General features: G+C 49.7%; 6 protein-coding genes across 12 annotated transcripts; 3 read left to right on the top strand and 3 right to left on the bottom strand.

Annotated features, from left to right (window-relative positions):
• Positions 1–21,352: 21,352 nt before the first annotated feature.
• Positions 21,353–23,192, top strand: LTC4S (leukotriene C4 synthase; the record flags this gene model as incomplete). 2 transcript variants are annotated; one of them, XM_080922667.1, is made up of 5 exons in its annotated part: positions 21,353–21,452; positions 22,380–22,479; positions 22,573–22,643; positions 22,730–22,811; positions 23,162–23,192. In XM_080922667.1, the coding sequence occupies exons 1-5, from the start codon at positions 21,395–21,397 to the stop codon at positions 23,190–23,192; spliced, it is 342 nt and encodes a 113-aa protein (XP_080778793.1). In that variant the 5' UTR covers positions 21,353–21,394. The 2 variants fall into 2 exon arrangements, with proteins under 2 accessions (XP_080778793.1, XP_080778792.1); XM_080922666.1 differs by having other exon boundaries at positions 23,051–23,192.
• Positions 23,193–24,239: 1,047 nt separating this feature from the next.
• Positions 24,240–34,002, bottom strand: MGAT4B (alpha-1,3-mannosyl-glycoprotein 4-beta-N-acetylglucosaminyltransferase B). The gene is made up of 15 exons (XM_080922985.1): positions 33,612–34,002; positions 28,286–28,471; positions 28,053–28,193; positions 27,830–27,963; positions 27,375–27,421; positions 27,104–27,217; positions 26,845–26,920; positions 26,602–26,716; positions 26,228–26,358; positions 25,926–26,033; positions 25,651–25,844; positions 25,175–25,253; positions 25,009–25,096; positions 24,817–24,929; positions 24,240–24,733 (listed from the first exon to the last, which is right to left on the bottom strand). Exons 1-15 carry the CDS (start codon positions 33,706–33,708, stop codon positions 24,710–24,712), a joined length of 1,647 nt encoding a protein of 548 aa, XP_080779111.1. The 5' UTR covers positions 33,709–34,002; the 3' UTR covers positions 24,240–24,709.
• A 3,105-nt stretch (positions 34,003–37,107) lies between these two features.
• Positions 37,108–37,644, top strand: OAZ2 (ornithine decarboxylase antizyme 2; the record flags this gene model as incomplete). Its single annotated transcript, XM_080924017.1, is given in 4 exon segments — positions 37,108–37,314; positions 37,316–37,338; positions 37,340–37,376; positions 37,378–37,644. Coding segments are annotated over 4 exon segments (423 nt in total). The 5' UTR covers positions 37,108–37,218.
• Positions 37,645–45,896: 8,252 nt separating this feature from the next.
• SQSTM1 (sequestosome 1) lies at positions 45,897–56,279 on the top strand. Of its 3 annotated transcripts, none has more exons than XM_080923225.1 (8): positions 45,897–46,119; positions 48,444–48,539; positions 48,645–48,874; positions 48,968–49,109; positions 50,126–50,206; positions 53,321–53,541; positions 53,838–53,919; positions 55,433–56,279. In XM_080923225.1, exons 1-8 carry the CDS (start codon positions 45,921–45,923, stop codon positions 55,588–55,590), a joined length of 1,209 nt encoding a protein of 402 aa, XP_080779351.1. In that variant the 5' UTR covers positions 45,897–45,920; the 3' UTR covers positions 55,591–56,279. The 3 variants fall into 3 exon arrangements, with proteins under 3 accessions (XP_080779351.1, XP_080779349.1, XP_080779350.1); XM_080923223.1 differs by having other exon boundaries at positions 53,838–54,033; XM_080923224.1 differs by lacking the exon at positions 50,126–50,206 and having other exon boundaries at positions 53,838–54,033.
• A 137-nt stretch (positions 56,280–56,416) lies between these two features.
• Positions 56,417–83,743, bottom strand: MRNIP (MRN complex interacting protein; the record flags this gene model as incomplete). Its single annotated transcript, XM_080923226.1, has 7 exons — positions 56,417–56,878; positions 59,232–59,316; positions 59,877–60,034; positions 62,439–62,493; positions 73,716–73,804; positions 81,510–81,569; positions 83,678–83,743. The coding sequence occupies 7 exons, from the start codon at positions 83,741–83,743 to the stop codon at positions 56,417–56,419; spliced, it is 975 nt and encodes a 324-aa protein (XP_080779352.1).
• A 3,425-nt stretch (positions 83,744–87,168) lies between these two features.
• On the bottom strand, positions 87,169–122,183 carry TBC1D9B (TBC1 domain family member 9B). Of its 4 annotated transcripts, none has more exons than XM_080922844.1 (22): positions 122,014–122,183; positions 118,154–118,264; positions 113,682–113,800; positions 109,756–109,984; positions 108,691–108,949; positions 107,247–107,454; positions 105,807–106,019; positions 104,327–104,470; positions 103,749–103,899; positions 103,120–103,334; positions 101,254–101,371; positions 100,028–100,313; positions 98,615–98,744; positions 98,387–98,485; positions 97,539–97,607; positions 95,671–95,911; positions 95,248–95,313; positions 93,791–93,859; positions 93,482–93,532; positions 91,387–91,443; positions 90,863–90,969; positions 87,169–89,139 (listed from the first exon to the last, which is right to left on the bottom strand). In XM_080922844.1, exons 1-22 carry the CDS (start codon positions 122,129–122,131, stop codon positions 88,429–88,431), a joined length of 3,771 nt encoding a protein of 1,256 aa, XP_080778970.1. In that variant the 5' UTR covers positions 122,132–122,183; the 3' UTR covers positions 87,169–88,428. The 4 variants fall into 4 exon arrangements, with proteins under 4 accessions (XP_080778970.1, XP_080778968.1, XP_080778969.1 ...); XM_080922842.1 differs by having other exon boundaries at positions 87,170–89,139; positions 104,327–104,488; XM_080922843.1 differs by having other exon boundaries at positions 87,170–89,139; positions 93,482–93,514; positions 104,327–104,488.
• Positions 122,184–126,695: the final 4,512 nt, after the last annotated feature.

The following is a 126,695-nucleotide window of genomic DNA, read 5'->3' as shown; positions in this document are numbered from 1 at the left end:
GCTCCGAGAAAGCCACCGTCCTTACTGAGGAAAGTCATGGTGCAGAGGTAACTGAAATGTGGGGGAAGGGAATAGACATCTAGAGAAGCAATGGGATGGAATGCTCTGCCATGGTGGACCCAAATTCACTAGCCACAGACATCCAGTAGGACTCAGAGCACATATTTCATTGACCAGAAAGAAACAGCACACATGGGAAGCCAGCCTGGGCCTCTGTAAAGCTGTGTGTTCTTCATAGGACCAGCCTGCTGGTGGCAGAGGTACCAAGGAAGATTCAGGATTTTAGAGGAACAGGGCCAGGAGGCAGCTCAGGACCTCCCAGAAGCCAGATCAGGTCAATTATTCTAAGCCCATGGGAGGTTGAGACAGAAGAATCACCTCAAAATTCTAGGTCAGCCTGGGCTACGTAGGGAGACCTTGTCTCAGAAACAAAAAGCAAACACAAGTACACTCATCATAAGTGTCCAGGCTGGAGGGGCAGCCTGCAGTTCCTGACCTGTGCAGGGTTAGATGTCAGTGGATGGGGGTGGGGTCGAGGGTACCTCAGCCAGTTCCCATCTAAGATGCTCAGTTTGTGACTGCTGTGCTTTCCCATGTGTGAATGTGATGTGCAGTCAGGAGACTGCTTCAGACTCTGAACTTAGGTATTTTCCCAGTCCACACACAGCACTGCCTTCTCCCCACACTAGGTGCTGATGCAAGTGTAACCCACAGGTGCTGCAGCATCTCCAAGAAAAGAGCCACCAAGGCGTCATGGCTGAGCTGGCTGTTTGCATGATTGATAAATGTCATAAAGTTTAAAAAAATTATAAGGAACACACGGAGTCTGACCAGTGCGGCACATATCTTGACTCAAAGGGCTGAGGAAGAAGACTCTAGAACAAGCCCAGGAGTTCAAGGCCAGTTGGAGATAGCACAAAGGAATGAAGGGAAGGAGGGAGGGAAGAAAAGGAAGAGTTTGTCATTTTTTAAGATTTATTTATTTATTATATATAAGTACACTGTAGCTGTCTTCACACACACCAGAAGAGGGCATTAGAGCCTATTACAGACGGTAGTGAGCCACCACCATGTGGTTGCTGGGATTTGAACTCAGGACCTCTGGAAGAGCAGTCAGTGCTCTTAACCACTGAGCCATCTCTCCAGCCCAAGGAAGAGTTTAAAAAGGAGAGATGGCTCAGCAATAAAGTTCAGTCCCCAAAACCCACGTGACACCTCGCGACCATCTGTAAACGCCAAGTCTAGGAAATCCAACACATTCTTCAGGCTGGTGGCATCGCACACATGAGACGCTCACACATACATAGAAGAAAAACAAACAAATCTTTAGACAGAAAAGATGGCATTGGATCTGAAACCGAGTGGAGCGAGAGGATCTGGAGAGTCTGGGACAGCTAGAATACTGCCGAGACGGTACCATGGCAACCCTGGAGGAGCTGCAGCCACATGAGTGGCAAAGCTGACACTGAGTAGCCACCAGCTAACACCATTTCCAATGCCAAGCCCACCGTGGTCAGCAGCACCGGCCCGTGTGGCCCAAAGTCTGCAGTGCCTGGTGACAGGGACTGAAGGTCATGTCAACAAGGTTTCGGGAACAACAGAACGGTTTGAGGTAAGAAGCAGAGACACTATCTGCTTCCTAGGGGTTCTTCACAGAGTTACCCACAGACTACCCCAACAGTTGGGAAGCAGAGCACTCCTAAAGGCCAGGCCCAACAACACCAGCCCTATAGCAGGTGAAGATTTCCACCATAATGTATGAAAAAAAAACAGCCCAGGCCAGTTTCCGACCCACTACACTGAAAGAGTGATGGAGGCTGCTAACAGCCACAGTGCAGGGCAGGAGGTTAGACCAGTGAGACAGCCTGTGCCTATACAGTTAAAGACCACAATTCTGCAAAGCCTTCCTTGCCAAAGATAGCCCAGGCCCAAGGTCAGCAGGCAACTCAACATCAGTACCAACAACTTCAACTGCCCACAGATCTCAGTGAACCCCAAAGCACAAGATGGCAAAGACAAAACCTGCTGATCCACCAGCTCAGAGTCCGACCTCCCACCTCCCACATGAGGCCGAGTAGGACAAGGCTGGTCTAACATCTCAGTCACCATCTGATTTAGTTATCCAAGAACTATGTGTATAATCCCAGCTGGAAGAAATGAACAGAAGGGCTGGAGAGATGGCTCAGTGGTTAGAGCACTGACTGCTCTTCCAAAGGTCCTGAGTTCAAATCCCACCAACCACATGGTGGCTCACAGCCATCTGTAATGGGATCTGATGCCCTCTTCTGGTGTGTCTGAAAACAGCTACAGTATGCTCATAAAAGAATGAATAAATCTTTAAAAAAAAGAAAAGAAAAGAAAAAAAAAAAAGAGAGAAAAGAAAAATGACCAGAAGACCGGGGTAGAAAACCTTCAGTGCTTGCTTTGTGTCTGGTGAACCAGATCTGTGAGAACTATCTACATCTCTACACAGCAAGGGGGTTTTATTATTTTTACCAAAAGCATCTTATAGTGACAATATTGGAGTTTTGGTTTCATTTAAAGAACAAAACAAACAAAACACAGAAATATTCTAAGAATGTGTTTTCGTTTTAATCCTAGGTGTGGGGTGTGGGGCTGCTTCAGACTGTCCACAGCAGATGCCTAGGGTTTGCCTTGGGCTCTAGCAGAGACAGGGTTTTGCCAGCAGCAAATAATTCCTTCCACTGAGTGATGCTGGGGATTCTGGGGACTTTTAGAGGGGCTATAAGGGGATTCTGGGGACTTTTAGAAGGGCTATAATATAAACGCTAGGGCCCTGAGAGGCAGGGTGGGTTGTTGGTTGGTTTCAGTTTGTTAAGTAGTTGCAGGCAAAGAAGAAACAAGAAGAACTGGGATCTCCTGCCCGGATCAGCAGGAAGTGGTCTAAGGATAATGTTGCTTCCTTCCACTCTAGCCTCTTTTCTCTCCTATATACAGTTGGGGGGCTAAAGGGTTGGAAATAGGGGGAGAAGGAGGGAAGAAAAAAAGAACCCACCAAGTAAGCAAAGTCCTGCTACAACCCCTCATTTGACGATGGCAGCCTATTGCTTTCCTGCTGCCGTACTACACACCGTGACCAACGCATCTCAGAGAAAGGGGGTTGCTTAATCCTGTAACCCTCAAGGAAGCTCCATCAAACTGAGAGACGTCAGGGCAGGAGCTCAAGGCAGGAACTGAAGCCAAGGTCACGGAGGGATTCCGCTCACTGACTGGCTTACCCCCATGTTTAGTTCTCCACCTCACACAGGACACCTGCCCTGGGTGACATGACCTCAGTCTTTAATCAAGAAAATGCTCCACTCTCCTGTCCACTGGCTAATCTGATAAAGGCAATTCAATTGAGGTCCCTTCTCCCCAGGTGACTCTAGTTTTTAATCAAGCCAACAAATGTCATACACAAAACATCACCATTAGACCTTAACATTTCTTTCCTTGCTTGTACCAAGATCATGTTAATATTAAACGGTATAATTTTAGAAGTCCCACAGACTTTTAAAAAATTCAAATATATAGCTGGGTGTGGTGGCGCACGCCTTTCATCCCAGCAGTAGGGAGGCAGAGGTAGGCGGATCTCTGTGAGTTCTGGGATGGCCAGAGCTACGTAGTGAGACAGTCTCAGAAAAACAAACCAAAATATCATAAAGAAAAAACAAACAAACAAAACCCAGAAAAGTAACTAAGAAAACACCCACTGTACCCTCAAAACCAGAAGCATGAGAGAGACTCTTATACATTTCTGGTTCTGCTTCTGGCTTGAGATGCAGCCTTACCCTCTCCTCCCTCCACCTGGCCACAGCTGACCCTCAGGAAGATTTTGCCTCAATGATGCTGGTGTCTTCTCAATCACAGTGCTACATCCACAGTCCCAGTGAACCTTAATCCAGAGAGAGCTCGCTAAAACAGTGCTTCTCAACCTGTGGGTTGAGACCCCTGCTGAAACTTCTATCTCAAAAGAGTCCTTGCACTATGTATGACTCATAAGAGGTCACAGCCACATGAAGAACTGTATTGAAGGGTGGCACTTGAAGGAGGTTGAGGAGCCCCGCCCTTAGAGCCTCACGGCAGGCTCCACTGTGCACTGCCCCCCTGTGTTCCTTTCCCCAAAGCCGGCTCTAGTTTCTCTCCTGGTGCTGTGATGAACACTGTGACCAAAAGCAACTTGAGGAGGAAAGTGTCCATCTCAAGTTACGACTTGCAGATCTAAGTCTACTGGTCACACTGCACAGGCACCAGGGCAGGAACCTGGAGGCAGGAACTGCAGCAGAGCCACAGAACATTGTTTATTGGCTTGCTACTGATGCAAAAAACAAGGTTTTTAGGGGCTCTGAGACTTTTCCAAAACACCCCATTCTTAGAATGTGAGACCCTAAGGACACAGAAATGGCTAAAGTCGGACTCAGAGACTTTCCAGTCATCCCAAGGCTATGAGATCCCACCTGTACCTGACAAATAAAAACAATGGCCCAGAGTAATTCTCAGAAAAACCACAGAATATACTGACTGAAAGCCAACTGGCCTCTAGAAAGCCCTAGATAGGGTCTTGACGCATGTCATAGTTAACTCATGCCCTAATTATCCAATTCTGAGAAACAAAACCCCACAAAATTTTGAAATATATAAACAAGTTTCTGAAAATATAAAAGCAAAGCTTTAGTGGACAGGTCAGGCTATACTGACCAAGCTGAGTTAATACAAAACAAAAATGACTGCTTTAGGAACAGCTCCCCTACCCCTCCCTGTACTGAATTCCAAGGAGAATGCAAATTGTCAGCAACCTTTCTGCCAAAGTTTCTCCCCCTTTTCTCCCCCTTCCTCTCCTCTTTCTGAAAATTATACTGCTGACCAATGGCAAAATAGTAGTTCAACCCCCTCACAAAAATGTATAAAAGATGTGTGCTTATTGAATTCGGGGTTGACTCTCCCTGCGAGGATGAGCAACCCCATGTACATGGAATAAAAACCTCTTGTTATTACAGTGGTCTATTGTCTAATTGTGTTCTGTGGGTCGTGCTCCTGAGCTAAGACTCCCCGGTGTGCAGCGGTGGCACCTCCCTCAGTGGGCGTGTCCTCCCTCCACGGCAAGCCTAATCGAGAAACTGACTTGACCACTGAGGAAACTCATAATTGGCAAACATACTGTTCAGTTTAGCTTTGAGACAAGGTATATATCCCTAGCTGACCTTGAACTCACAGAGATTGTCTTGTCTCTGCCTCCTGAGTGCCACCATACCCAGCACATAAACATACATTTCTTTTTGGGGGAGTGGGAGTCAAGACAAGGTTTTTCTGTGTATCTGTGGCTGTCTGTAGACCAGGCTGACCCAGAATTCTCAGAGATTTGCCTGCCTCTGCCTCCTGAACGCTGGGATTAATAAACATATTTTTAAGGTGCAATTTTTCTCAATACTGTTAACACCTGTAAAGGTTTTTAAATTGTTTCATATATGATCAAGATATGCTTTTCTTTTAAGGCATTTTTAAAATAAAAATCTTGAGTGATTTTCATAAACAAAAATTAAGGCTGGAGCTGGAGAGTTGGATCAGGGGTTAAGAGCACTGTCAGGTCTCCCAGAGGTCCTGAGTTCAATTCCAGCAACCACATGGTGGCTCACGACCATCTATACTGAGATCTGATGCCCTCTTCTGGCAATATTCTGCAAATAGAACACTCATACATATATACATAAAATAAATGTCTTAAAAAATGAAAATAAAGGCTAAAACTGTTCCCTCAGCCACATACATGCTGAGCTACAGGAAGGGAAACACTGTGAACACAAAAGACTTGGGTTCTGTTCAAAGAAATGTCCTATTGTAAGAGCCATGATGTTACCCAGCATGCCCTTGTCATTTTTTGGTTGGGTTGTTTGTTTGTTTGTTTTGAGACAGGGTTTCTCTGTGTAGCCCTGGATATCCTGGAACTCACTCTGTAGACCAGGCTAGCCTCAATCTCAGAGATCACTTGCTTCTGTCTCCTGAGTGCTGGGCTTAAAGACATGTCACCACCACCTACCTGGCTGGCTCAATCTCCCATTTAGGTACCCAGTTCAGTGGGCATGTTAGTATATTCATAGAGTTGAGGGGCCATTGTACGTTAGTTACAGAATGATTTCAGCTTGCATTGAGCATCCTACAAGAGGAAAACAGTGGTACTTGCTGTGATCTCAACATCCAGGAAGCAGGGGCAGAAGGCAGGAGGATAGCTATAACTTCAAGACCAGCTTGGTCTACATGTCAAGTTCCAGGCCAGCCAGGGCTATATAGCAAGATCCTATCTCAAAAATAGAAGCAGGGGCCAGTAGGTAAAGACACTTGCCAGCAAACTTGCTAATCTGAGTTCGAACCCTAGGACCCATGTAAAGGTAGGAGAAACCTGATTCCTCTGCGCTGTCCTCTAAGCTTCACATCCATCCATGTGTAACTATTGAGAAGCCCAGGTTGACTCATGACAGGCTTCAAATTGGCAGTTCAGGAGACGAGGCCTAAATCTCTGTTTCCAAGAACTGAGCAACCCCAGGCAAGTCCAGGCCTCAGAAACTGCTCTGCCACCTGGCCTGGGGCAAGGACAATGGGTCAGCAGCAGCAGTTTCCAGACTTCCTCAGCAACAGTTTTCCAGCCCCCACACCTCCCGCCCCGGAATAGTTCTAGAATGTCCCTAGAGATGAAGCAAGATAAAGATCACCTACTCCGGAGTCCCCTCATGTTCTTCAAGCTCACTTGGTTGTCTGTCTTGGTAATGGGAGGCCCTGGCGTGCTGGACTTCTGCAGAATAAAACGCTCTGTATTTACCTTCTATTTGAGTCCAGGGTACCATTCTTCAATGTTATGTGCACACAACAACATAAGGCCCACATAGCTTCCTTGAAATGGTGCGAAAAAGGAGGAAGCCAAAGGGAAAGGTATCTGTCCAGCTGTAGCCAGCCTGCTCCGTCTGGAACAGCACACAGAGTCTGGGAAAGAGCTGCAGAACCCATTCCCTGGGCTGATGGCCCAGCAGGATGCACTGGGATAACGTAGGCTTGTGTTACTTGACACACAAATTAGAAGCCCCTGAGTAGTGGGAACCTCAATTGAGAAAATGCCCTCATAAGACCAAACTGCAGGCAAGTCTGTAAGAACATGTTCTTAGAGATTGATGGGGTGGGCACAGCCCACTGTGGGCAGTGCCATCCCTGGGCTGGTGGTCCTGGGTTCTATAAGAAAGCAGGCTGAGCAAGATGCAGGAAGTAGGGCCAGTAAGCAGCACCCTTCTATGGCCTCTGCATCAGCTTCTGCTTTCAGGGTCCTGCCCCATCTGTGTTCCCATCCTGACTTTCTTTTGGTGATGAATAGCAATATGGAAGTGCAAGCCAATTAAACCTCTTCCTCCCCAACCTGCTTTTGGTCACAGTGTTTTGTCGAAGCAACAGAACCCTAAGACATGTATGAGGCAGTAGACTGTGTCACCAGACAGAAGAACTGGTAAAGTTGTAGCAAGTTCAGAAACCCCCCCCAAAAAAACTCATACCCGAGAATGGCAGGAATTTGAACTAGCTCCTGGCCAGGTTACTGGCCTGGAGCACGTGACCACGACACCCCACTAAGAGGACCATGACAATATGTCATGTAGCGTAAAAACCTAGAGTTCTCTATGCTAATAAGGTATCTAGATAGCCAGTAAGTTTGCCTTCCTGGCACCCCCTCCTGCAAAAGGTATTTAATCTCCTGTTCACCCTGTATAAGACGTACACATCCTCATCTACCATGAATGAAACAGTTTGGACAAGCCAAGACTGTCTCCTTCATCGGGACGGCTGCACTTGTGCGTTGGAGGAGGCCATCAAACAGAGCTGCACCTAAGTCTCCTGTAGAAGACCCCTCTTCCAGCCCCTCTGTACTACTGGTACTCACTCCAAGCTAAGCCGGATTCTGCCCCATCCCAGGCTCATCAAGGTCCTGAGGAACCCATTTCTAACTCCTCGTGGTCCGCAGCGGTGTCTGTGTGCACAGGGGTTTGAGAACCACACCTGTCCCGGCCCCTGCTGTTTTCACCCTGAGAAACGTTGATCTCAGACAGTGTCTCACCTCCCCTTAGCAGCATCCAGACACCTGTGCAGAGCCACTGGCGTGGGTAGACAATAAAAAACGCTGGCTTGTAAAAAGTACAAATAAGTTTAAGTGACAGTTGTGCCAGAGTCAAGCCTGAGCCCTAGAAATGACAGACTAGAGAGCATCAGTGTGGGCAAGGCACAACTCCACCTCTGTCCTCTTAAGGGAGGGGGATTACGTGAGACCCTGACTCAGGAAACAATAAAAGGTGAAAGATGGGGAAGCTAAGGAGCCCCATGTTCAGATGATGTGGGAACTCTGCATCTTTATCCAGATGTTAACCTAGGCGGGATGGGTCATCCCAGGGACAAAGGTCGGAAACTGCAAGCAGCGCTGCAGTTGGGACAGCGCTCACCACTTCTCAGCAAGCACGAGGCAGACGCCACCCTGACACCACGATTCATATCAGCATCTGCAGGTCAGATCGACATCGGATGCTTCCTGCCATAAGGCACTGAGAACCCGTGTCTATGCTGTTCTTGTCAAAAACATGTCAACTAGTTCCTGCCCTGCAGAAACCTCAAATGGTCTGAATCATCAGACTTCTCTGGAAATCAGCTTGAAAGACCTATGAACCCACAGGCTTCTCCAGATTATAGGACACTAAAGATGCTGGAAATCTTGGGGTGCCGCTCGGGGGGCGGAGTGCTTGCTTAGCGTGTATGGAGACCTGAGCTTCCCTTCTAGTCATGCACATACAACAGAAAAGGGGTGGAGAGCCTATCGCTGCGTATAGAGGGGGCACTTTGCCTTCAAGTTATTCTAAAATGGTCAGGGTGCATGTAAGCTGTGATAGGATCATAAGGGAGAGTTAAAGCAATTCTTTGTCATGTTCTTACAAATGTTAAGCTTAGAATTATGGTTTTAAAAACATTTGTAGTTGGGCTGGAGAGATGGCTCAGAGGTTAAGAGCACTGGCTGCTGTTCCAGAGGTCCTGAGTTCAATTCCCAGCAACCACATGGTGGCTCACAACCATCTGTAATGGGATCCGATGCCCTCTTCTGGTGCGTCTGAAAACAGTGTCAGTGTGCTCACACATAAAATAAATAATAAATCTAAAAAAGAAGAAGCTTTTGTGGGGTAGGGGTTTAGCTCAGTGCAGAGCATTGTGTAACATGTACAATGTTCAATGTCTTGCACCAGGGCTTATAGAGATCACGCTATGGTTAGGAGCATTTGTTGGTCTTCCAGAAGACTTATGTTTGATTTTCAGCACCTATATAGCAGCTCTGAGCCTTTGCTATAAGTCCAGTTACAGGGGATCTGATTCCTAATTCTGGCTGCCACAGGCACCAAACGTGTGTGGTGCTCATACATGCATGCAGTTGAGACATTCACAATCTAAACGAGTGAACCCGGCATCCATTCCTCCACCTGCACCCCACCCCACCCAAAAACATTTGATCAAAGTTTAGGGGGAAAATGCAACCTCAACCCAACACTTCAGCAAAGTCCTTATGAATTACAGGCTTGAATGTGAAAGGCAAAATTACTGTTAACAATTGGATCTTAAATGTCTCCTGTGGTACAACTGGGAGGTGGCAGAAACTGGAGGAGAAGGGTCCTAGTGGAAGAAAGTGACATCAGTGGAATGTGACCTTTAAGACAGGTCCCCAACTCTGTCTTTGCTTCCTTTAAAAATTATTAAATTAATTTTGTTCTTCATATGTGTGTTTGAGTACCATGTATATGCCTGATATGAAGAGAGCATCATATACCCTGGAACAAGAGTTCCAGAAGGCTCTAAGCTGCTATGTGGCTTTGAGAATCGGATCTGGGTCCTCTGGAAGCACAGCGCTGCTGAGCCGTCTCTGTTTTCTGGTGAGAGTAGCTCTTCTCCTGCACCTTGAGGAAAGCAAGCATAGGAACTAGATGAGTAACCTGGGACCCCACTGTGCTATGTGTATGTCTTTTCTAGTAAGACACTGGGCAGTCTGAGACACACTCCACCCACAACAATTCACCAGGTAACTTGCTAGCAACAGAAGACCACACCTGCATTGGGCTGTCCATTATGACCAGGCATAGCAGAAAAAAAGTCTGCCTGACCTAATACATCAATCAAAATAGACAGCCTCCTAAAGGACAGCTCTTAGTAAGAAGCTCCTGGCGGTTACATGGGCCCTGTACCCCTCTCCTGTACCTCGCTGGATTCTTGCAGATTATTCGGACATGTTTAGCTGGTTTGCTTTTGAGTAAGACTCGTCGCTACTTTGCAATCTCTGCGAGGTTTTATTTTATTCTTGAATAAGAGCTCGAGAACCTGGAAGCCTCCAGCCAAGTCCCGCTCTCAGGTTACACTATATGGTGATGCTCTGCCTCATCTTCGTCACAGCGACGTGGACTGTGTCTAACTATGAGCCTGGCCGACCTGGAACTCACTGTATAGACGGCTCTGCCCCCAAGCCTGAGGGAAATCCCATGTCTCTGCCTCCTGTATGCTACAATTAGTCATATACATCAAGCCCAGCACCTTTCTCCTTTTTAAAAAAATTTTTATTTGTGTGTATGAATGTTTGTCTGTTCTATAACCATGTATCGTGTGTGTGTGTGTGTGTGTGTGTGTGTGTGTGTGTGTGTCTAGCGTCAGCAGAGGTCAGAAGGGCAGATTTCATGGAATTGGAGTTACAGATGTTTATGAGCCACTATGCGGGTGCTAGAAATCGAACCTGGATCCTCTGCAAGAGCAGCCAGTCCCTTAACCTCTGAGCCATCTCTCCAAACCTCCCTTATTTTGTTGTTTTTTTTTTTTTAATATTTATGATGATGATGGTGGTGATGATGTCTGGAGACAGGGTTTCTCTGTGTAGCCCTGGCTTTCTGGAACTCACTCTGCAGACCAGGTTGGTCTCAAAGTCAGAGCTCCGCCAGCCTCTGCTCCTGGGTGCTGAGATTTCAGATGTGCACCACCTAGAACATATCTGCTTTTATCATATTACCTGTCTGTACAGCATTCGTGTGCTTACTGCCTGAGAAGACAGTGAGTCTCCATGTTGGTGCTAGGAATCGAATGCGGATATCTCACAAGAACAAGTACCCTTAACCACCGAGTCAACGCTCTAGACTCACCCCTTCTGTTTCTTTAAAAAAAAAAAAAAAAATTGGACTGAGGATGACCCTTCTGAACAGGCGTGTGCCTTCAGGATTGGCCTGTGGAGTGTGAAGTGTCAGACCACTCTCAGCTCTCCAGCTGCTAAGTTGATTTTCTTCAGCAACAGAAAGCCAATGCAGTTATGGTGTCCCCTAAAACAACATGGGAGACTCCAGATGATCAGAGAGTTAGAGAAACGGTCCTTAGCCCAGACACAAAACTTGTTAGAATTAAATTAGAATCCCAGCACTCAGGAAGCAAAGGCAGGTGAATCTCTGAGCTCCAAGCCGGCTGGAGCTACATAGTGGAGAAAGGAAATCTTTGTTTTGGGCTGGAGAGATGAGTCAGTGGTTAAGAGCACTGGCTTCTCTTCCAGAGAACCTGGGTTCAATTCCCAGCACCCACATGGCAGCTACCCAAACTGTCTAAAATTCCAGTTCCAGAAGATCCAACGCCCTCTTCTGGCCTCCACAGGCACTGCATGCATATGGTGCACAGACACATATGCACAAAAAATTGCCCAAAAATAAAAACAATTTTTGGGCTGGAGAGATGGCTCAGTGGTTAGAGCACTGACTGCTCTTCCAGAAGTCCTGAGTTCAATTCCCAGCAACCACATGGTGGCTCACAACCATCTGTAATGGGATCTGATGCCCTCTTCTGGTGTGTCTGAAGACAGCTACAGTGTACTTATATATAATAAATAAATCTTTAAAAAATTAACTTAAAAAATAATTTTTAAAGAAATCCACCTGCCTCTGCCTCCCAAACGCACAATTAAAATTAATTAATTTTTAATGCATAGCCTGGCAGTGGTGGTGCGTGCCTTTGATGCCAGCATGCACCAGTAGACAGAGACAGGGAAATCTATATGAGTTTGAGACCAGCCTGGTCTACAGAGAGAGTTCCAAGACAACTAGGGTTATATAGAGAAACCCTGTCTCAAAAGAAAACAAAAAGTGTGCACTATCTGACCTAGCACGAAGCCCTTTCTTTTTCAGGTTATTTATGTTTTTAAAGATGTCCTGCCTGCATGTTTGCCTACACACCAGAAGGGGGCACCAGACCTCATTACAGATGGTTGCGAGCCACCATGTGGTTGCTGGGAATTGAACTCAGGACCTCTAGAAGACCAGCCAGTGCTCTTAACCTCTGAGCCATCTCTCAGCCCAACAAAGCCCTTTCTTTCTCTAAGCCCCACTGAGAGTTGGCTGCCTTCCCTCATGTCTGAATGGGTCATGTGGGATTCCCATATGTGAATCCAAAGAGGCCACGCCTTATGCTTTATTTTCAGTAATAGATAGCAAAAGCCCAGTAACTGGTATTTCCTTTGAGGGGGCGTCTGACTCGGCTAGGTGGGCCTTACCGAGAGCGAGCCTGGGGCCCCGACTCTGGGCTCCTCACCCTCTGCAGTCCATGTGGCACTGTTTGCCTCGTTTATCATGATGTTAGTAATGCAATGGCCCAAACAGATGCTAACGAGTCTGTCTCCCCTGACACAGACAATTAGACTAGTCTGAGCCGTTTGTGGCAACACACAAGTATAACCCAGCACTCAGGCAGGATTGTCACAAGTTAGAGGCCAGCTTGGTCTTATATTGACTCCAGGGCAGTCAGGGCTATACAGATACACCATGTCTCAAAAACAAAACAAAAACCCATACCCAAACAAAAAAGGGGCTGCAGAACAGGGTGTAACTCAGTTGGTAGTGTGTTTACTTGCATGTATGAGTCCATGGGTTCTGTCAAGGCACCACATAAATCAGGACAGAAGAACCAGTAATTCAGGGCCATCCTCAGCTACATAGAAACCTCAAGATCAGCATGGGTTTGACCCTGTCTTAAAACAAACAACATCAACGCAAACGGTTGTCAGCCTAACACTAACAGTTGTCTGGGAGGACTAAATGTGGAAGGCTGTTTGTTCTACAAGCTGGTGTACTGCCCAGTGGGAGGTAGTTGTAGGTGAGAAGGGACAGAAACACACCAATAGTTGAACACCACACTCTGGGACCACACACAGCCCTGCAGCTGACACCCAGCATCCTCTTGGCTGAGTCTGCAGTAACCCACTGCTAATAAAGGCCTTCTTGCTTCTTACAGGGGCCAGATGGTGAAAGAACTGAGGTCATAATGGGAACCACCCATCCCTGCACCCTTAAAACAAAGTCAAAATGGGAACCACCCATCTGTGCACCCTTCAAACAAAGTCAAAATGGGAACCACCCATCCCTGCATCCTTCAAACAAAGTCAAAATGGGAACCACCCATCCCTGCACCCTTCAAACAAAGTCAAAATGGGAACCACCCATCCCTGCATCCTTTAAGGGTGATTCTAAGTCTTCCTTCCAGGATACAATAATGTTTTGTCTTCTTCTGTTAATTTTTTTTGTGGTGCCAAAGATCAAAACCAAGACCTTGTGTGTGTGCTAATTAGGAGCTCTGTCATTGACCAAGTATCACCGTATAACCCAAGCTGGCCTTGAACCTATGATTCTTTTGTCTTCACCCACATTCAGCTTACGATATGATTTTTGGAACTACTTTCTATCCGCACAGGTTCCAGATATGAGAATCCAGCCAATCTTGAATGACAGCTATTCAGAGAATGGAAACTTGCATCTGTATCAGACACACACAGAGCTTTTTCCCGGGTCATCATTTCCACAAGCAGTAAAGGTATTCACATAATGCTGGGGATATATTAAAAATTACAAGCCATCTAGACATGGTTTAAAGACATGGAGGGTGTGTGTAAGTTACATGTTAACACTACCCCATTTTATGTAAGATTAAATGTTTGCAGATTTTAGCATGCAAGGGTGTCCTGAAACCAGTCCCTGGTAGATATCTAGGGATGCTCCAACTCTTCCCATAGTGAGTAGCAGTTCAAATCCTGTTGTCTCTTAGTCTGAAAGTCAAGAAACCAAAGTGGGATTCTGCCTGCGTCAGGGAGAGCCGAGTCCATACCTGGCGGGGCACCTTGATGGGACGATGCTCAGGTCAGAACTCGTTATGGCGAAATAATGGTATGTGCAAGAGATGTGGCCCATTGGGAAGCATAACTGTGTGAAACTCCAGGTTCAAATCCCCAGCATCAAATAAAAGCCAAGCACAGTGAGAACACCTGTAATGCCAACACAAGACCAAGAGTTCAAAGTCATCCTTGATTACAAAGTGAATTCCAGCCTGGAAGACCCTATCCAAAAAAAGAGGGGGTGCAGGGAAGGAGGGGGCAGAGGGAGAGGGAGAGAGAGATGGAGAAAGGGAGAGGGAGAGAAACAAGAAGCACACACAGGCACACAAGTAAACCCACCGGTGGGTTCCTACAGAGGAGACCAGAGAGAATAATGAAGATAGTGTTGCCATGGCAACAGTGCACACTACCAAAAATAGGTTTTGAAGAAGCAGCTGAGGGTCAGAAAAGGGAAGTTTGTGTCCAGGGCCACATGAACTAGAATCTCAGAGTCCCGGGGTAAAAGATTTTCTTCAGAGCTTGTCAACTGTGAACACTATGTCTAGACATGTGACATCATCACATTACAAAACGGTGGTGTTTGGTTTTACTAGGAGTCAATTCTCAGCTGGATACAAGATTCAGCCACGACTGAGTTCCTCCAAGAGGGTGTCAAGCCAGGGTGGTTCACAACGTGAGACCACTGTGCACACCAGGCAAGCACGGGAAGTTCCACCTCCAATCGGCTTCTTACTTTGTATTGAAACAGGTTTTACTAAGGTACAGATCTTGAATTTGTGGTTCCCCTGCCTTTGTCCCAAGTGCCAGGACATTAGGTGTAAATTGCATGCCCAATTCAATATTGGCTTTATTTTAATGATAATGACATAAAAATACATTTTAAAGATTTAAATTGAATGTAAATTAAAGTGTTGATAATCTTCAACAAAGACTAATAAATGAAGTCTGAAGTATACAAAAGAATTATACACCATGATCATGGCAACTATAGCAAGAAAGGAAAGTTGGTTTAACATTATAAAATAAATAAAACAGTAAATAAATGAAATAAACCAAACCAATTTATACAGCGAGGCACGGTAACAAATGCCTGTAATCCAAGTGTTTGGGAGGTGGAAGCAGGAAGGTCAGGAGTTTAAGTCATACTCAGTATGGGGTCAGCCTATGAACGTATGAGACCTTGCCTTATCCCTCTTTAACCATATACAATACTGATTACAAAGACACTATACAGTGTTAAAATCATGGAAAACAAAGGCCGGGTATGGTGGTGCACACCTGTAACCACAGCAGTTAATTGGCAAGCAGAGCTCTATGCCTTCAAGGCCAAGCTGGTCTACACAAGTTCTGGGCCAGCAGTGGCTACAAAGTAACCTTACAAACTAAACTAAAACAAACAGTCAGACTGAGGAATGGAATTGTGTTTTACTTAGAAGGAAATTAAGGATACTTTCAGATAAGTAAAATGGGCCAGAAAAGGGACACTCTGGGATTACTGTGGAACTTTGAATATGGTCCGTGTTCCTCTATGAACTTTGAACTCACACACACACAGCCCACAGCAGCCTGCAGCTCCCAATAACCTGTACAGCAGCCTGCTATTTATACTTTGTCCTTAACAAAACCTCTTTTCTATATAAAAAGGCTTGCCTCTACTAATGAAAACCAGAAATGTATAGATTAGTGAACAGGCTCACATCCTTCCCTGTTAATCTACTACAGTACTGGGGTTTTTGTTTTGTTTGGTTTTTTTCAAGACAGGGTTTCTTTGTGTAGTCCTGGCTATCCTGGAACTCTGTAGACCAAGCTGACCTCAAACTCCGCCCACCTCTGCCTCCTGAGTGCTGGAATTAAAAGTATGTGTCACCACGCCTGGCTGATAACTGCTTAATTTTCTTAAAGGTGGTATTTGGAGAAGGCCTGGGTGAAAAGAATGCAACCTTTGTAGTATGTTCTGTGGGACTCAGGCCACCCTGATGGGTTGGACAGGACTCAGGCCATGATTGGGACCCTGATTCTCCGCTGAGACTAAGATGGTAGAAGCCCCAGGAACGGTGAGTGAGACAGCAGGTGGCTTCCTGGACTCCTGTGAATCAGGAACCCTTGCCATAGGCACCTCACTGCCCATCTTTGCACTGGCCACACCTCAAGCCCCTCCCCTGCAGGTAGATGTGACCTCAGGCCACGTAAACTAGGCAGAAGCAGGACCGTCCCCAAATATGTAGATAAGTTCTTCCCCAGCCCTCAGGCCAAGCCAATAGGAAGTACAGGTTGTCAGACTCTGAACCATTTCAAAACTATATATACACACACGGGAGCATGGTGAAAAGTAAAGAGATGCGTGTAAGAATCATTCCTTCGCCTAAGATCCCTTGTTCTAAAGAGCTGATAATACCTCCAATTGGGAAAAGATTTTCTGTCCTGAAGCTTCTTGCATCCTGCGCCAAAGCCTCTGGCTGGTCCAGTCTGGCCCAGCGCCCCGAGTGAGGCAGCGAATCACAGCGACTGAGCTGGGTCTTCTCCCCATTCGCCTGAGCAGGTGGCAGAGAACCTATAGCCAGAGAGCTGAGTGGGATTTACGGTACCAGGTCCCACAGTGTTAATTAATTATTTAGTTTAATTTCTTAAGAAGTCTTATCTGTAACTCAGAATGCCCCAGAACTCACTCTGCAGACCAAAGTGATCTCAAACTCTGAAATTTTGGCTCAGTTGCCTAAATACTGGGATTACAAGCCTGCCCCACCACAAACAGCTTGTACTGCTTTTAAAAACAACTTTATAAACATACAATTATTTTTATTGTTTACCTAAATGTGCAAACAATACCATAAGTCACCTTTACACTTGACCTGAGCCAAAGGCCAAGAAGTGTTCACAAACCACTCTAAAAACATTTTGAGAACTGGAAACAGACGGCTAAGGGTAAAAAGCAATTGTGTAATCATGAGGACCATCGTTTGGATCTCAGCATTCTTTGGTAGGAGTTCAGTGCATGCTTTAATTCCAGCTCCAAGTCAGAGCTTGATGACTGTTAGCCTGGGAAAACGTGAGCCCTAGGTTCAGGGAGAAACCCTGCCTCAAAGAAACACCAAGGAGACCAGAAGCCCTCTTTTGAGCCTACATATGTGCCCACCTACCCATACATGTACACACATATATGCAAATGAGTAAATACTTCAAAATGTTTTAAGAAGTAATGAAGGTTTTTTTTTTTTTTTTTTTTTTTTTAACTGCCTGGAATTCACTATGCAGAACAGGGTGACCTTGAACTCACAGAGATTGGCCTCTCCTTGCCCAGAGCTGGGATTGAGGGGATGTATTATCACATCTCCCTCGATCTTTTTGAACGGTCATAGGCTTTTGGTGCAAGCCAATAATCCCAGCTGAGGGGAAAAGCACAGTTCCAGGTCTTGTCTGAGATGGAGTTTACAGTCTGGGAAACAGTGAGATGCTGTAAGGAAAAATAAGATGAAACAGTGGCCTGGGGACATAGCTCAGTGTTCAGACACCCGCTGAGGATGTGGAAAGCCCCCAGTTCAATCTGCAGCACCTCTCACACGCAAACATGGAGTCTCCCGTGCTCTTAGCCCCAGGTAACCCCAGATAAAATGCGTTTATCCACCCTCTCTACTAGAATTTGCCTTTTCCACCCTCTCTACTAGAATTTGCCTTTTCTGGCCACTTCATGTAATCAAACAATATGTGGCTTTGTGTTTCCAACACACTTTAGCATCCTTTTTGAGTCCTTGGTACTATTTGAGGGGACAATCAGAAGATGTGTAAGATCTGTAAAATGGCTGGACGGCATTCTGCCCATGCTAACATGGTGGTTCACAGGCCTACATCCTGACTACTCAAGATAATACTTTAACAGTGGAGGAAGCTGAGGATTGGCATGTGGGAAATGTTTTATTTGGTGTTGTGTTTGTTTTTTGAGACAGGGTTTCTCTGTATAGCCTTGGCTGTCCTGGAACTTGCTCTGTAAGCCAGGATGGCCTTGAACTCAGAGTTCTGCCTGCCCAGAAGGCCTGTGTCACCACTGCCCAGCCATGTGGGAATTCTTCACTGCTGTCTTTTTTTTTTTTTTTTTTTTTTTTAAATGAGTCTAAAATAGAAGCAGGCCTCTTATGTAGCCCAGGCTGGCTACATAAGACTCTCCAAGCTCCTGCCTCTGCCTCCTAAGTGCAGGGATCCTTATGGTCTGCTGACCTTTCTGTCAGAGGTTACTCATGAACTCAGCATCCAGAAGATTCCTCAGGGCCATTTAAGGACTGAGTCAGAAAGGGAAGAAGATGCTGGTGCCTGCAGGACCAGCTCTTTGGTCAGAGGGTTGGCAGGCCCAGTAGAGTCCTCAGAAGCTTGGCAAACTGAGTACAAGACAAAGAATCAAAGGTCCAAGTCCCTTATCTCTGCTCTAAACATCTGCTCAGAGTCTTCCTGAGAAGTTGCTGATGTCAAGCCTCTGTTTCCTGTTGCCAGGCCAGAGAATGAACTTGTATGGGAGGAGGACATGTGGGCTTCAGAGGAAATGTAAGGTTGGCAGAGCAGAGCCTGAAATAACACAGACTGGCTTGCAGTCTGCACCAGTGAACACCCACACTCACAAGCAGAGATACAAAGATTTGTTCATTTGCTGACGGGCACGCAGACAGTACACTATCCACATGAGCATATAGGAGCACAGCAGGCCGGCACCATGCCAATGCCTGGGTTCCAAACTTGAGAAATTTCCAGATGGCACTGGCGGTGAGACAGATCAGGAGGCTGCAGGCTGGGCGGTTTCGAGGAGGGAGAGCATTGAGAAGTAAGGATACAGCTCATCTTGCCCTGGAGCCCCTGTGTCCTGACCATTCCTCACGATGCACCAGCTTTTACGCCTTGGAAAGCAAGGACCAGTGTTGAGCCAACTCTGTCCCTGAGAAACCTCAGATCTGAGGGCAATGAAGAGCAAAGGAGACAGAAGGGGTTCTGGGGGAGCCCACAGGGACCAAGGCAGCCGGCAACAAGGACAGAGGCTGGCTGTATGGAAGCAGAGCAGCTGCTGAGGATGACCCTGATGCTTTAAGACTCCCGTGATGTGGCCAAGCTGACTGCAGGGACACAAGGATGGCCAGGGCTTGGCAATTCGGCAGTTTAGTTCCTCAGTATGTGTCCTCGCCTGTCCTGTGCCCTTCAGCTGCGGCTCCATCCATTCTTCTAGATAGATCTGGATTTTTTTTTTTTGCCACTGCTGACCAAATTTACCTCACACCAACTTCATCGGAAAAGAGAAGTGGCTATTTCACAAGGAAGAACAAACAGTACAGGAGCACATACCAGACAAGGTGGCCCCAGGATTCAACAACACAAGCGCCCAGCCTCTGTGCCCTTCAGCTTCCTTCCCCAGACTGCTAATGAAGTTTCCAGAGCTGGGGCTCGCTTCTGTCAGCCTTGGCACACATGTCTACACCACAAGTTTGGCAGTGTCTGGGTGAGAAGGACTAGGCTAAGGAAGGGAAAAATCAGTGGCTGGAGCCAAGTGGGATGATGGGCAAATACCCCCAGCCTAGAGACAAATATTTCCCCATAGCCCAAAGATAAAAGGTATTATTCATAAGCCTGTGGGGCTCTGAGACTGGTGGGCCTTGGTATGCCTAGAAAGAACAAGAATGTGGGTAGGTCTATTGCGGCGAAAGACAGTTGGGAAGCAGCATTATGAAGCCACAGGGAGTTGGGAAGACATTACTGAGGGGCCCTGGGTGGGAGTATAGGTCCAGGGTAAGTAATCACTGGGGTACGGGTAGTCAGGGCGGGGAGTCCAGGACACCAGAGCCTAACCCTGGATAAAAGAGAGAACTAAAAGGCCAGTGGGAAACTGCCAAGGGTGCAGGGCCTGGGTGACATGGTAGCTGGAAACACAAGGCTAGAGAGGTCTCAGGTGAGCATCCAGAGGGCCCTGGGTGAGCTGCCATAGGAGGTCTGGGTGAGCTGCCATAGGGGTCTGGGTGAGCAGCCAGAGGGGTCTGGGTGAGCAGCCATAGGGGTCTGGGTGAGTATCCATAGGGGTCTGGGTGAGCTGCCATAGGGTCTGGGTGAGCATCCAGAGGGCCCTGGGTGAGCTGCCATCGGGGGTCTGGGTGAGCAGCCAGAGGGGTCCTGGGTGAGCAGCCATAGGGGTCTGGGTGAGCAGCCAGAGGGGTCCTGGGTGAGCAGCCATAGGAGGTCTGGGTGAGCAGCCATAGGGGTCTGGGTGAGCTGCCATAGGGGTCTGGGTGAGCAGCCATAGGAGGTCTGGGTGAGCAGCCATAGGGGTCTGGGTGAGCAGCCATAGGGGTCTGGGTGAGCAGCCAGAGGGTCTGGGTGAGCATCCAGAGGGCCCTGGGTGAGCTGCCATAGGGGTCTGGGTGAGCAGCCATAGGGGTCTGGGTGAGCTGCCATAGGGGTCTGGGTGAGCTGCCATAGGGGGTCTGGGTGAGCAGCCATAGGGTCTGGGTGAGCAGCCATAGGGAGTCTGGGTGAGCAGCCATAGGGGTCTGGGTGAGCTGCCATAGGAGGTCTGGGTGAGCAGCCATAGGGTCTGGGTGAGCAGCCATAGGGAGTCTGGGTGAGCAGCCATAGGGAGTCTGGGTGAGCAGCCATAGGGAGTCTGGGTGAGCAGCCATAGGGGTCTGGGTGAGCAGCCATAGGGGTCTGGGTGAGCTGCCATAGGGGTCTGGGTGAGCTGCCATAGGGGGTCTGGGTGAGCAGCCATAGGGGGTCTGGGTGAGCAGCCATAGGGGTCTGGGTGAGCTGCCATAGGAGGTCTGGGTGAGCAGCCATAGGGTCTGGGTGAGCAGCCATAGGTAGTCTGGGTGAGCAGCCATAGGGGGTCTGGGTGAGCAGCCATAGGGGTCTGGGTGAGCAGCCATTGGAGGTCTGGGTGAGCTGCCATAGGGGTCTGGGTGAGCAGCCATAGGGTCTGGGTGAATAGTTTGACCCAGCCAAGGTGATCAGCTTGAGCTCCACCATCACAGGACTAAGAACAACTGCAGGGAGCAGCCAAGCTGCCCACAGTCCTGGTTTCTACCTTCCCAGCCTGGCCAGGCTCCCTGCCTCTGTGGGTACAGTCATACCCCCACCCTTCCCCGCCTCTACTGCAAAGGGGTGGGGAGTGCTGAGCCTCTTCCTCTCCTGAGCCAGCATCTGAGTAGCACACTGGTTGATAACTCTGAAGCAAATTCTGCCTGTGCTGGCAACATGAAGGACGACGTGGCTCTTCTGGCTACCGTCACCCTCGTGGGAGTTCTGTTACAAGGTGGGCTGGCTCCTGTCTGGGAGGTGGGTGGTCTCATACCCATGAATCTTGCTCTCTGTCCTTCAGGCCCTTGGGGTAGGGAATGGGGTGCTGACAGGCCTGGGCCCAGGTAAAGGACAGCTAAGTCCAAGCTCTTCAAGAACTACCGGAGTCTTGGGTGTTGGAAAGCCTAAGTCCCAGCTGAGGAGTCCACACTGCCCTGCAGTGGGGATGAAGTCCTGAAGGTGTGCCTACAGGGGAGCAGAGGAAACTGTACATGGGTCATCCGAGGAGGCTCAGGTGAATGATGGCCACTGAGACGCCTGCCGTGTCGGTGGGAGCTGGCATCTGTCTGAGAGTATGACTAATTGGGATAGCTATGGGCTGAGGATGGGAGAGTTCCAACCACAGCACGGAGCACGGGGTCCGCCAGATCTAGGGCTGGGTCTACGATGTCTAAACAGAGAGGTAAGAATGTATGCCATTGTGTGGTGGAACTGAGACCCAACTTGAGTAACTCTGGCCTGAGGCAGGGTCCCTTCTGGCTGATTCTGTAGTAGGGAAACCAGGGTCCTTTAACCACAGGATGTGAGCTTGTTCCTTAAGGAATACAGCCAATTTTGTCCTGCGCAGGGGCTAAAAGACTGGGGTTCAGGCCTGCAGAACGGGAGCCGAGCAGAGCATTTGCCTGTGCTTTGCAAGTCAAATCTTTGGATTTCAGGAGTAAAGTCTTTTAAGGTTCCTCCCACCGACAGGTGTGCACCACCCTAGTCAATCAACCCTCAGACCTACTGGGCCTCTCCATTGGACACCACTGATGGGGCAGGTGGGAGAAGGGCGTTAGAAGGGAGTCGCTCAGCGCCAGGCAAGGAGAAGGCAACTGGGGGACCGATCCTGCCCCAGGTCTGCGGGGCACCACACCTGACTCCCACACCCCCACGGCCGTAGCCTACTTCTCCCTACAGGTGATCTCTGCGCGAAGAACTTTCCACGTGCCGCCGCCGCTCACCTCTGGCTCTCCCGAGTTCGAGCGCGTCTTCCGAGCCCAGTGAGCGCGGCGGGTCCGGGCGGGTTCGGGTGTCAGCCCACGCGGGCCGCGCGCTCACCCAGCCCGCGCGCTCACCCAGCCCGCCCCACGCAGGGTAAACTGCAGCGAGTACTTTCCGCTGTTCCTCGCCACGCTCTGGGTCGCCGGCATCTTCTTTCACGAAGGTGCGGGGCGGCGTGGGGGCACACTCGGGAGGTGGTCCCCGAGAGGCGGGAACGTGTGCTCACCGCACCGCCTCGCCTCGTCTCAGGCGCCGCAGCCCTATGCGGACTCTTCTACCTGTACGCGCGCCTCCGCTACTTCCAGGGATACGCGCGCTCCGCGCAGCTCAGGTAACTCGGGCCGGACTTCCGGGAAAGCACTGCAGGGGAGGGTCGCTCCGGGACGCAGCTCTAAGGGTGGGAGGCGGCGATCGTCCGCAGGGGACCCATGGAGAGATCTGGGGACGGTGGGTGGGTGGTCGTAGCCCAAGCGAGCGAGCGGGTCCAGCGCGGCGTGGGAGGGGCTAAGCCGGGGGGCGGAGCCTTGTCGGGGCGCGCTTGGCTCCGCTCCCTCTGAGCGCCGCCCGCAGGCTGGCTCCTCTGTACGCGAGCGCGCGCGCGCTCTGGCTGCTGGTAGCGATGGCTGCACTGGGCTTGGCAGTGCACTTCCTCCCCGGCACGCTACGGGCTGCGCTCTTCAGATGGCTCCAGGTGCTCCTGCCGATGGCCTGAGGCGAAGGACCTCCGAGTCAGCCGAATTGAAGATCTTTAAACAAAATGCCCGGGTGCCCGCCTCCGAATCCCAGTTTCTAATTAAAGTTCACGTGACGGTCCCGTCTGCATTCTCTTGAGTCTCAGGAGGGTCGCTTACTGCAGGCTGCGAGCCCGGAGCAGCCCCAACCCCGGACAGATGCAGCGGGGCTTTGGGAGGCACCATAGGCAAGCTTGGAATCATCCTTCTCACAGTACTGACTTCTAGACGACACCTGCCCTGACATTAATTTCCAGAGATAGCCACCCGTCACCCACCTTCCTGCACTTGGGCTCACCTTCCTCTCAGGCTGACCCTCCGCTGTTGGATTCTTCCTTGTATACCTCCTCGTCCCCTATAACCAATCCCGACTTCACAACTAGAACCAGTCTTTCCCCAAGTGAGAGATCAGGACACCTCCGCAAAGGCCTACACAGCAGTGAGCACGGCCAAAAATGTAGTCAGCGATAGGTTCTCAGGTAGACCTCAGGATGCTTGACGGTCAGACTTGGGTAGACCTACTGACAATACATCTCTAGATGACTTTTAACCTACCTGGCCAGCGAAAATGCTTCTCAAAAGGACCAAGTGAGGGGCACTCTGGGGCTCAGGGCTGTGCGATATTTGGGCTATTAATGCGATGCCAGACCAGGATGTTCTGCGAACGCGTTGGACAGGGACAAGTAGGAACAACTTTAGGTGCGTGAAACCCAGTTATTGACCCAGTGGTCATGACTTTCCTGCTAAGTGAAGATGAGGTTACATCGAGGTATGCCAACAGACACTTGACAGGGGAAAGCAGGGTCTGGGACTTAGTCCTTGGTATGACAGAGATCAAAGTCACCTTCAACAAGTAACCAGCCAATATTGGATAAAGTTTCCCAGCACAGGTGAGCCGGCCTTCTCCCTCTCCCTCCCCACCAGCAGCAAGTTTTGGGGACCCAAAATGATAAGCCAAATACAAGGAGTCACCGTGCAAATGCCTGGCCAGAACTTGGGAAATTCACCTGTCAGACACACGCTTCATTAACCCTTTATTACAAGTCACGCTCTTATAGAAGTATATGCGAACTTACGTGAAAAAATCAAATGTATCCAAGAATAAAAAACACAGCACATAAAGTAGTGTTTGCATTCCAGTGTTCGCGCCGCACACAGCGGGCACCCAAGAAAAAGCTCTTCCAATGGCCTGGCTCAAGACCACCAGCCAGGGGCAAACGGTTCGGTTCAGTTCATTTTGGGCGGCAGCAGGCCGGCCCTCAGGCACAGTGTGGGGGCCGCCTGCCTCTCCCGCGGCCCGGCGGGCGGGAACAGCACCAGCTTCTGGGGCCTCCGGGCCAGCGGTGAACCCCAGGCCAGCCCGAGCTGCCTGCCAGGCAGAACCCTCCAAGTGGGGTGGATATGCCTGGTCCTCTGGGGCAGCAGCAGCAGTAGCAGTAACACCCTCGGAACCGTGGGCTCCAGAGCCGGCCACAGAGCACCCTTGGAAGCCTTCTGCTTAGTCGGCCTTTTTCAGAAAGATCTGAAAGAGTCAGGCTCAGAATGAGCAGGAAACTTGGGATTTCGTATGGTCTAGCTGGTTAGTCCCATCCCAATCGACCTCACCTCACTCAAAATGACCCACACCGGGGAGTCAGTCTGGATGGAGAGACGCAGTGCTTCCAGGGGGCCAAAGGCAGGATCCACTTCTCCTTCGGCTACACCCTTGTAGAAGGAGCCTGTGGGAGCGCAGTACCTGGATGTAAACATGAAAGCAATACCCAAAAGCCCAGCCCACACAGGCCCTACCCTACTCACCAATCTGAAGGTAGCCATCAGGGCTCCTAGGGTACCGGAGAGTGGCTGAGCGGCCCTCCTGAAGGGCCTCCTTCTCTGACTGGGGATTCTAAGGACAAAGCAGCAGGGCTGGAGTGCCTGGCCAGAAGGGGGCGCTGTCAGCTCCCACCACACCCACCATACTCACATCAAAGGGCAGCACCTCCACAGAAGTGTTAAAGAGCTTATCTTCTGGGTGCTCAATGTTCCCGCTTCGGAAGAAGAACCTAAGACACCAAGCAGGCCAGTGAGCTGTTGTAAAGATGTACTGTCCAGGCCCACTGTCCGGGCCCAGCAGAGAGGTCATGACATGTACTGGATGGGTGTCCAGGTGCTGAGAGAGGTTAGGCACCATCTTGGACAGGTCCATGGGCTGTGCAAGGAAGCCAGGGCCTTACCCTGAGACTGTGGTAACAGGTGTCATTGAGTACTAGATGTACCTGCCTTAGTCCTTACAAGGTAGGAAGTACTATTATGAGTAGTGCTTTTTAATAAGGAAACTGAGGCATGGTGGGGTTAGATGGGGCAAATAGCTACCTCAGGGGTTATAGAAGGAGCACCTAAAGACCCAGAAATAAATGCTGAAGCCTCTAATTGGTGTTCACTTTCTCGGGGAGCACTGACCGCTCAAGGCGCAGTGGCTGGAAGAAGCGGAACCGGATGAAGTCTCCTGCGGCAGGCGTGAAGGCCCAGAAGAAATCCTCTCGCAAGTAAGCCTTCTCCAGGGTGAAATGCTGGTATGTCTTGAGGCTTGTGCTCACCTCCGCCGGCGGGTTCACATGCTCCTTCCGCAGAGCGTGCTTTCCGAAGTCTTTATCCTAGGGAGAAACAGCAGGTGTGAGCGCCACCTTCCAGTCCTGCCTCCACCAAGTTCTGCCCACACTGTGTGCCACACCCACCTTCAGTTTCTGGATTTTGCCCGCCAGTGATGAGTGAGTACCCACATGCTGGAAGAGGGACGGCTTGAAGCGGATCCGAAGGTTGGCCTTCTGCCGATCACAATGTTTCTGTGAACAGATTGGCACCTTAGGGTTCAGCTCAACCCACACTCAAGGATGTGGGCCTTTCCTTAGGATAACCAGGGAATTTCCTCAGCCAGCAGTGGCCTCTCCTTGCCGTAGAGGCATAGCCAGGAACACAGTGTGAGCTGGCAGCTGAGGGTCCACCTTCCCTGTGCTAATTCCACATCTCCCCTGCTCACCGCATCCTTCTCAGGGTTGCAGACTTTCACCCACAGGATGTGGTCCAGGAGCCAGTCAATGGGTTTGTCTCGGTAGAACATAAGGATGAATTCCACAATCAGGCTCAGATCCAGTGACTTGAACATTTTCCCTGAGGGTAGAAGTCGGGGGAAGGCTCTGAGCGGGGAGTACTGCTAATCCTATTTCTTCACCCCCGTGGGGACCCTGTGGAATGTCTCACAGCAAACCTTTGTGCATGTGTGGACCCAAGAAGACGGGGCAGGGCTGGGGACCCTAGCACGTCATCATACAGAGGCACTTCCAGCAAGGTTCAGTAGCAAGGCACTGGGGCTGAGAGACGCCAGACAGTGGGGCTGGCAGAGGAGTAGCCTACCAATGAAGCCCAACTGGGAGAACTCCAGGATCATCCAGTCCTCAGAGGGCTGCTGGAGAGCAAAGTTCTTCATAGTGCTCAGGTAGTTGGGCTTGGCTACAATGTCATCCTCCAGCTGCAGAGAGGAGTAGAAGGAGCTGGGACTGGGGGCTGGCAAAGGGCATCCGTGGATCCCTCACCTAAGCGTGGCCATGTGCAGATGAGGCGAGGGCGAGCGGCAGGCCAGACAGGGGCCAGGCTGACCTGCACGTAGTAGATGCCTTTGGACTGTGCATACATCATGAGGAAGCAGTAATCGAGGTTCTGTTTGGTCCTCCACCTGTGGGTCAGGAGTAGGAGCCTCAGAGACGATTCTACCTCCAGTGGCTACCACAGAGAGGCCACTGAGGCATATAGGTCCCACTCCGCCCACTCCCACCCCACCCATCACACCGGGTCCTCCGAGGAGACAATGATGGTGGCCCAGCACCAATAGCCTCTTGAGGGCACAGGGTATAAGTACCTGACTCTCTCCTTGGGGTCCCCAAAGGACTCTCGAAGGCGGGAGAAGTCAGGGTAGAAGTGAGGGGAAGGGGAGATGACTTCCAGGAGCCCAGAATGGATCTCTGTGGGGAACCTAGGTGTGGGGAATATCCAGTGGGTGTGCAGCCTCTAAGCAGATGTGCCTGGGGCTCCAGACATACTGTCCCGCTTTTAACAGAGAAGGGAAGCCCCTCCCCACACAAGGCAGACCATCCTCCCTCCAGCAGCCTCTCCCAGTAGCCGGTACTCACAAGGCTCTGATGTTCTCTGTCACGGCCGATGTGTACTGTGGGTCAGTCTGTAGGAAGACCGAGTACGTTTAGCTTAGCTAGCACCCCAAAAAGTCTGGAAGGGGGTCGGGCAGGAGTGCTGGCTCCAGACAGCCCCATATACAGGAGTGAGGCTCCCGGTCCTAAGTGCCCAGGGGTTTGGGGGTGGGGGCTGGGCGGAGCTGTGGTCATGGTTACCTCAAGAAAGCAGCCTGTTGAGACACAGGCAGGTGTTGGAGGGAACCAGTTCCTCCACAAGAGGGCGCAAAGACGCATCTTTCTGTTTAACTTTTTGTCTTGATCCATTTGTCCACGAAATTTATGTCTAGAATTCTGATTGTCATCTCCCCCGCCCTGCGACTCCCGATCCCCCTCCACTATGTCGCTCTGTTTGTTTTTTTTTTAACTTTTGCATCCCCAGGCCCTGGGCCACTCGCCTCGGCTATCAGCACCACGATGACTGAGTCTTCCTTCTCCTGCGGGCTCAGCTCGGATATGAGCGAGTGCAATGTGTCAGTCAAATACGAGTGCACCTCGCGCCGCACGCTCGGAATGCCCATCACCACGGACACTGCAGGGGCGCGGAGGGGTGACACTGGACAGGGCTCCGGGGGACAGCCTCTCTGCCCGCCACTCGCCCCTCCCAGGCCACGCCCATACCTCCGGTGCGGCCCTGGCCCACCCGCACAGCAGGCTGCAGACTGCTCTCCTTAGCCAGCAGGTGCGGCAGATGGTGGAAGACGGTGGGCAGATGAAGTACGTGCCTGTGTGAGACGTTCCACGGCTTCAGTCGCGGATCCTCTGGGTGGTTGAGAAAGGCACAGGTCAGATCTTTGCTGGGTCTGAAAACCAGCAAAGCAGACCTCCATCCACCCCATCACGCTGGAGCTCACCAGTGAGGCGGCCCCAAGTGCGATTGCCTTCTCCGTCCCGCAGCGCCTGCCTCTCGGACACTGCCCTCTTGATTTCTTCCAGCACCAGGTTTAGCTCCTTGGAGCGCTTCAGGCTCTCTTGCTCAGCCGCGTGCAAACGGTCTCGCAGCGCTAGGAACTCGCGCTGGTAAACATCCACCACGTCACCTGTTGGAGAGTGGGGGGGGTGGCACACACAGGGTAATACCAGGAAACAGCCCTCCCGCAGACCCGGTCGCCTGTTTGTGCAACAGAAGATGAGGAAGGGTACGCCACACCCCAACCTCCTTGAGGCATATACCCGTTCATGTGAGGTTACACTGATGCTCAGCCTGGGGTTGAAAAGCCCCCAGCAAGAGAATGAGCGCCCCTTCCACCCAGTTATCTCACCCTTTAATCCAGATAGGGTAGGAGGAATAAGGATGCCTTGGATAAGATGGGAAGGGGTATGAGCTCCTCCCAGTCCTAAGCACAGGCTGGAACTGCCTGACTAAATCCTCTTCGCCCACTGGCTCCCAAACTCCCTCTTGCTTGTGCCCCTTGCTGGGAGTCAGACATCCAGAGTCACATCCAGGGTAATCCTCAAGGAGTGTCTAAACCCCACACTTCTACTCCTCTCCTGCCCTCCTTCAAGGTTTGAAGAACAGACACCCCCCCTCCTTTTTTTTTTTTTTTTTTACTGTCGCTGTCTTCAGACAAACCAGAAGAGGGAATTGGATCCGATTACAGATGGTCGTGAACCACCATGTGGTTGCTGAGAATTGAACTCAGGACCTCTGGAAGAGCAGTGAGTACTCTTAACCGGGGAGCCATTTCTCCGGCCCTGACAACCCCATTCTTAATGCCGTCTTTACTTCCTAACTTGCTGTCACCTCCCTCTCCTTTGTCATGGGCGAGCTGCAGAGATGGCTCAGTGGTTAAAAACACCAGACTGCTCTTCCAGAGGTCCTGGGTTCAAATCCCAGCAACCACATGGTGGCTCACAACCATCTGCAAAGAGGTCTGATGCCCTCTTCTGGTGTCTGAAGACAGCTACAGTTTAATATATATAATTACTAATATATAATAAATATATTTATTTACTAAATATATAATATATATTATATACTAACACATAATAAATAAATCCCATGGGCACAGCCAGCCTCCCCAGACTCTAGCCCTAAGGACTGAGCCTGTGGGACACTGGACTAGGACTATGTGTTCCTGTGGGATATTGGGGGGCTCCTCCTCGATCAAACGCTGAGTTCTTTCCATCCCACACCAGTCGCCAGCCCAGTCCAACCGCATGCTCAGATCAACAGATGAAGATAACTGGCCCAGGAGCCCCTAACTAGCAGGTACCCCAACCTCAAATAACTACAGAGCTGGTAGTAGCTGGGCCCAGATATGAGCAGTGCAGAAGTACCTGGAACCCCGAGTGGAGCTGTGAGGGTGAAGAAGAGTCTCTAGGGTGAGAGGCACCCTGGTCTGTCAGGAATCAAGAGCAAGAGGGATAAACTATTTCGGTGGCCAGAGGCCAGCAGTTCCTGCTGTCCTGGGCGCTCAAGGCCACTGGCTGGCCTCTGCCCTCTTTACTTCCTAACTTGCTGTCACCTCCCTCTCCTTTGTCAAATGTCTAGCTTTTGCACAAGCTGTCTCTTTTGTCTGACCCAGACTTCAAAGGCCTCATCTCTGAGTCTAGGAAGCCTTTCCAACTCCCATCCCACCACCAAGCACCAAAGCCTTTGTGGGCAAAACATCCCCAGAAAGGCCTTAGGTTGAGCAATCCCTAGTGTCTGTAAACCAAAGGTGAAGTTCAAGGCAAGCAGAGTCACTCACTTCAGGACACACTTCCTCCTGTAAGCAACTGAGATGGGGAGATCTAAGTGTTACCTAAGTCACAGGCAAGGAGCACAGAGGAAGACAGTGGAGACAGAAGAGCCAAGTGACTTCAGTTTTGGCATCCTTCACCTGAGTGGCCACACCCATCCCCAGTCTTATGGCCACACCCAGATTTAGGGACAGCCCAAGAGGGAAGAAGAGGGAATCAAGTTACAGGGTCTGAAAGATTCAGAGCTGGGCTCAGGGGCCACGTTACCCTGGAAACCTGACCCCTTGAACACTGAGAACCCGCCCCCCGAGCTTGCCCTCCCAGCACTGGGCTACACCCACAGCAGACAGGGTTGAGGGCTAGAGGTGCCCAGGCCATCAGAGGCAGTCAGGGAAGTAGTTCACAGTGGAGCAGGCAGACAGGTGCCTTCCACAGCATGGATGGGAAGTCCCTGCTCTCTCCTAGTGAAGCCAACAGCAGCCGGTGTCACTGGCAGTATCTCAAGCAGCCCTGGGATGAGGCCATGGAAGAGAATAGCAGAAGTAACACTGGCCTAACAGGAGTGTGTGTTTCCACCAGACCTACTCTGTTCTGGAAGTAAGCCGAGCTTGCATTAAACTGCCCCAGGTAGGTCAGGTTCCTGAATCATCCTGATCATCCAGGCCTGGGCACAGCTGGATTCCTATGCTGGCCTCCCTCCCTTCTCAGGCCTGTGCTGTCTGTTTACCAGCAGGTAATGGGCCCCTTGGGTTCCTGGGCCTAGCTGCCACCCACACACCAATTCTGTTGTTGTTCCTCAGAACCCTTTCCCTCAGCGCAGCACACCAGACTCTCCTGGCCCTGTGTGCTGTTGTTCCCTATAAGAGCCCAGTGATCTATTTCCCAGGTCTCCTGGCTCTGGAGGTCCCCTCTTGTCCTTGTGTCCTTCAAATCAGAAAGTCAAACTGTATAATTATAATTACCTCCCTAAGAGTTGTTCTTTTCTTTTTTGTTGTTGGTGGTGGTGGGGTTTTTTTTTTTGTTTGTTTGTTTTGTTTTTTGAGAAAAGTTTTGTTTTGTTTTTTTCCTTTGTAGGGGGGTTGTCCAGGAACTCACGCTGAATACTAGGCTGGCCTCAAACTTAGAGACCCACCTGCCTCTGCCTCCTGTGTGCTGGGATTAAAGGTGTGTGCCACCACTGCCACTATCTATCCTGTTACCCCACATCTCTAGTGGGCTGGATAGTGAGGTAGGTCAGTGGTAAGGGATTGGGGACTCTTTGGTCTTCCTCGGAAGCAGAGGACTTTGGCTCTACCCATACCTCCTATCCCAGGAAATGACCATAAGAGACCACCCTGGGTGTGGAACCTATGATGCCCTACAATCGGGATAATTAACATGCCCTGAGGACTACAAACCGCAGCGTTCCACCTGGCTCTCTTGGCAGAGAAAACAGATTTCAGAGCCAAGCTGGGGTATAAACTTTGCACATTGTACTTAGGGAAGGGGAAGTAGGTTCAGGGCCACAGGAAGATGCCTGTGGAAGGTTTGCTATGAACCTGCAAGAGGGAAGGGGGTAGAGATAGAGGAGCAGGCATGCGCTCTGTCCAGGTCGTGCAGTCTCCAAGGACTCTAGGAGAGCAAGGGTCCAGTAAGAGTGTGAGATCCACCGAGAGGCGCTGCGTGGATCTGTCTCCCTGAGGTGTAAGCTCAGCAGCTGGCTGAAGCTACAGTTTGATCCCTGAATGTCTGGCTGGTTGGATTTGAACTTGAGTCCTGAATCCTAGGTGCATCTGGCCAAGTCTGGGTCTTTTCCATTCTTAACCCAGGCTCCTACTGGCTCTTTCCTCTCCGGCTCCCCGCCTACATCCTCCCTTCCGGTTTCTTCTGCTCTTCCCCTAAGTACTGGACTCTCCTCTCCTGAGCTCTATATCCGCTACAAACTGGAAACCAGCTTCAGTCTAGAGGCTGACTGGCTGAGTTTGCTACTGAGTTGTCTGCATGAAGAATGAGGAAAGCCCAGATCCCTAACTTCTAGACAGCTGGCTTTGCTGGATACCCGTGGGAACAGCACAGCCCTGGGACAGGGTGAGCTCTGTCACTGCTCTCTCAGCTTGTCCCTCAGGAGGGACAGTTCTGCATCTGAGCCCTACTCTCTGATCGTCTGGATCCCCAGGCCCTCAGAATGTTAGTCTCCTGGCTTGTTCCCTTAGGGAGGTGTCCTGACATCAGACGGGAACCTGTGACTGCTATGAGACACACAGAAACCACTACCAAATGAGGCTGAGACATGGTCTAATGGCCCTACACACAACTGGACAACCTGATCCCCCGTTCTTCAGACGCCACTACAGCCATCATAGCTTTTCATAGCTACTCTCCCGAGGACTCAAATTGTCCTTTTCTGGGTGCCACACCCTACCTTCAGAGACCCATCCCTCCCTGGCCATACCCTCCCCTGATAGCTCATCCCATCCCACACTCCTCGGAGTTCTTGGCTTGTGATTCTCTCAAGACCAGTCAGGACCTCCAACCAAAACAGGGAAAGTGCTAGAGAAGGCTGGGCTGGGCAGGCAGGAGACTGTTGCCAGGGGGTTGGACTTGTCACATGCCTCTTTCCCCACCACCACCACCACCGCCGCCCTGACCCCCCTGACTCATTTAGCACAATCTTGGGGAACAGAAAGCCTGCCTGAGGGAGGGAGAGAACTAGCCCACCTCAGCCTGCTATGACAGGAAGACCAGAAAGCAAGAAGGAAGGAAGCAGCTCAGAACCGTCTGTGTCCATGCCTAGAGGGTCATGGTCTGAAATCCTCAGCTCCCACTCATCGCAAAGCATTCAAGCTCAGGAGGCTTCCTAGCAATGCTAGGGCCTGTGTGCTTTTACTCCCAAGAGGACTGGCCAGGCTGGGAAGCCACAGTGTGGACTGGCCAGCATGCCCAAGCTTCGAAGCTGCATCAGGGAGGGCCAAGGAAACCCCACAAAGTGATCACATATCAGGGTTTCTGGGCTAGCTGTTCAGGAGGCCCTACAGAGGAACCCTGGGCCCGGTGCCATGGAGGAGGCTGTAGGCCCCCAGGGAGCAGCACCCACGGGAGCAGGGCTGCTGCAGAGCACAGCAGTGGATGGGGCAGGAGGATGGATGCCTTAGCTATATCTCCTCACGGGTCTCAACAATACTGTGCCTGCTCTTGTCCAAGAGCCTGCACCAGGTTCTCTGGGTACACCTGATTACAACTACCTCTGTGACCTTGTGTCTCTGCCCCTCTGTGGGAACTCCATAGGTCCTTAACTTGCCAGTGGGAGCGCCCGCCCCTGGCATGGGATAAACCTCAGGCAGAGGCCAGTCCTGAGCGCCACACGGAGGCGGGGATCTGGTAACCACTCGCCCCCCCTCGGCCAGGCCTGACCAGGGAATTTCGTTTTGCCAAAAGCAAACAAGTGGGGCGAGGATGGGAGAGGCTCAGGTGCTCCCGGTGCGGGCCCGAACGGGCGGCGGCGGGGTGGGGGCTCACCTTTCTGGCCGCTGAGCGCTGCGTACCAGGAGAGCGAGAGGAAGGCGCACAAGCAGAAGAGCAGCAGCGTCAGGAAGGTGCCATTGCGGAGCCTCATCTCCCCCGGTGCGCGGCGGGCGCCGGCGGGGCCGAGGCCGCATGGCCCGGGGGACCGGGGCCGGGGCACGGGGGCCCGGAGGCGGCGGGGGCCCCGGCCCCGGAGCGCGGAGGAGCTGCGGGCCCGGAGGGGACCGCTACGAGCAGGGCGAGAATGGGGACCGGGCTTGGGGTGCGTGCGGGCTGCTCCTGCGCGCTGCGCTGCGCCGGCGGCCTCGATCTGACGCTGGGCCGGGGCCGAGCAGGGTTGGGGCAAGGCGGCAAGAGCCGCGGCCGGGCTGGATCCGGGACCGCCGCCGAGTCGACGGGCGAAGGGCGGGGCGGCCGGGATTTAAAGGGGCCGCATCACTCGCTGCCGCTGGGAGCACTGCGAGGGGGCGGGGTAGGAGGCCAGCTCCCGGGATCCCGGAGGGCCTGCCTTGGGATCCTGGCACGCGCGTGGAATAGCGTGCCCCAGGAAAGTCGCGGCTACAGTGGCGATGAATGAGGATCAGCTATTGTGCAGCAGGGACAGACGACGGAGGTGCCTGCCTGTCCATCCCCTCCGCCAAGTCTCCTTTCAGGAAGATCCCATGAGCCGGTTCCTACACCTAGACCTTCAGGCTCATCTCCCTACTGAGGGTCTGGCTTGGGAGTAGCCTGTTGTTGCCGAGCTGAGGTCGTCTCTAGCTAGCAGGCTAGCCTGAAGTGCCCGCTGCCCTCTCCTGCGCCCACCAGTACTCTGTTCTCAGGGCATTCTCTGCTGTGCCTCGGATAGTATGCTGCGGACCGGGGGAGGCGCTCCTACTCTATGGAACGAGGACAATGGGCCGCTCTCAGGAGTAACAGAGCCGTTGTTTGTAGGTGTGGAACACCCTCCGGAGCCCAGCCAGCTAGCTTCCCGGTGCCAGGCGAGCTGTGGGCGGGAGTCAGGCTCAACCTGTAGTTTAGAGGGGCACGAGTCCGCAGGGTGACGCGGGGCTCTGGCTCCTATTTGTACAGCGGTGCCTCAGACTTTATTGCACCTTCATATAAGAACTTACTACAGACTTCCCTCCAGGCCTCTGCGGAATCAGGAACTGGACACACAAGGAAAGGACTCGCTGAGCCATGGCAGCCTCGGGGCATGCATTATGGAAGCGCCAAGTCTACTTCCCTTCTCGAGTCTCATCGCCATTCAAAATGGAGCCAAAGGCTACTTTGTAAAATGGAGCTACTACCTAAGACCAGAGTGATGATGGCTGCCAAGCTTGAGTTCCATCCCTCAGGTTCCACAGGCCCTGTGGAAGGAGTGAAATGACTCCTACAATTTGTTCTCTGATCTCCGTATGATCTCTACGGCACGATAGTGCCACCCACATATATATGTTTGATGTCCCGAAGGACCCCGCTTGGAGTGGTGACGTGTGCGCGCGCAGGGGTGTGTGGGGGAGGTGTGATCACACATGGGGTGGGCGATGGTCTCCCTAAAGCAGATGCTACAGTGGTGATCACACACACAGGTATATATGTATGCACTGTGCAGTGACCCATACCCAGGAGGCAGGAGGAAAACTTGGTCTACACTGAGAACACATGGCTACTGAAGGCTGCATAGTAAGACCCTGGGGGCAGAGTTGGGGTGTAGAGCTACAGAAGGCAAGGAATAGCCCAAAAGCCACTGTTTTACAGTTTGAAGTGACTTAGAGCAGCGTGCAGACTGATTTCCACCCCTGATCTTGTTGGAGCTTTCTGAAGGGAAGTATATCCTGGTTTGTTTTCCTGTTTTCCTAGTAGTCTTCTCTGTGTTGGAAAAAAAAAAAAAAAAAAAAGCAGGTCTTCCTTTTAGTCATATAAAGTCTGAATTTTGTTTAAAAGACAAAGCAAGTGGGGCCAGTATAATGTGTAACACGCCTCCAGTCCCAGCACCTGGAGCAGAGGCAGGAGGAGCTCAAGTCCCAGGCCAGCCATACATGGTGAGCCCATGCAATCATCCCCCCAAAACCCCAAAACAGTCTGAGACCAGCTTGATAGACATAGGAAATTCAAAATTCTGAGCCAAGTAGAACTGTCCTAAAAACAAGAAGGCTGGGGAGGTGGCTCAGTAGTTAAAGTTAAGGGTACTTAGCTGCTTGCTCTTCCGGAGGACCCCAGTTAGTTGCCTTATAACAACTACCTGTAACTCAAGCTCTATGGGAATTAAACACTTTAAGCTCAGTGTGTGGGCATGCATGTACACACACACACACACACACACACACACTCGCGCACACGCACACACACGTCTTCCTTTTTCAGAGTCAGTGACTTGCTACGAAACCCTGGCTGGCCTGTAACTCACCATGCAGAGCAGTTCAGGGATTAAAAGCCTGTAGACAGCCAGCTGTTATGATCACAGCTCATGTGAGGACAGCCTTTGGAGGTAGTCTAGGGGTCCAGGGGGAAGTCAAGAACAGAGCTAAGAGAAATAGAAAAGCCATACGTGGTTTCACCAGCCTTTAAGTGAAACTTGGTGTGTTCTTCAACTAAGAATGGGAACAGCATCCTATAGGTTTCCCACTCCATGTGATTTTTTAAAAAAAGATTTATTTATTACATATAAGTACACTGTATCTGTCTTCAGACACCAGAAGAGGGCATCGGATCCCATTACAAATGGTTGTGAGCCGCCATATGGTTGCTGGGAGTTAAACTCAGAACCTCTGGAAGAGCAGTCAGTGCTCTTAACCACTGAGCCATCTCTCCAGCCCCCGTGTAACTGTTACAACAGAATTTCATCTACCTCAACTAGAGGTGTGACAGGGCACTTCAAAAAAATGGTTACATTCATGTTGGCGACATCATATTTTTTATATTAATTCTACTTCTAGATATTACAAGTTAAGAATCGTGGGTATTTACATATGTTTTTAAAAATGTTTTTCTGACATTTGCATTTCAGTTGTTTAGAAGGCAGAGGGTTAGGAGTCCAGGCAAGAGTTAATAGCTCAACTGTTAAGAGCACTTCTGCAAGAGAAGGTTTGATTCCCAACACCCACTGGAAAGCTCACAAGGGAATCAGCTGCTCTCTTCTGGCTTCCGAGAGTACTGCGTACTCATTCACTCAAGCAAAACACCCAAAGACAGTTTTGTTTTTTTTTTTTAATATAAGATGAAAAAAATTAACACAGTTCAGGGTCATCCTCACTCCAAATTGCTCACGAATAAGTGAAAGAGCCTACGAGCTGGGAAGTTGCAGCACACGCCCTTAATCTCAGCATTCCGGAGTCAAAGGCAGGCAGATCTTTGAGTTCAAAGTCAGCCTGGTCTACAGAGTGAGTTCCAGGACAACCAGGGTTACCCAGAGAAACCTTGCCTTCAAAAAACAAACAAGGTGGTTGCCTGGGAGGGTCAGTTGGAAGCGGGCGCTGGCAGGAGGATGGCTCTCAGCCCTCAGCTGACAGGGACTTAGCAGTCGAGAGAGCAGTTCGCAGGCGCGACCCCACACCCACCAACTCGTCCACCTACTCACTTCCTGCGCCGCCTCCTCCCACCCTGAGCAGAGCCACCGAGGATGATAAACACCCAGGACTGTAGTATTTTGCTTTTGAGTAACTGTCCCCAGCTCCAGTGCTGCAGGCACATTGTTCAAGGGCCTCTGTGGTGCTCCTGATGCCCCTCACCCACTGTCCGTGAGGGGGCGGCAGGGATCCTTCTCCCTCAGCTCTAATATAAAAGGGAGGAGAAGCTCACTGTAACCCAGGAGCTCCCCATGAACAATGGAAAACCTCACATTGTCCACTTCCGGTATGAGGACACTGAGGGAAAAGTCTCTTCCTGGGATGCAGTCCTGTCCAGCCAGAGCCTGTTTGTAGAAATCCCAGATGGATTATTAGCAGATGGAAGCAAGGAAGGATTATTAGCACTGCTAGAGTTTGCTGAGAAGGAGATGAGAGTATCAGGGAGGCAAGTGTGTTGTACTACTGTGTCAATAAACTGATTTAAAGTTGAGAAAAAAGAAAGAAGAAACATTAAAAAAAAGAGAGAATAAAGAAAATATTTTTCAAAATGGTGGCATATGCTCATAATCCTGGTACCAGGGAGGCAAGAGGATTGCTTCAAGTTCAAAACCAGGTTTGACTGTGTAGCGCACACCAGTCCACCTGGCCTACAGAATGAAACATTGTCTCTTGAAACAAAAAGCAAAGCAAAGAAAAAATACAAACACGAATGTTTTGATGTTGATCTGGTCACTGCCCTGTTAGAATCTGTCCACCTTGTCCAAGGCAAAGGAGACAAGGTCCATGGAGGAAGATGATCAGGAAGATCCAGCAGAGAGAAGGTAGGGTCTCAGCATACTCTTCTCAACATACGAATGAATCTCAAAGGGACAGTGCCTGCCCCCAACACACATGCGTCCTTCCCCATCAGTGCAGATAACGAGGTAATATCCCGGCCCCTAGGCTTACAGAAATGTATCTTGTCTGGGATTTATTTAGTTTCGGGTTTTTGTTTTTGTTTTGATACAATGTAACCAAGGCTTGTCTTCAACTCCAGATTCCCCAGCCTCTACTCTCCCAAGTGCTGTGATTATAGAACAGGTTTGGTTTATTTGAGGTTTTTTCTTGAGATCAAAAAGCAAAACAAGGAACAGGACCTAGAGTTTACATTTAAATCTCAAGATGAGCCTTCTGTGATGAAGGGAGGGAGGGACTGCAGGAGTAAAAGGAAGCCAGGAGAGCCAGAGAGATGCTGTTGTAGGTGAAAGAGTCCAGAATGCATCATTAAACCATTACCAAACCATAGAGAAATCATTCTAAGCCGATAGCATTTGAGAACAGGCTTTTATTTTTTATTTAATTAAGTTACTTTATTTTTCAGACAAGGTCTCTGGCTGTCCTGGAACTCAATATGCAGGTCAGGCTAGCCTTGAATTCACAGAGATCTGCCCTCCTATTGTTTCCCAAGTGCTGGAACTGAAGGCTGAGCCCAGCTGAGAACAGGCTTTTACCCAAGCACCTTCATGTGCCCCCCACAGCAAAATCTCCCAAAGTGCTCCCTGCTGGAATTCGCCAGAAAAAGAAACTGAATCTCAGAATCCGACAAACAAGGCCACACTCACATGGACATTCTCACAAAAGAATTTACATGTCATCTTTCCTAAAAGTCACTTATTTGCCCGTAATTTATCCTCATTAAGTTGATAATACAATTAAGTTGAGGTAGCTCGGAGAGTGAAGGCAGGTTCATCCCAAGGACCACATGGTAGAAAAGGAGACTGTGTACCACAAGTTGTCCTCTGACCTCCACTTGTGCACTGTGGTGTACACACACACACACACACACACACACACACACACACACACACACACACAAATATAATTAATCCCCCCCCCAAAAAAATTAAGTTGACATTTTGGCTGAGCATGATAACCCATGCTTTTAATTCAGGCCTTCAAGAGACAAGGTCAGGCTGATCTCTGAGTTCCAGGCCAGTTAATAGTAATATGTAATGACCTCCAAGATTTTAACGGCCGAATACAATAAGTAGATAAAAATCTCTTGCCAGTCTGTTGTCAAGCTTGAATTTAATTTTTTTCTGGGGTTTTGTTGTCAAGTTCTTTAAAAAATTTTTGTTCTTCATTTATTATGTATACAGCATTCTGTCTGTATGTCTGCAGGTCAGAAGAGGGCATCAGATCTCATTACAGATGGTTGTGAGTGAGCTGTGGGAATTGAACTTAGGACCTCAGGAAGAGCAAACAGTGCTCTTAACCTCTGAGCCATCTCTCCAGCCTCCTGTTGTCAAGTTCTTACTACTGGCCTCCAGCTCAGGATCTCTTTGCCTCCGCCTCCCACATGCTGGATTTACAGGCTTACTTCCCAGGCCTACAGTGGCACACAAGGGACATGTCCAGCAGAAGCTCACCATTCTGTACTCCTTATATGAATACACTGTAGCTGTTCTCAGTTACACCAGAAGAGGGCATCAGATCCCATTACAGATGACTGTGAGCCACCATGTGGTTGATTTGAACTCAGGACCTCTGGAAGAGCAGTCAGTGCTCTTAACCACTGAGCCATCTGTCCAGCACCTATTCTGTACTCTTATTTCAAACAACAACAGCCACCACCAGGACTGGCTAGATGGCTCTGTGGGTACGGTCAGTGGCAGCCAAGCCTGAGGCCCTCGGTTTGATTCCCCCAGATCCATGTGGTTTCAAGAGAGATAAAGACTCCTGCAGGTTGCCTTCTGATCTCCACACTCACACCATGTCACAAAAATGTGTGCACACATAGACAGATACTAAGTAAGTAAATAAATGTGAATGGGCACCCAGGGAAATGGAATGGTCTGGAGTGGGTGACGGGGATTTAATGAAAGCATGATTATCAAAGCTGCCTGTCCATCAAGGACTGTGAGAGTTCTGCTCACTTCTGTCCCTGTCCTGGCTTCAGGGACAGGTACTGAGATAATGCTTTACTGGCACAGGAAAGAAAGCTCTAGAAGCCTTGGCATTAGCAACAAAGAAACACTTGCCTTGTCAATGGTCTGTGGCTTTTACTGTCTCAGTTCCTTGGTCAGAACTAATCACATGGTCTCACATTAAGAGTACAGGCTGATTTTATAGATATATAAAACTCGGCTTCCTGGCATAAAAGATACATGAAGTTATTACTGTTGCTATTAGGAATTACAATCAACAGAAATTGCTGGTGGTTTGAGGGTCAGGGTGTGGCCGCGGGCTTCTCGATATTATCACAACGGCTTTCTCAGGCATAGGCATCGGGTCTGGGAAGACTCTTGGGTAAAACTGATCCAACCCAAACCCAAATCCGCTAAGGTATCCCATGCCTGTAACTCACAGCGCTCAGGAAACGGGAGCAGGATTATTGAAAGTTTGAGGCTACCCTGGTCTATATAGTAATTACAGGCCCGACAGGGCTACACAGCAAGATTCCATCTTTAAAAAAAAACTGGTGAAATGACCCCGTGTGTCACATTTGCTACCAAGCCTGTTGACCTGAGTTGTACCCCAGAGACCCAGATGGCAGGAGACAACCGACTCCCAAAAGTTGTCTTCTTGTAGGGAATGTGGAGATAAACCTGGTGGAGGAAGAGGTGGGACAGAGAGGGAAATGCCACAGGCTCCTCAGACTCCTTGAGGAGTCCTGATTCACTGCACACAGTGTGTGGTATGACGTGGCTTCCAGCGTACCGGTGACACAGCACAAAGGACCCGAGGACAGGGCGGTGACAGCTTCTCCTCTGCTCGGGAATCTCCATGTGCGATCGAACCCTCCCCTACAGGGTCATGGGCAGGCCAGCCAGATTCTTCTAAACAGCATAGGTTGCACTCCAATTAGGCCTTGGACACACAAACATACCCTAATTGGATATAGATATTACTGTATCCCTGTAATAATAAAGCTAGGTCTGCATTCTGGTCTCAGGGCTCTGAATCCCAGGCATCGTTGTGAGCTCTGTCTCCATTTACCTTCCACTTCCGGGTCCTGGTCCCACATGTTCTGACCCTCCACAGGGAGGGGAGCTGATTGATTCCACTTTGATTTTTAGTTTGGTCTATTAGGCCTGGTGGAAGAACCTAGTCTACAACAGTGGTTACCATGATACTTTCTATAATTTTACTGTGTGTACATGCGTGTGTGTGTGTGTGTGTGTGTGTGTGTGTGTGTGTGTCTTACTGAGGATTGTATCCAGATCCTCCTGTATACTAGGCAAGTACTTTATCACTGAGTTATATCCCAAAACTTTCATTTACTTTTTAATTTTGAGAAAGGATTTCACTAAGATTTTGAAATTCTGATCTTCCTGCCTCAGCCTCACGAGTAGCTGGGATTACATTTGACTAACTGAAAACTGATTTTTTTTTCTTTCATTGGAGTAACAGTAGCTAAACACTCAGGTACTTCACAAATACTGGTAAAGGTTCCCTTGGGAGCATTAGCCAAGCAAAGGGGTGCCCACGCTAGAGTGAGACATGACACAAGAGAGTAGAGGTGGCATCTCTGGAGGCCAAACAGGGAGGAGTTAGATGAGGATGGTCCACAAAAAACGCTTCAAGCAGCTCAGGTAACAAAGTCCTGAGAGGGCAGCGCTGCCCCAGCTCGGGGCATCAAGTCATTGCTCCGAATCTCCCTAGCTAGGAGACGCTGACTGCTCTCCCATCCTTAACTGCCCAGCCCCCATTCCTCCTTGAACAGTTTTTCACTAGGCAGGGTTTCTGATCTCCTCACAGCTTTTATTCACCCTGGCTCTGCCTTTATGTTTCCAGAATCTTCCTCAACACGTAGCCTGGTTGGGGAGCCTCAAACACAAGGGCAAAATTTCATATTGCGGTGTAGAGTTAAGAAAAAACCCAGAAGGAAAATAAAGTCACCGTCATGCCCATGCTTTCCTGAGGCCCAGACACTGTATCCGAGGGTGCAGCTCCCAGGGGAGGGACGCATACAAGTTCAACACCAGAGAGGCCCTCGCTTCTCCTTGGAATAAGCAGACTGAAAACAAGTCAGCTGGCATTTTTAGTTGTGAAGGAGACCTCCCCATGCTGGGGACACAGCATACACACATGGGGACAGTGGAGAGCAGCTTCCCCCAGGTGGTTTGCAGCCCTCCCTCCAGGGCTCCTCCTCTGTCCTTTGAGGGGTTGGCTCCCATGAGTGACAAGTTCACAGGGAATAGTCTGTCAACCTGAGGCACCCAGCTTTGTCTCTGTGTAGTCATCTTAGGTCTTGTTCTGCCTCCCTTTTCCTTCTGGGTATAATAGCTAACAGCTTCTCCTCCAAGCCTCTAGGTCCAGCCTTCCTCCTTCTCCCTCCTCTAGCTCCCCCACCTTGAGGGGGCATCCATTCTAGCGTTAAACCCCAGCCTTGTGAGCCTCTTTCATCCCAGTGGGTGGTCTAACTCCAGAGGAACTGAAGGGTCCCTAGACTCCACTGCCTCAACAACTTGGCATTAAGTAACTCCCTCCGCAGTTTTTCTATTAGAATAATCTTAAAAGCCATCGGGCTCTGTCCCCCTTCTGTAAAAAGAGAGGCAAGGGATGCAGAGTGCTTGCTTAACATACATGAAGGGAGGGCCTGGGGTTTGTTCCTGATACTACCAAGAAATGCAGGGGCTGTGTGCCTGTAGATCCCCAGTCTCTTTAAGAATGGTCTAAGCATTTTCTCAGCAGCCTTGACTTCGGCTGACCAGTACTCACATGGACTCCTCATCCCACAACTCAATACGCTAGGCAGTGCAGTAAAGAAACTGCCATGTGACTGCTCCATTTTTAGGGGGAGGTTTGTGTTGTAAAGAAGGAGAAAATATCCAGAGGCATTTGGAAGAGTTCAGGGCAGAGAAAACCAGACGCAGAGTCGACGTGGCCAGGGCTAGGGAGGCAGGAGAGCGGAGGGGATAGCAGAGATTGGCAGAGATGGCAGAGACGCAGGGGTAGGAAGGGGCAGGGGAAACCTGCTGGGTTTTTTGGTTTGTTTGTATGTGAGCACACTGTAGCTGTCTTCAGACACACCAGAAGAGGGTGCCAGATCCCATTACAGATGGTTGTGAGCCACCATGGGGTTGCTGGGATTTGAACTCAGGAAGAGCAGTCAGTGCTCTTAACTGCTGAGCCATCTCTCAGCCCAACCTTACAGTTTACTTCCGAGGTAGCTTCTATTAGCATACCTGAGGGGAGTCCCCTAGGGAGGGACTCAGGCCCTCCCACTCCTGACCCATTTCAAAGACAAGGCTAGTCACCTGCCCAAAGATGGTCAAAAGTACTCTCCTGATTCAGATGTCAAGCTTTCCCCTTTCCTCTAGTCTGTGCTTCAGTGGGTGAGGAACAGGAGGACTCATGAAAAATCAGCAGACACTGGCCAGATGCCTGGTCTGACTTATCTTGGCAGCCTTGTCCTTTGAAAGTTCACTTTGCTGTAGGGTCCTTCAGAGACCCCTCCAGAGACCCTTCTCCAGAGATATCACATCCTCAAGAACCTTCTCCATCCTGTGTGCTGTCAACGGTGATCCCCCTGATATGACCGTAATCATGGGACTCTGACTCATAGCTGCCCAGGCCACCTGACCACAGCAAGCAGAAAGGGCCCTGCCAGGGGGTTCCCCAGCCACCGCCTTGTTTACCTCCCTGGCTGGCCTGGGAACTGAAGGGAGAGCCTGAAGGCATGCTGGCCTGGCCTAGAACCCAGAGGTCTCCCGGAAGCAGGGGTCTCTAGCCAACTCCCCCAGGGCCTCATTTCCTGACATTTTTCTTTCTCCCACTGGTGACAAAATAAAAGAGTTCCTCATGATTCCCCAGTAGCTCAGAAGTCATAGGAAGCCTGGCCTGCTTGAAGCTTTAAGGCTGTCAGGCCACCAGGATGCTGAGTCATGCTTGGCCAGTAGCGGCCTCTGCGCCCCCACCCCACTGTGCTCTGCATTAGCAGAGCATCCTGCAGGTTAAGTGGCCTTTTCCTGGCCTAACAGCTGTTGGAGAGGAAAGCCTCAAATGTGATTACCCTCCAGGGCAATGGGTGTGAACCTTCTAGCCACCAGGAAAATACAGTCACAGTGTGTGGCAAATCACTGTCCAGTGCTGTCTTTCTAAAATTCCAGGTTTTTCTGCTCCCACAAAACCAACTCCAAGAGAGGTGCAGGGAGAACTGGGACATGGGCCCTAGGAAGCTGGTCTGGAGACCCTGCCTCAGGGAGGTGACGTGACCTCTGATTCTGCCTAGCGCGTCCTTTTCCCATGCTCCCAAGCATTTGACTCAGCAGGTGTGAGTCCTGTTGACTGGACCGTGCCTGGAAGGCCCTTCACGGTGACATTCCTCCATGGCCTCTAGCCTGCCCATGACTAGGTTCCTGCCAAGAGCTCTTTTTATTTTTATTCATTTAATTTGTTTTTTGAGAGTAGGACTTGCTGTGTAAGCCTGACCTAGCCTTGGGTTAGAACTCCTCCTGTTCTGTTTCAGAGGGCCGGGGTTACAGATGTGTGTCATCATGCTGGCTAACAGGTCACCTTTGCCACAGAAAGCAGCATTTCCTGCTTTTGGCTTTTGTACTGAGGGTTGAACCTATGATGTAATACTAGGCAGATGCTCTGTCACTGAGCTATATCCATCCCTAGGCACCAAATCCTTATTAATGGTATCCCCTTGGGTATATCCCTACTAAGCTAAATCCTCATGAACTGTATCCCTACTAGGCTAAATCCCCATAAGCTATATCCCTGCCATCCTAAATCCTGATGAGCTATATCCTTACTAAACTGTATTGCCAGCCTCTTTATTTTGCCTTTTTTTTTTTGAGGCCTCTTGTAGCTAAGGTTGGCTTTGAATTCCAGAACCTCTGGCCTCCCAAGTACTAGGACCACTTTCTATTTTGATATTTTGAATCAGTTTCACCAAGTTGCTCAGGCAGACCTTGAACTTGGTATTCTCCTGCCTCAGCATCTCAAACAGCTAGAATAACAAGCCTGTGGCACAGGACCGGCTAACTGTTGTATTTTGGTTCCTAGATGGAGGGCAGGTGGTCTGGTCCCTTTGTGCTCTTTGAAACCACTAATGCCTGAGATACATGCCCCTCCCCCATTCGATCCCGAGAGTGTGTGTGTGTGTGTGTGTGTGTGTGTGTTTGTGTGTGTACAGGGTGGGTTTGTGAAAAGTCACCAGCGCTTGTCCATCACTTCTCAACCTCATCTTTGTTAAGCTGGGTCAGGCCTAAGGGTGATGTCCCTTTATGTCCCTTTATTCAGTGAGGAGGTCATGGTGGATGCCTGAAGAGAGAGTAGGGTAGGGGGCTACTACCGGGGACACGAAGTTTGGGAGCGTTGGAACAGCATCCTGTGAAAACAGCTTGTTTGGCCAAGCAGTGGCTACCTGACAGTAGCCATCTGTGTCCTCCTAGCTTCTGTGCTGGGCACCCCCCCCCTGGCTTGGGGACTACACTGCTGAGTCACAGGCAGGCCCAAGCCTGGGAGGCGCCTAAGCTCCGATACTTACCGGTCCTTTTGCCAACGAGTTGAGGCTGAGGCTGCTCTCTTGGGGTCACCCATGTATTCGGAAGGAAAGAAAAGAGTAGGGCAGTGGGGGGGTTTCGCCCCCATACCTATCAGGGGTCCTATCAAGGGGGCTCTAGCGGCCGCCCAGCCAGAGGGGAGGGGCGGGGCTCAGGGAGGTTCCGCCCCCACGAGGCGGGGCTGCCCGTATCCTATAAAAGCTGGGCTCCCGGAGCCGCCGCTGCCCAGCTGTTTCGTCCGTACTTGGACCGCGGTTATGGCGTCGCTCACGGTGAAGGCCTATCTGCTGGGCAAGGAGGAGGCGGCCCGCGAGATCCGCCGCTTCAGCTTCTGCTTCAGACCGGAGCCGGAGGCGGAAGCCGCGGCCGGCCCGGGGCCCTGCGAGAGGCTGCTGGGCCGCGTGGCTGTGCTGTTCCCTGCGCTGCGGCCTGGAGGCTTCCAGGCGCACTACCGCGGTGAGGGCCCGGGGCGGGGAAGCCAATCTCCCCCACCGCGGGGTAGCTGGTTTGGGCGAGGACGCGACGGCGAGGACGCGCCCTCGCGTCCTCTGGCTCCCCGCGGGGGCCGGATGGTCAGGAGGCCTCTCAGGTTACAGCGGACATCCCGCGGTTCGCTTGCTCCCCGTTAGGCGAGGTGTTGGGTTCAGTTAAAGCCCCGTAGAGCTGGGACCAGGCAGATGTGGAGGAGGGGTGGAGAGGAATGACGCGGGTAAATAAGCAGCAGGGGCGGGGTGGGGCAGCCCGTGGGAAGAGAGGTAGGGGACCCCGGAACTAGCTCCGTCTCCTGCGTTGGAGTGGCTGATGGCTGCATGGGGTGGAGCTAGATGTTGTTGACAGGAGACAAGTGGACAAGGCCCTCCCTCTGGGAGGGGACAGTATTGAGACCTCTTTATGGAGGACTGTGGGTAGGCCAGGTTGGTCAGTCAGTCTCTCTTTTCTGAGATAAAGCCACGTAGCCTGATTGGCCTTGAATTGGCGAGTGGTTTGGGCTGGCCTCACTCAATTCAATCCTCTTGTCTCCGTTTTCCATTGAAGGAATCACACAGATTACTCCTGGACAGAAGAACCTGGGTCCTGTGCAATTCACCCAGTAAAAGGGCATAAGGATTATTCTTTCATATTAGCAGAGACGGGTCTTAAATAAGATGGCCGGGATGGCCTGTATCTCCAAATTGTCCTTTCGATTCATTTTCTTTGTGCTAGGGATCCAATCCAGGGCCTCACGCATGTTAGGCTTTCAGCCGACTGCGCTACCTACCCAGCTCCTTGCATTTTGTAAAAAGTGAGTTGTGGAATTATTATCCCATTCAGTTTAGGATCTCTTTATTTTATAAATTTTACATACGTATTTTTTTCCCTGTTTGTCATCCTGTATGCTTTCCAGTCCCAGGACTGGGAATAGCTGGTCTATTTTAGTATTCATTTTACTATTAGGAATTAGACCATTTTATATAAATGCATCCTTAAGATGGTTTTTTCTTTGGGGGGGGTGTGGTTGGTTGATTGGTTTTTCAAGATCGAGCTTCTCTATGAAGCCTTAGCTGGTCAGTAGACCAGGCTGGTACAGTGAAGCTTTGCTCACTCACCTATTAATATGTCCAAGGCCCATTTATTATAGCTCTCACCAATACATTACCCCCACCCCCTTCAGTACTGGGGGATGAACCCAGGGCTTTGCATATGCAAAGGGCTCCATTTCTGTGCTGTATACCTGGGTGGTACTTCCTTTCTTTTTTGTGTATGAAGAGTAGTCTAGTTGGACATGCCATGTGTAATTTGTTAGGACTTTAGTTGTTAGACACTGGGCTGTTGGTGTCTTTGGGGTCATCTCATGGTAGCTGTCACTTAGTGGTTGCCACAGAGGCTTAGCCTAGCCTGCAGATGTGTGGTTTGGCCTGTATGAGGGCTGTGATGTGTCCCTAGTACCTGTGTGCCAACATAAAAATGGGTTTGAGAAATGGCTCAGTGGTTAAAGCCTTTGCTGCTCTTCCTGAGGACCCAAGTTCTGTTGCTAGCACTTCTAGAACAACTGCAGCTCCTGGGATCCAACACCATCTTCTGGCCTTTGTGGCACATGCACATACACGTGTGTGTGTGTGTGTGTGTGTGTGTGTGTGTGTGTGTGTATGTTTATAATCCCAGCACTAAGGAGACTCACCTCTCCACAAGGTGTAGGCTGTCCTACTCTTACGTCGTCTCAGACCAGGTAGGGCAACGTACTAAGATCCTGTCCCTAAAAGCTCCAGAAAACATAGAATTGACAAAAACAAAACATCCTCAACCTCAGAACAACTTGGACGCGGTCTGAATGCACAGTGGTTTCTAGTCCTGTAGTTGAAGTGGGGGAAAGATGGCCTTACCTCCCTCTGAAGCCTGTGGCCTCTGAAGGCCTGGGCCATCAGGACTAGGGTACTGGCTGGGATCTCCCAGGTGAAAATGGACCTGGGCCTGGTTTTCCTGGCTTGAAGGCAGAGGTGGCCCAGTGGTTAGTGGCAGGAGGATGGAGATGCTCTGCCTTGTGTATTTACAGGATGTAGGATGTAGCTTAGCGAATGTACTCATCAGAATCAATGGCCCTCTTGCTGCTTGGCCCAGCATTCAGGTTGTCTAGAGCCTCTGCAGATGTGCCTTTCCATCTGCTCTGGACAGTGGAGCAGTGGGCATCCAGCTGATCTGGGGACCTGTGCTGCCCTTTTGGCTTCTAGTTCTGGAAATGGAACCTTTTACACATTCACCACTGAGCTGTGTCCCTGACTCTGACATGTCATTTCCTAATCTAGATGAGGATGGGGACTTGGTTGCCTTTTCCAGTGATGAGGAGCTGACAATGGCCATGTCCTATGTGAAAGATGACATCTTCCGCATCTACATTAAAGGTAAGGATGAATCCAGGCCCTTCCTATGGGGCTTTCCTCAAGGCTCAGGAGTCTGCGTGGCTGTCCTTAGCGGCTGAGTTCTGGATGGACTCTTTGTCTCTGCAGAGAAGAAGGAGTGCCGTCGGGAGCACCGCCCATCATGTGCTCAGGAGGCACCCCGAAACATGGTGCACCCCAATGTGATCTGTGATGGCTGCAACGGGCCTGTGGTGGGAACGCGCTATAAGTGCAGCGTGTGCCCCGACTACGACCTGTGCAGCGTCTGCGAGGGGAAGGGCCTGCACAGGGAGCACAGCAAGCTCATCTTTCCCAACCCCTTTGGCCACCTCGCTGATGTAAGTCGGTTCTCTGGTGCTGGGGTGGCATCGTGCAGGGTGGCAGGAGGGGACCCCCTGACTCACTGCTCTGCCCTACTTTCTTCTACCCAGAGCTTCTCTCATAGCCGCTGGCTTCGGAAGCTGAAACATGGGCACTTTGGCTGGCCTGGCTGGGAGATGGGCCCGCCAGGGAACTGGAGCCCACGTCCTCCTCGAGCAGGGGATGGGCGCCCTTGCCCCACAGCTCAGTCTGGTAAGGCTGGTATTTGAACTGGCTTTTGGGTATCATAAGTAGCCAGCTCGTTCAGGTGGGCCCTTGGCCAAGCCATCCTCGAAAGTCCAGACGTACCCACAATAAACTATACATTACACATCCTTTTTAATTTTTGTGTTTTTGGGGGTATGGAAGTTAAACGTAGGGCCTTGCACATAATACCTAAGGGTCCTTTACACTCTGCTTTTATCCGTGGCATCAAATCCTCTTAAAACCCTTAACAAAGCTTCCCTGTTTTACAAGTGCGTGTGCAGTGCCTGAGTTCATTCATTCCCCTAAGTGGCCCACCCCGCCCTGCCAGGCTACCCTGAGGTATGGCAGGTGGCTGGGTTTCTAGAATGTATCTTCTTTTGTTTTGTGTTAACTTGGAAATATTGGGGCTAAAGTTGCTCAAATCTTTAAACAAAACCAAAATTGCCATGGTCACAAAGCCAGGTGTGGCAGCACATAAGTTATAATCTCAGGTCTCAGGAAGTACAGGCTGCAGGGTCAGGAGTTCGGGGCCAACCTTGACATAAGACCCTGTCTCAAGGACCTGAGAGCAAAGAACTCACATAAGGAGCCTCACATTCTACATTTGGGGATTTTTTATTTATTTTTCCCCCTTGAGTCTCTCTGTAACCCTGGGTAGCCTGGAACTCACTATGTAGCCCAAGATGGCCTTAAATTTAAGATTCTCCTGCCTCAGCCTCTGGAGTCAGCACAGCCAGCTGGGATATATTTGATGTTAAGTAAACAGCACATCTAGGATGAGGTCCGTACTTGTACAGTGGCTGTACTGAGCCTCCGGTACAGACCGAGAGAGGCCCAACATGTGACCCACTAGAAACCAAGCTTGCAGAGGGGAGGGAAGAGGAGGAAACACCAACTATGGTCAGGCAGTCTCAAGCCAGGGATTACCTAGATGATAGGAACCTTGGCACCCAAGTCCTGGGACTGTGGTAGATGACAGTCACAGAATTAGAGGTCATCTTTCTTCTTGTAAAAACCAACAGCTTCTGCTCCATCAGAGGATCCTAATGTCAATTTCCTGAAGAATGTGGGGGAGAGCGTGGCAGCTGCCCTCAGCCCTCTCGGTGAGTGAGCTTCTTTGCCATCCTGTGAGACACCCTAGTGACTTGGTGACAACTGTCTTAGCTTGGGTTTCTATTGCTGTGAAGAGACACCATGACCTCAGCAACTCTTAGAAAGACTACATTTCACTGGGGCTGGCTCACAATTCAGAGGCTTACCCTGTTGCTGTTATGACAGGAAACATGGCGGCATGCAGGCCGTCATGGTGCTGGAGAGAGCTGAGAGCTCTACATCTGGATGGGCAGGAAGCAGGAAGTGAACTGGCTTGAGATTCTGACCTCTCCAAGCCCACCCTAGTGACACACCTCCTCCAACAAGGCCACACCCCTAATAGTGCTGCTCCCTATGGGCCTATGGGCCCATTTTTATTCAAACCATCCACTAAGTGCAAATGGCCTTTGGCAGCCTTCCCAAGCATGCTGTGGAGGCCAGGGCAGATACATGTGCTTGACACCAGCAGGGTTTTGTTGCGTAAAAATTAGCCTTTGCTGCGGACTGGAGTGGGCACCTGAAGGTTGAGCTCCTGGCTGATATTTGAGCTTTCTTCACAAAGCAGATCAAATCAGTAGAGGCTTTACCCAGCCCAGGCTGACCTTCAACTTGTAATTATTCCTTGTTCTACCAAGTATTGGGATTTCCTTCCTTTCTCATTTGAGGATCCCAAACCTTTCTGAGAGCAGGGAAGGTGCTAGAGGCAAGTGCTCTGGGTCATGCCGGGCTCCATGCACAGGCCAGCCGAGGTCTGCTGAGGTGGGGAGCCCGGTATCACCCGTCTACGCTGGGATCCTAGGCACTAACTATTGGGCACACTGGTGTGGTTTAGAAGGTGCTTGCCCACCCCCGGTTACTGTGTTTGCAGCGTTAGTAGGGGCGGCAGGAGCCTGTGCACTGTGTCCTGTACTTACAGGAATGCTGATGAAAGGGGTCCCAGCCCCACCAAGCTCTGCTTCTCTTGTAGTGCCAGGCCGAGGCCATAGCTCATGCTGCCTCAGGTGTGCTTTGACACGGCAGGGATATATTGGCCTTGCAGTTAAGTTGGAGCTAAGGAAGACGTGTGCTGTAGCTCTGTAGAGTGTTGAGACCCTGTGTTCAGGTCCCAGCACCCAATCAAGTACAGACAAAGCAGCTTGCTTAGACCACATGACCTTGGCACTGGAGGAAGAAGCTCTTAAGAGAACCAGGTTTTTATTGTTGTCCAAGGAGGTCAGAGTGGTTCAGGGAACCCTTAAAAGAAACAAGACCATGCTGGGCATGGCGGTACATGTCTTTAGTTCCAGCACCAGGAAAAGAGAGCTCTGAATTTGAGACCTGCCTGATCTACATAGAAAATTCCAGGCTACCTGGAGCTACACAGTGAGACCCTATGTCAAACAAAGAAGTGTCCCTGGCAAGACCCTCCGCCTGCCCCTGTGAAGGAAGAATTGGAGTGACAGGCCCAAGAGAGCAGCTAGAAAACCTTTCATAAGAGCCCTTATCAGCTGGGCTGTGGTGACATACGCCTTTAATCCCAGCACTCAGGAGGCAGAGGCAGGTGGATCTCTGTGAGTTAGGCCAACCTGTACTTGGGACAGAGTGAATTCCAGGACAGCCAGGGTTATACACACACAAACTCTGTTTTGAAAACCAACAAACAAAAAGTCTGTTAGAGAGCTCCAGGGCTCCACATACCCAACTGATGGCTTTCATGTCCAGTACTTGAAGCGTCTGACCCTTTTGCTTCATAAGCTAAGGCACAAACCTGGAAGTGGGCATCAGAAATGAGCAAAGGAACAAGTGGCCCAGCATTTCAGCCTCACTGGCCTGACAACAGCTGAAGGGTCCTGACTGAGGGAAGGCCAAATGCTCTAACAAAGAACACCACCAGCTCCTGGTACACTGTATCTGCCTCTGGACACTCTGTATATGTGAAGCTGACAGTGACCCTGGTCCTGTCAACAGTGTCTTCCTGGTGTCTTTAGGATCAGAAGCCATGGATGACTATCTCAAAGGGACAGCCCTCTGGGGAGTCCACCTTTGAGTATCCAGGAACCTCTGCTAGAAAATGTCTGGGACAAATCCCATGTGGGCTGGGGAGGGCCTGACCACTGAGTGTGCTTTCCAAGAAAAAGCCAGACCTGGTAGCCATGAACCACAGAAAATGAAAGAGACCCTGGAAAAGAATCAGGAAGTTATGATACAGAAGGGGAGATACACCCTGACAGTAGGGAGAAGACACAAAAGCCCAGTGCAAGCAACATTTACACATTTATGTAGTGTTAGTAGTGTAAATACTGTTTTGTATTTGTTTTGTTTTTTTAAGCCAAAGGTTGTCTCTTAAAAGGACAGGGAAGGGAGGTAAATATTGACAAGGCAGGAATTAGACAAATGTGAACTTGGACCAGGGGGCTGGAGTTCGGGGCTGGAGCTCAGGGTGAGGGGGTGGGGCTGGGGTGGGGGGAGGGGTTGAAAGGCCCACAGTGGGACTCTGTGGTGCTTGGTGTGTGGTTGGGAAGGGACTGTTGAAGCTGTGGGGTGGTGTCCTTTATTAGAGAAGCAGCACCTGGATCCCTGAGCCCCCACCACAAACATGGGCAGGCTGCTTGGTTGGCTGGGTGTTCTCCAGCTTCAGGGCCACATGCTGAGCTGAACCTTGGAGTTCAGATGTATAATTGTCACTTCATGAGGTCTTGTGGGTCTTGGTCTCCAGCAATCATGGCTAGGTATTCTGCCCATGTTTAGTACTGGCCTGGCCTCTGTAGCCTGTTTTTCTACTGGGTTGGGAAAAACAGGGTTCTTCCTGGGGGGGCTTTGTAGTTTGGAGGAAGGGAAAGGGCTAACTAATGGGATGGGTGTGTTACCAGGGCTGGGAGGAGCTCAGCTGTTTGTTTATGGCCTATGGGGGTTGTCACACGGTCTGTCATGCCACATAGTTATCTGGTCATGTCTAGAGAGAGCTATGTGGCTCTGGGGTTTAGGCCAGCTGCATCCTTATGCTGGCTGGCTGCCCATGTCCTAATCCATATTCTGTGTTGGAGACGAAGTCTCAAAGCACTTTCTCAGCCCACAGTACCCAAATCACCGAGATAGATGCAGGGAAGGCCCCTGGACTTGACAGTTTGATTCCTTCTCCTCTCTAGGCATTGAGGTTGACATTGATGTGGAACATGGAGGGAAGAGAAGCCGCCTGACACCCACCTCCACTGCAGGTGCCAGCACAGGAGCAGAAGACAAGAGCGGCACTCAGCAAAGCAGCAGCCCTTCGGAAGTCAGCAAACCTGATGGAGCTGGGGAGGGCCCTGCTCAGTCTCTGACAGAGCAGATGAAAAAGATAGCCCTGGAGTCGATGGGCCAGCCAGAGGTAGGTCTGCTAGCCTCAGCTGAGGGATCCTGTCCTTCCTGCTATCGCTGTGGTGTCTTCAGTCACCCTGAGCCTTCTGGTGGAGTGGATCTGGAGCTGTAACTCGGCACCAGGGCATTTACCTGACATATATGAAGTCCCAGGTTCAATCCCTGGCATCTTGAAAATCTAAAAGTCTTGTATTTTTCAGGCAGCTCTTCAGTGCCTGGAATTCACCACACTTTGCTGAGAGCAGACAGTGGGGTGAGATTTGTCGGTTGCTTAGGCCCTGATGCTCACAGCAGGTTGTATTCCAGGAGCAGATGGAGTCGGATAACTGCTCAGGAGGAGATGATGACTGGACACATCTGTCTTCGAAAGAAGTGGACCCATCCACAGGTGAACTCCAGTCTCTACAGATGCCAGAATCAGAAGGGCCAAGCTCTCTAGACCCCTCACAGGAAGGACCCACAGGGCTGAAGGAAGCTGCCCTGTACCCACATCTCCCACCAGGCATGTGGTCACCAGAGATTTCATTTTCCTTCTTTGCTTTTATAGTACCCTGTCCTGTCTGGTCTTGGCGACACCGAAAGGGTAGCCTGGCTTGGGACTGTTTAGGTAGTGACCTTACTACTTTGCATACTCCAGGTGGCTTGCCTGCAGGACATGGCCTACGTGACAGCTGTCACTGTCAGCTGACACTAGAGAAAACTAGAGCATGGTTTACACTTCTGTCTGCGTCAAGCAGCAGTAACCTCGTCTCATTTTTAGGAATTCCTAGGTCTCCACACCCAAGGGTTCTGAGAAGGTAAATGTGACAGGGAAGCAGCGCCGGCTTTGGGCAGCCATGCACCATGACGTGGACTCAAACCGCACACCATTTCCTCAGGGGGTTGTAAACCTTAATGGCAGGTGCTACAGCCAAGGCCCCAGCAGAAGTGTGTGTAAAAGTGCTGGACAGGAATGAGCAGGCCCACATGTACCCAGTAGGAGAGGCAGCCCAGCTACCCCAGAGCAACAGGGTTAGGTGGATCTGGTGTTTGGACTTCAAAGAGTATTTTCTCTAAGAGCTCTCCATGGGTGAGAGTCTGGGGGATGTACTCCGTCATGAGTTCAAGGCCACCCTGGCTACATAGACCTTTGTACCTCCATGACGGACTGCTCAGCTCAAGTGTGAAGGCTCTGGAATGGAGTCGGTGTGGCAGGGTTTTAGGAGCTGTGGAACTGGCTCATCGGATAAAGCACTTGCAGTGCAGGTGAGGCTCAGAATTCGGGTTCTCAGAGCTCTTATAAAAAGCCAGGAGCTGAGCAGGGTGGCGGCTGTCTGTAGTCCCGGCCCTGAGGCAGACAGACCTTTACAAGCTGGTGAGGTGAAACTGGTAAACTATGGATTCACAGAGCCTTACTCAGTCTAGTGGAGAAGAAGAGAGGAAGAGCCTTACTTCAGCTCCGGGCTCTACACCTTCACACATACACTGCACCCACATGGGAACATGATACACAGCAGATAATGATAGAGGGTGAGGAGTCAGAGAGGCAGCTAGAGATTTACAGTTCATTATCTATAAAGAGTTTTTATTTGGGTTAGTTTTAAGATGGCGTCTTATTGTTGCCCAGGAGGTTCCTGCCTCCAGCTCCTGAGTGTGGGGATAACAGGCTTGAGCCATCACAGCTGTAACACTTCATAAGAAAGTGACTGCACTTTTTTGTCTATGTATTGCCTGGCTGTCTTAAGCTTCAGTGGCAGAAATGAACAGTTGTGACTAATACTAGAAAGTATGCAAAGCAAGCTTTTGGCCCTTCAGCTGGCTTTTCAGGGTTCCTGTAAGGCCTCGGCAGAGGGGTCTCCGGCAGGTAGAGCTGCTCTGGTTAGTGCTGCAGGACTTCTTACTTTCCTGTCTTGTTTTGGCAGAGGCTGATCCCCGGCTGATTGAGTCACTGTCCCAGATGCTGTCCATGGGTTTCTCTGATGAAGGCGGCTGGCTCACCAGGCTCCTACAGACCAAGAATTATGACATCGGGGCTGCTCTGGACACGATCCAGTATTCAAAGCACCCTCCACCATTGTGACAGTGCTGTGGCCAAGCCCTATAACCCCCCCCCCCCTGTCTTCTAGTTGCATCATGTAGAACAGCAGGGCTTCTATAGGCCCAGTGTCTTGGCTTTCTTCTAGAATCTTCAGGTGGGAATGTGTGATGCCTTTAAGGCGGTAGGAAAGTGCATGAGGAGAGTTCTGAGCGTGCACATGCTGACGCCCAAGAACAGATCCAGGTAGCTATGGCTGGACTTTTGCTTTCCCTGGGCCTGGCCTTGGCCGGGGAGCTGTGGAGGCACACCGCACTCCCACCTGCTCTTGCTGCCAGCATGTGCACCGCAGTCCAGAGTCCTGCCTGAGAACCTTCTGTGTTTTCTTTATTCAAAGTGACTAGTGTAAGTGATGGTTATTTTCAACAAATAAAGCCGTTATGTTTAGGGGGCTGTCATAGTGAGTGAAAGGTGGCAGGCACTTGGGGCCTACAGCTCCTGGGGTATGGAGCACTCATGTGAAGCCAGTGGAAGGATCTTACCATACAGTCCCCTCTTAATGGCCAAGGTTTAGCTTTTGTGTCTAATGTTAATGCTTAAAATACAAAACCCCCATGTAGCTTCTTCCCTCTTAATGGCCAAGGTTTAGCTTTTGTGTCTAATGTTAATGCTTAAAATATAAACAGCCCCTGTGTAGCTTCCTCTGATGTAATAAAATGGCATATGCACTTTAACCATTGTGTGATTACTTACTAGTGCAAGAGAAACAGTGTTTGACAGGCATGTTTATTGTTGGGTTATTTGTTCCAAAGTACCCCATGTGACATGGAGGACTGGCATTGAGGGATCATAACATGGATCAAACATGGAGCTACAGGTCATCCTCAAAGTCCTCTCCAGTGGAAAACAGATTGTGCAGTTGCATGGCTGGAGCCTTCTGTGTTTCTTGAGCCAGAGGCCTACCATATGCTTGTGGCCCTGTGGCCCATGGCTGCTCTGGTGTGGTGGTGTGAGTGGTTTGAGGAGGCTGGACAGTGGCAGGGGCCCTGCTGATGTGGCCGTCCCCAGGAGTCTTGGTCTCACGAGTCCCTTGCTCAACTTGTGCTAGATCAGCTACCCTGGTGCCCTGCAGAGGACTTGATGGTTTCCCATCCACATGTGGACTGTTGCCAGGCGACAGGAGGAACCGTGCCCATTTAGAAGATGGGGCATTGGCTTGCATGACGGGACCGGCTAGTTTCCATCTAGGAAAACCGAGCTCCCTGACGTGGTTCACAGTACTGAGGGCAGGGCTGATATCTTGCTGCGCTGTCCCAGACAGGCCAACGGAGTCCTGAAAGTAACCAGAGAAAGCTGTACTCAGCTTGGCGGACACTTAGCACTCACCCTCCTGTTTTCTGTATAACTACTGGCTAATCCTGCACACATGCTGAAATTGTACAGTTCAGCAAATCAAATGTATAAATGCCCCAGCCTTACCCTGACCTGATAAATCCTGTGAGCACATCTTGTCACTGACTTAATCAGTTCCCACGAGGACATGTGAGCAGGAAGGGGCCAGACATCTATCACCTAGAAAGCTGAAGTCTGTCATGCCTGTGCTTCCCGTCTCTTCACACAGGACTATGGTGCAGGAGCCCAGGTGGCTACACTGAGGTCTCTGGGATGTGACAAGGTGCCAGGCCTGGCTTTTCCCGTTCAGAAACCAAAGATGCAAAGGAAAGAGGGTTTCACTGCTCACAGAGGAATTGGACAATAACACTGCATCTTTGCACCGCAAGTGCCCAAATAATGCTGAAGAGACAGTGAGTCTGGCCGATGATGTTAGCTTTGCTACTGAACTTGCTGTGAACTCGGATGCTTCAAAATCTTAGTTCCTCTAAAACAGCAGGCTGTGGTGAGTCTGGACACTGACTCAGTCACAGTGTTTGGTCTAGGATGTGGTCCATGATAAAGTCTCTGTAACTTACTACCATGATTCTGAATCAATACCTACCGGGCTGTACCTACTGGGGTCACAAGGTAGTTCATGAAACATCAAAAACTGAACTCTGGGGCTGGAGAGATGGCTCAGTGGTTAAGAGCACTGGCTGCTCCTCCAGAGGTCCTGAGTTCAATTCCCAGCAACCACATGGTGGCTCACAACCATCTGTAATAGGATCTAATATCCTTTTCTGGTGTGTCTGAAAACAGCAACAGTGTACTCATCCATGAAATAAATCTTAAAAACACACACACACACATACACACAAAAAGCAACTGAACTCTGTCTCTGGGGTTGTGCCCTACGCAGTCTGAGGCTGAGCTGGGCAGGCCTTTTACCTCTTGGAGGCAGAGGAGGTAAAAGAGCAGAACCCTTGTTCCCAGGACTTCAATAGCCATGCAGTGCAGAAGCTACACTGAGCGGCGCTGAGTGTCAGTGGGCTGCTAGGTCTGAATATCAGTGCATAGAGTGAGCGGTGCATTTCCCTGGATGGAAGCCCAGGGCATCTCCTATGTTCTCCACTCTGCAGGGTCTAACAGTCTTGCCTCAAACCAGCCTTAGTTGACTCTAAGGTCTCAAGATGCCGTCTTGGCGGTGATGACCATGGTGATGTCTTCCTGTCTCAGCTTCCTGAGGCCTAGGATTATGGGTGTATTCCACCTGGCTCAGGAGTTGGCCTTTTGGGGGGATGGGAGGAAACAGTGTCTACTATGGAACTTGCTAGGCAAACTAGACTGGCTTTGAATACACGGAGGCCCATCTGTGTCTCCTGAGTGCAGAGGTTAAAGGTAAGTGGCCATGCTTAGCCTTAGGATATAGCTTTAAGCAGAAAAGACATGAATCTCATGTTAGAAGTTGGTCTCGGACAATGTATATATGAAGTCTGGCCGAAGTCATGCTTTAACTAACTTGTCTCTTTTCTTTCAATCCTCGCTCCGGCTCTGGGGGGACCTAAGTTGTTTGCCCAGCTGGACTTGAGGCCTAAGCATCATGGCCAAAGCAAAGCTCGGTTTAATTAGTCTCTTTTTAAATCACTTTAATTACATGCAAAAAGGTAACTGGTTCTGAGACAGGGATCAATCGAGATAACAACCAAAGATCCTATAAACATCTTACTGGAGGTCAGGTGAAAAGGTCAGAGACAAGAATGGTTTTTTTCCTGCTGTGCCTACATTCTGAAATCCACCCTTCCCTGAGCAGCATTCCTAAGGATACTGCCTGGAGCATCAAATACCTTCCCTATGCCACATTCTAAAAGGCCCTGCCCGAACTTCAGATGTGGATATGCTTGATACTAGCCCTTACAGAAGCCAGATTCCTGCCTTGGCCAGCCCCAAGATGTCCTGGGATAATATTAATATTACTCCTCCATCAACTGATCAGAGGTGCCAAAAATGCTTTCCACATACATCTCTTATCACCTGTGAAGGAATATAACATATCTAAGTTTCATGTTTGCAGTCTTAGTGCTCATGAGGCACAGAGAAGATATTATAATCTGGGCCCAAAAGTTTGAGGCCAGCCTAGGCAATAAGGCAAGGCCATGTTTCCAAGAACAAAAACCAAACAAATTCCATGGGGCTGGGAGCATAGCTTAGCAGTAATGTTCATGCCTACCACACACAAGCCCTAACACTGCACATGTGTGTTCACGTGTGCGCAGACATGCATGCAATCTTATGCTGGTTCCATGGGCACTGACCTGGAGTTCAGAGGTGTCATCAACACTGTGCACGCCCTGGACGTGCAGGCTGTGTGAACGCTGCCCTGGGCTCTGACTCCGTTTCCTGGACAAGGAAAGAAGCACATTTAGCTCTCACGCAATTAGAGAGAGCAACTGAGATGGTGATCTGGCCTGACACGGGGAGGGATCTTTCATCCCTTACAGGTTCCCACACCACCTCCAGGACAGTCCAGACAGCCCTCTTCTTTGGCTTGTAGTCATTAGACTATTCTTACTTAAAATTGTAATTTCAATTTCCTTTGCCCTTAGGAAGTCAGACAGCATCCTGAGCCCAACGAAGTTTCTCTGGAAACTTACTAAGACACAAGGGACTCTGGAGAAAACTCCCAGGCCAGTGATTACTTTGGCCACACTTCCATGGCCAGTCTTGGACTCATGGTGCTCCTACTTCAGCCTCCTTAGGAATGGAGCTGCAGGCATCCGGGCTAGTGCCCAGCTGGCCTTCTGCCCCTCTGCCAGGCAGCACACTCTGAGGATTAGTAGTGATGGTTGCTGACCATTGCCCACTTGCCCACCCACTGAACTACAACAGGAGAGTCACATTTAGTGACTTCTAGGAGGCAGTGTGAGCGTGGGGATGGCTGGATGAGACCCGTATGGCACCTCTTCCTGGGTCGGGCTGGACTGCAGGGCAGACTTGGCCACTCTGCACTTGCTGAGAGCTGGGTCTTAAGAGCAGGTCTTCCTCTGTTCAGCTCCTGGTCCTCACAGCCCTTGTCCAGATACTTCAGCCAACGGGACTCTCGGGGCTCCGACAGTGCCTAAGTGCCAGGACAGAATGTATGTCTCAGCTATAAAGCAGCCCAGGCCTACTCCATAACCTGTAGGTCAAAGTTCTTAGGACCTGTCTCTCTCTCATCACTAGGGAGGACTTCTAGTAGAGCAGAATGTGGACACCCGCTCTGAGTGAGCCTCTAGAACACTGGTTCTCTGCCTTCCTAACACCGCGACCCTTTAATACACAGTTCCTCAAGCTGTGGTGACCCAGCCATATCTTATGAACTGTAATAGAAGCATCTGATCCATGTGATGTGCAACCCCTGTGAAATGGTCGTTTGTCCCCGAAGGTGTCTCAGCCCACAGTTAAGAACCAGTGCTCCAGCAGGCTGGGGTACATGGGCCTAGCAGGGCATAACTTGTCACAGACCTTCCCAGTGTCAACACTCTCCGGCACACACTCACCCTCGAGCAGAGGCACAGGGTGTGCAAATAGCCAGCACTTAACAAAATGCTGTTCCAAGACACTCTAGACTTTAAAAAATTTTAAGACTTATTTATCTTATGTATATGAGCACACTATGGCTGTCTTCAAACACACCAGATCCCATTACAGATGGTTGTGAGCCACCATGTGGTTGCTGGGAACTGAACTCAGGGCGTCTGGAAGAGCAGTCGGTGCTCTTAACCACTGAGCCATCTCTCCAGCCCCCAACACTCTAGATTTTTTGTTTGTTTTTGTTTTTTTCTAGACAGGGTCTCTCTGTGTCTCCTTGGCTGTCCTGGAGCTCCCTCTGTAGACCAGGCTGGCCTCAAACTCAAAAGATCTTGTGGCCTCTGCCTTCTGAATGCTGGGATTAAAGGTGTGAGTCACCACTGCCTGTCAACACTCTAGAATCCTCAAACATGAAACTTCCCGAAGACCATAGACTGTGCTCAAACCTGGGACTACACAAACATCAAGCAAGTGGTCTACCCTAGGCTGCATCCCAATCCCCAGCCCCAGACATAAAACAATCTTTGTAAAATGACCGAACAGGGTGTGCACACCTTTAATCCTAGCACTCAGCCAGAGATAGGCAGATCTATTTGAGTATGAGGCCAGTCTGGTCTACAGGGCAAGTTCCAGGACAGTCAGGGCTATACAGAGAAACCCTGTCTCAAACACACAAAGGAAGAGAGAGATGGGGGGGGGGCAAGGAGGTAGAAAAAGAGAAAGAGAGAAAGAAAAGGAACTGAACAGGACATGTACATATGGTTACACACACACACACACACACACACACACACACACACACACACACGTCAGAAGGGCTGTTTGTGTGCCTAAAAGCACTTCCTTTCTTTAAAATAAAATTTGAAAAGACTTAGGAAGCACAGTGCGGAGAGGGGCCAGTGTAGGTTGTGAGCAGAGCAGGGGCACAGCTGTAGACGGTGGCGGGCGTCCCCGAGCACCACACTGGCAGTCACAGCACAGCGTCCTGGGTTAACACTGTGTCACCAAGTCAGTCACTGGCTTTAACTCCAGCCCTCAGAAGGCAGATATAGGCAGGTCTGTGTTCGAGGCCAGTCTGATCTACAGAGTGAGTTCCAGGAAAGCTAGGTCTGTCCAGAGAAACCCATCTCACAAACAAAACAAAGCAAAGCCAGTCACTTCCCACCCAACCCAAGTGGCTGAGCGGCTGAACACTGCTCTGTGAGCCCTTCCCCGGCTCAGAGAAAGGTCGGTAGCTAGAGAGGGAACAGGGCAGCTACAGCAGGGCGAAGGCTTGAGGCTCAGGGAGCTCTGCAGGCAGACAGGAAAGACGGGCCGCAGATCAGGTCAGGATGTACGCCCCTTTGCAAAAGGACAGGTTCTTTCACTGTGTCCCCTGCAGTGCCACACCAGTGTCTGTCATTTGGATACATCAATAAGCACTTGCTGAATCAATGGCTTTGTTGTGGTGAGGTACTGACTCCCCAGACTGGGACATACAAGGCGAACAAGGGATAATGAATACTGTTAACACTTACAGTTTTGGACTAAGCTTCTGCACAGATCCCAGCACACCAGACTCAAGTGAAAAATCGAGTCATGTGTGCTAACTTGGAACTGAACTCCTGGAGAGCAGGAGAGACGGTGGCCCAGTGTCCTAGGCAGGCTGGTGTCTATGGCCATGAATGAATGCAGCAGCTCTCTGAGATGACGCTGGCTTTCCTGTGGCTCTGTCTTCCTCACAAGGGAAGCCACCGGAAGAGTCAGTTTACCTCCTCTCACCCCGGCCAGTCCACCACTCAGCTCACTGCAGTGCTTGCTCACATTATGACCTGAAGGTCCTGCCTGACTCTAACAGGCAAACAGCGTCAACTGAAATCTTTAAATGCTTTCTAAGTTTGTCCTTTAGCAACAGCTGAGTGGAACCCTTGAATAGCAGCCCAGGGGACAGTGGGGCAGTAGCATTAGCTCACCTGCTGAGGGCCTGCACTTTCCTCTTCACTGGCAGTCACGGCGTCCTCCGCAGACCTTAGGGGAAGATGGCAAATATGAGACTGTGCAGCCCAGGGACGGTGAAGCAGTGGGTATAAGAACCACAAGGCCAGGACCGTCCTGGGACGTCCCACATGTGCTCCTGCTGCCCTCCTGGGAGGCGCTCCTTTCTCGGCACTGCAGGAGGTGACTGAGGCTAGACAGCCAGGTAGAACGGCTAAGTACAAGTCAAGTACTCCAGGTTAGAGTCCAGCCACGGCCACCTCACAGAGACATCTGTCCGACTCTGCCTCCCAGGTTCTATGCCACCACCACCTGGCTCTAAGGCAAATTTTAAAAAGGAACTTTATAAGCATATAAGAAAGTGTGATAAAACTACTTTTCCTGAAGAAATGGCTCGGTGGTGAAGAGCACTGTGACTTCTGCAGAGACTTGGGTTCAGTGTCCACAGATGGCTCATCCAGGGGTGACACCTTCTGAGCTCTGTAGGCACTAGGGTCACACCTCATGCATATGCATACAACAACAGCACTCAAACACACAACGTACATCCAAATAAAATCTAAAGCCCTTTACTTTTAAAACTTTTAAAATTAACTAAGTGGGACATAACATTTACACTTAATAAACCTAGCTGAGTTTTTGCTGCTCTGTGGTGGCTTTTTTTTTGATATCAGGTCTCACTATGTAGCTCTGGCTATCCCGAAACTCATTATATAGACCAGGCTGGCCTCAAACTTACAGAGATCCTTTTGACTTTGCCTCCCCAGGGCTGAGGTTAGTGTCACAGCCACCAAGCTTGGCCCTGTGGTTGTTGCGATGAACTCTATTGGTAACTGTTGTGTGCTGTTTAAACTCAGGGAGAAGGTGGTGGTGATTGTTTGTCTCCATGGGTCCTGGTGAAGAGCATGAACCAGGAGACCTGAGTTCCTGCAACCTCACAGGTGGCGCTGCCAGCAAGGGTCCTTGACTCCAGCGACATCTCCAGACCCTCCTCCTTCCTCAGCTGCTGTCGGCTGGGTGTTTGTAAGCCATCTTATTTTTCAGATGTAAGACAGCCGATTCGATACGTCCCCTTGCTATTTGTTCTTTTTACTTGGAAGGAAGCCTCACCCACGGGCTCTCTTTCATCTGTTTGGGAGTATCTTTATTGGGAACACAGCTAATCCATTAAAGGAGATTTCCTAGGCAATGTCTACTGTGGCTTTTTTAAAGTTAGTCATTTGCCTACTGATAAAACTGGCAGACTTTCCTATGGAGAATGAGGGGCCTGATCAGCAAAGGAAGAGCTGGTCTCTCCTCAGTTCCGAGACTAAAACTATCTCTGTTCTCTCTCCCTCTCTCTCTCCCTCCCTCCCTCCCTCTTTCCCCCTCCCTTCCCTCCCTCCCTCCCTCCCTCTCTCTCCCTCCCTTTCTCTCTCCCTCTCTCCCCCTCCCTCCCTCCCTCCCTCTCTCCCCCTCCCTCCCTCTCTCCCCCTCCCTCCCTCCCTCCCTCCCTCTCTCCCCCTACCTCCCTCCCTCCCTCTCTTCCTCCCTCCCTCTCTCTCCCTCTCTCTCTCCCTCCCTCCCTCCCTCCCTCCCTTTCTCTCCCTCTCTCTCTCTCTCTCTCTCTCTCTCTCTCTCTCTCTCTCTCTCTCTCACACACACACACACACACACACACACACACAAAGGAGATTTTAAAAGGTTTTTTTTTTCTCTCTTCCCAGTTTGGCCAGGTCAAAGTTGTAATAAACCAGGTTTCCTTTATTAACTTTCTGGTCCCTCAGTTTTTCTTTTAGAATTGGGGACAGTGAACCTAGTCTCTGACCATGTCCCCTGCTTGTCTGGCATCAGAGGTAGTCTGATGTCTGGCTTTCACCAAGATTATCCACCCTGTCCCGAGCACAGTGAGCATTATAGTAAGACTGGAGAAGACTTTTCAGCTTCCTTCTATAAAGTTTATTTGGTTATTTGTGGTCCCTTGCATTCCTATATAAGTTTCAGGATCAGTTTTAGAAAGAAAAAAGAACAAATTGTTTTCAGTGTTGGGAATGAAGAAAGCCTCCTGAACAGTAGGCAAGTGTTCAACCATGAAACTCCATTCCTAGAGCCGAGGCTATAACTGTTTCCTATCTAAAATATTTTCACAGTTATGTATGTGTGTATGTGCCAGCATGAAAGAAATGAGGTGGTCAAAAGACAGCTTCCAGGGGCTGCATGTTTCCTCCAACTGTGTGGGTTCCCGGGGTCAAGGCTTAGGTTGTCAAGTGCCTTTACCCCCTGAACCATCTCACTGGTACTTGGTTTAAAAAATCATTTTCCCAAGTGCCCACTAAATTCACATAGAAACACAACTTCACTTTGTATGCTGTGACTCTGATATTGGTGAACTCGTTGGGTTTGGCAATCTTGTAGAAGTTCCCACAGACAAATGAATTTATGTTTAGTGTTTGCTGTGTTCTCGAAGAATGTTAACTCTCTTTGATTTTGTAAGTGCTCTGCTCTCATCATTTCACATACTCTTACACAAGCACACATGTGTGCACACACATACAGTACTCAGGACTGAACTTGGGGCCTCTCCCATTTTACACAGGACCACTAGGGTATGACCCCATCCCACTAAGTCTCTTCAGCTGCATTTAATCTCTGACTGATTTGTTTTGTTAACCTTTGCTCATTAGCAAGATTAAAATGTGGAGACTTCGTCAGGTTCCAACCACTGGAAGTCAGACCCTAATGACATGTCTAATAAAAACATCTGAAAACCATCTCCTGAACAGTACTGGAAAAGGAGGGCCGCCACATGCTGTGGTCCAGATGGGTAGGGGCTACTTTCATCCTTCCGAGAATGGTCTCACACCCTCCTCACCCTGTCTTCCTCTCTCTCTGGTACTTGCTACCATTGTTCTCCTGAGTGGGGAGAGGTAGGGTGTGAGGCAGTGCAGGGTCCCTGCTCCCTCCTGATTGACAGTCCCATAGATGACCAGGCTTTTTTTCTCCACATCTCATCATTTCATGACTGATCTGTGGCCAATTTTAGGCTGTGAGTCCCCATGAGGTCAATTGAATCTGAATATTCTCTGGCTCCAGAATAATGGGTTGCTACAAAGTGAACCCAAGTCTTACTTTCATGAGTGAGTAGGGGCACTTTGTGGGGAGCCACAGCTAAGGGAACACAGGACTCTAGGAATGAAGTGTGGCTGCCTTCATAGGATCCGTGTTACTCCCTGGACCACCTCCGCTGCGGGACCCTTGCTCTCCTCTCCTCTGGCTTGGAGGCTCTCCTGGCTCTACCGCCCTGTCTCTGCTGGGCCTATGACCTTTGTGTAGTCTCTGTACCCTACATTTCTGGGACTGGTGGTGAGGCCTGGAGAACTGCCAGATGCTCAGTTGTTTTGCAAACTATGAAAACTTTGGTTGCTACATGTTTGGGATATAAGCAGATAAATCAGAAGCATTTTCTGTGCCCCAAATAGTCATACCTACTCAGACACTCAATAATACACTGACTTTTCCCCTTATGGGGACTGTCAAGACCAAGCTCACTCTCTCTCCCTCTGGTAGAGTTGCCTTAAGTCCTGCTAAAAAGGGTACAAGGCTGGTGAGCTAGCTCAGAGGGCCAAGGCACCCACTGCCCAGCCTGACATCCTGCGCTTGATCCCCAAGGCTCTACAGCATGGAAGGAGAAAAACAGCGCTTGCAAGTTGTTCTCTGACCTCCGCACGTGTGTATGTAGGCACAAGCTAAAGATAACCATATTTCCAGTTTGATAGGTGGGCCTTGGTCACCATTCTTTGGTGACCACACAAATAAATATTAAAACACTTTTTTCTTGTTTTTTAAAGAAAAGGATGACCACTCTGGCAAAACGAAGGGACCACTAAAGGAAATAATCGACAACAGTAAAGTCTAGAGGGCCACAGAGCAGCATCTTAATCCCAAGAGAGACCTGTTTCTCAGAGCTACAGCTTCATAGGTCCTTGTAAGAAGAAAATTCTGTAAAAATACAAGTGTTCTTGGTTCAGCCTGCGGTCACTGGACTCACAGCAAAAGCCACCAGTTCCTACCTCCCAGTTCTCCAGAACTGGTGATGCCTTTGTGATTAAAATGTTAACACAGGGTCAATGTTTAAAAACCTTTTCTTTGGCTCTGTGTGTTCTGCCTCCTTCTGACTTTTCTCCTAAGATCATTTCATTAACTGAAGGTCATTCAATGTGGAACTTTTGTCGTCTTGGCCGGCTTTTGCTGGAATATAACATTCTGTAATTCTTGGACTTTTATTCAACCAAGAAGGAAAAAATGCTTATAACTTTTTTAACATTCCAAATGACAGTGAAGTCTGCCTAAGGACTGCCCTAGTCAAGAACAATGTGCAGACAGATAACCTTCAATTATTACATTATGTCATACATATTAGACTCAGTTCTTTTAACATACTGGTAAGTTTATATGTTCCGTTGCTTTGTCTCCTGACTAGATCTTCAACATGAGTGTTTTAGTGCATCAAAGAAGAAAGTAAACAAAGAACCAGTAAGTAAGAGAGAACAGCATACAGGCACACAGGATGTAAGCATGAAAGTAATTTGGGGGTTAAAGAAATAGTTTTGTTTAGTAAAAGAAGATTTTGTCCTAAACTGAAATAACTGGTTTGTTTGTTTTTCACAATGAAGAAATAACAGTAAGAACAAAAACTTAGCTATACCATAGAAAGTGTGTAGAAGTTAACCCTTAAAAGGGCTAGAGAGATGGCTCAGTGGTTAAGAGCACTGGCTGCTCTTTCAAAGGACACAGGTTCAATTCCCAGCACCCACATGACAGCTCACAGCTGTCTGTAATTCCAGTTCCAGGGAATCTGACACACAGACACACAGGCAAAGAGCAACACATAAAATAAAAATAAATATATCATTAATGAAAAGATGTACAACCAAGTTAAAGTTGCCTAGGTCAAATCTGAGTGATACAGAACTTCAATCTAGACTAAAATCTAGGCTCTTTAAAATAATATTTTTAATAATATTTTATTAAGCTAATGATCTGCTTTTGGAAATAGCTAAGGAATAGATATTTCATGGTTTCTTTTCCCACATGTCTTATTTAGTTTGTTTGTGTGCCGGTCAGAGGACAACTGGAGTCTGCTCTCTTGTTCTCCCACGTGAATCCTAGGGGCTGAACTCAGACCATGAGGCTTGGTGGCATGCACCTTTACTCACTGAGCCATCCTGAAAGCCCACATTTTATGTTTTATCAAAATAATTAGTCTGTTAGGCTTTTAACTATTTAAAAATGAATTAACAAAATTGTATTTTAAAACTTGTTTTTTCTCTAAGTTTTAACTAAATGGTGCACAAGCTAAGCTAAATTCTTTCTTCTTCAAGATTGATAACACTGTCCTGGGTGTAGGCCTGAGCCCATGAGGATGAAAGAGTCAAAAAGGGACATGAGTGTTGGGGGCTCCCTCTGAGGCCAGCAAGGACTCAGGGAACAACAGGACCACCCCTAGAGCAGCCCCACAAGGCCAATAAGTCACTGTTCTCTCCTTCAGAGAAGCCGTGGAGACATGTGAGGTGGGACTAACCAGTATACATCCCTCAGTAAGGAGAGTTATTGGCGTTGTGTGTGTGTGTGTGTGTGTGTGTGTGTGTGTGTGTGTGTGTGTGTGTGATATACCCTGTACTTGAGGAGAAGCCACATGACCAGTAAGCCCCGCCCCTCCCCAACAGCTGACATACTGGGAAGAGGGAACAGTAACTCCTCAAATCCCCAGCGTGTTTGACTTTCCCTTTTTTGGTTTTTGTTTTAAAGATCCAGGAATGGTGGAGGCACACACCTTTCTTTAATTCCAGAACTGAGCAGGTGGATCTCTGTAACTTTAGGCCAACCTAGCCTACACAGTGCATTCCAGGCCAGCCAACATAGTTCATACCTTGTAAACCAACCAACCAAACAAGAAGGGCCTGGAGAGACGGCCGGGTAGTTGAGAGCAGCTGCCTGTGCGTACGGAAGACTCTGGTTTGGTTCCTGGCCCCCACGTGCAGCTCACAGGCTGTAGCTCCAGTTCCAGAGGATCTAGCACCTTCCCACACACACGCAGGCAGAGCAACAAAACGTCAATGCACATAAAAACAAACACAACTTTACTTTTGAATGTCTTTAAGAGACTTCTTTTCTATTTTATGTACCCTGGTGCTCTGCCTGCGTGTATGCCTGTGAGGGTGTCAGATCCCCTGGAATTGGAGTTACAGGACACTGTGAGCTGCCATGTGGATGCTGGGAATTGAACTTGGGTCCTTTGAAAGAGCAGCCAGTGCCCTTAACTGTGGAGGTATCAATAAATCTTTTTTCTTTATTAGAATTAAAAAAAATAAAAGGTTAATTTTAATTTCTGGCATCTACCTGGTCTTAAAAGCCAAAAAGGAAAGTATAACTCCAAAATAAAATAACTTATAATGTTATAAAGTCAAATTCTTCTGTCTCATGACCAGGAGACCTGGTACTTCTAAAGACCTACAGAAACAGGTGACAGGCTTCAGTCCTATTTAAGGAACCCTAAAGGGCAACTTCAGGTACTCAGACCATGAGCCACAGCTCCTGATTCTAGAATTATCCAAACGGGAAGCATTTTCTTTAGATTTATTTTTATTTTTAATTACATGTGTGCTGGGGAAGGGAATGCGCCTGTGAGTGCTGGTGCCTGTGCATGGTTGTGATCCACCTGATGTGAGGGCTGGGAATGGAGCTCCGGCTGGTCCTCTGTAGGAGCCGTCAGAGCTCCTAATTGCAGAGCCATCTTTCCAGCCCCCTAGGAGGTATCTGGACAGTGCTTTGCTCACCTCTACTGTGCTCTACCAGGCAAATCCTTCTTGGCTGCCATAAGTCCTTTCAAGATGTCCTATTCATCCATCAGAATCAAAATGCCTGCCTCTGTGGAACTACTCCACCTCTGTGTTTCTTCTACCATTGTAAAACAACCAAAATCAAAACCAATCACCAAAACAGCCTCTACACCCACACGTACGGCCTCTCTCAGCCTCTCCTGTGGGTGTCAGGCATCTCTGGGCCCAAGACACATTTACTGAGCATGTTTGCACGTCCCGTCTCCATTCTCTCCTTCATCGTGTGGGTGGACAGGACAGTACGATACAACCCCCATGGAGCAGCAGGCTCTGGCCTGTCTGCCCTTTACACAGCTTCCCCTTCAGTCGGGCTTCTTCCTTCCTCACTGCTGCTTCTCATGGTCTGAGTGATCAGGGCTGGGCCTGCTCTTTCTTAACACTAAGATTTCTTTTAAAATGTTTTCATTAATAAAATGATGTCTGCATCACGTGGGGAGGCTCAGATGGAACCAGCAGACAAGTCTGTGGGTCTGGCTCTCTCCTTAGACCTCCATGATGCTTCAGGTGTGAGAGCTCACACAGCAAATACCTTACCTCCTAAGCCACCCTGCTGGCCGTCTCACAGGACTTCTTACTGTGCTCAACATCTTCCTTTCAGCACCTACCTATATTTGTATCCGACAACCCCTCCTCCTGGGTAACTCTGCTGCCTGCATCTGGGTGATCTTTGGCTCCCCTGTCTTATTTCTTTTGTTTGTCATTTTTTGAGACAAGGTTCCTCTGTGTAGCCCTGGCTGTCTTGGAACTCTGAGACCGCAGGCCTCTGCCTCCCGAGTGCTGGGACCTAGGCCTGTGTCACGACCGCCCCGCTGTTCCAGCGCCTTTTTTAGTTTGTAATTCTACTTTATGGTTTGGACCTTACTTCAACCTTCTGGAACTTTCCGGATCATCAAGCTCCAGATGGTATTGTCACAGAGACATTAATGATCAGCAGCACCATCGATGTCTCCTGCCACAGAGAAGCTCCAGTCTCCAAACAAGGTCAAAGCCTTGCCTTGCGATAGCCACCCCTCTCTGCAAAATGCCTGTCAAGTGTCTGCGCCCTAAGAGGCACCTTTGGCCCAGTCCTCTCTGAAGACCCAGAAGCCTGTTCTGTATGGCCTTGTCCGTCTGTCAGGGAGGAAATGTAGACACAACAGGCCAAAAGTAAAAGTAAAATCCCAGTTTTGACAATACAGCAATCATCATCTGAAGGCTGATCCTTAGTGCCCATGGATTTTACAGGAATACCTGGAGCCTGACCTCTTCCACAGTAGAATCTACTACTTGGTAAAGTAACAAGACACTTGCCTGTTCACCTTTGCTCTCACACAACTGTCCTCTCAACTGCTAGAAAGAACTCTCAGCTCTCTTTCAGTCCCACCCCAGAGCTAACCCTCTACTTCACTGTATTGTAGTAAATTCCCTCTTTGTCTAGTTTTGCCTTTGGTAAATTCTTTTACCTCCCACACCACCAAACTTCCAAATACAGTTTCACACATCAAGAAAGAAAAAGAATTGGGCTGGAGAGATGGCTCAGCGGTTAAGAGCACCAGCTGCTTTTCCAGAGGTCCTGAGTTTTTTATATATATATATATATATATATATATATATATATATATATATATATATATATATATATATATATATATATATGTATATATATATATATATAATATTTATAAATATTTATATATATAAAACTAATGAAAAAAAGAAAGAGAACATTAAGGGAACAAGAAAAGAGAAAGAAGACCCTCATTCAAGTTTTGCTGAATTCTCTCAACAGCTGAGACTTGAAAATTTAGAGATAACAACAAAATTCACTGGATATTGGCTAATATAACATCCAATTTTATAAGAATTTCAATCTAGAATGCTGCAAGGTGTGGTGGCGCATGTCTTTAATCTCAATATGTACATGAACTCTGTGAGCTTGAAACTAGCCTAGTCTACTTGGTAAATTTCAAGCTACCTAGAGCTACACAGTGACAGCCTGTCCCAAAACAAAAACACCAAAACAAACAAACAAAAACCCCAAATCAAAAAAAAAAACAAAAAAAACAAAACAAACAAACAAAAAAAAAAAAACCCAAAAGCAAAACAAATCAACAAAATCTTAAGATCAAAGCATACCTTTGAGTTTATTCATTTCCAGTAGTTTCAGGCTGTGAACCTATAACTTTCTGTGACTCTTACAAACCAGAGTATGAACTTTGACTACACATGCCCTAAGTCTGACATGTTGTTCTAACCGTTTACTGAACACCATGTATTCAGAGACCTATCTTTTTGAGTCCCAGGCTAGCCAGGGCTATACACAGAGGCTCTGTTCAAACAAATAAAAAGTCCCTGTGGCCTAGCATGGCCAGGATTTCTTAAGCCCTTTTGACCTATGATTCTATTAGAGGCAGGGGCAGACAGGGGATGTTGAGAAAGGCTGTCCCAGAACTCATTATGTAGACCAGGTAGCCTCGAACTCACAGAGATACAACTACCTCTGCTCCCAAGGACTGGGATTAAAGGTGTGAGCCACCACCTGGCTAAAACTTTTAAAAAATAAATTCCAAACTTCATACTGAGTTGTTCTGAGAGTCTTTCTGAGGCAAGGGCAAGAATCCTAGCTTCAATGATCATGGTGGCACAAGCCTTTAATCCTGACATTTGGGTGGCAGAGGCAAGTGGCTCTCTAAGAGTTCAAGGACAGCCTGGTCCTCATAGAGTTCAAGGACAGCCAGGGCTATAGAGAGAGACTCTGTCTTAAAACAAAAACAATACAACCCCCCCCAAAAAAAAAACAAAAGACGATTCTATCTTCACCTGAGTAGAGAGGTCTCTGGGAGAACTCAGGGCTGCCATCAGGCAGGTAGACACACTTCCTGTTTCCAGGGCCACTGCCACTTCCATAAAGACCATCTAAACCAGAATTTCCTTTTCCCAAGGTAGGTCACAGAAACTTGAATCCTGGCTTGTCTTCTGGTTGTGGAACTATCAATAAATTCTCTGTTCTAGCCTTATCTCATAGGTCAGCAGAGCCTCTTCACTCTACAAGGGCCATGTACCCACGCACTGGGAGAAGGGCCGAGAACGTCGGAGCTGACAGGTTCCTCTGGCCTTTCCTGTCAGCTCACCAGCAATCATGTCTATCTACATAAGAACCCAAAGGCAGGGCTCAGAGAGCTCCTGGGACAACCAAACAAGACCAGGCCCCAGGGAGGTAACGAGAATCCATGCATGTGTCAGGAGGGTGGCACATTCTAACTCCACGGGAACAGAACCTCCAGCCCCTGTGAGCCTTCCAGACCTCAACCATATACCCGTCCACATGGGTTCTTTATTTTGAGACAGGGCCTCACGTAGTTCAGGCTAGCTCTGAACTCACTACGCAGTCACAGATAACTTTAAATTTATGATCCTCCAGTGGACATTAAGTCTACACATTCACTCCTTGATCTTTCTGTTGGGGTTCTCGAAGGGCAGGCTGAAGATACAGTACTCCAACAAGAGCTACCCTGACCTTCCAAAGATGCGTGGAAATACTCTCAGCAGGAGGCTCTTCAGGGTGAGAATCAAGGCTGAAGCCGTGGGAAGGCTTCCCTGTGTGTCAGTCTTAGGGAGGGATTTCTTCAGCCATGTCAAGGTCAGTATAAGGCACACACCCTGCTGCACAGTGGGTCATTTTGTGGCTCATTGTATAATAGGGCATACGCCTCTGCACACTTAGCTGCTCACAAGGTCCTCAGAGTCAGACATGGTGGCACACCTCTGGCATCTCAGTGTCCACAGCAGAGGAAAGGAAAGAGGCGCTAGAGTTTGAGGCCAGTCTCAATATAGCACTGTACCCACTCAGAGGACCACAAGATGAGACTCTATCTCTAAATACAAGTAGGGCAGTCCCCACTGAATCCCACACAGTTCAGGCCTTTCTGTTCTGTCTGTTTCTTGTGCCCCTCAGACCTGTCAGTTTGAGTGAGTTCTCAGTCCCTCTGCATCCTAGGTGCTGGATTTTGACTTTCACTTCATTTTTTTTTAACCTCTTAGGGTCCTTATTTTCTGGTTAGCCAGGTTTACATGTAAACTATTCTAGCCGAAGGCTGGTGCGATGACTCAGCAGGTGAAGGCACCTGCCGCACAAGCCAGGTGACCTGAGGGGTCTTGAGAACCCGTGCAAAGGTAGAGTCACCTTCACAGAGCTGTCCTCTGATTTACACATATACACAGACAGACACAACAGTAATAAATAATACATTTAAAACTTCTATCCAATAAAGAAATTTTAGTGATTTTCATTGAGAGCACTGCTCAGAGTATTTAATCTGTCAGGTTGCTGCACATGGACTTGTAAGGAATTCATCCATTGCAAACTCCCATCCCCTAATCAATATGCAGACAAGGTACCTGAGTGACAGCTCTGACACTTGTCCTTGCAGCAGATTTAGCTTTTGGACATGGCGTCTACAGTCAGCACCTGAGCCTTCACCGTAAGCCTGAGAGGAAAAAAAAAAATTATTGTTATCAGAATGGTGAGAAACATTTAGGATGATATTTGCAGAGCTTGAGGCAGTGTTAAGAATACACTGGTCTCACTGATAATTGGATACTAGCCCCAGAAAGCTCGGAATACCCAAGAAACAACTCACAGACCATATGAAGCTCAAAAAAGAAAGGCCGAAAAGAAGCCTCAGTCCTTCTTAAAAAAAAAAAAAAAAAAAAAAAGTGTATAGCACCCTCTCAGAGTGTGGTGCACCTAGATCTTAAATCATTAATAACTCAAGAGCTAAGAATGTAGCCTTGTGGCAATTCTTGGTATTCAAAAATCACTGTTTAATCTTTACACACCAAAACTTTGAATATTTCCATGTTACGTTTTGTTTTACATGTACTTTATGCTCATTGTAACTAGTAAGATTTCAATACATACTATCAAACCTTTAAAAGAATCAAGTACTGACAAAAGTATATTCATATATTTACGTTAAAATGCTTTTAATAATTTGTACATTTATCTCTGCTTTTTAAAAATAAAGTTGTTTTAAAAAAAAGAATATACTGGTCTAGCTCAGTTATCTTGAAGGATGGCAAATGTCATAGAAGAGATGTGACCTAAAAAAAATACACTGGTCTAGCCAGGTGGTGTTCTGGAGGAAGAGGCAAGTGGCTCCCTGAGATTGAGGGGGGCCTGGTCTACCAAGGGAGTTCCAGGACAGCCAGGACTACACAAAAAAGCTCTGTTCTGGAGAGATTCATAGCAAATGGCTCTGGCATGGTATTGCAGGTCTTTCTGACCATCCCACTAACATGTGGAATTTACTAAAGCCAAACTCAGCCTGCACCAGGAATCCAAGCAACTACAAATGGAAAGACCTTATGGGGAAGGTCTGTGTCTGTGCTGAACATGCATTTGTTTGCCATTATTCCCAAACAATGTAGCACAGTACTGTTCACAACATGCACCGTGAACTATTACAAGCCAGCTAGAAGTGAGTTAAACTATGCTAGAGGATCTGGGAGTGGTGACACAAGCCTTTAAAGCCAGAATTTGGGAGGCAGAGGCAGGTGGATCTCTGAAGTCCAGGACAGCCAAGGATGTGTAGACAGACCCTGTGTCCAAACAAACAAGAAAGGTGGTAGTATGTGTCTGTAAGTCTCAATTACTTGGGAAGCTGAGGCAGGAGCACCAACTGGGTAATATAATAATCCCATTCATCACCATGCAAGAAAGCATGCTGCCGCATATGCAGAGATCACATGACATTCCATAGAGGGGTCTCCATGGTTACCGAGGGACGGCTGAGATTTGAATGTTGAACTCTTGGTTGACAGATGGAGTCCAACAGGACAAGAGGACAGAGGAGATGTGCTCAAAGTGTTTACTGTTCCCTGCCACCATGTCTGTGGATGGAGTTCTCAGGGCATGCTGGGACTCCTGGTGTATGACAGAGCAGAGTGGCCACGTGTGTGTGACGTCCACACTGCAAGGTGGGTGGCACTGCAGCTCAGGAAGCCAGGCTTTCTACCTGGACCAGTAACCATGGAGGTAAGGTAAGAGTGCTGGCTGTATGATTTACCTCCACCACTCAGGACCAGAGAGGACGGCTGCGGCTCTGTGGGCGGCTGGACTGCATAGCAGGCTATGTATTCTCAAACAAAACCAAACTAAAAAATCCCAAACAGCTGAGTTTCATCTACTCTGCCTGTCCACTATTCAACACAGATGAGTTGTGAATGACGAATTGTGTAATTGTGATGATGTGTACTAAGTGTTCTCATTTATGTCTCAACTTGGCACTGTACAATAGAGAAGGCAAACAGAAAAGTTCATGCTATTCACTGTGAAAGCAACTTTTATCTGACTGATGTAACTGTTGTCTCTGAAGCTCACTGCCTCTGCCTGCTAATCTAGGCCTAGTCCTGGAAGCTTCTAGCCTCCGTACAATCTAATCTAGGCCCAGAATGTTCTCAGCCTCTGAGACTTAACTGCTGAATAACCTCACCCTTTCTTGTTCTTACTGCGCTCTGGCTGATTTCAACTCAGCTGTTTTGGCTCAAACTCCTCTCCAGGCTGACTGGTCCAAGATGGCTTCTCTCAGTTTCTCCTGAATTGCTGTTTGATCTCAAACTAACTCTAGCTGTCTGTTCTAATCTGGCTCCTTCTGCCTTCACCTGTGTCTGTCTTGTTCTCTTCAGCCTGTCTCTGTAGAGCTGTCCTGGAAAAGCTGCCTTCCCTTCTTGCTCTCTTCTTGCGAGAGTTGGACATATCATATTCTGTCAAATCTTCCTCTGATTTGGCCCTTTGTCTGCCACTTTCAAACATGGGTGCTTCCTTCCACAAACTAACTTTATCTTCGTTGTTTGGGATTAAAGGTATGTACTCAGGGTATTCCAGCTTTAAAGGTTAAGGACCGAGCCAGACCACCTTTAAAAAGTTTTTGGTGGGGCTGGAGAGATGGCTCAGTGGTTAAGAGCACTGACTGCTCTTCCAGAGGTCCTGAGTTTGAATCCCAGCAACCACATGGTGGCTCACAACCATCTGTAATGGAATCTGATGCCCTCTTCTGGTGTGTCTGAGGGGAGTGAGAGTATACTCACATATAATAAATAAATCTTAAAAAAAAGTTTTTGGTTTTGTTTCAGTTAATAACACAATCTTGGGATTCAAGGTGTGACCAAATACCCTTGCAACAAGTAATTTGAATTGTTGCCTTGGGGAGAAAAGACACTAAACTTAAAGACAAGGCTTAAGGCTGAGTGCTAGTTCAGGGGTGAAACGTCTAGCATGTTAAAGACCCTGGGTTCATTTTCTAATAATCCATTCCCTCAGGAAAGAAAAACCATACAGTGTCTGCCTGTAGTGGTTTCTTCCCCTACCATTTGAACAAGAGACCCCACATTTTCAGTCTGCACTCCCCCTCACAAAAAAGAAACTCAGGCCACCTGGAGGGCTCTGAACAGAGCAATGGTACAACCCAGCATCCTTTCTTTGTATCTTTTTCTATTTTGAAATAGACTCATATATTCTAAACTGGCTTTGACCTTCTCTTGGCTGAGGGTGACCCTCTTTTCTCCTGAGCACCGGAATGCAGCTGTACCACCACGTCCCTTTTAAGACAGAATGTTTTCAGAGGACCCTTTGGTTGCGGTGTTGGGAAGAGACTTGATGACTCTGCCAGTGAGGTTAGATGAGGCCATGCTCTGGATCTGATCTGAGGGCAGAACTCGCACACGCTGCTGAGGAATGTAGAAGACAGGGGTCAAGGGTGACGGCAAGGGCTTTAGTCCAAAGACAGAAACGTGACACTGAGTCTTGGGGATGACTGTGAAATCAGTCAGCAGCTTCCTAAGGTCAGTTTCCATTTTTAAAATTTGAGGTGCTGGGAAGTGTGCGACCACAAGTAGAGATATCCAGGAGACAGATGGGGAGGTGCCCAGGAGCCTGAGGTCCTCAGGACACCTTGACTCTGCATGCCAAGCGGTCCCACTGAGCTCCGCTCCAGTCTTGTGAGTGCTCCCTCCCTAAGGGAGAGCAGCTGAAGAACAGGCCGAAGGCTTGCAGTTAGTGTGCGTCAATGTTTGGAAGTTGGGGAGGTGAGGAAACTATCTAGAAGACTGAAAGTTAGAAGCAGACAAACTGGAAGTCCAAGAGGAAATGTTTTAAGGAGGTAAAAGTGACAACCCATGACAAATACTGGCAATAAGTTGTCATGTGAGGACTGTGAACTCACCTGTTTAGCAACATGGAGGTCACTGACTGGCCACAGCAGTCATGGTCTAGTCAAGAGTGTGCTCTCATCTGCTATACGTTCAAGTGAGGGTAGGTAGGGGTTGGGCACAGGAGATAGTGAGATTAAAGAAGACTGATAACCTCTACAAGGCACATCTTCTCTACAAAGACACAAAACTAGACTTCATTCTCTGGTCTGGGCTAATGAGGGCTTGACACTAGCTTTCTATTGCAATGTCAGCTACTTCTGAGCCTGGCCCTAGAAGCCTCCTGGGAGCTCCCCAGTGTTCTTTGCTCCTTTGGTTAGAGGCAGCTGGATAAACCTTATGGAACAATAGAATGTCAGTAGGTCCCTTTACACACCTCAGCGGAGAGGGACAGAAACAACTTCCTGATGCTAAGCTGCCTGACAACCATAGAAAGCATAAGGGAAGCCTGCCTTCCGGAAGAACTTCCTGAAGAACTTCTGCTTGTAGCAGCAATCCCTACACAGGCACAGATCTACCCAGCGGAGGCAGCTCCTGTCTTGGGAGTTGAGTCTGTGACTGGCACAGAAATGGGTGCTGATCACAGTGCTTCTCCCAGCACTCCATGACTGAACTGGCCAGCCCACTGGGCTGAGGGTGTGATCCTGTGTGAAACAGGAAGGCCAACAGAAACCCTGAGAGCTCGGGGAGGGTGGTGCCAGGCTTTGGGGGCACAGTGAGCATAAACAGCAGGCCTTGAACTTACAAATGTGCCTTAGTGTCCTGAATGCGGGATGGCAGCCATGTGTCATTGTGTCTGGCTGGGTTCTCAATTACAGAGCCACTGTTCAAGGATTCAGGGCAAAGTTCTGTTTTTCCTGACATGTATCACTTTGCTGGCACATTCTTTTCAAGACCTGGTTTTCTGTCTGTTTGGAACTTACTCAGTAGACCAGGCTGGCCTCAAACTCACAGAGATCCAGTCACTTTAACTCTGCTGAAGTCATTCTAAATGAATAACAACCACCACAAGTTTTTTTCCCTTTTTATTGAAACAAGGTCTTGTGTAGCCCAGGATAACCTGAAACTTTCTATGTAGCTGGGAATAATCTTGAACTTTTTTCCCTTAAAATTAAATGTATCCATTGCATTTTACATGTGAGCGTTTTGCCTGCATGTGTGTCTATGTTCCATATGTGTGCTCTCAGAGGTCAGAAGAAGGCATCAGAGCCCCTGGGACTGCAGTTGTGAATGACTATGACTCCCCATGAGGGTACTGGGACTCAAACCCAGGATCTTTGTAAGAAAAGCAAGTGCTCTCAACTGCAGCGGCACCTCGGCTACCCCTCCATCCTGACAGGTGTGCACCACCACATCCAGAGGCTGTGCCCAGGGCCTCGTGCATTCTAGATGAGCACTCTTACATCCGTCAGCTCCCAACGTGTTCCCACCTGCCACTTCCTGGAAAGATAACCTTTAAAACAGTAATGCACTTAGGACTCTGTCCTAAAGAAATAGCACATCGTTGGTCAAGGGAACCAAGAGGCAGGTGCAGGGACATAATTACAAATGTAACTTCTATCCTTCTGTAGTACGTCTCCAAAGCTCACTGCCTCTGTCTGATAACCCAGGCCTAGTCCTGGAAGAGCTCTGAGACTCACTGCTGAATAAGCTCGCCTGTTGTGCTAACTATTAAAATGATGGCTTATCCTTTTATCGGCCCCCACAGTCTCACTCCGTGGACGCCGCTCCAGTGAGGAGCTGAGCACACACTTTTGGTCCCCACACGGCCCTCTCTCAGCTATCTCTCTTTTAGTCTGGAACTCTGGCTATCAGTTCCGAGTGGCCATCTGGCACTACAGGGATCTCTAACTTGGCATAAGATACAAGTTAGTATCTACGAACTCTGGTGCAGTTCACTCTACCGCCCTCTGCTGCTTCTGTTTCAGGCGGATACAACCGCCCCAGTGTGATGTTTTCACTCACCCCTGGTGTGTTGTTTTCAAGCCTGAGACACACACATCCCAACTATGTGGCGGGCTTTATGGGTTCCACCACTACACCCTTTGAATTAAATTAAGTAATCACATCAAAGAATACACTAAATTACTCTGATCTAATAAGTATAATATAATTTGCTAACCTTTATAAGTCAAATGATCTTGTACAATTCCATCCCATATAAAACATTCATAAAAGCTTTATGAAGAGATGCACTGAGAGAAACATAAACATCTGCTTCTATCTTCATTCCTCCTGGAATCTCTCTTCCCTCTCCTCGTCTTCGGTTTTCCCAGCCTTTTCCCACCTACCTCTCCACTGTGCAATCATGTACCACCTTAATATCAGCTCACACTCACCTTTCTTTGTTCTTGTTCTTGAGCTCTGCTTGGCTGGTTCAACTCACCTGTTCTGGCTCAAACTCCTCTCCAGGCTGACTGATTCAAACTGGCTTCTCTCAGCTTCTGACTGAATTGCTTTACTTGGCCTCATAATAACTTTGGCAATCTGCTCTAATCTTCTGGCTCCTTCTCATTATGTCTTCTGTCTTCTCCTGTGTCTAGCTTGTTCTCTCTCTGTAACTATCTCTGTACAATTGTCCCAGTAAATCTGCCTCTCTCTCCCTCTGAGCTGCTCCCTCTTGTGTTGCTTCTCTTTTCTCTTTCTTCTTGTGAGAGTTGGGCAGATCCCGTTCTGTCAAATCTCTGATTCGTCACTTTGCCTCTGAATTAGACATCACGTTCAAACATGGTTGCTTCCTTCTACAAACCAACTTTACTTTATTGTTTGGGATTAATGTTGTGAACTAAGAGCCAGATCAGAGAGACTTAAAAGGTCTTTAGATGTTGCTGGATTAAAATTCCTCTACATATAGCTTGGAGGCAGAGTGCTAGTCTAGCATTCCTGAAGCTCTGGGTTCAACCCTAGCACTGAAGAAAAAGTAAATGAAAAGTTTCACTGCAGAGTTGTAAATCACAATAAAAATGATGATGACCTCTCATCAATGTAGGGCTGGTTATCTGTCTACTCATCTGATAGACGCGGATGTTGAGCACTCACTGTGGACAGAGCAGTGTTCTGGGCACTAAGGCCTATCAGTACCTAAAACAAGGAAGGCTTCTATTCCCATGGAACTGGGTGTGGGCGGGGTAATACCCACACGAATACTCAGCTTCCACCAGGAAACTGAATTGAGCCCCAACAATGACCATGGGTTCCTAGGAAGAGAAGATTTGTTTCAAGGTCAGAAAGAAAGTCCCCGTGGCTGCAGGAGAGAGGGATGATGGGAGATGAGGAATGCAGTATTAGGGAGGAGCAGGCAAGTGAAGGACCCAAGAAAAGACAGGACTTGGGTAATATGTGCTATCAAATTCCTTAGGTCAGTCAGTATGCAGAGATTTGAAGAAATGTGCCGCTGGCCACATGAAAGTAAAGTGCTCCCACATGCCTCTACCTCTGAGGCTGCTCTCTCCCATACCCCCTCACCTCCACCTCCACCAACACACTGCTAGTTAGGTTTGGCATTCTGTGACTACAGATAGTTGTGAACTGCCCAGTGTGGGTGGATACTGAGAAACAAACCCTGGTCCTCTGCAAGAGCAGCAAGCATTCCTAACCCCTGACAAGGCTCTCCTGATACTCCTGCTCCCTTGTCACATGCCCATGCGGTCACAAGATGCTCATCTAGCTTTAAACATGTGTGTATTCGTGTGTGTGCACGTGTGAGTTATTCCTCCTCCCACAGAAGCACATCTATCTCTAAGTCCAACACTTACAAGGTTCCTATTTCCTAGTGTCTCCTTGTGTCCGGCATGCAGAAGGTTCTGGAGAAACATTTGCTGAACAAAGCAGTGAAGGGCAGAACCTGTGCAGGCACTGCTCCACCCACTGAAGATCCAGGAGGAAGGAACCCAGGCGCGGCAGGTCTCTAGGGTAAACTGTGAGAGAACGGGACCCTGGCTGTAGACAGAGGCTGGGCCCATTACCTTTTTTCTCAGTACTTACCCGCACAAAAGACTGCTTCTCTCCACAAGCCTTGCATGTCCATTTGAGACTCTTCTTTACCTACAATGAAATTTTAGAAATTATAGTTCAAACAGCTTTGTATGACAGGTAGATCTGAATCGGAAATGACTTAGCTATACCCCAGCCCTGAAGATAGGTGAGGAAGGAATGTGCTATTTAATAGTATTGAATAGTTGGGTACAGGAAGACCTGTCATTTGTATGGAACAACATCCAGTTTGACTTTTTGCCATCCCAGGGTCCAAAAAAGGAAGGGGGGGCGGGAGGCTAGAGATACTTCAGTGGGAAAGTTTATTTGCTGAGCAAGCACGAGGGCCTGAGGTCAGATCTCAGTAGCCACGTGAAAAAGTGTTCACAGGACTGTTGGAGGTGAAATGGGATCAGTGGGGATTGCTGGCTGCCAGGCTAGCTCCAGTTCAGCGACAGACCCTGTTCCAGAGAAATAAGTGGAATGACAGAGCAGAACCAGTGTCCCCTTCTGGCCTCCACGGGCTCATCGGCATACAAGCATCATAAAACTGACAGACAGACAGGCAGGCAGACAGGCAGACACAGAGAGAGGAGAGGGAAAGAAGGAGAGGTGGAGACGGAGAGAAAGGGGGGGAGGGAGAGTCCAGACCTGGGGATATGTCTCAGTAGTAGCTAGTATATTGGGGTGATGGTTCATTGGTTAAGACAACTGGCTGCTCTTCTAAAGAACCTAAGTTCTGTTCCTAGCAATGATGTGGCAGCTCACAACCATAACTCTAACTCCAGGAGATCTAAGACCCTCTTCTGGCTTCTGTGGGTACCAGGATGCATGGAGTGCAGACATACATGCAGGGAAATGTTCATGCACATAAAATTTAAAAAATTATGTAAAGATACAAAAGTTGGGGCTGGAGAGATGGCTCAGTGGTTAGAGCACTGACTGCTCTTCCAAAGGTCCCAAGTTCAGTTCCGAGCAACCACATGGTGGCTCACAACCATCTGTAATGGGATCGGATGCCCTCTTCTAATCCCTCTGAAAACAGTTACTGTGTACTCACATAAAATAAATAAATCTTTAAAAAAGAAAAGATACAAAAGTTGCTTGAAGAAATATAAAATATTATGCTTAACTATATACAAAGATATCTGGGCTGATTCACAAGGCTGCTGTGACTGGCACGGCATTAGAGACGTACACTCTAAGTACTCAGGAAGCTGGACGGGGGGAGGTTAAGAATTAGAGGTCAGTCTAAGGTAAATACTGAAATTATGTCTTGGAAACACCCTTAAAACCAAACTAAATCCCACCCCCCAAAACAACAATAAAACCACTACCACCAAGACTATGATTTGGACTGCTCAGAAGGTGCCTAATAAGGTTGAGGCAGGAGGATCTGGAGCCTAGCATGAGATATGAAACAAAGCCTCTCAGACAAACACCAACCACTATCCCGTCTAACCAGTGATGTGCTGACTCAAATGAGGGAGTGTGGGGGTGTGATGTGGGTGGGAGGTGTAACTATTACCACTCAGATAGAGCTGCAGGTAGAGACACCAAATGACATCTGGGTCCACCCAGGGAAATGTCAAAAAGGAGTCCAAACTGCTTATATATTATTCAGTTTAGTTTGTTTTGAGACAGGATCTCTAGTCTCCCTGCTTGGCCTCAAACTCGCTAAGCCCGCCTACCTTCAGTCATTCATTGCCATGCCTAGCCTATCTTTAGGCTGCGTGAATGTTAGAATGCTAGGCAAACACCCAACCCAAGGACTATAATAAAACTGAGAAGAGACACTGAGTGTAATTAATGGTGGGCTAGGTTCTGCATAGAGGACGCTACTCCTCAACCTGGGCTCCTGACCATTCGGCTAGAATCCAATGGAAGCCGCCTCAGAAGAAACAACTACTGTGGGTTCTACAACGACCATGCAAAAAGCCGATACACACGGGTTGGGTGGGCTTGGTGGAAGAGCGCGCCCACAGCCCCGGGTAAAACCCTCAGCAGCAACAACAAATAAACACAAACAAAATGGCCAGAGGCACTGCGGCGAAGTGACTGCAACGAAGCACAGCCTTCAGCCTCGTCACTGTCACTTCCCATGGCCATACGGAACGCAGCCCGCCATATCTTGCCCACCATCCTGCGAAGCAAGAGGGTGCGGCAGACGCCCACCCCACCTGATGCGCCTGAAAGATGTGGCAGCTGCAGCACCGTAGAACCCGAGACTGCTGAGCCGGCGCCATTCAGGCCTCAGTCTCCCGCCGTGAGCTCGCGCTCTGCGTCCCCGCCCAGGCTCCGCCCACCGTACGATGGTTCCGGCCCCTCTAGGCCCAGCACCACCTCGCATGTCCTGGTGCTTTTCTCTGGCCGCGTCGGCCCCGCCCTTGCAAGCTCTTGCGTCACTCTAGCCCACCGTCTCGGTGATCACTGTTCGCCCTCCGCCTCCCATCCACCCCCGCCCCCTACAACCTGTCAAGCATTAAAAACAAAACAAAACAAAACAAAAAAAACCCAACGAGCCAGCCAGCCAAACAAACAAACAAACAAACAAACAAACAAACAAACAACCCGAAACTGGTGTTTCTGAGTGTTTGAACCCGCTGGTCCATCGCTTTGGCTCTTTGACTCCAAGCAGGTTCGGTGCTTTTCTAAACCCGTCCACCAGGCAGCAAGGCATCTATAAAGCATCTTGGTTTTTGTTTTGTTTTGAATTAAAGCTGTCGTTTGACTGTAATCTCAGCATTTACAAGGCAGAGGCAGGAAAATGGACAAGTTAAAGGTTCTCTTCCCCTCCACAGTCTGAGGCCAGTCTGGGATAGATTTAAGACAATCGACATTGTAGGAAAATGGATGGATCCGAAAAGTATATTAAGAGAGGTGACCCAACTTCAGAAAAAACAGACAGAATCCTGCATGTTCTCCCATACATCAACATATGTGTTTAAAATGTGTCTAAAACAGGTGTAACTGTTGAGTATAGTCTAAATTTAGAAAGGAGACTAAATAATTTCAGGTGACATTGTTGACAGGATGGAAGTTTGTGAAGGAGGAGGTAAGCTATTTCCCCTAGTTTCAACTCAGTTACATATATTTCTTTTTTGAGGTGGATGTGTGAACTCAGCTTAATGAGTACTGAAGTAGAAATAACCATTTTTGCATTCCAAATATTTTCTCCATGTGTCATTTCTTTGAGGCAGTCATTGTGAAGCTAGACTTTCTCCTTAATTTGGTTGCCTATCCTGAACTGAACATGCCTAATCGCTAAACTGCTATTCTGGCCCACTTTGAAACTGATTTTTGTTTTGTTTTGTGGGGAGGGATTTCATAATGTGGAATTTCCCCTTTATACTTTTGTTCAATGCTATATCAAATCAGTGGAATGTGGTGGAGCACACCTTTAATCCCAACACTTGGGAGGCAAAGGCAGGTGGATCTCCATGAGTTTGAGACAGCCAGGTCTACACTGAGAGATCCTGTCTCAAAAAAAAAAAAAAAAAAAAAACCAAACCAATTCAAACAAAAACAACAACAAAACTATATGAAATTGTTCTAGTGTTGGAGAAATAACTTAGCAGTTAAGAGTTCTTGCAAAAGGACTGGAATTGGATTTTCAGCGCCCATGTCCAGCCCTGCACAAACACCCACGGCTTCAACTCCAGGGAATCTGATACCCTTTTCTGCCTCCTTGGGCACCCCACATATGGAATACACTTACACAGATACACAAATTAAAACTTTTAGAGGCAGGATCTTACAATGTAGCTGTAGCTAGCTGGCTTTAAACTTAACTGCTCTTGCAGAGGACCCACATGGCAGCTCATAACTATCTGTAACTCCAGTTCCAGGGGATCTGATATATTTTTCTGGCCTTTATGGTTGCTAGGCATGAACATGGTGAATAGATACATGCAGGCAAACACTCATAAAATAAGTAAATATTTCAAAAATAAACAAAGTCATTCTAGAGCTAAGTGGTTAAGTCACAAGAGTCCTGTCTCTGCCTTCTGAAACCAGAGATTAAAGCATACTGTTGGGATTCTGTAAACCCCACCCCTCAGTTACCTAACAACAGCTGGGTATACCCCACCACTCTATTACCCAGCAGGGGCCAGGTATGTTTCGCCCCAGTGACCTGACACTAAAAGGAGCTGCTTGACCCCTCCTCTCTCTCTTGCTCTTGTGGCCTTGCTCTCACACCCCTACCCCTCCTCTTCCCTTCCCTTCCCCCCTCTCCCTCCACGTTCTTATGGCCGGCCTCTACTCCTCGACTCCCCCGCCCCCTCTCTCTCTACCTCTCTTAACTCTCCCATGACCTGAATAAACTCTATTCTGTACTATACCATTGTGTGGCTGGTCCCTCAGGGAAGGGATTCCCAACATGGGCCCCTCAGAGGCATCTCCCTTGCCCTCAGGCCTCGCTGCACCTCCATGGGCCATATGCCCCCACTCTCTTCATCCTTCCCCTAACACATACCCCCAGGCCTACCTCCCCCACCCCCAGTCCCTGTAGCCCTGGCCATTCTAGAATTCCCTCTGTAGACCAGGTTGGCCTCAAACTCCCAGAAATCTGCCTAATCCTGCCACTTGAGTGCTGAGAACAAAGGTGTGGTCCACCTCCACCTGGCTTAATTGGGTTTTTAATCCATACATTTTGCTAGATTGGAGATGCAGGGTATTTGATCACACCGTGAAGCCGAGAGTGTGTAGTGGAAAAACCCGTCTCTGGTTGTGGTGTGGCTTAGCCTTAGATCACAGCTTTAATCCAAGAGTGTTGCAGGATATTTGATCAAACTGAGATTGTGTGGTGTGGCTCAGTCCTAGCACACACCTTTAATCCATGAGTTTTCTATTTACTGTAAACAAGACAGAATAAAGTCAAGCACAGGTAAAGAGGCTGAACAAGCAACCAGTTGGTGGTGATTGAACATAGGCAGAAAACAGAGAGAGAGGAAGTCAGGAGGAAGAGGCACAGAGGAAACAGAAGGACCAGCATTCAGCTGGAAAGTTTAAGACAATGTGGAGAAAGAAATGTTTTGTTTCTTCCTTCTGGGATGTGGGTTGAGAAAGGTCAGCTGGATGCTGTTTCTTCCTTGTTTGAGCTAGCAGGATTTCACCACTGTGTCTGCTTCCTGAGTCTTGTAGTTGCCTGGCACTGGAAGCAAGGACTTAGTCTCCTAGGATGATAGAGATGATCCAGAAGGGAACAGAAATCTATTGTCAGTGGATCTAAGGGATCTTCCTAGGCTGATAGAGATGATCCAGAATTGTGTTGAGATAACTCAGCAAGTTTACTAGAAATCACTGTTTTGTGCTTTAAATAAACAAAATAATTAAATGTTTATTTAGTATGTGTGTGGCAGTGTGCGCAGAAGCCATCATGTCCCATTTCATTGCTCTGTTTTGTTCCATTGAGCCAGGGTCTCTCTGAACCTGAAGCTGGCTATCTGGTTAGGTCCCCATCTCTGATCACCAGCACTGGGGTGCAGGTGGGCAGCACTGGGGTGCAGGTGGGGAGCACTGGGGTGCAGGTGGGCAGCACTGGGGTGCACGTGGGTATAATCATGCTCAGCTTTTACAAGGGTGCTGGGAATCAGCAAAATTTTAAAGTTTTTTAAAAAAGATTTATTCATTGTGTATACAGTGTTCTGCCTGCATGTATCCTGCAGGCCAGAGAAGGCACCAAGTCTCATTACAGATGGTTGTGAGCCACCATGTGGTTGCTGGGAATTGAACTCAGGACCTCTGAAGAGCAGACAGTGCTCTTAACCGCTGAGCCATCTCTCTAGCCCCTTTAAAGTATTTTTTAAATAATACCTAATGCCATTTATTTTGGCTTTTTGGGACAGGATCTCAACATGTAGCCTAGGCTGGCCTCAAACAAGACAATGGTCTTGTTTCATCAAGAACAGAATCACAGATGTACCACTGCACTTGGCGTTGTCATGTTTTAAATAGTCCCAGATCTATTTGTTAGAAGAAGCAAAATCAGCTCTTGGATTTTGTACTTCTGCTCCTGCTAAAAAGCCAGGGGTGCTTCATGGCTGAGTCCTGCTCTGGTTCTTGAGCCAAAGGACTGACAACTTGGTATGACTCAGGCCTGAGGATGTAGCTACTATGCTGAACACACCTTTGGACACTAAGCCTAAGACCTGTGACCAGTTACCAGGTACCATGGAAAGTCTAGCAACTCCCCTGCCTACTATGGGCAGCCAAGTGTCCTGACTCTCATAATGCTCTCTAGGCCACACACCCGGTTAGGGAAAAAGACTCAGGCAGTGGCCAGAGCCACACGAAAGCACTGCACACAGTGTGCTTTTTTGTTCTTTCAGGGATTTATTAAGGCATTGAGCACAGTGTGGATTTTTAGCCAACTAAAATGAGGGCAAGAGAATAGAGGAGGACCTGAGGGATATGCTTTTAAAGTGAATGATGCAGAGGAATGGAGACCTCCTAAGTTAGGACTACAGTGTGAGGCTCCTACCCATGCAAGAGACGTTCCCCTACGTTCCTCAGTCCTGAGACTCAGGTTCAGGCTGAAGAACTTCAGAGGGTCTCTAGAAGGTTGCATCCTTTGGAGCCCAAGCACATGGCAAAGTGACAACTGGTGGCCAGGCCACATGGCTGTAGGTCTTTCCACAGATGGAACAACTGGTGTAGTGTGTGCACAGCAGAGGTGCAGGGGTAAGAAGCAGGCAGGGGCAGATCCAAAAGCCTCTAATGCTATGGGAATGGGAGGCTCAAGGCAGGTCCTCCAGGTGACCAAGCGCAGGAAGAGGTTGCCCTGCCCTAGGGAATCCCTGTAAGGCAACTGGGTCTGCAGTGACTTGACCTTTGCTTCTGCGACACCCTGCTTCAAGAACAGGTGTGTCTTCGAGGAGAAAACAGGAAGGGATAAAAGAAGGAGACAGACCAACTTCCATTTCACAGCTCAGCCCGAGACCCCAGGGGGCTCATGGTCACTGGAGGTGCTGAACTGCCTTTCTACTTTCTTTTGGTCCTTGATCTTGAGTCCAATGTCTACCCTCTTCTCAAAGAAGTTCACTAGCACAGACTCTGTTAGGATGGAGGCCAGGATCTGCTCGAAGGAAATGCACCAATCCGTGTCCACAGTGCCCCCAGTCCGGGAGGTGGCGGTGGGACTACAGGCTTCTTCTCCCACCAACACCGTGTCTTCTGTCAGGTCCTCGCATTGCAGCGAGCCCGTGCTGACTACTGAGTAGGAGGACATGGACATGTCATCTTTGGTTTCATCATCAGACAGAAGCAGGGAGGGAGAGCCCTGGCCCTCACCACTGCCTCCCTCCACGATCACATGGCTGTCCTGCAATGCTTTCCCAAGATGTGTGTCGCCACTGGCTTTGGCCTGCGGATCCCCTGCAGCTGGTGTCTGACATTCCTGCGTTGGGTCCTGATGGGATTTGGGTATGGGTGGCTCATCCTCTTCTGTGGCACTGTTGTGATCTCCACTCTGGGCACCATCCCTGGGCTTCTTGGTTGTTAGTGCAGAAAACTTCTTCCCCACCTCACCAATGCGAAGGAGAAGGCTGGCCACAGTGGCGATGGCGTGGTACAAGTCCTGTTCCATAGGGTCTTCGCTAAACATGTTGTACAGTGTTTTACACAGCTCAATGAATTGTTCCTTAGGGAGAAAGCAAGAAAAACAAAGCAAAACACAGAGGTGGTTACAGGTGGATGAGTACACTCTCCTATAGCCAATGGAAGATAGGCTACTCTAAGTAGTGTTGGGATTTTGATGCCACAAATCTGTGCCATATATATCCAAGTTAGGAAACAGAGGTTTGGGAAGGGGACTGTAAGGCCACTGTCATACAGTCCTTTGAAAGTCTTTCTTGCCGGCTGTTCTATCTACCTATCTATCTACTTACCTACCCACCCACCCACCCATCCATCTACTTACATATCTATTTTTGGAGACAGGATGTCATTATGTATGCCTAGCTGGCCTGAAACTCCCTATGTGGACCAGGCTGGCCTCTGAACCACAGAAACCCACTGCCTCTGCCTCCAAGGTGCTGGAATAAAGATGGCACATCACACCTAGTTCCTTTGACTTTTTATAAGAGGAGCAAGAAGAGAGAGTGCATGTTTGTGTATACACAAGAGAGAGACAGAGTATGTACAAGGTACACACACATGTGAGGTCAAAGGATAACTCCTGGGAGTCAGTCATCACCTTAGCAATTTGATTTTGGGTTCTCTTGCTTTTTTGACTAGCGAGTCCATGACCTTCTAGGCATCAGCCATGGAAGTACTGGGACTGCAGTCATTTTTATCTTACTTAGTTATGGCTTTTGAGAGGATCTCTCACATATCCCTGGCTGTTTTAACACTACACTATGTAGACGAAGGCTGGCCTGGAACTCAGAGATCCTTCTTCCTCTGTCTCCTGAGTGTTGGGATTAAAGGTGTGTGCAGACTCAAGTGTTTGACTGCTTGGCCCACAAGAAGCTGCACTATTTGTGGCCTTGTTGGGGGAAATGTTAGGGGGTGGTCTCTATATTCAACTTCAGCCCAGTGTGAAATTCCAGAGTCCTCTTCTGCATCCTTCAGATCTAGGTGTAGAACTTCTGTCTCCTCTAGTACCATGTCTGCCTGGATGCTCCCATGATTCCCACTATAATAATGGACTGAACCTCTGAAACTGTAAGCCAGCTACAATGAAATGTCTTTCTTTATACGAGATGCCGTGGTCATGGTGTCTGCCTACCGCAGTGAGACCCTACAAGGACACATGGGTTCCAGCGATCACGTCAGATCATCAGGCTGGGTAGCAAGTGCCTTAGCCTTAGCCGTCTCCCTGCCCAGTTTTTTTTTTTTTTTTTAAACAATAGCAGGAAGTAACGTTGCCTGTTTCCATGGGGCTCCAGAGGGTGATGTCAGCTGGGTGTAGGTTAGAAGGAGTTGGAAATAAAGTCCCATCCCATAGGCTCATTCTTAATGCCTATGTGGAAGGGTTGGAATCCAGGGCCTTCTCTGGGCACAGCTAGGGTGAGGCCCAGTCTGAGGGTTTGTTGGGTGTTTGTGAGAACATCATGACTATGTTGGGCCCAGGAGGAACCAGAGTGCTGTAAATGTACTCTTCTCAAAGGTTGTGAGTATCTCTGGCTATTGGAGATTAGCCTTCCCAGGTAGTTACCATGGAAACACTGTCCTGTTCCAGAAATAGCTTTTCACCTTTCTGGAATCATCACTAATGGCCATTCAAGACTAAGAGGCTCTGGAGAGAGGGAAGAAAATCCCCACCCAAAGAAAGCCACCAGAGTACAAGGACCACGAAGCAGTCTAAGCCCAGACATAGCAGAATTCTACAGAAATGTGCTGCAGATTCTAACTGAGTCTACCTGGTTCATCTTGGGAAGGTCCTTAATGGTTTCCTTCTGAGCCTCCTTCTCCTTAGCCCATATTCGAAGGTAGTGTCTGTAGTCAGGGGGGCTGGTCCCCTTCTCCTCTGCAAGTTGAGAGAAAGAGATTAATCTCCATCTGTCATATGAGAGAAAGCAGGCTGTGGCTGACGGTTGTGTGCTGCTCTCTGACCTGAGGTTACTTGGGTACTATTATGAAATGATCCGGCATGTAGGGAGTGGTTAGAAACATTCTCAAATCCCCATGGGCTTCTACGTTCGTGGAAGTCGGCTGAACCTAAGTTGATGAAGAGCCCAAACCTGTCTTCTCCGAGACTAGAGAGAGGCTGCTCTGAATATGAAGCCCTTGTTGCACACTATGAGGGCAGCAGATTAGCCAGGCTATGCGCTAAGGAGCTCTGTCGGAGCACACATGTGCCATTCCAGTGATCGGGGAGGGAATGTAACAAGCAAGGGGCATGGGGTTCCACTGGCCTGGGGTGGCCAATAGGAATGGCTTGTACCTCTTCTTTCTTGGATGTCCTCATTTCTGCTTCCTTCCTGCTGCTCCTGTAGCAGTGCTTGCACACCGGAAAAAAGCAGAGAACATTCTTTTGACTCCAAACCATGAGTTTACAGGTCACACCACTGTCTCTGCAGAGCCAGCCCCTAGGCCCCGTGCTACCCTCCTGCTTGACTGGTCCTTGCCCTGCAACACTGTAGCAATGGAGAGCTGACCATGTCTTCTCTCGGTTGCAGTTAAGGAAAGCCAATTGCTGGGGCCTCAGCTCAGCGGGTAGAGCCCATGGTAAGCTAGCTGCAGACCCTGGGCTCCATCCCCAGCACCACACACGAAGGGGTACTTTCTCATTTGCAAGAAAAAATAAGACTCAATGCTGCTTCCCCCGAAAGCGGACATGCACTGTGGAGCAAACGTGACAACCACTGAATCCTCCGGCAAAGAATGGTCAAACTTAAGAGTGAGCCCTCCCGAGACTCACACCGTCAGTACCAGTGTGTTCAGCCTGCCATCTTTTTGCTTGTTCTTTACGTTGATTGATGAGTTATTTGTGAGTACACATGGCACAGTGCATACACACACGGCGGTCAGAGGACAGCCGTGGGAACTGGGTCTTTCTTTCTGCCATGGTCCTAGGGACTGACTGGCAGCAAGTGCCTTTCCTGCTGACACGCGTGCTGCACGTGTGTGAACATGAAGCTCTCTAGCCAATGGCTTTCTGAGGCAGTGAGGACACGGGGCTGAACCCCGCTCTGGACAGTCCTCCCGGACGGTGTTGGCAGAAATGAAGGACAGGCATCTCCAGCTCAGGGTCTTAGCGTGGGACAGGAACCCTGCTGCCTCAAGGCTCAGTGGGCCCAAGGACAAGTCTGTATCTAGAGGACAGTGGTGACTTGGTATGCTGTTCATTGTCACTTCAGTGTCACTTTCTGATGTGTATCACCTCCCCCTTCTTTTTTTTTTTTAACTTGGGACAGAACTTGGGACTGTATCTTACCTAGACAAATGTTCTACCAACAAGCTACATCTCCAGGCCTTATTCTTAAAATTAATGAAATAAATTAATGCTCTTTGCTGTTGTTATTGTTTTTTTTTTTTTAGACAGTATCTCAGTATGCAGCCCTGGCTGGCCTTCAACTCACAAGACCCACCTGCTTCTCCTCCTTATTGCTCTGACTAAAGGTGTGAGTTTTTACACACTGGCTTAAGATTTATTGTGTGCACGTGTAATGGGTGCACATGCCACGGAGTGTGTGGAGGCCAGAAGACAATCTGTGAGAGTTGGTTCTTCCCTTCCACCAAGTGGACACTGGAAATCAAATTCTGCCTGTGAGGTTTGGCAGCACGTGCCTTTACCCATAGAACCCTCTTTCCAGACCATTCTTTTTTTTTTTTAAATCACCGTATAGCTAGGCTGAGTTTGAACTCAAGGTTCTCTTGCCACCTTGGCTTCTATTTAGAGTATTGGGATTAGGGGCGTGCACCACTGTACCCCAGATTCCATTCCCAGCACTACACGACAGCACCCAGGATCTCACACGCAAGCCAAGTGCCCAAACACTGAGCTACACTCCAGCTTTTATGGTCAGTTTTGTATTACACATGACCAGCTCAACTGCCACATCCCAGGGCCCAGAACAGCCCTTCTCCGAGTCAGACATTCCCAATGAGCTCTGCATCTGCATGCCACAAAGGTCGAGTCCCAGCAGGCACTCAGCACACGTATTTTCTGTGATGATGAAGATGTTTCCCAAGGGGGTCATCTACCACCCTCCACTCCTCCACCCTGCGCCTGACTCAGTCACAATGACCGCATTCTGCATTCCTTTCCACAAACATGAGGGTTTTGCATGTGGGAGCAGAGGTGATACCCTGAACCTCTCTCCATGTCTAGTGTGCTATGCATGCACCCTGATCATTATCCACCGACAGCAGACTGCCCCCACCAGAAGCAGCTTGGTCCTTGGTTGCTCTCAGGATTTATCCCCACAGGATGAAGTTCCAAGGAGTCCCCGGGGCACGAAAGCTTCCAGACTTCTGAGTAAAGGGAAGATGAAGCCCAGAGGCAAAAGGGTTACCTCTGCCCTCCAGGGACTGACCTTGAGCCTCCCAGGGCAGGAAAAGATCCGGATCTGAGGCCAAAGGAGATGCTGGAAGGGACGGCAGAGGATGTGGGGGGCAGAGGGAGAAGCCCGCGTCCAGGGAGACAGAGATGCGAGAGAAACAACAGTTGAGAAGGTCTACAGGGGCCAACCTGGCGCAGGAAGTGTTACAGAGCCCTCCCAGGAGCACCCCAGGGTGGCATGCTCCCAGAGCCCATAGTGGACTGCTGGCTTCCCACATAGGCCCCATGGGAAGACAGAGATGCAGACCCAATGCTGGCTGTGCTGGGCGTCTTGGTGGCTCACCTCCTGAGTTTTCCTGTGTGAAATAAAAGGTGGCTTCTAAGGCTGACTCCGCTTCCTCCGGGACCAGAGCTGTGTTCCGAGAGAAGCAACAGTGAAGACGGGGGGGGGGGGGGGGGGGGCATTCTGATTTCTTTTCAAAGAAGAGAAGGCCACTTTCCCCAGTCATGTCCCAGCAGACTGCAACCTTTCACTGTAACACCTGGCACTCTTAGTAGAGTTGGTGACATCTTGTTTGTGAGACAGTAACTCACTCTAGAACAGGCAGGCCTCTATTCCATCCTCTTGCTTCAGCCTCCTGAGTGTGGCGTTACAGCTGTGTGTCACTTGCTACTTTGATTGTGTGTCCTGGGGACTGAACCCCGGGTTATCCCATATGCTAAGCACATGCTCTATGGTTGAGCTAAGTCCCTGATAACAGTTTTTGGGAAATGCAGTACATGTGCTGGCTCAGAAAATAATCCATATACCCAGGGGCCTGGTGAATTTAGCTATCCTCCCTCACATGACGACCTGGCTCAGCAGATCCCTTTGGGTCATTCCTGCTGTACAGAAGGGATGTGTTGGGTTTGGCGAGCAGGGAAGGCACAGCCCTGTGGTTGGACCTGAGCAGTCTAGTCCACGGATGAAGCAGGCTGAGTAGCTTAGGTGGTGGGTACAGACCCAGATCCCTGACACAGCCCAGGCCTTTTGGCTCTCACCAGCGGCAAGCTAGCCTCACTTAAGAGCTGTGCACCAAGAGCCCCTTCAGCTCTGCCAGCAGAGCCATCACTGGGGAGCTCTGACTAATGAACTGGCCATTACTGCACACAGTGAGACACAAAGGATGTAAGCTGAGTGGTCACAGCCTTACAACCACAGACGCGCTCTGGGCCAACTCCGAAGGCAGATGCTGTGTGAACTGCTCAGGGGGAGGACCTAGACAAGAGAACTGGAAACCTAGGGTGGTTCTGCCAGAGGAAGCAAGGTGCCCTGGGCCATCACTGTCCTCTCTGGATCTGGGTCCTGCTGAGGGAATCCTTCTTAGTCTTAGGGGCTGTCCAGGAGCCATGTGCTGGCCAGCTTCACTGAGCCGCTCTGCTTGGCTCACACCTTCCTAACAATACCTCCATCACCAGGAGGAAGGAAGTGGGGCCCCTGAGGACACGTGACAGGGCCCGCAGGTGGCCTAGGCAGTGTCCCAGGCTGTCTTGGGAACAGACAGCAACCTTTGGGCAACAATTCCTTTAAGAACAGTTCCTTTAAGGACCAATGTAACCCTGTCACCTCCATCCTAGCCCCCTGCCCTGATGTGGATTCTGGGTCATGAGGAGCTCAACTGGAATCTTCCCTCATGCCTTTTCCCAACCCTGGGACTGTGCTCAGACCATCAGTGGTATGTTGGTAACTTGGTGGGACATCTCCAGCTCTAGACAGCCTAGGGGCACAGAGGCCACAGCAGGATGTCGGAAGTCACTCACCTGGGGGCAGGTGAAGCTTGTACAGTGCTTTGAGCTTCTCTGTGAGGTCTCCGTGGTACATCCCACCTGTGGAGCAAGGCCAGGGAGGGGACACGCTTGGCAAGAAGGCTCCGAGGACACCCTGCCGGCCATATCCCCTTACCCTTCCTGTGGGTTCTAATGGAGATACCACACTCTGGGGAGGCGTGGTTCTTCCCTAGCCAGGTCTCTAGGGACGGTCACAGGAGCCCCGGGTCTCCTGCTTCCCTACGACTCTATGGAAAAGCTTAGCCTTCTTTGGAGCCAGAGCCCCAAACTGATGGAGAGGGACAGTAGAAGAAATCACTGAGGTCTGTCATAGGCAAGGGCTCAAGGCCGCCCTCTGCTGGCCTCAGGAGGGACAGCTGCACTAGCTGGTGCTTGAAAGATGGGTGAGACACTCACTCATCCCTGTCACAAACTCCTTGAAGTTGATCAATGAGTCCTTGTTTTGGTCCAGGAGGCGGAACATGCGGCCTGCCAACACAGGCGTATGAGAGCCACAGGCCCAAGGCGTCAGGCTGGCAAAGAGCTCCCGAAACTGGCTGGCATCGATCCGGTACTGCTCCAGGTAGGGCAGGCTGGGGTCTCGGTGGATGGCTGCTGAGCGGTTACCACCCCAGTACTGGCTTGCCAGATGCTTGGCCTGCAGGGGACACCGTCTGGTGAGATGGCCTTTGGGGACTACCAGGATGCTTTCCCTGATCTGTCCACATACTTAGGGTAGTGAGCTCTGGTCAGATACCTCAGCTCTCACAGGACCCTCAACTAGTACACAGCAGAGGAGCTGAGCAGGGCTCATGAACTTGACTATTCTGACAGTGTGGCCACCTTGAACTGAACCCGAGGTATCTGTTAAGGACCACAGGACTGGCAATGTAGAGCGACAGTCTCAGTACTCAATAAATGGAGATAGAAGGGTCTCTGGGCCTCCCGAGTTTACTGTGAAGCCCGGGCAATACAGAGAGAACCCAGCTCAAAACAAACCAATACCCAACGACTCACTTGCTCATTCAGTCACCAACCAACCCCATACCACCAAAACCAAACCAAACAGAGAAAGTTGTCTTTGACTACCCCCAGTGCCCGTCCTCTTCCTTTTGATGTACCTGGGATTTGTGTGCAGACACACCCTGGGGCCATGGGTTCCAAGGCTGTAGGTCATCCACTACCACTGGTTTGTTGCAGTCAAACCACCCCTAGCTACAGCACCTAGGCGGAGTCACCCGGTGCCTGATCTGTGTTCTTTGCTTATACTACTTAGGAAGAAAATTCTGTTCCCACCAGGGTCCCTGAGAGCCTGACCCAGGAGCTGCTCAGGACAGTCCTACAGGAAAAGCAGCCCAGAGGTCAACAGGGATGGAGGAGCCCCACAGCCAGTTTCAGTGCCTTGACTCAGCCACGCCCGAAGCTCTGTAACTTTTCAGTTAGAAGGTGTGCTCCTCTTCTGCATGAGTTGGGTTGAATTTATTATTGTTTTGTCTTTTTCCTGTTACTTAGGAGTGCTCTCTCTGTTGGAGTTCAGTCAGGAAACTGCTTGCCATGCAAATGTGAGAACCTAACTTTGGTCCCCAGAACCAATATGAAAAGTTGGGTGTGTGGGGCTGGCAAAAGAGTTCAGGGAATAAAGGTGCTTTCAGCCAAATGGAATGTCATGAGTTTGATCCCTGGAACACACAGTAAAAGGAAAGAACCTACTCTTCACAAGTTGTCCTCTGATCTCTAACATGTACCACGGCACATGCTTGCGTACATGGATACACAATAAATAAGTACACGTAACCATGATATCTAAAAAAGGCTGCACCAGCAGTGGTGGTACAGGCTTTTAATCCCAGCACTTGGGAGGCAGAGGCTGGCAGATCTCTGTGAGTTAGAGGCCAGCCTGTCTACAGAGTGAGTTCCAGGACAATCAAAGCTACACAAAGAAACCCTGTCTTGAGACACAAAACAACAACAGCGGGGGTGCTTGTGGTGGTGTGCTCTTAGAATCACAACATTGTGAGGTAGAAGCAGGAGGGGACTGGGGCTCACTGGCTAGCCAGCCCAGCTCACTTGGTAAGCTCTTGGCCAGTGAGACCTTGTGTCTACGAGCAAGGTGGATGGCTCTGGGAGTGACAGCTGAGGTGCTCACGCACGGTCTGCTTACCAACTGCCAAGGAAGACTAAATTCTTCATGCTTCACAGGCACTGCAACTGGGGACAAGGGATTTCCTGGCTAGGGGACTTCAGACTAGGTGGGGGACTCCACCCACCCCAGTGCTCACTGTCACCTTAAACACCATGTAAAGATCCTCCAGCTCTTCCATGGAGAAGCCGATGTCCCCTGGTATGGCGCGGACCTAGAAGGAAAGATGAAACGTTGGTAGTGGAGGGCCCTGGGTTCCTGCCAAAGTCAGACAAGATGCTTGTTCCGGGAGATTTCTCATGTAAAGAGTGGCAAAGGGTAGCAAGGGTGTGATCTGTTCTTTGCTGTTGTCAGTGGCCAATCCCTGGGGCGGGTGCTTAGAGGGCTCTTTCTCTCCTGAGGACCCACTGAGGACATGAGGTGATCGATGATGGCCTCTTAGCTCCAGCTACCTGAAGGGTCCTGTAATTTGCCAGCCAGGTCTTTTTACTTCAGTTAGCCAGAGTTGGCCTTGCCTTTCCCTTGTGAGCAAAATGAGAGTATGGAGGCCAAGGGCAGAGACCAAGAACAGGTTTAAACAGAGCACGGGATGGCAAAAGGTCCACCCCCTGAAAAGACAAAGATGGGGCTTCAGGCAGGGGCACACGGTATGGGCTGGCCAGAGTGGACAGAAGTGAAGCTTACAGCAAAGGCAGGCCAGGAGGACTTAGTCCAGAAGACCCGCGGCCTCAATGCAAGGTGAAGAAACAACTCTCACAAGTGACCAGGGCCTCTCCCTATCTTCCCAAACCAGCACCCATGCTGTGGGATTTTACACAGCTTCCTGGCCATGACACAGGTACCATGGTAGTGCAGGGACAGGGCACAAACTGGACCCTGCACTCTGCTCAGGGAAGGGTGGGACTGGAGAGGGTACTGGGAAAAGCCATCCACTCGGGCTAGCCCTGCAGCCCCGCTGTCAGAGGTTACCGTTGCCTTCACCAGTGACCATACCACGCTTCTCTTGGCTGTGTCTTCCAAGGACTGGATCACCTTCAGCCTCTGTTTAAACCGCATCTGTTCAATGTCGTCAGCCCTCAGGCTGCTGAACTTCTACAGGCCAAAGGAGAGTCAGTAAGACCAAGAGCAGAGGGTAAAGTCCCTGCCACACTCGCCTGTGCTCATCCAAAACCACAGGCCCTGGGGAACAGCCTGACCAGGCTAACTCTACAGGAAGCTGACCTCATAGGACACTCTCAGGAGGTCAAAGATGTCCACCTCTGCAGGAGGGTCATCTCCACTGGTCAGCAGAGCGTGGAGGTGTGGGATAGGTGGAGAAATGCTCTGCTTGTTGGTCACATTGTCCAGGTACCTGTAAAGATCAAAGGACAGCAGCATAGGCTCCCTCAGCAGCCGCCACGTGCTGGGCCAGAGTTTAGTCATGGGAGTCACATAGGAAGTCCTAGAGGAAGGCAGTGGTGAGTCCGCTGGGCCCTATAGGCTGGGAGCTCCCATCAGAGTAGTAGCAGAGAAAAGTCTTACTGCCCACTAACACGTGCGCACTAAGTCTGAGGATGCCAGGCTGTCTTCTGGGGCCTGTGGATTCCAGAGTCTACCTAGTGTAGGGACAATGTGCTTCCTCTCTGCTGGGTCACCAGGGTCTGGCCAAGAACCATGCAGTGAACAGTTTCAGTTTCACCAGGGACATGGCCTTGCTTTGGCTGACTAGTTTGGGTCAACCAGGCCTTCCTATCCTCCTAGGCTCTGCAGCTTGAGCCTAACACTCAAGACAGAAGAGGCTTTCTGGTTCTAACCCATCTAAGGGACATCCCTGGTTAGATGCTTACCCCTGAGGAGAGAAGGAGACACTCAATAGGACATATACATAAAACCCAGTCATAGTCATGGTCACAACTAAGTGTCTTTAACATCAGGGGATCAGGAATCTTATTAGTTAGGAGGTAGATCACAACCTTGCCAATTCTGTAGGGTCCCAGCACTGGGCTGGCTCAACCAGCAAGCACGGTGTTCCGGGCTAAAGCCAGGCTGGGGACTTGGAAAGCTCCTTTGTGTAGGGAAAAAAACAAAACAAAACAAAACAAAAAACCATGAGAGGGAGATTTATACATGCCCAGGGCAGGGGCAGGGCACAAACTGGACCTGTGTGGTAGAAAAGAGACTGTAGTGGAGACTGCCTGATCACCTGAAGCAGGCCCCAGAGACAGCAGGGGTGCAGGGAGAGCCTGGCTGGGGTGAGTGCTTGAGGAGGCCAGGGTAAGTGTGAGCTTGGTGACAGGTTCACTTAGCCATCCCACAAGCCCAGTGAGGATCTGTCCTACCCAGGGGATGCTGAGCTCGAAGAGATAACCAGGACAGCTCTGTGAAACAAGTGCTTCCCCACCTTGGCTAGAGGTTGGAGGCCTTGCTGTGCCGCTGTCTCCTGACATCAACATGAGTGTCACCACTGCGCATCTGCTCTGGGTCAATTCCCCATGACTACACAGCTGAGTCAGGCCCACTGGCCTCTTCCGTTTGCTCCCAGCTGTCTCCTGCTCCTGGTGATCTCCTGACCTAGTTTCTACTTGGGGCATAGCACAGGGTGTTGACTGAGGGCTGGGGAGGGAGGGAAGCAGAAGTAGCCCCCAGCACGGTCACCTGCCCAGCACGGTCATGGCCTCGCCCTCATCACTGCAGTCCAGCAGCTGTTCCATGTTGGCGTCCAGCACAGCCAAGGCCACCTGCAAGATCACTTTGATGCCCTCGTAGAAAAAGCAGTCGACAATGACCACGGCACTCTCAAAGGGCATGACGCTGAGGAAGAGGGTCAAGAACCAGGACAGCGAGATGCTGGATATCACGCCCAGCTCTTGCATCTTTTCTGAGAGCCGGGGCAGGACGTCTCTTGTGAGCTCTTCAAAGATGCCTTGGTCTACGAGGGCCCCTGAGGAGAGACAGGAGGCCAAAGATGAGCACTGATCCAGGGGCCTGAGCACCCCCTGTAGAATCCCAGGGCCTGGGGTGCAGGGACACTATGTGGTTCCTGTCCAACCTCACCTCTGCCATCTCTGCGTACAGTGAGGGCCAGAGAGGTGTGCAGCGGTCCCTTGGCATCCACGAGGATACGTGTAGGGGATACAGTTTCTCAGACCCCCACCCCACACTGCTGGACCCTGTACATTACTCCCTGATGACTCATGATACCGACTATGGTGCAATGCTATGAAAAGCTACACAGCTATTATATGCCGTCTGGAGAATAAGGGACAGTGGGTGTGCTCAGTACGGATGGGGTTTCCTCTGTGCATTTCTATTCAGTGCTTGGCTGGATCCATGGACACAGAACCTATGGCCACAGACGCCTGACTTTCGGGAAAGGCAGAGGTAAGCAGTGACTGGTGACCTGGACACTAAGCAGCAGAGGACAGCTGAGCTAAACACAGATGTGCTGAGACAGACTTGAGGCATTTCCTTATAAGGACATGGATTTGACTGGAGGTGAGTTCCTGAGAGTAGATGCTGGACCACTGGGACTCAGAGCAGACTGCAGAGTACAGCAAAGAGACTTAGGAAAGCTGGGTGGAGATTGGGGCTCGAGGTAGACTTTCCAAACCCACTGAATGTGTGCCATCCTCTGACTCTCAGTCTGGCTGTCCTGGGAATCCTCACAAAGTCTAGGTGGGAGCTGGGCCCTGGAGGCAGCAGGCTGGAAGTCTGCTTGCTTTCCTCAGCTTCTAGTCTTTGACTCGGGAGCCTGAATGACGGCTGAGGTGTAGGGACGCCTCAGAGGGAACTGCTTAGGGTGGGGCAGGCCAGGGGAGGTCAGCCACACCCATGTGGAGCTCCTGAGCAGGTTGAGGCTCCTGCCTCAGACACTCACTCACCCACTACCCTGGTGTTGTAGTAGTCAGGCAGCATGCGCTCACACAGCGCCACCAGTAGCCAGAAGGCCTCCTCCTCACTGCCGTAGAGCAGGAGCACCGAGGTCACGATGTTCATTGCCTGCCAGGAAGAGACGGTGTGTCAGTGTGTCTGTGTCACTCTGCCGGCCACAGAGCAGAATGGTGTCCCCCGACCAACCCTGGGAAATCTGCCAATAAGCCAATTTGCAAGAATTCAATGAGACAGAGACAGCCAGCCAGCTCTGACAAAGTGGGTCAGAAGGCATTAGGAAAACAGAGACAAGGCATCAGTCAACACTTCCATTTAGTAGGCTTGGTGAAGCTGATGTGTGGGTGTGCAGCCAGGGTCCTGCAGCGGGAAGGAGGGGATACATAAAATTAGCTGATAACAAACGGAAGCATAGAAGGGGGAGCGTTATTTCAAAAGCATTGCAGGCCTGGATGAACTGGCGGCGTCACAAAGAACACTGGCCTTAGAACAACTAAGCTTTAGGAAACCAGTTTCCTTGAAATCCAGGTACAAGCTAAGGCCCACATAGAACCATTTGACTTGACTAGGAATACTCCACTGGATTCACAGACAAAGGTTACAGCAGCCTCGGGTACAACAGCACAGTGGTACAAGTCACCCGGTGTCTATGGGGGACGGAGAGAGACATCACACTGCTACAGCAGAGGAACATCCAGCCTTAATTCTGAAGAAAAGTCTGGTCCTCGCTGCAGTGCGATGGCCCTTGGGGGCAGTAGGTGAAAAGCCAGATGCAAACGGATAAACAATGATCTCAAAGAAACCGGGGACAAGTCTCACTCCAGCCCAGAGGCTGGCCTTCATTTCCGTCCCTTCCCCCAGCTTCGGATCCCACCTCTGCTACTGGACTAGTGGTGTCTCTCCACCTCTCCCCGCTCCCTCTGTCTTCCCGGCTCTCTCCTCTCATGGCCAGGTTTACGCTGCTGCAGTTCAGTCTGGCCCTTCAGCCGCCCCTGGTTGTGCTCTCCTCACATCTACAGTCAACACCGTCCTCCATATATGGAAACAGCCGTCCCCATTTTCACACAGCACGATTACACTTACATGAGATACAGAGCGATCAAATCCAGAGACAGATGGAGAAGGTACAGGGGTGAGAAGGTGGGATGGAGGAGCTGGAGTGTTTGCTGCCTAACATATGTACTTAACGCCACTGTCACTCACTTAAGAGTGAATAAAATGGTAAATTTTATATCATGTATGCTTTACTCTATATACAGAAAAAAAATCCTCCGAGTCTCACACAAGGAACACACAGATGACACTTACTATACGGCATGGGGCCGAGGGGAATAGTCGCCACTATATCATTCGTTTTTAACGATTATGTGTTTGGGTGTCCATGTGTGGGTGTGCCTGCGGAGGCCAAAGACATCAAACCTGCTGGAGCTGGAGTTGCACGCTGTCAGACGCAGGTGCTGGGAATTGAACTCAGGGTTCTCTGGAAGAGCATCACTCTTAACCGCAAGCCATCTCTACAGCCCCCTTTGAACACTAGCTGGTAAGCAAGCAAAAACCAAGGTTCCATGTAGTTCAGGCTAGCCTCGAAACTTTCTGTGAAGCTTTGATGACCTGATCCTCCTGCCTGGACTTCCCAGGTGCTAAGAGTACAGGCACCAGGTCTCTGTTTCTGAGACAAGGTCTGGAAACCTTGAATTTGCAGCAATTCTCTTGCTTGGCCTCCCGAGTGTGAGGATTATAGGCATAGGCTGAGCTACATCTCTTTCCAGGGTATGGACGATCATGTGTGTAAGGCCATCACAGGCTGGGACTGCCAGCACGTGCCCCAGGAGGCCATGGTAGGAGGTGATTTTCATTACCTGGCAGTAGCCAATGGTAGGGTTCCGGAAGGCATAGGCAGTCAGCACCCGCCGGAGCGCAGCGATCCCAAGCTCATTCTGGAATGCAGGGTGCTCAGGCATGGAACGATGCAGGTCTCGCTCAATCTCTTCCGTGGCCAAGCTGTACTTTCCCATGGATTTCTCTACTAGTTCAGTGTAGTAGCCAGGATGGGTCACCATCTCATTCCAGGCCCCTGGGGAGACAAAGGTGGCCGCCATCTTTCTCTTCTTCTCCCTGGGACTCAGTGATAGGGCTGACTGGAGACACAAATACCCCACGGAGCAGAGAGAACTTTGCGGTCAGTTACAAGGTGTGAGGCTGTTTCCCTAGTGACTGCTCTGAGAAACTCCAGTGGCCAAAGTTATGAATGTCAGCCTGTGCGTGCTGCCACCCACTGACAGCATCTGTGCTAGCATCTGCCGCTCCCATGCAGTGGTCATCGCCCAGCTCTCCGAGGGTTCAGGAGACAAGTTTTCTTTTGGTATTAGAGATAGAACGCGAGGCCACACAAGCTCAGGACATGCTCACTGTGCGTCTGACACAGAAAACTTTGAGGGAGGGCCAAGACCGGACAGTCCACGTCTGGGGGTAATGGAACCACACTCACCAGAGAAGAGGAGCCAAAGCTCCCCTCGGAGGCTCTCAGGGATGCCTTTCAAGACCAGCTCCCGAGTTTTGGCTGTTCGGTACATGCACATGCCACGCCCGTACTCAAAGAAGTGGATGTTCCAGGACTCCTCCTTCATCTTCTCCTTGGCCTGAGAGAGGGAACATGGAGTGAGAAGCTGAAGAAAGAGTGTTGGTGCTGGGGCTTTGATAGCAGGCCTTCCACCTCTCTGAGCAAGGCTAGTAGCCGGCTGTGGAAACTACCCACGAAATGAGTCTGCAAGCTCAGGGTTCAAAGCCATGATTATAAAGGAGGAGAAGAGGACCTATCCTGGCCCCCGGGCTCTTAAGCAGCAGAGGGCCCCTGATGAAAAGCACCCCCAACACAGGCCAGGCAGAGTGTCTGTCCCCAAGCTCCGGCTGGGTCCACCCGACACTGCCCAGTACATATCCCGGTGCAGGTGCACCCTGAGAAAGCCGTGAGGGATGATGCTGGCCACAAAGGCCCAGCCCAGAGGTGGCTTCAGCCCTCCTCCTGAGGCCTCAACTCAGGCAGAAGCTGGAGTGCTCAAGGCTTACCCCTTTGGCACCAAGGTCCTCCACAGGTGAGTTCTTCTGGAAGACTTTGAGCAGGCCCTGGGAAGTAGTAGGAATCTCCTGTGTACTGAAACTTGGAGGACTGCTCAGGGGAGAGGCTGGGCTGCTGGACGGCTCTGACGTCTCCTGAGGAGTTGGGAGAGACTAGACAACAGAACAAGAGGGGGAAATGCCTAACAGAGCTGTCCCAGGGTCAGCACGGCCAAGACTGAGGCTGTAGACGGGGCCCAGTCCGGCCCAGTCCGATTTCCTCTCCGGCTGGCTGAACCAGAGTCACCGACCCTAGCCAGTTAGCGCCTTTCAGGGGCAGCTGGCTCCTCTTCCTGATGCTGCCCAGATCTTCTCATAGTTATGCCCGGCTGTAGTCAGCACGTGGGAGGTGAGGCCCACACTTTGTGTATGTGCAGGTCAGAGGACACCCTGTGGACTCCAAGGACTGAACTCAGGTCACCAGGTTTATATACAGCAAGCACGTTGCCTGCTGAGCCACCTCACCAGCCCTGAGAGTTTCTTTTAGAAACAGAAACTATACTCTCAAATTCTTACAGAATTTTAAGGGATCCTGTTTTTGTTTTTTTAAATAATCCTAGACTATAACAAAATTCACTAGCATAAGCATTTTTGGGGGTTTTGGCCTTTTAAAGTATTTTTAAATTTAGTTTTTATTTAATGTCCATACATGTACCTGTGGGTACCTGGAGCTGGAGTTACAGGGTTGTGAGCTGCCCGATGGTGCTGGGAACCAAACTCGGGTCCTCTGGAAAAGCTCTTAACTCCAGAGCACCTCTCCAGCCCCCTTCAGTTTTGCTTTTCAGACAGGGTCTCCCCATGCAGCCATGGCTGTTGTGGGACTTGCTATATATTTCAAGCTAGCCTTGAACTTGTAGGGATCCTCTTGTAGGATCTGCCTTCCTGGTTCTGGGAGTCCTAACCCACTGCACGCTGAACATAAGAGCACGTGTTCCGTCTGACCTGTTCATTGTTCTACTCAAGGTCCCCAGGGTAACCGTTTCCAACAGAAGTAAAGTGACAGCCGGATGAGGCCATGCCCAGCGCTGAGGAAAGACAGTGCCTGATGATGACTTCGGGCCTGTTACTGAGGCATGATGTGAGAAATGGAAGCCAGGTCTGTGTGCACACTACATCCCTAGCCCTTGGTTTTTCAGACAGGGTCTCACCTGTAAGCCTCCTATCTCAGACTGTCAAGTGTTAGGGTCACAGAGACAGGTCACTATATTTGACTCAGTAAGTCTCTGTAGTAGGATTGTTGTGTGCTCCACAGGATGTTCAGTAGCACCCCTGGTCTGTACAGGATGCTCAGTAGCACCCCTGGTCTGTATACCAGGTGCCATGAGTCACCCTTCAGCGTGCGCCACAGGGTCTGGCTCAGGAGCAGCAGATGGCTGCACCTGGGGGCTCTTCATCTGGTTTTGGCCCTGCTGTTCCTAAGTGGCTTCCTCACCTCTGGAGCTGGGTCGGAAACACTGGCCTTTGTTCCCCCAGCGCTGCTGCCTGTCAGCTTGGACGGAGTTTTCTGGAGGAAGTCAGAGATCCTCTGAACCAGGAAGTCACGGTCTTTCAGGTTGGCAAACAGGAAGGTCATCTTACTCTTAGTGCTGATAGACAGAGGGCTGGGCAGGACACTGGAGCTGTCGGCTTTTTCGACAATGGTCACCTGAGGGGCAAAAGGATGCCTTGGGGTGTTTGCAGCTTAGGATGTAGGAAGATGGGTGTAGGCTCTCATGGGCACAAGGCAGTGAAGCACTGAGTGGCCCAGTTGAATTAATTTCCTGCCATGGCCACTTGTGTGTCAGCTGCAGGTGTCATGAAGGGGCAAGTGAGAGTACAATGTCCCTGTGTGGCCACTAGGAAGCTGATGTAAGCTAGGAGCCAGCTGTGGCCTCAAACCCTGTGAGTAGTCCCTCAACTGCAAGGCTCCCAAAGCAAGCTTGGCTCTGACTGACCCTGGGGGAAGAGCGACACAGGCTTCAGTGGCTGCAGCCCAGCTCCAGCAGGGGACAAACGATGGTCACACAGGCTGGGCCTGGCCATGAGGAGCAAGAGTTGGCAACAAGGAAGGCCAGGAAGTCACTGGCTACTTGTTACTGTGACGGTGTCTCTGGGGAGGCAGAGACTGAGCTGTGACCTGCTGGGTAAGATAGGACAGAGGGCACAAAAACCCTGAGGTGTACGTCAGAACGACTGGAAGAGTTTGCAGGAGCTGAAGCAAATTGAGCAGGGCAGGATGTATCTTTATCTAATTGGGTTGCATGTATTTTATGTGATGAATAAAAATATGGGCGTGTATACCTGCATGCATAGGTGTTTGCACATCTGTGGGACATAAGTGCATATGTGGTATTTATATATGTGAAGGTATGTGTAGAGTGTATATATGAACATGTAATGGATACTTGAGTATGTGTAGGAATAGGTCTGTGGGTCATATATGTGATGTGTGTGTGCATGCGTGTATGTGGGTGATTGTATGTTGGGTACCACACTCTGCCTGCCTCTTTCACTCAGTTCTGCCAGAAGCACTGGGAGCACACGTCCCTAAGGGGTTAGATGTGGTTGGGACTGTCCTGTCTGGTGGCTGTGGAGAGGAAGCGACAGACTCTGAAGTGAATCCTACCAGGATTAGGTTAGGATGCAATAACCAGGAAGCAGTCAAGACCAAGGACGACTCCATTTCTACTTGGGCAATTGATGTCACTTAGCAAAAGAAAGGCATAAAGGATGTGTCTGGGAGTGAGACCCAAGAGACCAAAGGGCAGATCACGGAGCTCTCCTGAGTAAGAAGGCCTGGAGCCACTTGGCTGTGGTGTGGAGGATGGGCCAGCTTCCATCCCGAGCAGCTGTAGAGTTCTGCCCCAAGAGCAGTTAGAGCAGAGATGCTCACCTCCCTCAGGGGTATGATGAGGCGGCACGTGTCTTCCTCCTTGCTGGCAAAGCAGATGTAGTTATTGGAGATGAACATCTGGCCGGGGATGTGTAGCTTGTTAAATGGCGTCCACAGAGTGCAACCTGTGTGGCCATCCAGCCGCTCATCCTTGGGCAGCCGGAACGTGGCTCTGTAGCACTCGTTCTTGGCTCTGGCATCCAGGTCTCTGAGGAAACAAAGGGCAAGAACTTCCTGTTTCCACACTGGATTCCGGAGCGTTGGGGTCTTCTAGTGAGAAGCTCATGCATGCCTGGGGACTGGAGCTCAAGAAGATAGGAAATTTTTTACACCAAGCATTAGGAACAGAACATAATGTTTCCTTGAGGCTGGATGCTTTGAAAGGACACCTAGAGGCTCTGCCACTTGGTAAAGAAGGATAGGCAGTCCTTGGAATTGCCTGTGTCCTTCCTGGATCAGGGCCAGCATGACACAGCCCTCCCACACAGGGAAGAGCTAACCCCACCTGGAAACCTAGACAATGCCCAGGAGGAAGCAATGGAGCTCAATCTAATTGCACACTGGTTCTCGCTGAGGAAAATGCAGGCTGATGGATGTGGGTAGCAGCTTGATCGTGCCTGTTCTGGGGTCTATGACCACACAGACATAGCCCTAGCTCCCAAGAGAGCTTCACATCTGCCTGAGCTGCTTGCCTCAGAGCCTGAGCATGCACGCAGACTTATAGCTGTGGACACTGCCTGCCACGTGCCAGCACTGCTTCTTATCTTTCTGCACGGTCACACTGTCACTCTTATCAAGAGAGTGACATCCCTGTACAACATCCTAAGTTAGACGGTGCACTGAAGGCCTGCACCCTGGTAAAGGGGCACAGCCTATGAAATAATTAGACTCTAAACATACCAGTGTTGAGCCCTTCAGTGCCCACCCTGGCTCTGGAGCCCAGGAACATCTGCAATCCTAAAGGAATGGGTGTCCTGTAAGGCTGAAACCTGAAGCCCAAACACAGGTGAACGGCTGTGCTGGCCACCTTGATCCATTCGCCAGCCGCAACCACGGATGGACAGGATGACCATGTTTTATCTTAGCTTGTCTCTTTTGTTAGTTTTGGGCCTGAGGGCTCAGACCCGTGACACTAAAGCCAGCAACTCCAGGACTCATTTGCCCAAGTCTGCTAGATGCAGCCTCCTGGGATCTCAGCATATTGTGCCTAAGTGGGTTTATATTCCAGCTTTACTCTCCACTGATTCTTATGGGACTTCTCTGTCATCCAGCATCCTGATATGAGACCAAGAGATGGTGAGACCCCCTCCCTATGCAATATTGCCATGGTCATCTATTGCTGGCTTCCTTCCCCAGTAGTGGGCCTGTGAGGTGTGCTGGACACCCGAGTTTGTGGACCTGGCCCCAAAGGCCGGCTCTCTCTGTTGTCAGGAGGGTGACATACCGCTTCAGAGCTGAGATGTTCTTGTGTGGCCGGACAGGCTTGGGCAGGGCCTTGTCCTCCAGGAAGCCCTCGCTGTCCAGCAGCTGTCGCATGGCCAGGTTGGCGAGCTGCTCCATAAGCTTGAAGGTCTCACCAATGTTTAGGAACATGGAGAAGAACAGCTCCTGGTCCCGGGTGTCCACACGGATGCTCTCGGGGAAGAGTAAAGTGGCATTTTTCTCCAAGCGTGTAACGTCCACCCACTGTACCACCAGGCTCACTGATAACAACAGGGACAGACATGTCACCCCTCACAAGTGGGCAAGGTGAGCCCTGCCATCCGCTCTCAGAACCTCCCTTGGACACTGTTTACTCCCCCCTCCAGGTCTGAGCCTAGTCACATCAGGACAAGTAATCCACAAAGAGGTATAGCTATTGGGTTCACTGCTGCTCCAAGCCTACCCTTACTCAGCGAGTGCCTTACCTGAACGGAAGAACACTGAAAGGAACAGACACGCAGAGAACTAGCTAAGACCCTGGCCCTAAGGAGCCCCACTGGGGTATGGACCAGGTCAATAGAGTAGGACTGGCCCAGAGCAGGGTACCAGGCCCCAGAGACGGTACCAGGCCACTGCGGTCTGACAGGCAAACAATAAGGGGAGGAGGTGGGCTCAGGAACTAGTGTTGATACCTGCCAACTGGGTCAGCTATAGGAAGTTCCTTTTGGGGTGACAGAGAGAGCTGCTGGCTCTGTGGGGAATGAGGCTTGCCTCCTGAGGTCATTCCTCAGGACAGGACCATGAGTAGGTGGCAGTGGGATGTGCCTGAGGTTCTACAAAATCTAAAAGTACCGAAAGAAGATGTGTCACTGTGCACCACACTGGAGGCTTCAGCTACTGTGAAAGCCATAGTTGGGCTGCCAGGTGCAGGTGTTGCCGGGGTGTTCCCACCACAGGGAGTTACAGTGGCATCTGGGTTTGGGGAGACAACATCCAGGTGCAGAGGCATGGGCTATGCACCAGGAATCAGCAGTGAGACCAGGGAGGGGAGGGCATGGTGTAAGGGGTGCCTTCTGCCCCACCTTACCTTCCTTCCCCAGCAGGAATGAGTAGAAACACAGGTGGTTGACGGTCAGGTAGAGCCAGCCCTGCCGAGGCACACGGCCCTTCCAGAAGCTACAGGAGTAGTAGTTGACCAGCTTCTCGCCCTCCGGCATGCCGAACTGCTTCCTCATCTTTAGCTCGGCCTCCTTGAATTTCCCCGGGTCCTCGTCCCCCTGGGGCTGCAGGTTCTTGTTCTCTTCTGCGATGATGCCCTAGAAGGGACAACAGAGTTTGGGAGCTGAGCATATTGGAACAGTCCCAGGAAGGAGCAGAGAAGCCAGGAACCCAGAATCTAGGACTTCTTTAATTAAAAAAAAAAAAAAAAAAAAAAAAGAGGGAGGAGCTAGAGGTCTTATAGCTTAGGCTGACTTCAAATTCTGTGTAGCCAAACCTGATTTTTTGGTCTTACAGCCCAAATGCTGAGATTACGGGTACTTGATGCCACATTTATAGTTTAGATGATGCTAGGCTCAAACCCAGAGCCTTACACACATCCAGCACAATCTCTTAACAACTGAGCTACATTCCTGCCCTCAGTTAAGTTTCAAATTAGCATACAAAGGAGTGGGTTTCATTATGATGTTTTCTTTTGTTAAAGACATGTATTTTTAAAATTTCTGTGCGTGAATGGAAGCCATGTGTAAAAGCAATGCCCATGAAGGTCAAAAGAGGTTAGTGGATTCCCTGGAACTGAAATTACAGGTGATCCTGCCCCCAGGCACCTTTCCTAGGTTTTGGCTGGTAGTGATCAGTCCCTGATGTTGAGGGGCGTCTGGGAGACCTACAGGCAGGAAGCAGGGAGGAGACTGGATCTGCCGGTCGTCCCCCAACAGCGAGTCACCAGCCCAGTGCTTTTGACAGCTTTCCAGTGTCCTGACGTGTCAGCATCACAGGGTGCCTTCTGCATGTGTGCACACGGGAGAGCACCTCTGCGGAGCTGGGTCTTCCTTTCCACCTACGTGGGTTCTCAGAGCTCGGAGGGACTCGCACAGCCGGTCCATCTGTTTCTGGATCCACTGTTCCGCCTTTCTATCTGATTTTAAAGAAATTAGCTTTGCCCAAGATTTTCTACTTCCTTTGTCTAATTTCCTGTTTTTTCTGAAGTTTCTAGCTTACTAAGTGGGACACCCATTAATGTCATTGTCCCCCTTTTCCTAACATTTAAAAGTCCCTTCTGTGAATGGTTGTGGCCTTGCACCAATTCCAACGAATAGCATTTCACCATCGTTCTGATAGGTTTTTCTGTTGAATGTTCACAGGTGTGAGCATGTACTTGTGTGCACGAGTGTGGAGGCAGGAGGCTGCTGCAAAGTGTCTTTCCTGATTGCTTTCCACTGTATACAGCAAGCCTGGGTCTGTTACTTGGGCCCAGAACCATTGATTGGCTAGTCTCACTAGGCTGCAGTGTTGTGGTTGAATGGGCTGCTGCAAGCCACTCAGCATTTACATAGGCACCGAGGATTTGAACTTCAGTCCTTGTGCTTGCAAAGTGAGTGTTTTACCTGCTCAGCCACCTCCCAGCCCTTAGTCAATTTCATGCTTCCTAATTTTCATGGGCTACCTTGTGATCCGCAGAGGTTGAGAGACCTCATCCTCGTCACAGCATCACTGCATTACTGTGAGCTGGTGTGGCGGACCCGTACGGTGGGACCAAGCGGGAGGTCTTCTGATCACTGGAGACATTTAAAAGGATAATAGGGCAACTGGGCACGGTGGCCCTCAGGAGGCAAGGCAGGCAGATGGCTGTGAGTTCGAAGCTAGTGTGGTCTATATAGTGAGTTCCAGGCTAGCCAGGATTACACCATGAGATCCCGTGTTTTAAATGAAAACGAGAACGAATACCCCAACTCCCTACACCTCTTCCATATCTTAGCTGCGAGACGAGCAGCTCTGCTTTGTCACATTCTTGGACCATGATGTGCCAACACAGGTCAACAGGGAGAAACCCACCAGGACCGTGAATCAAACCCCCCATTTTGCTTTATAAGCTGATTATCCAAGATACTTGTTAAGTGACAGAAAGTGACCTCGGAGTCATCCTGAGCTTTAGTGTCCTGCTGCTGTGTTCGTTAGGGCTGGCATTTACGAGGTGTGTGATGAGGTGGCTCTCATGACAGAAGAGTAACAGCTTGGCTCTGCCTGTTTCCCTGGAACTACAAGACAACACAGGCTCTGCCTTGAACTCAGTGTGTGCAAAGAAGAGCTAAGAAACTCAGCCTGAGCTGCCCAGGCAACGGTGTTCCAATGTAGCGAATTCACACGGCTTGCTGAAAGACACTGTGCAGTAAAACTGCACAGCAAGGGCTCTCCTGGGAATCTCAATGTAGCCCAGGCTGCTCTGGAGCTCACCAGCTTCTACGGCCTAAGTGTTGGGATCACAGGTGTGTGCTAGCATGCTTGGCTTCAAAATCATTACTTGGCTATAAAATATCCCATTCAATATACTACACATGACTTAATAACTCCCCTGAAGATAATGGACATATATCAAAGTAAGAACTTGTAAAGTATTATTGTCCTCATACGACAGAGGAATAGAACGTCCTCCCCTCTTATGGGGCTGGAAGACACTGCTTCTGGTGCACGGGGTAATCAAGGCTCTCGGAGCGCAGTGGTGACAGCCGTCATTCACTCTGCATCTAGACACACCCCTGGGCACAAGGTGTTTGTAACCTGATCTGGTATGGTGGTGATTCCAGCACTTGGGTCAAGAGATTCACGGCTAGCCTTGACTACTTAGCAAGTTCTGGGTGAACATGAACTATATATGCTTGTATCTCAAAAACCCCAGGGAGGTTGGGCTGGTGGTACATGTCTTTAATCCTAGCACTTGCAGGGGGCAGGCAGAGCTCTCTGAGTTCGAGGTCAGCCTGGTCTACTAGTTTAAATAGGAACTTTCACACCAAGCAGGGCTACATAGAGAGGCCTCGTTTCAAACAAACAAACAAAAATATACCAAGAAAAAAAAAAGATTTCCAATGTCTTTCTCTGTTTGTCAAGACCCTGGCAAACACAATTAAGTATCTGGATATGTATAAGGCATTTCAGAAGGAATATACAATCCAGGCTACCCTCCAGACTCCAGAGGCCAGCTCAGTGGGGCTCTGCAGGTATGTGGGCCAGCTTTCTGTTAGCCTGACAAATCAGTGTAAAAAGAAGGCGGGCTGAGTTTTACTTGGTCTGATGGATCCAAAGTTTTCAATCCACGGCTGTGTCTCACTGCTTCGAGCCTGTGATAGGACAGTGCATCACAGTGGAAAGTTACGGTCATAGAGGCCCGCACACCTGGCGGTGGCCAAAATGCAAAGAATGTAGCAGGAACCAGGGTCCTAGTGTCCCCATCCAAGGCACATCTCCATCCACCTAATTGTCTTCCACGAGTTCCCCCTCCCTAAAGGGTCCAGCATCTTCTAATAAGACAAAAGGCTGAGACCCAACCACGGGCCTTTGGGGGTTATGCAAGATCCCAATAAGAACAAGGGACAATCACGCCCACAGCCCTTTCAACCACCAGAAAATGGGAGAAGACTTCAGTTTTCATCCTGTGAAATGGGAACAAAACCTACACCAGGACAGATAACACAGCTTAATTCTTGGAGTCTGCAGGGCATTGGTTCTAGGAACCCCAGGGATACATGAGTCTACACACATTCAAGTCTCTCCTATAAAGAGACAGTTTGCTTACAGCCTGTGCCCACCCACCTGCAGGCTTCAGCTCATCTTACAACATGCATCACAACAGGATGCTCTGCCTTCTGCTCGCTTAGGAAAGGCAGGCAATGCTCACTGAAGTTATAATCCTGTCCCCCAAAGACTACTGACACACAGCTGGCTGAATCCACAACCGTGTGTGGCCGCCAGCACTCCACAGAGGGAAGAGGGTTGGTTGTTAGTAGGACACGGCCTTACATGGATCTTGCCCTTGACGAAGGTAGTGATGTCCTCCTCGTTGTCGAAGATGGACAGCGTCTGAAGCAGGTTGTTTTCCAGCCATTCCCAGTGTTTGGTGATCTCTTTTCGGGAAGAACCTAGTTCATTGGGGGCGGATGAAATGAGATCTCAGACTCAAGGTGGAGAGTGGGTCCCCAGTGCTCCATTCAAGTGACCACCTCCTTCCATGGCGTGCACTTCCTATTACGACAGAGTCCTCCCTCCCTTCCAAAGGAAACTTCTGGACTATATTCCTGCTCTTCCAGAGACAATCTACATGGCCAGAAGCAGGTGAACTCATCAAGTTTTCCTCAGAACCCCTGCAGGGAGGTGAACAGCTACCTCCCGCTGGCCCCCTCCCACTCCTCAGCATCTGTCTGAGCTTTGCACACGGAGTGGGAAACCCCGGAAAAGGAAACATAGCGCTGTTCCAGCAGGCCGGGGACTGTTTGCCTCCACCAAGAGTCTAGAAGTGCAGCTCTGGGCGGTGAAGCAGAAGCCCCTTCAGAATAGACGACTACAGGAAGGAGAAGGGAGCAACCTGTCTTCTCAGCTGCGCTGGGGTGGGACATATGGGTCACAGCCAGGCCAACACACTATATGACCTATGAACCAGAGGTCAGAACGCAGGGTGTTCTGGGAAAATTCTTCACTGCGGAGCCACACCTCTAACCCTTCTGATCGGCGACCCTCTAGTACCAGCTGTGCTGGTGACCCTGACTCCTTCCTGGTGTCCCCACCACCTCCTCCCACCCAAGGCTCTGGGCATGGCTGTGCTGCAGCCTGCGAGCCTTCGTTATGGATGGACAAGCAGCTCCACAGGCAGCTCCTCCACTGACCGGCCTTGGGGAGGACACGAGCTGGAAGTACTGGACGACCCAGTGGGCCACAGTCTCACTGTCGCCCTGTCAGCCCCGTCGGTCACCTGTTTCCCCTTCCTGGCTTCTCTCTGTGCTCTTACCCTCCCTCTCCTGGCACACAGGGGTCTGGCTAGTAGGAAGGATTTCCTTCTGGCCAAGAACCCACAATCACATTCAGAAGTGCAACTCTCAGTTTCATTTCATCTTTTGAAAATTTAGATTTATGTATACAAATGTTTTACCTGCATGCATGTGCACCACTTGTGTGCCCTAAAGAGTTAGAAGAGGGAGTTAGATCTCCTAGGACTAGTTATCCGCCACCAAAGGTTTGGGGACCAAACCTGGGTCTTCTGCAAGGTGGCAAGTGCTCTAACCACTGAACTACCTCTCCAGCCCCCTGGGCCATTTTCTTTATACACACATTCCCAGCCACCGTAGATGGATAATTTTTTTTTTTTTTTTTTTGGTAGATGGTAAAGTTGCTGTCTGTCTGTCTGCACCTGTTTGTATTTTGATTCTAAATGTTTATATACACATCTCCTAGTTAAAAGTGAGTCATTCATCTAATATTAAGGACACAAACAATATCTCTGCCAGGCACTGGGGATTAAAAGAATGCAGTCGCTAATTAGATTACTGAGTGTCACTCCTGTTTTCAGAATTGTCCACAGAGCTCACTTCGTCCAGGACACCTCAGGTACCACAGTATGACACCAGGGTATGTGGAAGTTCAGTCAGGTATCCAAAGTCACCTAGCAAGGAAGTGACCGAGTGGGCAAGTCAGCCCAGCTGCCTGGAGTAGTTTGTTTTCGTCTTCCGTCCGTCTGTCTGTCCGATGGGGCAGCCGGGTCACACCCAGAGGAGGAGAGTGATGATCCCAGAGGTGGATGTGTGGGTCTGAGGAGTCTGGGGAGGTGACATCTGGTGAGTATCATCAGAGCAGAAGGGACTCTGCACAGAAAGCAGCAGAGGACAATCACACACACTGCAGGGTGCTCCTGTGTGAACACCAGGACACAGCTAGGGAGGAGTCTGGGGATGGAGGTGGGCAGACCCTGGACATCCTGAATCCAAGGTGAGAGACAGAGATTCACTCCAGAGCCTTCCAGCAGGACATTTGGTGCTGGTAAGCTGCTCCTGAGTCAGAGCCCAGACTGCTGTCAAGGCGGGCACAGGCAGGGCTAGGGCACGGGTGGCATCTGGTGCAAGACGAGAGGTCATGGAGAAGCACAAGAACCACAGACACTGAGGAGTTCCCTGTGTTACCCCCCCTCGGCCCTCCCCTGGGGCTACCGCTTGTCAACCCCTCCTACACACACACACACACACACACACACACACACACACACAGTTTCCCCTACCCTGGTGCTACCCCACGTTAAGCAGCCTGTTGGGTAGGAAGATGGCTCAGTAGGTGGGTGCTCTAGGTGTGCATGCTGGACCTAAGTTTGATCCCCTGAAGCTATGAAGAGCCATGCTTGATGCCTGAATCTGTCATCCTAGGACTCCAGAAAGGAGGGAGGCAGAGAGGGGAAATCACCTGAAAACACCCGGTACAGCCAGTCTGGTATACACAGCACAGCATGGTGTGTACACACACACACACACACACACACACACACACACACACACACAGAGAATTTTTTTTTTTTTAAAGTAACTTGTCTCCCTGTGACTAAGACTCAAAGTTCCCAGATCCTACTGGGATAGATCACACCTTTCAGAGAATCCCCCTATCTCCTGAGTAATCCTTGTAGCTTCCCAGTAACCTCTGTGGGTCTGAAAACCAGGAGATCTGGGGTCCTGCTGGGTTTCTCTACTTGGCCTGGGGCACACTGACCTCTCTAAATTTCTTGCTTACAAAGATGCAAGTCATTACTGTTAAAGGTGCCAAGGAGGAGGAATATAGCACCTAGGGCAGAGTCTGTCTCCAGGTTACCACCTGCCTATGCTTTTAATCCCGACTGTCTAACCTCCACCCTGAAGCCGGGGCCAACTGCAAGGGTTACATACTTCTGAGCCTCCCAGTGTCTCACACACGCTAGGCAAGTGCTGTACCACATAGCTACACTTCTAGTCACTTATAACATGATGCCACTTATGTCTGTCTTTTTTTTGGGGAGGGTTTCTGTGTAGTCTTGGCTGTCCTGGAACTCTGTAGACCAGGCTTGCCTTGAACTTAGAGACCTGCCCTGCATCTCCATCCTAAGTGCTGGAATTAAAGGTGTCGCCATCACTGCCTGGCTTTTTCCCCCTCTCTTTCTCCTTTTTAAATCAGTTCTCATGTTGCCCAGGCTGGCCTTGAACTTGCCACAGGACCAAGGATGACAGAATTCCTGATCCTTCTTCCTAAACAAGTGCTGGGATCATAGGTATGCACCACATCTAGTTTATATGGTGCTAGGGACCAAGTCACCTGAGCTTCAAATCCATGATCCTCAGACCTCAGCCGGAGATTCTAGGCACAGACAACCATGGCTGGCTGAGGTCTACAAGCTCTAGAGACCTGTCATCTTATCTCAGGCTACTGAGGAATACCAGGATCCTATAGGGATGTTAACAGCCTGGCTTGTAGCCAGAGTGGTGCCTGCTGATATAGGAGCAGGGGCCTTGGGCCTGGAACTCTGTGTAATGCTAGACTGGTTACTTGATTGCTCTGGGCCATGGTTTTACTCATTTTCAAAACAGAAAGGGCTGAGATACCTGTGTGGAGGTTCAGGAAATGCAGTCTGAACACTTAGCCACTTCAGCCCGAGTGACACACACTGACCATCCTCCTGCTCTGGCATAGGTGGGCTTAGCCCCTAAACACAGCAGCTACCGTAGGCTCCTGTCAGTCAGGGCAGGAAGAGCCTCAAGGTCCCTCAAACACTGACCTAGTGACTACTCAGCCATTATCCCAGGTCCAACACAAGCAAGGCGAAGGTTTCAATGCTCCAGCCACCCATCAATATATGACTTTCTCTCATGAGCTTTTCTATTTAATGATACTTTGCACGGAATGGGATGGACAGCACTGGGGTTCGTTTCTGAGTGAGCTTCTCCGAGGCCCCCTTTCTGTGAGGTGCACCACAAGCTTCTCTGATGTCCTCCTTCTGTGAGGGGCACACCCAGGAGAGAAGGCCGCTCTCCAGCACTCTCCACAGGGCCCATTCTCATCAGTGAAATCAACAGAGCGGAAAGATGGGAAAATGTCACCCCATTAATTAAAAAGGACCTTGTTTCCAGTAGAGAGTCAAAAGAAGACCAAGAGCTGCTTTGTCCCATCTCAGCCGGGGACCCAGGCCACCACATGAACCAGACTTCTTACATGTGTGTAAGAGTATCCAAATGCTTGAGAGAGAACAAAGGGTCTACAGGTGAACATGAACAAGATATGGAATGGACCGATGAGATCCAACCACATGTCTCTTGAGACAAGGGGGATTTTAAGAACACAGGTTCTGGTGAGGTCCAGGCCTAAGTTCCCAGGAGCTTCTCTACTTCCCTTGAAGGACATCATGGGGGTTTTGGGCAGACATCACCCCATCAAGAAAGCAGGTTTCCTGTCCTCCTCCCTCCCAGTATGACTTCATGATTCAGGGTACTTACCACATGCCACCGTCCAGTAGACCTGTGAGTCCTGGGTCTGGTGCAGGATGCGGTAAGGAGCCACACGGGCGCTGGAGTCCAGCACCACGTCCAGAGTGCCCACGAGAAGACCTGTGGGTGGGAGAGAGACGTGGAAGGTGAGAGCCCTGGGGGCCAAGCCTAGCCCAAGTCAGCTCACAAGTATCACGTCAGGAAGGCCTAGCACAGGCTGCACTGCCCAAGTCAGCTCACAAGCATCACGTCAGGAAGGCCTAGCACAGGCTGCACCGCCCAAGTCAGCTCACAAGTATCACGTCAGGAAGGCCTAGCACAGGCTGCACCGCCCAAGTCAGCTCACAAGTATCACGTCAGGAAGGCCTAGCACAGGCTGCACCGCCCAAGTCAGCTCACAAGTATCACGTCAGGAAGGCCTAGCACAGGCTGCACCGCAATCTAATTCTCACAGGTTTCCTGCAGGGTCTCTCAAAACTTCTGCTTCTTCTAGAAGCATCTATTTATTTTCTCGGCTCAGAAATACTCACAGCAGAGAACTTTTAACACAGGCCCTTACTATGTAGCTTTAGCTAGCCTGGAACTTAAGTAGATCATGTTGGCCTTGAACTTATAAAGATCTGCCTGCCACTGTTTCGTGAATGCTGGGGTTAAAAGTTTGTGTCACCACGCCTGGCTGCAGTAAATGTTTAATGAGACTCAAAGCTTAAGCAATTCTGGGAGGCTCTCTTGCACAAAAATCAAAATTAGGTTTTATTTAACTCTGAACCGATCCCTGGTGTTGGCATTGTGCAAATGTACCACCATGCCTGATTAATGTGCTGTTGGTGTTAAAACAAGCATCTCTTTAGTGTGTGTGCATCAAACCCAGGGTTTATATAAGTTAGGCAGGCATCCTGGCAGACCTATACCCCAAATATTTTCTTTAAAGTAGAAAATGTTATAAATTAAAATAATAAAATATCACAGTGCCCTTCTTTTTTTTTATTATTATTATTAAAAGGCAGGGTCTGTGTCACTCAGGCTAGACTTGAACTCATGATCCTCCTGCCTCTGTTTTATGAGGTGGGATCACAGTGGGTCAGCATACCTAGCTTACACATTTTATCTTTTATAATCATATACATGAGGAGTTGTTTTTCTCCTTCCACCATGGCATCTGAACTAATGTCTTCAGGACTGTGCGGCAAGCCCCTTTATGCTCTGAGTCATCTTGCTGGCCCAACGCTATCTTTTAAGTGACGGCCAGCTCCGTCTCTTAAGAATGTCCCCTTCCTTCTGGCACTGCTGGTTGAGAACTCTGGTTCCTCGGTGAGGACATTTTAACACCCTCCGTCTCAAACCCAGAAAGGCAGTGCAGACTTTTAGACTGCATGCTCAATTCTGCAATTTGGGAGGTCTGGGCAGCCTTCAAAGGCATGGCTGAACAGGACAAGGAAACACTTGTTAGAATCATCAGATTTTTGAGAAACATTTTAGTTCTCCTTACCCCTTCCACTTACCCTTTGGTCTGTGACAGTTTGGGCAGTTGCCCTTGGTCAACGCCATCACTTCCTGGCAAACTGGCAGGAAACCCCTATCTTCTACCAACCGCCTGACCCCACTCTTCTGATTACTTAATGACGTGATTGAGAACCCTGCCTGCTGTTCCTGTTTGAAATGTACTCCTTCCTTTACAAGGAAGTGCTGCTTCTGGTAAGTTCTGAACACGCCGCTGCTGTCTTCTTGGCTCACAAAACCACGTCTGTGACTCACTTTTAATACTCTGCTAACCTACCATTTGTCATCCGACCCCCATCCTTAATAAGTGTAACGAACAGTTACAAATTAGAACAATTTCTCATGTTTTACTAAAACGTTAAAAAAAAAAGTTGCTTCAAACAGTAGTCAGGGATCCGGTGACTGGCTCAGCCGACAAGGCCACCATACAAGCAGGAGGATCTGAGTTTGGATCCCCGGTGCCCACATAAAGATGGGCGTGGCTACTTGTGAGTGGCCCACAGAGCATCTCAAAGCGCAGGGCTGGGGAGAGCGATAGGAGACTGGCCTCCGCACACACAGGCATGGGCTCCTGCGGGCACACCAGGCAGGCTGGTCTCTGTGAATGTAATGCTAGCCTGCTCCAAGTAATGAGTTCCAGGGCTGCCAAAGCTACACAGTGAGACTACCTCAAAAACAAGAGGAAAAAGGCAGGTTCAAGCCTTACAAGGTTTTTTCTTTTGGTCTTGGGAGCACTCCTTTAGTGCATAAACTACTGGCATAGCCACATTGCAAGACCTGAAACCTTCTGACCGGTGACCCGCTCTTTAATTAGAAGTTCGGCTAGCAAGCTACTTATTATTATTATTATTAATCTTTTTGTTTTTTCAAGACAGGGCTTCTCTGTGTAACCCTGTCCGTCCTGGAACTTACACCGTAGACCAGGCTGGCCTCAGACAGAGATCTACCTGCCTCTGCCTCCCATGTACCATGGTGACATATTTCATTATTTTGTTTTATGTATGTCTGCATGTGTACCTATGCACCCTGTTTGTGTCTGGTGCCCACAGATGCCTGAAGAGGGCACTGGATCTGCTATAACCAAAGTTACACATGGCTGTGAGCCACCTTGTGGATGCTGGTATTTGAACCTGGGTCCTGCGGCCCTTAACCCCTGAGCTACTTTCTCCAGGCCAGGCTGGTCAGTTTTGAAAAGAGGCTTGAAGAAACCTGCATTACTGATGACTGTCCTAGGGATACAGTGCTCAGGAGGTTGTGAGTTGCCGTGAGAGGCTGCACAAACCTGGCTCAGTGGCATTTGGAATTCACAGAATGGCTGGCACAGTGGTCTGGATGCTCAGCCTCGGGGGCGGGAGGCAGTCGGACACAGATGAATGATAGAACAAAAAGGACCTGTCCCACGGTGCCTTGTGTTCCGCAGTGGCCTTATGGTAGCTTCCAAGGTTGGTCACTGGGCTGTCCAGGAGGGCTGCTACCTAACTCTCAGTAAACACTGCATCCTGGAGGCAGGCCCAGCACCACCTCCAGTCATCTCTAGGCCCTTTGGGAAGGAGCCTGATTGAGGAGGAGAACATTGAGTTTTCTTGGAAAAGGTACAGTCCCTTCCACATTAAGTGACACTCATGAGATGCTGGCAGCTGATGTCACCCATGAGAGGCCTCCAACTGCATCTGGCAGGACTGTCAGCTGCCACACTGAAAGATCAGGGCATTCACAGAAAATTCACCCTCTGTACTGAAAGATCTGGCACCCTGAAGGGTCCACATACTGAGGTCTGCTGCAGGCCCGGGAGTACAGGGGGCTTCCAACAAATCCCGCTCAGTAGATTCCCACAATGCCACATGTCACACAAAGTCAGAGGCGCCCACTCTAGCTGCTTCTGTGTCCGTGGTAGTGCCCAGATACCCAAGAGGCGCCTGGGGTGGCTCAGAGGGACACTTCATATACACTGATAGATATGCAAAAACAAGCTTTGGGTTGGCATCAAGTGAGGAGAAGCCGGAGGAGGGGGAGCAGAGGTCAGGGCATGTTTGGTCTTCACAAAGAGGCAGTTCTTCAGTGAACTAGGAGTAAAAGGGGCCAAAAGAAAACGTGTGCTTATGCCACTTGGTCCCTCAGAGGCAGCTGGAGAAACTGAGGCAGAGAGCGAACAGGGGGACCCTGCTGGCTTCTGGCTGCTAAGTCACTTTACAGGGCTGTGCACACGTCCCGGCGGAGGCCACTGGTGTCCTTCCCCTGCTGCCCGCCCCCGGACCGTTCTCGCCACCCGCCTTCCGACCCCGCAGTGCTGCTGCGCGTGCCCGCGGGTCACGTCCTGCTGCCCCGCCGGGCCCGGTGCGCACAGGCCCGGCCGCCCGCGCCCCGCTCACCCGTGAGGCCGCCGCCCTTGCCGTGGCCTCGGCGCCGCTGCAGCACGAAGAAGGGGTTGGCCCGCTCCGTCACCCATAGCGCGTTGGCCACCAGCACCTCCTCCGGCCCGAGCCACATCCCGCGGTCGCTCGCACCGGGCCAGAGCCCGTGAGGCGGAAGCGCGCGCCGCCGTCGCTGCGCCCGAGTCGAGCCGAGCGGAGCCGAGAGGCCGGGGCGGGGTCGAGACGCCGGCCCGAGGGGTAGCTCCCCCTAGCGGCCGCGCCGGCCCACGACGCCGCCCTCCTCGGCCTCTCCTGGCTTGGCAGTCCTGTCCCGCCCCGCCACCGCTGTCCGGTTTGTAGGGGATCGCAAGCTCTCTGCCTACAGTGCAGCCCCGGAGAGTTACTGTTGCAAAGGGTGTCTGGAGAAGGGCCAGCAGCTCCTGGTCAGCCTCGGAATTTTGACTCAAGTCTAAGGTTGGAATCCTTAAGAGGCCAGTCGTCAGGAAGCGCAGCTAGTGTCCTTTGAAATAAGTGCGCTCATCCTATCTGACATATGAACTGGGGTGGCCTTGAGGCTGGGGTCACAGATGAGGTTTTTTTTTTTTTTTTCTTTTGCATAGGCGGACATGAGCTAGGAGTGCAGGACACTGCTCTTACCTCTCCAGGCCTGAAGGCGGCAGTCTCTGACAGCGCAAATTCATCTTCAGATTCCAGCCCAGGGTTTCTGCGCCTGAACCATGAGGCAAAATTAGCTACTGCTAGCCCTGTGATCTCGAGCCCGGTGAAGCAATTAGGAACAAGACGGCTTCTGACTCAAAGGTGCACCTGACTCCGCCTGGACAACAGGTGTGAACCATATTTATTTCGGTAAAGGCTAGGGAGACAACTGTATGAGTGTTCCATGTCACCTGGACGTGGCCGGAAGGTGAAAGGAAGGAGAGGTAGATTCATTCTGGGAGGTTTGAACTAGTTTGAGGGTTTTCTTTGAAACAGAGTCTAATATTTCTGTATTTCAGGCTAGCCTCAAGCTCTATGGATGATCTCAGACTCTTTGATCCTCCTGTTTCAGTCATCCCCATTTCGAGGAGGTGGTGCTCAGGATGTAACTGAGAACTTCATACATGCTAAGCAAACACTCTGGGCAGCATCCACAGGTGGTTGGGTTCTGTCACTGGCATTCAAGGGTGTGGCAGATGTACCCCAGGACTTGGGAGGCAGAGGCAGAGGCAGGTATGTCTCTATGAAATTGAGATAGTGTACCTAGCAAGTTCTAGGACATCCAGGGCTGCATAGAGAGATGCTATCTCACAAAAACCAACAAACAAACAAACAAAAACCAAAAATAATTTGGAAGTAGTGGGTTGGAGAGATGGCTCAGCAAAAGATGGACTGCAGCCCCAGGGGATCTGACACTCTCTTCTGACTGCTGATAATAACAATAGCACTCACATGCGCGTGCGAGCGCGCTTGAACACACACACACACACACACACACACACGCGCGCGCGCACACACACACATGAGAGACACAGTCAGAGACACAGAGATAAAAGCAAATCTACAAAAATTTTAATTTGGAAGAATTATAGTAATTTTATAACAAGCATTTGGAAGTACCTGAAAGCCAGGGAGATCCTGAGTCTGATCTCAGAACCCACAAGGTAGGAGAGAAACAGCTCTCGCAAGTTGTCCTCTGACTTCTAAATAAGATAAAAGTAAAAACGAGATAAATAAATGTAACTTAAGAATTGAAAGTATTTGTTCCACCCTGCAGTGCAGCAGAGGACTGTCTATTCTTATTTCAAAGGATTGTCAAATTTGAGATTACTTCAGTGTACTCAAGAGTCAAGAGACTAAAATGTCCATCCACTGATGGAAACAAAAGTGGCAAAGCCCTTCATACAACACCCAGCCGTAAGATATTAGCCACTGACATGCTAAGACATGGACAGACCTTGGACATCCGAGGCTAAGGCATAGACTGAGGCATCGCCTGTGTCTCTGCAGAGCTAACATGCTCCTAGGTGCTGCAGTTGACTCAGAGATCAACCTGCAAGGACTAGACTTTATAAGGAAAATAATATTTCTCTTCTGTGATTTATAAAATTTACTTGATGGAGAAAAATGCCAACTCCAGGCTTTGACATCACAGGACGTGGCAGCCAACCACATTATCTAATATGTCAGCACCTTTCCATCATCTGGAATAGAAACCCTGTTCTCCTCGCAGCTACGGCGCAGCCTTCTCTTCTTCTGCCCCTAATAACCACGATTCTGCTTTTGCCTCCAAGATCTGCCTGTTCTGGGCATTTAGTGTGAAGGAAATACTCTGCCGTGTTGTGCTTGGCTTCTTCACTCACCATCACGTGTCCAAGGCACATCCATGTTGTAGCATGAGCATGGCTTATATCTTATGGCTGGGTGTTGTATGGGGGGCTATCGGCTGGGTGTTGTATGGGGGGCTATCGGCTGGGTGTTGTACGGAGGGCTATCGGCTGGGTGTTGTATGGGGGGCTTTGCCACATTTTGTTATCCATCAGTGGAAGGACATTTCAGCCTCTTGGCTCTTAATATTATCACAAGCACTGTACACCTCTTTAAAGATTTTTACCTATGTGTGTCTGAGTATGTGGGATTTTGTGCACAGGTGTGAATCATACACGTGTGTGTGTGGAAGTCAGGGACGGGGGCCTCTCTGTTATCACACTCTCCCTACTTCAAGGAGACAAGGTTTCCCCTCAAATCCAGGGCTTCTGTTTTCTCAGCTACGCTTGTTCTCTGATTCCTCCCGCTGGGGCTACAAGTGGGCTCAGTGTGCCTGGCTTGTTAAATGGGTTCTGGGCTCCAAAGATACCCATGAGCTGCAGATAGTCTTACTGCTGAGCTGTCTCCCCAGTCCCTGTGTATAAACTTGAATAAAAGGGTTTTTAATTATTTTGGAGATGATAATATTACTAGGAATTAAGAGCCATACTCTTCTCTGCCTCTGTATCTCTTTCTCCCTTTGAGATAGTGTCTCTACATGAGCCTTGCTCTTCTGGAACTCTGTGTAGACCAGGCTGGTCTCAAACTCACAAAAATCCACCTGCCTCTGTTTTCTGAGCACAGGGATTAAAGGTGTACACCACTATGCCCATCCTTGACCTTTTCTTTTAATTAAGAAAAGTTTAGATTTTACTCATTTTTGTTTTATGTGTATGGGTATTTTGCCCGCATGTATGTCTATATGTCATATCTAGTATCTTTGGAGGCCAGAAGAGAGAGTTGGATCCCCAGAAACCGGACTTACAGATGGTTGGAAACCACCATCTGGATGCTGGGAATTGAACCCAGTTTCCTGGAAGAGCAGTCAGTGCTCTTAGCCACTGAGCTGTCTCCCCAGCCCTGAAAGCCAGGCTGCGGAGCAAACACCAGACTCTTTCAAAGAAGCTTTGCTTATCTGACACCCTTAGTGTGCCATAGTTCAAGCCATGCTCAGCACCAGTCTAGCTGTGTCTGGAGCGTGTGCAGTGGTACCACTGTGGCTTGGACCTGTGTCTTCTACCATTTCCCCTTAAGGAGCTTCGCGCTTTGTCACCTGTGACTGCAGAGAGTATTCCACATGACACAAACAGCTTTTCGGTAGTTTTATTGAAACGGTTATATTAGCAAATTCCACACAGACAGGGTACACTATTGGCATAGAGATACGTGCCAGACAATTTCACTACTCAATTATACTTACGTCAACCATGTGGACCTAGGAGATATGCTGCCCATTCCCGGGGGTTGACAGATCTGATTGTACTTGCAGATGTCTGTATTCGACAGGGTGACCCCCCCCACAGTGACGTCACACAGTAAGTTAATGAGCAACTTTGCAATTTGAATACTTGATGTGTGCTCTTTCTGGCACAAACTGGTGAGAGAAAGTCAAATGCATAGCTTCCCTCTTACCCCTCCAGGTGCCCCACCTTGACATCTGCCTAAGGCCTGTTCTGAGCTTCCTCACCCCAAGTTACCCGTGCTTAGGTTAGGAAAATAGTTTTGTATGCCTTCCACTGAAATGTGCATAGTCATCAGAAACCTGGAGTGAGTGGGGCTCTTTGAATAATCCAGATATGAAAGGGGTGACATCAGTGTTTTCTATGAGTGTTTGCAAAAGCTACTGAGGGTCAAAAGCAACGGCGACACATGGGGCCTAGAATTAAACTGATTTCTCTCCTTTTACAGGAGTGGCATGTGTCTACGAGGCGATGGTTTCCCCTCCCAGCTTGGACTCCTTTCTGTCCCTGTAAACAACACTGGAGCGGTTTTCTTGGGTGAGATATGGCCACCGGAGCGTCCATCTTACTTCCCAAGCTAGGCTGACGATACCAGCTTCCATGCCAAGTACCAGCCAAGAGAGCTGGATTCTAGCTGGGTCAGCAGCCAGCCAGGGATGCCAGGGAGGTGGCATGTGTCCTGGCTGCCCCTGAAAGGTCTAGGTATAGAGCCAGGTCAAATCCAGTGACTGAGGCATAAAGCACAGGAGTCGGCAGGTGCGGCTTGCCTACCTGAAGGGAAAAAAATGACTCGGGATGTCACATTTTACCAGACCCTCCAATTCTTTTTTAAAGAACAAATGTCTTGGTTTAGTACCTTCTAGTCATTAGCAAAGTCCTTTAGTATCCTAATGTAAATACATTAAACTTAGTTGTGGATAAAGGGTAATTCCAAAA

Source organism: Micromys minutus, assembly GCF_963924665.1.
Source record: "Micromys minutus genome assembly, chromosome: 10".
Taxonomy (NCBI): Eukaryota; Metazoa; Chordata; class Mammalia; order Rodentia; family Muridae; genus Micromys; species Micromys minutus.
Note: the sequence above shows the minus strand (reverse complement) of the source record. Positions and strands in the feature narration are given on the sequence as shown.

Bases quoted from the DNA above. Each gene is read 5' to 3' on its own strand.
- MGAT4B (XM_080922985.1), bottom strand. From the start codon at position 33,708: ATGAGGCTCCGCAATGGCACCTTCCTGACGCTGCTGCTCTTCTGCTTG. The intron at 28,194-28,285 runs GTGAGCTCCAGC...TCAACCACCCAG, and splicing joins CACTTGGGGCCGCCTCACTG to AGGATCCGCGACTGAAGCCG. The intron at 25,254-25,650 runs GTCAGTGCTCCC...TTGGTGTCTTAG, and splicing joins CAGCCACTGCGCCTTGAGCG to GTTCTTCTTCCGAAGCGGGA.
- TBC1D9B (XM_080922842.1), bottom strand. From the start codon at position 122,131: ATGTGGCTCGGGCCGGAGGAGGTGCTGGTGGCCAACGCGCTATGGGTG. The intron at 108,950-109,755 runs GTAAGGTGGGGC...TGTTGTTATCAG, and splicing joins ATTCCTGCTGGGGAAGGAAG to TGAGCCTGGTGGTACAGTGG. The intron at 103,335-103,748 runs GTGAGTGTGGTT...TTGTCTCCCCAG, and splicing joins GCTTTGGCTCCTCTTCTCTG to GGGCCTGGAATGAGATGGTG.
- SQSTM1 (XM_080923223.1), top strand. From the start codon at position 45,921: ATGGCGTCGCTCACGGTGAAGGCCTATCTGCTGGGCAAGGAGGAGGCG. The intron at 46,120-48,443 runs GTGAGGGCCCGG...TTCCTAATCTAG, and splicing joins CTTCCAGGCGCACTACCGCG to ATGAGGATGGGGACTTGGTT. The intron at 53,542-53,837 runs GTAGGTCTGCTA...GTTGTATTCCAG, and splicing joins AGTCGATGGGCCAGCCAGAG to GAGCAGATGGAGTCGGATAA.